Source organism: Tamandua tetradactyla, chromosome 6 (assembly GCF_023851605.1).
Source record: "Tamandua tetradactyla isolate mTamTet1 chromosome 6, mTamTet1.pri, whole genome shotgun sequence".
Classification (NCBI taxonomy): Eukaryota; Metazoa; Chordata; class Mammalia; order Pilosa; family Myrmecophagidae; genus Tamandua; species Tamandua tetradactyla.
Window position 1 is genome coordinate 77,095,682 of NC_135332.1, and position 144,179 is coordinate 77,239,860.

At 36.8% G+C, this 144,179-nt stretch overlaps 1 protein-coding gene across 1 annotated transcript; it reads right to left on the bottom strand.

Annotated features, from left to right (window-relative positions):
- Nucleotides 1-47,849: 47,849 nt before the first annotated feature.
- On the bottom strand, nucleotides 47,850-96,949 carry LOC143688436 (uncharacterized). Its single transcript, XM_077166332.1, is given in 7 exon segments — nucleotides 47,850-60,860; nucleotides 60,862-62,276; nucleotides 62,717-62,808; nucleotides 63,291-63,386; nucleotides 69,416-69,542; nucleotides 74,050-74,135; nucleotides 96,861-96,949. Coding segments are annotated over 6 exon segments (2,199 nt in total). The 5' UTR covers nucleotides 74,062-74,135; nucleotides 96,861-96,949; the 3' UTR covers nucleotides 47,850-60,403.
- Between the last annotated feature and the right edge of the window lie 47,230 nt (nucleotides 96,950-144,179).

Genomic DNA, 144,179 nt, shown 5'->3' on the forward strand with positions numbered 1-144,179 from the left:
ACATTACAAGAATAAAAAATTAAAAAAAACCTAGGACTACAATCTTGAGGCTTGCTCTTGTGAAGCTTATGTATTAGCAGAGAAGCTTAGCTTACCTAAAGTTATGCCTAAGAGTCATCTCTGGAGGACATTTTTGTTGCTCTGATGTGGCCTCTTTCTAAACCCAACTCTGCAAGTGAAATTATTGTTCTACCCCCTACATGGGACATGACATCCAGGGGTGAATATCCCCCTGGCAGCATGGGAGATGACTCCCAGGGATGAGTCTGGCCCAGGCACTGTGGGATCAACAATGCCATCCTGACCAAAAAGGGGGGGAAATATAACAAATAATGTATCAGTTGCTGAGAGAGTTCAAATAGAGTCAAGAGGCTATTCTTGACTTGTGTAAGAGATCACTCTTACACAAGCTTTAGTTGGACATAGCTACCTACCATAACTTGACAAACCCCAATCTCAACCACTCCTGCCAATCCAAAGAACACTTAGGGCATTATATAACATTCTACAATGCTTCCATGTGCTAGAGTAACTTTCCAGAAAACTACAACCTCCAGATGGGTCCGTGGACCAGACAAGTCCTGAAATGCCATGGGGCCAGCATCTCCAGAACATCAACTAGTTTCATCCCCCATCTCATGTTATTGATAGTCCCTCCTACCCTTAGAGTGGGAGAAAGATCAAAGGTAATGTTGGACTTATACAGAGAAGGTAGGATTTAACAAATGAGTGTGACTGCTGAATCATTATATTGATATTTCTTTTAGTCTCTGGTATCTTAGAGCTGCTAGAAGAAAGAACCTAAAATTGTGCAATTGTAGCCCATTCAAAACTCCAAAATCAGTTCTATAACTAATTGTTGTGCATTGAAATTTATTGCATTTTGTATATATGTTATTTTTCAGAAAAAAAATTCTTCTGGTTTCCAGTGTTTTGGAGCAACTAAAAGGAAAAATCTGTAGTAGTAGTAGTAGTGGAATGGTAACCCATAACAAATTCTGAAATTTGTTTCTAACTACTTGTTGAAGTATACTTTGAAAATAATTGCTTTTTCTTTCTTTTTTTGTACATATGTTATATTTAACAATAAAAATGGTTAAAAAATAGAACTATGCAACACAAACATTAAACCACACTGCAGATGATAGACTGTAGTTAATAGTACAATTATACAATAGTTATTTCATGAATTAGAACAAATTCATCACACTAATGCATGGTTTTAATAATAGGGAGGTACATGGGAACTCCAAATTTTACATATTTTATGCATGATTTTTATGTAAATCTATACCTTCTCTAATAACAGAAAGAAAGCTGGAAGGGCTATATTAATAATAGAAAAGTGCACTTCTAAAAAAGAATATTAGCAGTGACAAAGAAAAATATAGCAAAGGGTAAATTATTTAAGAAGATATGACAAACCTAAATTGTTGTGCATCTGAGAACAGGATTTCAAGCTACATAAAACAAAAACTGGTAGAAATTAAAAACATATACAAACTCACAATTATATTTGTAAGTTTCAATGTTCCTTTCTCTGTAGTCAATAGAAGAGGGAAGAAATCAGAAAGATTATAGAATACCTGAACAGCATTGTCAACCAAACTGTCCTAACTGAAATTTAAAGAACATTCTACCAAGCAACTTCCAGATACAGATTACTTTTAAGTGCACAGAGAATACTCACCAAGATAGAACCATTTCTGGGACCTAAAATGAAACCCAAAGAAATATAAAATTATTGAAGACATATAAACCATGGTAGAAATCAATAAATGAAAGCTATTTGACCAACCCTAATATATTTGGAAATTAAATAAAACACTCCTGACCAAACCACGATTCAATAAGGAAGGTGCATAGGAAATTCGAACATAATTTGAGTTGAATTAAACCAAGACTCAGGATACCAAAATTTGTGGGATGCAGCTAAAATAAAGCTTAGGTGAAATCTTTGAAAATTTTAAAAGTAGGAATGCCATTACATAATTACTGAGATTCTACTTTATGGTACTAGAAAAAGAACAGCAATTAATCATAGCAAGTAAAAGAAGGAAATAATAAATATGAGGACAATAATCAATGGAATTTAAACCAATAAAAAGAGAAAATTAATGAATCTAAACACTGAGACTTCAAGAAAGATCAATAAAGATAATAATTGTCTAACCATGTTCATAAAGAAAAAAGATAAATGACACAATCACCAACACCAGTAATCTAAGAGGGGTATTACTAAAGATCTGATAGACATTTAATGGATAAAATGGAGAACTTTATGTCAATAAATTTGATAAAAATAAACATATTGGGCAAATTTCTTTAAAGAAACAAACAGCAAAAGTTTGCTCAAGTACTAGATAAACTGCATATCCCAGAAATATTATAAAATTACATTCATATTTCAACCTTTCAACAAAGAAAACTCTAGGACCAAATGATAAATTCTACCAAACATTTGAGAAGTTAGTCCATATGATGGTTAGGCCCATGTGTCAACTTGGTCAGGTGACAGTGTTCCATTGTCTGGTCAGACAAGCACTGGCTTAACCATTACTGCAAGGACATTTTATGGATGGTTAATAGACCAGAAGGCTGGTTTATTAAATCATGGGTCAGTTGATTGCATCTTTGGCTGAATAGATCTACAATCATTTAAGAGATATGTCTCCTGCAATGAGAGAATCCAAACACTTGGATTTAATCCACTTAGTTAAAGACTTTTAAGGGAGAGGTGTTGATTTCAGCAGTAAGAAGAGACAAATTTGTCTCTACTTCAGCTAACCAGTCTCTCCTGTGGAATTCATGGAACACCTCCATCATGGTTGCCAACCCGTGGCATGCCTTATCAAATGTGGATTCAGGCATCCAAACTGTTGTGTGAGACATTTTATAAAATCTCATATTTACAGATATTTTCTGTTGGTTCTGTTCCTCTACAGAACTCTGAGTAATACCATTCAATTCTTTACAACTCCTCCAGACACTGAAGAGAAGGAAACAGTTCTTCACTCATCTTATGGGCCAGTATCACCCTATTACCAAAACAAATAAAAGCAATTCAAGGAAAGAAAACTACAGATCAATATGCCTTATGAAAATAAATACTAAAATCCTTAACAAAATAGATGCAAATAAAATCCAGAAATATATAAACCAAATAGGGTTTTTCTAAGGAATGCAAAGTTCATTTAATATTCAAAATTAATCAATATAATATGCCAAATGATAGGGAAAAAACACACATGACCATCTCAACTGACACCATTTGAAAAGAATGAACAATCATCCTTCATATTTGTAAAATATTAATTCTCCTCAAATTGATTCATAAAATCAGAATTAGCCAAAACAAAAGCAAATCAAGCAAAACTGCCTAGCTATTGTTAAAATTTATATGGAAAAATAAAAGAATATGAAATTATAAACAACTTTTTAAATAACTGAGGTCTTTATTTCCATTTGTGTATACAGTAAAAGTGCTGCTGAGAATCTGCAGTGACCAGTTTTATAAAACAAATTTTGAAAAGAAGAACAAATTTGGCAACTCAATTTGTCTATGTTTAAGACTTACCACAAAGCTACAGTATTGAAGACAGTGAATTATTGGAGTAAGAATAGATTCACTAATCAATGGACCAGATTAGAAAGTCCAGAATTTGTGACCAGTTGACAGATTTTCAATCAATTTCTATTTAGGTGCTAAGGTAATCCAATAGAGAAACAATAAGCTTTTCAATAAATAATAGTGGAATAAGTGGGCACCATATTTTCAAAAGCACCTGACCCTTGTCTTGTACCATATAGAAATATCTACACAAAATAGGTCATGGACCAAAACATAAATTCTGAAGCTACAAAATTTATAAAAGAGAAAGATGGGGAAAAAATCATTTGTGATGTTGCACTGAGCAAAGATTTCTTAGACAAAGCATAAAATACACAAACCTTAAAAGAAAAAAAGGTAACTGACTGAAATACACCTAAAATCTTCTACTCTTTGAAAAAGGACTGTTAAAAAAATTAAAAGGAAAGGCACACCTATAGGAAAATATTTGCAAAGTGAAAATTTGATAAAGAACTTGTGTCCTGATTACAGAAGGAACTTTTCTATTTGAGAACAAAAAAAAGGTAATTTTAAAACACTTTTCTACTATCAAAGAAGAAATCTAAAGGAAAATAAGCACAAGGGAAGATGTTCACCATTACTAGTCATTTAGGGATCACAAATTAAAACAACAGTTAAATATCTACATATCCATGAGAATGACCCAAATTTAAAAAAGTTTTTTAAAAGACCATAGAAAGAGCTGGGAAGAATGTAGATTACAGGAAATTCATTCTTTGCTGGAAAGAAGGCAGAATTCAGGGCCATACTGCCAACCATTTGGCAGTTTTCTAAATGTCAAACATAAAATTGTCATTTGATACCGAAATATGCTTTTGTATTTACCAAAGGGAAATAAATAAAACACGTCTACAATTATACCTTTATATGAATCCTTATTACTACTTTATTTTTAATTGCCCAAAGCTGGGGACAATCCAAGTATCCCAAAACTGACAAATGAATAAATAACATTGTATGGCCACACAATACAAGGTTACTGAAAAATAAAAAGGAAAAAACTCCCAATATATTTGACAAAGTGGATGAACCTTAAAACCATTATGCAAAGAGAAAGAAGTCATGGACAAGAGACTGCATACTATATGATCTATTTGTATGATCTAGAAAATAAAAAATTATTGGGACAAAAATCAGATCAGTGGTTTCTAGAGACTGGGAATGATGGGAGGGCAGTGTCTATAAAAGGCATGAACATTTTTGGGTGATGGAAATGCTCTTTCTTCATTGGGGTAGTTATAGGATTGTATAAATTTGGAAGATCTCATGAAATTATATATCAAGAAAAGGTGAAGTTTTCCACATGAAAAATATAGCTCAATAAACCTTTCTTTCCAATTGCGTTGTAATGCATGGAAACTCATGCCTTCAATGAAATAATCCAAAAACTTGAAAGTGAATAAAATGCCAAGTAAGTCCAGTAAGCAACTGGTACACTAATAAGTTTAATGGATTAAGTTTTTTCTTTTATTTATCTTGACTTATTTATCTTCTATATGTAAATGGGTACTATGATCTCACTATTTATTTTTAATCTACTAAACATTGCACATATGGGTTCTCTAGAAACAATCACCATCCTCTCCACTGTCCCCCACAAAAAAACCACAACAGAAGAAATAAAGAATTTAATAAAACAACTCAATATATCCCTTCATGAATTAAATGTTTTAAAAGCTGCCAAAAATTAATGACTGTTTTATAGTATTTTCTACAAATAAGAAATACTTTACATTTCTTTTTCTATGCTAATTTTAGATGTAGCACCAATGTAATTTTAGATGTAGTCTCAAAATTCATTAGAAAAAATATTAACATTGGGCAAAATTTAGTGCTGTCCAAATAATAAAACTTCCATGTACATTTTGAAATAATGACCTTTGCCGATGGTTCCACTATTGTAGAAATAAATATTGGGTTAATATGGCACACTATGCTCTATTCACAATTACCAAACACAAATTACTGCCTCTTTGAATACAGCATCCTGGAAATGTCTTATTACATGTTTATTACTGCCAATGCATATATGTTTTCCATTATGATCAGCATTTAATTTCCTGAGAGTTGTGTAGGCTTAACTTCCTTTGATAGTTCAATTGAAAAACTTCCTTACCATAAAAAAATCTAATGAATATAGATGTTATAACCTTCCTGAAATACCATGCTACGATGCATTAAACATAATTTTATCTTCTCAGAATTTGGTTCCATTTTTTATCCTGACAAACATCATCATTATAGTTGACAATTCCCTTAAAGCACAGTATTTCTATCATAAATTAGCAAAGAATCATTAGATTTGATGATATGACAAGGAGGAAACAACTAATATTATAAATTTGTAATTTTTAAAAGATAAATTCAATAATGAAGACACTATTCATGCAATAACCATAGCAAAAGAACATTCTTTTTCCCACTTTGGAATGATTAAATTTCCAAAGTAACATTCTCACTTCTTCCAGAGAAATGTCCTTATACTCTTTTGAAAGTGTATTTTAATCATTTTTGCTGATACTATGGAATAAGTGGAATCTATTTTTAAATATAGGTTTAAAAAATAGCATGCAGAGAGTGGAGGGTAGTTCAGTGGTAGAATTCTTGCCTGCCATGAGGGACTTCTGGGTTCAGTTCCTGGTCCATGCATTTCCCCAAACAAACAAACAAAATAAAACAACCAACCAGCCAACAAACAAAAATTCAACAAATGGTGCTGAAATAACAGGATGCTCAAATGGAAAAAGAATAAAATGTGACCCTGTGATACAGCATATAAAAAAAAAGCATGCCTTATGCATACAGAACAAAATGACCTGCTAATTAAAAGTCCAATTATGGGCGGGGCCCGGGGGGCGGGAGCGCCGCCGCCGCTGAGTCCCGAGCGCGTGGCTGCGGCTCTGGCGGGGGGGGCGCCGCACACCTGAGGCGGGGCGCGGCGGGCGCAGGCAGCGCGCTGAGGGCCGCGGCCCCGGGCAGCGCCAGGCAGAGATTTGAGGCGCCGGTTCGCCATCAGCCACGGCCGGGAGACTTGCGGGGCCCGGACACCGCCCCTCCGCGCCCCTTCCCCGCCTCCCAGCCCTCGGCGCCCGCCCGCACCCGGCGCCCTCCCTCGCTCCTGCCGGCGTCCGCCGCCGCGTCCGCCGCCGCCTCCGCCGCGGGAAGCGGCTCCCCCTCGTCTTCCTCTGCGTCCTCGTGCCCCTTTCCCCGGCCGCTGGCTGCAGCGCCCCGCGGCCTGCGGGAGCCGCTCGCCCCGGCCCGGCCCCGGCCTTGCGCTCGCGTCTGCGCCCTCCTCCTCCGACCCCCAGGGTCCGCAGCTCGGCGGACGGTGAGACCCGGTCCGACCCCTCCGCCCGCCCAAGATGTCGGCCCGGACGCCATTGCCGACGGTGAACGAGCGGGACACGGAGAACGATAGGATTGTTGATCCCACAGTGCCAGGGCCAGGGTCAACCTAAGAGTTATATCTCATGTGTAACTGAATCTTAAAAAGACCATTGGACTACTTTATCAAGTCACCTGCTTTGGAGTTTTGGAGAACATTGTGAGAATACATCTGTGGATGGATACACTGAACCACACATCCAACCTACTAAATCAAGTAGCAGACAAAACATCCCTCTGTATAGAAACTCCGTTGCATCAGCCACAGACGAACAGCCTCACATTGGAAATTACCACTTACAGAAAACAATAGGGAAGGGAAATTTTGCCAAAGTGAAATTGGCAAGACATGTTCTAACTGGTAGAGAGGTTGCTGTCAAAATAATAGACAAAACTCAGCTCAATCCTACCAGTCTACAAAAGGTATTTAACTGTTTTAATAGTAATAAATAGTTAGAATATGAGTTTATTATTAATATATGATATTCTGTAATCTCAGTTATCCTAGTTTTCCTATTAGGTACAGTACTACATTTCACCAATCATATAAAGAAAATAAATATACAACATAATTTTATCAAGTAGTTGTTTGAAAAATATCTACTACTCAAATGCATGCACCATGTGAAAGAAATTTGTCACAATTGAGTAGAATAAAATTTTGTTTTTTTATTAATTAAAAAAAAATTAACTAACACAACATTTAGAAATCATTCCATTCTACATATGCAATCAGTAATTCTTAATATCATCACATAGATGTATGATCATCGTTTCTTAGTACATTTGCATCGATTCAGAAAAAGAAATAGCAAGACAACAGACAAAGAAATAAAATGATAATATAGAGAAAAAAATAAAAATAAAAAATACAAAAAATATATATAAAAACAAACAAACAAACAAAAAACTAGCTCAGATGCAGCTTCATTCAGTGTTTTAACATAATTAGATTACAATTAGGTAGTACAGTTTCTTAAAAAGGTCGCACAAATTTACCATATGACCCACTCCTTAGTATCTGCCCAAAATAAATGAAAATATATATCCTCATTTACATGAACTTACGTGAACAGTCATAGGGAACATTACTGAAAATAACCAAAAAGCACAAACTCAAATGCAACAAACTAGTGAAGAAATATACAAAACATGGTATATCCACACAATGTAACACTGTTCAGTAAGAAAAGGAACAAAGTACTGATACATGCTATGACAGGGATGAACCTCAAAAAGATTAAGCCAAATTAAACAAGGCAGACACAAAAGATCACATATTTTATGATTCCATTTACACGAAATGCCCAGAAAAGACGCATCTATAAAAAAAAAAGTATGGGACTAGTAGTGGAAATACAGAGGAATTGCAAATGGGCACAAGGGATCTCTGGAATAATGGAAATGTTCCAAAATTTGGTGGTGGTGATGTGGTTTCAACTTGGTAAATTTACTAAAAAATCGTTTAATTGTACATGTAAAATGGGCGAATTTACTGCATGTAAATTATACCTCAATAAAGTTGTTAGAAAAAATAAAGAAACTTTTAAAAACCTAAAAAAAAAGTCCAATTATGACCTTATGTCTACCTCACTTATAAAATTTAATAACATTTCTATTATTTTTATTTTGACTCATAATAGAATTGAGGTATATATTCAATAATGAAATATTACTCCCCAAATGTTTGGAAAATTGGCTATTTAGGTTGCAACATTGATGCTTTCTTTTAGTCTTTTCAGGCCTATGAATAATAGCTACATAGGAAGAACTTTAAGTAGTTTTGGCCTCATATTTTTGACCAATTGATGTAACTCAAAGGAGTGGCACCCATCATGGATACTGATAAGGTACACTTTTTAGAATGAAATGTTCAGATTCCCTATTTTAGGGGGAACATTTTCTTCTCTCCCCCAAATTAAAGCAACGGTTTGGGTGTTTCATAGAAAAATTATTTAATATGTTTAATGAATTACTATGTTCAGAATGACAATTGGTGTACAAGATGATCTTTTCAAAAGAAAAAAGATTGAAAGTTATTAATAAGACACTGCATAATTACATTAGTTATTGACTATATGATGTGATTACTCACAAGTCAAGAAGTATAATAATGAATGTCTGAAGGCAAATAAAATTGCTGTTACCTACCTTGTTCAGATGAAATAGTTTTAGATCTAGATATAGTGATATGCTTACAAATCTCAAAAACACTTCCTCCCTCAAATTTAAGGGTTAGAAGTTCGTTTAAACTGTGTTGGAATTTTCTTTTAAAATGAGTAATAGTGATGAAATTTAAATATTTTTTTAAAATATCTCAATCTCAATTGATATCTTCTTTGTAGAATGGAGATATGTAACAAGATTTCAATTTCATAATAACAATAAATTATAATCCTTTCTTTTCCAAGAAAACAGAGCTTCCCCATCAATTTCATTTGAGGAACTAGCAGTGTCATAGAGATTGAGGAGATTTTTCTGTTTTCCTATTTACCATGTCTTGGGCAAAGGAGCATTATAATTTTGGAAAGAAACTTCAGCTACAATCCAAACAGTTTCTGGTTTTTTTTTTTTTGTATCTTCTTTACATGCAATTTGTGATCATTGGAATTCTGCACAGAATCTAAGTTATTGCTATTATGATGTTTGTTTTATTTCCTGTATAGAATTCAATGCCTAAATTTCTCCTTATTTGAAGGATTTTTAGAATAATATATTCCATGTCAGAATAGGATGATCCATTTCACCTTTATGTGTTGCTCCATATGAAGGAATGGAATCATCACTAAATTGTGCTTGCATAGACACACATGCCTCTTCTCTTCTCTTCCATCTAACACTCTTCTTTGGTCCCAACCTAAATTTTAATAAGACTTTAGAGCTTTTCTTTCTCTTTTTTTGACAAAGAAAGAGAGCTGTTTAAATAATTGAAGACATCTAAAAACTAAAAGATATGTGCACTTTAAAATAAATGCTGAGTTTCAATTTTCATAAGACAGCAATTCCCTTCTAATAACTTGTGGAATCACAGCAATTGTTTTTATAGCACAGAAATATCTGTTCCTATAAGGACACATTTCACAAATGTGGAAACCTTTGTATTGTCTAGCCTAAATCTTTCATGCCATACATATTTATTTGATGATCAAACATCAAATATCACTATTTATAGCATTTATAGTTAGATCAACATAGCAGAAGAATAATAATTTGTATCATTGGGAATTTATAAAGACCAATAAAATAGGGGTCATATGTCTTATCTGTTGGTAACATACTAATACGTCTCCATGTTTTTTGGTTTTATTCTCTTCCAATAGCCATCTAAGCAGAATCAAAGTTGTCAGCCATTTGCCATCACAAGGCCATTTTCTGAAGCTCTCCTACCAGCTGGTTATTAGTACCTTATATTCACTAATCTCAGGTCATTTAGTTGGGTGAAGTAATTATTATCTACTAAAATGGAATTCCATCCCCCAGAACAAGAAATATTAATCTGAATTTGGTTATTTGAATCCATGATGGTAAGCTGAAAGCAGCTCACCTGAAAATGAAGAACCAGAAGACCTTTTTTTCTAAAAAGAATGTGAAAAAAAGACCTAGAGCCAAAAGCACAGACCCAAATACACGGGGTAGTAATTAATTGTCAGCATGTAGGGTTTGGAGAAGTGCCAAATTTAAAATAAAATATTCCTCTTTCTCTTGTTTTTTTTTTTTTCTTTATGTGTGTGTGCGGAGGTAGGGCACAGCTAAAACTGCTAATAAGTTGGGTTTAGGTTTGCACTGGGCTTACATAGCAAATCAAAATGCAGTCCCTACAAACAGCAGTCAGTTAGCTTACTTAATATTCAGAAAAGTGGGTTCAGATATATATCAGCCTTCAGGGGTTTATGGAGAAAACCATCATGAAATAGAACAATGTGAAAGCTCTGGACCTCTGGAGAGGTATGAGAATTAGATTCTGGGGAGTGAGAGAAGAATTTAATAACTTTGGCTCAGGAAAGGCAAAATTTACTCCTTAGGGCAATTATGGGGAAAATGTGGGTATTACCTCACGTGTTTCCCTTCTTTCAGGGAAATAAGTCCTTCAAATACTTGACTAATTTTATAGTTGCTTTTGGTAGGAGGGAAAATCTATTTCCAGTTACTCTTTCATGGCCCAAACAAACTGAAGCCCTCGTCTTAAGTTTTTAACCATATGCACTGCCATCCAAACCACGCAAATTTCTGAATTATAAATTTCAACTATTTAAGATTGTGGTAAAGAAATAGAGGAATGCTAGCTTTACATAAGATTGCAAATTTGGCTGCAGTTCTTTTGCCTTCCCTGTATCCGTACCTTTGCAATGTGCCTTAGTAGTTCCTCCTGTCAAGAGGTATAGTCAATCTGGCTAGATTTGTGATTTGACATCATCTATAGAATGTGGAAGAGTGATGTTATTCTGGTTGTGAGCCTAAATTCAAGAAGCCTTGCACTAATCTGCTTTCTCTTTGGAAAAATTATGAACACCATGTTAACAAGCATAAACTAATCTACTGGATAATGAGAGTGACTCTGCCATCCCAACCGACAAACAATCAGCTTCCAAATATATGAATGAAGCCATCATATAACAGACTAGCTCCTACTCAAAATGCCATTTGAACCCTGTGAAGGAGCTCAGGTAGAATCACCTAAGTCTGGCCTACATTATAAGCACTGTCCACGACCCATAAGCTTGTGAGCAATAATATGCAGCTATTTACATGCTGGAATGGTTTATCAATCAGCAATAGCTAATTAAAATATTTGCCATTTTTATTTGCCTATCTGATGCAAAGAATTACTTTGTAGGTATTTTTTTTTACATGGGCAGGCACCAGGGATCGACTCTGGTTCCTCTGTCATGGCAGGTGAGCATTCTTGCCTGTTGAGCCACTGTGTCCTGCCTGTAAGTATTAATTTGAGTTTGCTATGGTGCTTCACTTCATGTAGAGTTCTGATGTGATAAAGGGGGTGGAATTTTCAAAACTGGGTACCAGAGAAGAGGGATCTCAGTGAGTTAGGAAGACCAAAAGTCTGCATGGGGATTTGGCACAAGAGTTTTGCAGAGGACTGATCACCACATTCTCTGACAGAGATCTGCTACATAGTTGCACACTACTGAGAAATGTTTGAACTTCAAAAACAGGCAGAGTACAAAAAACTCAATGAGCAAATCAGGCTTCAGTTGAAGCATCAGAACAAGCATGCCTTAGGGGTAACACTGATCACTAAAATAAAAACAAGTCCAAGGACAAATTTCAAAACTCAAATATAACTACTTTAAAAGACAAAAAAAGAGCTAACAGAACCCAAAATGATGTGCTAGAAATTTAACTGCATTACAAACAAACCTCAACATATTTTAAATGAAATGAGCTAATCCATATGCCTGAAGTGTATCATTCACAGTATCCAGCATACAAACAGAAGTGTCCAGACATGTGAAGAAATAGGAAAATATGATCCACAGTTAAGAAGTGCAAATTTCTATGTATGCATGCTGTTTTAGTTTGTTAAGGCTGCTGGAATACAATACACTAGAAATGGAATGTCTTTAATAAAGGGAATTCATTTACTTACAAATTTACTAATTTGAGAAGACAGTGGTGTCTGCTGGCCTTCTGTCTGGGTTTCTGGTTTAAATGTCTTTCCCTGGGTGGATTCTATCTGCATCCCCAAACTTCTGGGTCTGAGCTACCTCAAGAGTTCTGAGCTTCTCATTCTGGACTGTGCTGAGCTCCTTCTGTCTCTTCTGACCTCTCCTTTTAAGCCTCACTCATTTCAGAAGGCACACCCCTTAACCCTCTGCAGATGTAATCAGCCATAGATAAAATTCACATGGCAATGTACGTCCACAGCAACAAAACAACTGGGCACCATCATCTGGCCAAATTGATGCCTGAACCTTACTACCACACATGCACACACACATACACACAGACACACACACACATACACATAATCTCTTAGCTATTGAAATTAGGAAGACTGATCATTAAAGGTATTAAAAGGACATAAATGAAATATCAGACATCGACATATTTAGCAATTTCCATGAGATGGGCAAGTTTTTTTTCTTCAAATATCATCTTATCCAAATGGACACAAATCTTCTATGACTCAAAATGAAGTGCAAAATCAGAAGAAGCTGTTGGGTTTACTAAAGTATAAGACATCAAAGACCTCTACAAGAACCACTTCATAAACTTGGTGGAGACTCAAATGGCATAGCGTGATAAGAGAATGGGATAGGAATGCATGGAGGTGTCAGTTATAGAAAGTCCTTTGTGAAAGCTTTGCCAAAAAGAATAATGTGGTAATAGAAACAAAGTAGAGATTATGTAATTGATAAGATGGTAGTTATTCATTTTCTGTTCACCATGCCAAAGATCTCTGAGTCAGGGATTGCATTGGGCTTCTACATGCAGGTAACAGTACTCCTCCAGTAGATGTAAGGCCATTAAGGCAAGTGAAGAGTAAAGATGATAATACTTGCAACTATTTGTGCTTCCCCATCATTAAGCCCTTATGACTAGAATATTGGTCTCCCTGCTTTCAATCTCCTTTCTTAATTTATTCTTCATATAACTCTTAGATGAAACTTCATAAACCATTATTTTCCCATCTAAGTGATTTTTTATTAAAAAAAATCATAACCTGTATTACCCATATTCAATCTAAAATAACCCCAACCTGCCTCTTCAGCTAGCATGTCAATTCTTTTCAACTTTGTTTCCACCAAGATGTTCCATTCATTGCTTTCAAAACATCTTACACATTTTTGGTGACCCAACATCATTTTTCAGTGTGTGTTGTACTTAAAAGTATAGGTTCTGGACCTGAGCACCTGGGTACAGTCCATAACCAAATATCTCTGTGATCTTGTATATATATTTTAACCATATCATTAGTGAACTCATGGGTCATTATAAAGAATAAATGAGTGTATGGCACATACAAACTACTTCATACTAGCTAGCAAAAATCATTATTAATTCCTTCTTAGAATCTCTGCATTAAGGAATTATTCCATTTTCAGCCTTCTATAAAACTTTCTTGATTTGTTCACCATGACCTCTACTGTCTCTGATCTCAGAGTACATACTTGCATGCCATTGGCTTGCAAATTATTCATATAGTGACTTATGAATCCTTAATAAATATATGAGTTTGTCTGCTTTTCTTTTTATGTTTCATATATCTTATCAAATATACAGTAAACTTCTTAATGTCAACTTCATGCTTTTTACATTTTTTCTATATCTGTCACATTCAGCACTCTGCCTTTCACATATTACCTTAGTATGGTACACTTTGAATTTATTTGGTACTTCTTAATTTATATATTACATAGATTTTTCATCAACAAGGCAGTGGCATACAGTTACATTATTACATGAAACTGGATTTCATTTTAAGTAAACCATTACTAATGAATTTGATAAATTCTGCCTTCAACTACCTGCTTATGCCCTTTTATCTTCAATTTCAAAAACAATTGCCCAATCCAGAAATCATTAAGACTGCATTAGAAAAAACAAAGTAAACAACAGATCACTGAGTGGAGAAGGAGTGAGGAACAGAGGAGGGAAGTCAGGTGGTAATTAAGGAAAAGTGTATTTGGAGGAATGCCATTAAAATAAGAAGGAAAAATATAGAGAGAGATACTATGAAAATATAAGGAGTCCAAAGATCAAGAAAGTAGAGGGGAAAATACAAGTGGATTTGTTAAAAGTGTTAGGTAAAGGAGAACTGGGGCAAATAGATGTATAGAAAATAAAATCACACATACCTACCTGGCCATATACCAAAGCAAACTCCATATGTACTAGAGCTAAGATTTAAATACCAAGAAATAATAGACAATTGCTGAATGCTTATCAAACTTCTGGGTTAGGGGATGTTAGTTATCTAGAGTTGCCATAAGAGCTCACCATAAACTTGATTAAAATAAAAATATGTATATTTTCTCACAGCTCAGGAGGCTAGAACTCTGAAATCAAGGTATTAGCAGGGCCATGCTATCTCTGATTGTTCTAGGGAAGAATTTTTCCTCACCTCTTCCTAACTTCTGAAGGTTGACAATCCTTGGTTTTCCATGGCTTGTACCTGCATCGCTGGTGTCTGCCTCCATCTTATCCCCTGTGGAACTGCACCTCTGTATATCTTCTTCTCTTCTTGTAGGGTCACAAGTCATGGTAAATTATGATTTCCCTACTCCATTAGGAATTCTTCTTAATCAATTATACCTGCAATGGCTCTACTTCCAAAGAAGGTCACATTCTGAGGTACTGGAGGCTGGCTAGGACTTCACATATCATTTGGGGGATACAACTGAATCAAAAGGGGAGAATGCCCCAAACTAAGAAGTGCTCTAACAAGCATTAAAAAAAAGTTGGCAGAGTTAATTGAGAAATACAGACCTCAATTTAAAAAAATTGAGCTGAAAGAGTAAAAACAATTGGCATATACACAGTTTCCCTCACAAATTTAGTTTCATGCTTAGTCAAACAAAATAAAAACAAAAAGTCCAGTTTCCACCCATCAAATTCTCAAAGGTAAAAAATTTACAATTTTTGAAGCTGTAACAGATTATAAAATAAAACAATAAACAATAATTATAATAAGCACCTTTTATGGGAGAAAACTACATGTCAGTCCATCTTTAAGTTCAAACCTACATTTTGTTGTTAAGGTGTAAAATTGTTTTGGTGGTATCCTTTAAGAAAACATTTTAGCAATAAATATATGGATTTTAAAATCACAATAAGCTTTGAGTGTTTTAACTTCATTTCTGGGAATCTTCCCCAAAGAACAATTCCAAATAAAGAAAATACTTTATGATAACAAAGGACATACATATGTGCATCATATGACAGATATATTTTAAAGGGCTTTAAAAACATTTTTGTACATTATTCACTTACTTTTTGCAAGAGATCTATGAAGCAGATACTCTTATCATCATTTTGCAGATGATGTAACTGAGACAGAGAACTTAGTAACTTGCTCACTCACATAACTAGTAAGTGCCTAGACTAGAATTTGAATCAAAATTTTAATGCAATCTAGATTTCCTCTTATATAGTATGTATACTCAATGGATTTTCAATGATTTAAAATGCTCTATTCAAGGTATATACAATTACAAGAAATGTTTATATAATATAATTTTAAGTATAAAAAGTAGTTTAATATCATAAACACAACACACACATGCACACTCCCATACATTCCTAGACATAAGAAAGAAAACAAAGAAGGTAATGTTATTGCTTAGTGTGTTGTGATCAGCAGTGAATTTGCTATGAATATAGATGATTTCTAAAATCTTTGATCATTTCATACTTTCCAGGTTTTTCTTTATCAATACATGTTAATTTACCATAAACCAACAATAACTGAAAATTTAACAATAAGAGTACATGAAATTTTTTATTTTCTTTATGACTTAATGTTAGGAACACAAAATAATGAAAAATATGTCTCAAAAATAAGTAAAGACTAAATTATCTTCATTTTTAAATTTATAGATATTATTCAGTCAATGTGGCTATACTGACAGTCATTGGAGCTTAAAATGACCGATGAATAAAAACCTGTACAAAATCAATCAATTTAGATATAATATATTTTTAGGTTAACTTTAAAAGCATTACTAATGCTCAGTTAGTCCTGCTTGGGAATGTGGTGGCTTATTTATAATCCTATTGATTTGAATTCACATGCTCTATTAAAATATAGTAACAATTGTTTTTCACATGTGAAAATTTGAGTCAATGATGTTATCGAATATTCAATGAACAACAGAAGAAATTTGGATAGACCATTTATGTTGATCAGAAATTTTGAAAAAAATATAAAATTATTGATTGGAAGAAAGTCCAGATATCACTTACACCTTAAAATCTATCCAGCTCAAGCTTAACCATTTAATAAGAAAATAGCAATAACTTAAACTCTGGACTCTTAAGCACAAATTAGAGCCCCTTGTTCCATTTTTCCTTGCTTCGATGTTGGCAAAACTAATGGATATATAAGAAAAAATATGATAAAATTGGCCTTTCAAAGGAACCTGGAGATTTAAATTTGAAACTATGTCAGTGGCAGACACTCTGGGCTTTAGCAAGCCCCTTAATACTTCTGGGTTATAGTTTTGCCATCTTCACTCATAAAGTAAAAGTTTGGAATGGATGATCTTTAAGATCTTAATATAGTGTATTTCTGAGAACTCTGAAAAGTCAAGTTTGTTTGGCATGATACTCTTGTGATTTTATGTAAAACAAGATTTGAAACATATGAAAAGAACTGTATGAGTGGCATGCTTCTTTGATGAAATCACTGAGGGTTATTGTGGTTTTCTCCCCTGATGTTACTGTGGAAGAGTGAATGAGAATCAGGGTACAAATAAAGTGAATAAAAAAGTAGGAGGGCAGGCCACAGTGGCTCAGCAGAGTTTTCACTTGCCATGCTGGAGACCTGGGTTCGATTTCCAGGGCCTGCCAATACCAAAAAAGGTAAAGAAAAACTGAGAATGATTAACATTAAAGTACAGATGAGTGCTCTTCAATGTTATAATAATTTATTTAAAAATTTTTTGCTCTACAGTATTAAATACCGTTTCAATAAACAGCTTAAAACAAACACACATACTCATAACAATCAACTTAAAAATTTACTTGGGGGAAAAAAAGCATGAGAATTTCTTTGAAATGAAAGGGTAAAAAGGACTTTTGGGAGGTGGAATTAGATACCATTCACAGCTGCATAATGTCTCACAGACACCCTCAAATTCTAAGATGTGAACAACTTGAAATGAAAGTAAATGCAAGAAATAGGAAAAGTGTATCAAATAGAGTTAGCATAGTTTGAGTCTGTCCTTTGATTGCTTACATGTGCAATGCTTGAGCAGAGAAACTGTAGCCCAAGGACTAATTAAATGAGTCAGAGGTGGTTACTAAAATATTAACAAGTGTACCACCTAAGGGCACATAAACTTATGGTGTAAATATTCTGTCTAGGCTGAAAGATGCAATCAGTTCTGACTACATTTACTGATCTCTCTCATCTCATTTTGATCTTTTCTACCTTATGACTCCTGTATTAATAGGAGGAAAAATAAATTTTTATCAAGTATACTTGAAGAATATATTTAAGTTCTCTTTGAACAAAAAAACAAAGTGAATAGGAAAGACATCAAGATTTTAGTATATTTCATATCTCATGAAAGCAGAATTGAATTGGAAACTCTATACTGATTATTCAAACATTTTTGTAATGCCTTTGGGAGATGTGTATAAAATGGTGTACAAAATTTAACCCTGTTCTTTTGAAGTGATTACTATTCAAGAGAGTACTTGTTAAATGGAGATTTTACAATGGAAACAACGTTTAGGGTGTGACAAAATGTAGCAGGAACAGTATGATAAGGGGGGAAAAAGTCATTGCACAAACAGATCAGCAGTGGCCAGTAACACATACTTCTCTTTTATACCAAAATAGTGTCTCTGCCTGTACCATGAAGAGCAAAAGCCCATCTCAAATGTGTACTTGTTATTTGATGGAAACTTATGTGTTTTCATTCCATTTATGTAGCTGGTTTCTTAACCTACTCTGCCACAAATAATCTGTGTGACATTGGGCAAGTCACTTATCTGGGATCCTGTTTTCCCTGTACTTCTGCTTTCTCATCTGTGAATTGAGGATGATTATTATTAACACCTTTGAATCAGTATGGCACCTTTGTAACAGTTCATGAGAGAATATTTTTATGATTATATTATTACCTATTGTCCATTATTTACAATAGGGTTCACTGTTTGTGTAATACATCCTATGCTGTTGGCTGATTTTATTCTAATAGCATATGTACAATTTAAAATTTCCCCTTTTAACCACACTCAAATATATAATCCAGTCCTTATAACCACCTTCACAATGTTATGCTAGTATCATCACCATACTTAAAAAAATCTTACAATTAACCCAAATGGAAACTCTATACAATTTATTCATTAATACCACATTCTTTACAATCACCCTAGCCCCTGGTAACCTCTATTCTAGATATTGATTTTTATGGGTAGGCTTATTCAAATTACTTAATATCAGAGAACCTATACAAGATTTGCCTCTTTGTGTCTGGCTTATTTCATGTAACATGATGTCTTGAAGGCTAATCCATGTTGTCACACATTTGAAGATCATTTGTTTATATGGTTGAATAATATTTCTTTGTATGAGTATACAAATTTTATTCATCCATTTGTTAGTTGGTGGATACTTGAGTCACTTACACCTTGTGGTAATTGTGAATAATGCCTCCGTGAATATTGGTGTGCAAATACCTCTTTAAGTCTTTTGGGCATATGTCTATCTAAAAGTTGGATAATAAGTGGTAAGTCTTTACTTAATGTTCCAAGGAACGTGAAACTAGTTTTCACAGCTGTTGCACCATTTTACATTTACACCAACAATGAATGAATATTCCTGTTTCTCCACATCCTTTCTGGCACTTTTAATTGCACTTTTTTAATAGCAGACATTCTAGTGGGTTTGAAATGATCTCTTGTAGTCTCATGGTGCTTTTGATTTACATTACCTTAACAGCTAATGATGTTGAACATCTTTTCATGTACTTCTTGGCCAATTGTATATGCTGTTTGGAGAAATGTCTATAAAAGTCTTTGCACATTTTAAACTGTACAACTGTTGAGTTGTACAGTTTCTTTATATATTCTGGATAATAAATCCTTTTTGAATAGGTGGCTCCAAGTATTTCCTCCAGTTAAATAGGTTGTCTTCTCATTTCCATGATAAAGTCATTTGATGAGCATAAGTTTTTAATTTTGTGACATCCAATTTATCTACTTTTTCTTATGTTGCTTGTCCTCTGGATGTCATGTTGAAGAAATCATTGTGTAATGCAAAATAACCTGAAGATGCCTCCCCACATTCTTTTCTAGGAGTTTTATAGTCATGGCTCTTATGTTTATAATGTTATTCCATTTTTATTAATTTTTGTGTATGGTTTGATAGAGGTCCACCTTAATTACTTTGTTTATGACTATCCTGTACTCCCAGCACCTTTTATTGAAGACACTATTCTTTACCAATGGAGTGATCTTCACAAATTTAACAATAATCAATTGGCTGTGGATATGAGGATCTATTTCTGAACTCTTGATTCAATTCCATTGTTCCATCTATCTATCCTAGTGCCAGTACTATACTGTTTGACCACTTTAGCTTTGTAACAATCTTTAAAGTTAGGAAGTGTATATCTTCTAACTTCATTCTTTTTTTTCAACATGGTTTTGACTATTTGGGGCCACTTATGCTTCCAAATAAATCTGATGCTCGATTTTCCATTTCCACAAAGAAGGCTGTTTGAATTTTGAATGAGATCATGTTGAATCTTCAAATCATTTTGGGTAGAGTGGACATACTAATATTAATCTTCCAATCCCAGAGTGTGGCATGACCTTGCATTTATTAAGGTCTGTGTTGATTACCTTTGACAAAGTTTTGTAGGTTACAGTGTAAAAATTCATTACATCCTTGTCTAAATTTATTCATATATATTTGATTCTTTAGTTGCTATTATTAGAAATGGAATTTTTCCTTGAATTTCTCTTAAGATTGTTCATTACTAGTGTACAGAAAAACTGCTAATTCTTTTTTTTATTAATCTTGCATGACACCACTTTGCTGAATTTATTTAGTAGCACCAAGAGCTTTGCTGAAGTGTTTTGGGGGCAATGTATAGGATCATATCATCTACAAATACTAGAAGTTTTACTTTCTCCCTTTCCTTTTCTTCCCTAATTGCTCTAGCAAGAACTTCCAGTACAATGCTGAACAGCAGCTAAGGCAGTGGGCATCCCTTTCTTCTTCCTGAATTTAGAGAGAAAGCTTTCAGTCTTTCGGCATTGAGTATGATGTTAGCAATTTTTTTCTATATATCCTTTATTGTGATGAGGAAGTTTCCTCATATTCCTATTTTTCTAAGTGCTTTCATGAAGAAAGAATGTTAGAGTTTTTTCAAATGCCTTTTCTTCATCAATTGAGATGATCATGTGGATGTTTTGCCTTTGTTGTAAATATGGTATATTACATTAATTGATTTTATGTTGAACCACCCTTGAATAATTGGGATGAACCCATTTGATCCTGCAGTATTGTTTTCCCCTCTTCAGTTTTCTGGAAGAGATTGAGCAGGATTTGTATTAATTCATTTTGGAATGTTTGGTAGAATTCACCCATGAAGAAATATAGTCTGTTCTTTACTTTTGGGGAGGTGTTTGGTGACTGATTCAAGCTCCTTACTCCTAAATGGTCTGTTGAGATCTTCTAATTCTTCTAGTCAATGTAGGTTTTTTATGTGTTCTGAGGAAATTTTCCATTTCATTTAGGTTGTATAATCTGTTGGGACAACATTGTTCCCAGTGTCCTCTTATGATCTTTTTTGTTTCTGTGGGGTTACCAGTAATACATTACTCATGTCTGGTTTTACTTACTTTCATCCTCTCTCTTTTTTCATTTGTCATTGTTCTAGTCCGCTAGCTGCTGGAATGTGACCCATGAGAAGTTCAATGGCTTTTAAAAGGGGAAATTTATCAAATTGTTAGTTTATATGTCTAAGGTCATGAAAATGTCCCAATTAAAGTAAATTAAGGCAACAATAAAAGGTTACCTTCACTCAACAAAGGCCGATGAAGTTCTGGGTGTCTCTCTCAACTGGAAAGGCACATGGTGAACACAGCAACATCTGCTAGCTTTCTCTCCAGGCTTCTTGCTTCATGAAGCTCCCCTGAGAAAATTTTCCTTCCTCATCTCCAAGGATCTCTGGCTGCATGGGCTCTTGTGGTTCTCATGGCTCTGTTACTCTCTTTGAAATATTCCCTCTTTTAAAGAATTCCAGTAATCAAGACTGACCTAGAATGGGTGGAGTCATATCTCCCTCTAATTAATACCCACATTTGAGTGAATCACAACTCCATGGAGATAATGAAGTCAGGTCTCCAACCTAAAGTGCTGTAAAGTGATTAAAAGAAACTGTTGTCAATAAGTGATGGGATCAGGATTAAACTATTTTCTGTGTGCTTTTCTAGGACACACACTCCTTTCAAACCAGCACAATCATTCTAATTAAAGTTTTATTTTCTTTTGATATTTTCAAAAAGCAACTTTTGATATTTTTAGTACTCTGCTTTATTGAAGGGAAGAGAGAAATGAGACAAAACAAGGATTGGATTCAGTGGTCAAGAGCTTTCAAGCAGTCCTGATGATATCCTGCTGGTGATTCATAGGCATTCTACGGACATCCAAGTTTCATTTATGGTGGAGTGGAGTAGTTGGAGGGAATTACCTGAACATGAGGCCAACGGCCACCACCTGTATTCCCAATAGCCGAGGTTGGGGAGGGCTGTGCCATCTAGCCAGATTGTGGTGAGGGGCCCTCCCCAACCTGCTGTCCAGCTCCCGACCACAGGCACCTGCTGGCCATCAATCCTGTGCCAGCGTCGCCATGGGTCTGCCTCCCGTCCACACCCCACCACATCAGGTGAGCTCAGGGCACTGCAAATGGCAACCGTGCATGCAGCCCAACTCTCTGAGGTCCCTTCCAGCACACTGAAGAATCCCTCTGCCAGGCCGACACCGGCCGCTCTACCCACCCCGCACACCACACGGACACACCACTGCTTGAGTGCAGCTTCTCATCACCACCACTCCCAAACCGACAGCGAGCCGGCCGCCTAGCCCCCGGGAATGGGCACAGAATGGTTCAGGAGCCAGGCTCCAGCCTGCAACCTGGGAAGTGGTTCAGCAGAAAACCTGTCCTTGAAGCGGAACGTCGCACCCGACAGGACACCAGGCAGCCCTTCACACAACACCTCTGACTTCGTCAGTGCACCTCTGGTCCTCTCAGGAGTCTGGGGAGACCTCACGGTTCAGCTGCCCTTAGCTCTGGCAGGAAAGCCCAGCTGGCGCCCCAGGGGTCAGCTAGCCGATTTCGCTCTGGGTGTTGGGTGTCGGGCTAGAAGTCCGCCAGGATCGTTCCCAGGCAACGGAGATCGATGCCATCGTGCTCGCAATGCCGATTGGCCTCCGCCAGTCAGAAGCCTTGGCCCGTTGGAGCGATGGGGCACCAGACCCTCGCTGGGGTTCCCTGACCCGCAGTTGCCGCCAGCGCCCAGGTGGCCAGAGGCTGGGCAATGGGAGGAGCCTCCTGCTTAGCTACCACTCCCGCGACCCGTCCCTGTCTGACAGCCACAGACTTTGTGACGCAGGGGCTGTGGCACATTTGCTTTTATTTTTTTTAAATATTTCAGTCTTATCTTTTTAATACCAAAAAGCACCAAATGAACGCAAAAATTCCTAACTTTTGATCATTCTGCTCTCCATAAATTATCAGTAATTCACAATATCTTCACATAGTGGCATATTTCTCATCATGATCATTTCTTGGAACACATGCATCTACTCAGAAAATGAGACAAAAGGAAAACAGAAAAAATATTTTACATAATATAACCCTTACCCTCCCTATCACTGATGCCTAACATTTACAACTAATTACATTTTATCATTTATTCCCCACATTATCTATTTTTATTCCATATGTTCTAGTCATCACTTGACAAGTTAGATACAAGGAGCATCAGTCACAAAGTTTTTACAATCACACAGTCACACTGTGAAAGATGTCTCGTTCTACAATCAACTTCAAGAAACACGGCTACTGGAAGGCAGCTCTGCATTTTCAGGCATTTCCCTCCAGCCTATCCACTGCATCCTGCACATCATCATCCTTTGTTTCTCATTGGGGCCTCCACTGTCTCTGTCAACCCAGCATGTGACCTCACTGAGCCCCTTCCACCAAGTAGGACTTGCCCAAGAGGGGAAAATCTCCCTGGAAACATGGGACAGAACTCGTTGGACCAGCTGGTACCCAGTACCAAGGGAACGAGAAAGCCTGCTTGACCAAAAGGGAAAGAGAAATGAGACAAAACAAGGATTCAGGAACCAAGAGATTTCAAGCAATCCTGATGTTAACCTGCTGGTGATTCCTAGGAATACCATGAATATCCAATTTTCATTTATGGTGGAGTGGAGTGGCTGCAGGCAATTACTTGAAACTCTTGAGCCCTCTTCCCAAAGCCATGAATCTTGAAGATGATCATCGAAAAGTTCAGCTTTTACAATGTGACCAAGCTCTTGAGAAATCCATTTTTTATTTAAACTGTTCCTTTCCTCCAGGGAATGGATTGATGTGCACACACAGTGGGGAGAAAGAATCAATAAACAAGAGAGAGCAGTAAAGGTGAAGGAAATTTTGTATTGGTGTATGCCAGTGGTGAAGGAGAAGGAGGGAGAAAGGGTATGGATTCTACGAATTCTTTTCTTCCTTGGAGTTCTCCACATATTCTACAAAATGATCAAGGTCCTTCACCCACACGTGTGTGATGACACAGCGAGCCATCGATTATCCACCTGGATTGAATGCACTGGTGTCACTCTTGATGTCCAAAATAATTTTCCAAAAACTTTAGAGAGAGGGAAGTTGATATATACACATTTATTCCAAAGTCCCCGCTTTCCCCAGACTGGCAACCTTAGCACAGGTGTGGTTAGTCTGCAATGATTCAATTCCCCACCCAGGTAGTACTGGTAATGAGTTGCCCGTCACCATCCATTGAATCAATAAAGATGAAAAGAGATGCGATCAGCAGGCGGTCTCCCATCCAAGCCCGAAACGCACAGTACCCTGCTTACATTCGCAGCGCAACCGCGAGCATGCGCACTGGAGCCATTTAGGAACTTGAGGTGGACAACCTTCACCTGCATCCACAATAGCAGAGCCTGGGAGGGCTGCGCTGCCAGGTCGGATTGTGGTGAGGGGCCCTCCCCAACCTCCTGTCCGGCTCCCAACTGCAGTCCCCTGCTGGCCGCCAACACCGGGCCAGCATCACCCTAAGTCTGCCTCCCGACCGCACCCCACCACATCAGGGGCGCTTAGGGCGCTGCACCTTGCCACCGTGCATGCAGCCCAACACTCTGAGGTCCCTTCCAGCACCCTGACACCCCACCCACGCAATTCCGACCATGGACGATCTACCCACCCTGCACACCCTACGGACACACTGTTGCCTGACTGCAGATTCTCCCCACCACCGTTAGCAAACCGAAAGCACCCCTGGCTGCTTGGACCCCGGGGATGGGCGCAGCACTGTTCGGGACCAGGCTCCAGCCTGCCACCTGGGAAACGGCTCAACAAGAAACCCATCCCAGAAGCGGGAACTTCACACTCGGCGGGACACCGGGCAGCCTTTCACACGACACACCTGAATTTGGCCGTGCGCCTCCGGTCCTCTTGGGAGTTAGGGAGACCTCGCGGATCTGCTGCCCTCAGCTCTGGCAGGAAAGCCCAGCTGGGGGCCCAGGTGTCGGCTAGCCACTGGCGCTCTGGGTGTTTGGTGTCCAGGTCCCAGGCTGGAACCTGGGTCCGGACGGTGCTTTCGCCAGCCCAGGGGCCCAAGCAGCAGGGGGCGCTGGCCCCTTGTGAGTGGTGTTGGAGAGAAGCTGCACCCCGACAGCGGTGTGTCTGTGTTTTGTGCGGGGTGGTGAGAGCCTCAGGGGTCGGCCTGGCAGGAGGGGGAAGGTTGCTGGAAGGGAGAGTTGGGCTGCATGCAGGGTGGCAAGGTGCAGCGCCCTGGCCACGTCCGATGGGACGGGGTGCGGGCGGAATCCTGACCGATGGAGACACTGACAGAGACAGGGTGGCCAGCAGGGCCCTGAAGTCGGGTGCCGGACAGCAGGTTGGGGAGGGCCAGCGCAGCCCTCCCAAGCCTCGACTCTTTGGGCTACTGGTGGTGGACCATGGTGCGAAGTTCCTAAATTGTTTCAGTGCGCATGCGCAAGGTTGAGCAGGGATGCTGAGCAGGGTCAGAGGCAGTTCAGGCTTGGATGGGAGACCGCCTGTCATTTGCATCTTTTTTTTCAGGTTTCTTGACTCAATTAATGGTGACGGACAACTCATTACCAGTCCTCCTTGGGGAAGGGATAGAAAGACCGCAAACTGGCCACACCTGTGCTCAGGGTGCCAGTCCGGGGAAAGAGGGGCTTTGGAATAAATCTGTGTATATCCCACCTGCACTCTCTCTAGGCTTTTGGAAAATTGTTTCTCTACACAAACGTTGATAGCAGGGCATTCCATCCAGGCGGGAATCAACTAGTTCGCACTATCATCACACTGGTGTGGATTTAGGACGTGATCACTCGGTCGAATATGAGAAGAATTCTTAAGAAGAAAAAATCGCACGCAAGCATTGTCCTTTCTCCGTTCTTTTCCTTCACCAATGGTATATGCGAATAGACAATTTGCTTTACCCTTCCTGCTCTCTATTATTTATTGATTCTTGTCCACAGCGCATTTGCACGTCGATCCATACCTGGGAGGAAAGGAGCAGCAATAATAAACAGATTTCCCAAGACCATAGTCGCATTGCCAAGTTGAATCTCTCAATGATCATCTTCAAGAGTCAAGGCTTGGGGAACAGGGCTCAACAGCTTCAGGTAATTCCCTCCTGCCACACCACTCCACCAGAAATGAAAATTGTATGTCCCAAGAATGCCAATGAATCCCCAGCAGGATAACATGTGGACTGTTTGTAATCTTTGGCCACTGAATCCTGCTTTTGTTCATTTCTCTCTTCCTCTTTGGGTCAAGCAGGCTTTCTCATTTCCTTGGTGCTGGCTACCGGCCTGTTCCCTGAGATCTGTCCCATGCCTCCATGGAGATGTGCACCCCTTGGGGTAGGTCTTGCATGGCCGGAGGGTGGCAGTGCGATGACCTGCTGAGTTGGCAGAGGGACGGCATGTCCTGTGGGCCACAAAAGAATAAGACTGGCAAGATGTACTGGAGAGACTGGAAGGAAATGCCTGAAAATGTTGGGCTGTGTTCCAGTAGCCATGTGCCTTGAAGATGATTGTATAATGTTATAGCTTTCACAAGATGACTCTGTGAGTGTGAACACCTTGTGTTGGATGCTCCTTTCTTCTACCTTGTCAACAGACAGGTTGAACATACAGAATAAAAATAAATAATAAGGGGAGCAAATCTTAAATTAAATTTACTTTGAAATGTTAGTGATCAATGAAAGGGAAGGGCAAGGAATATGGTATGCATAATCATATTTTTTCTGTTTTTTATTCTTTTTCTGTTCTCTATTTGTTTCTTTTTAATTTCTTTTTCTGAATTGAGGCAAGTGTTCTTAGAAATGATGAATATGCAATTAAGTGAAGATATTGAGAATTACTGATTATCTATGTAAAATGGAATGATCACGTGTTAATGTTTTCGTGTGTTTGTTGCTTCATTTTTTTCAATGAAAAAATAGATAAATTTTTTAAAACATCAGTTTTATTTGGAAATGCTAATGACCAATGAAAGGAAGGATGAGGGGTCTGGAATGCATAAATTTTTGTTATCTTTTTATTTCTTCTTCTGATCAGATTCAAATGTTCCAAGACATGATCATGATGATCAATATGCAACCACGTGATAATCTTCTGAATCCCACATTGTATCCACAGAATGGAATGATCAAAATAGGAATACTTGCATTTGTTTGGTGATTTTTGATATTTAAAACAAGGAAATGAAATAGGAAAAACCAAATAAAAACTCACAGGGGCCACAGTCCCTCCATCACTAAGGTGTGTAGCGGTCAGCGGGGGGAGAGGCTCATGGGTAGGTGAAGCTGAGCAGAACGCAATGCCCACTGCCCAGCAGCCAGTGCCACAGTGTGGTCACGGCCACTGCAGTTCAGGGAACCCCAGGGAGGCTCTGGTGCCACCACTAAACTTGACATCTTGATACATTTTGCTCACTATCATAAAACCAGCCTATGATTTAGTACTATACAGTTATCTGAAGTATTCAAGTTGAGGGAGATGTATTTTTAGACTTATATGTCTTCTGATCTCCTGTTACCTGCCTGGCAATAAGTTCTTTCTCTTATGAAATACTGCCCATCTCAGGAAGGGTTTGGCCATTTCAACAAATTAGGCGGTGAACTCAGCAATTTCACTGGTATTAATTTGGCAACCCCAGAAAGTTCCTAAGAGGAGAGGGTATCTAAATGCTCAATGTTCTGGAGCACTACAATGCTGCATGAGCATTGGAATCAAGCCTCTTGTGGCTGTTACACTGTTTTAGACTAGCAGCTTTGCAACCAAATTTTTCTCTCTTTGTCCACAAACAAGAACCTTGGTGCCTTAATAAGATACATATAGAGAAAATATTCTGGTTCTAAGTCTGGAAGTCATATGGGCTGAGTGGGTCACCCAGTAAAATTAGATGAGGAAGTCAGAATAGAATTTTGACTCCCCTGGAGCTGGGAATGAGACATGGATCCAGCTTTAAAAATTACCTTGCTTTTAGTATGCCTCTATACCTTTCTGTTTTTGTGTACTGCTATGGATGTGGTTCAAAGCCATGACTTCAATTTGCCTTTTGATTACACTTCTAAAAAATAATTAATCCAAAAATTTTTATTAAATTAAACCAATTTTATTAATTTAATGAAATAATGTTTATGAAGCCTGATTACCTGTTAATTGGTGTGTGATATAGGTATAATAAATGTTTATTTACTCTTTAATCACTAATCATTGCATTTAATTTCATTGTCAATTAAATGACACCATGAAGCACAGGAATATATGTGTTAGGGGTGTCTCAGAAGGAGAAAAGAAATAAAAGGGACATAAAGACTAATGGATGAAATACTTACTGAAAACTTCAATCTCTTATGAAAAACATAAAATTACAGATCCAAGAAGGCAACATGTCCTAAAAAAATCCACATAAATCTCCACAAAGACACTTACTAATTATATTGTCAAATGTAAAGGACAAACAGAGAATCTGAAAGTAGGAAGATAAAATTGATCCATCATGTACAGGGTAAGCATGATGAGATTATGTGCAGATATGTCAGTAGAAGCCATGCAGATAAGATGGCAATGATATGATCTATTTAAGATTATGAAAGAGAAAAACTGCTAACTAAAATTCCATTCCCAACAAAACTGTCATTCAAAAGTGATGAAGAATTAAAATATTTTTAAACAAATAGTTACTTGAAGAGGTTGTGGCTAAAGGACCAGAGCTATGAGAAATACTGAATGTAGCCTTACAAGGAGTTAGGAAAACACAGGAGAGACATGTCAGGAGAAGAGTGTAGAAAGAAATCTATCAGTAAGGGTAAAAAGAGAAAAAACTTATGACCTCTAAAATCCCAAAGACTAGATGTTAGCAGAAAGTACTGGCTTTATGGTTATAACATTAAATGTGAATGGATTAAAGTCCCCAGTCAAAAGATATAGACTGTAAGAATGGATTGCAAAACAGGACCAAACTATATGCTGTCTACAAGGGAATCAGTTTAGACCCAAGGACAGAAATAGATAGAAAGTGAAAGAATGAAAAAAGATATTTCACCCAATCAAAAATCAGTAAAGAGCACAGCTAACTATTTTAATACATGATATATTAGTCTTCAAATGAAAAACAATTAAAAGGGGCAAAGAAAGACATTGTGCATTAATTATAGGAATAATTCATCAAGAATTCATGATAAAAATTATAAATATCTATACACTAAACCAGAGTGATGCCAAATACATGAGGCATGCACTGATAACACTGAAGGGAGAAGTAAGCCCTTTTACGAAATGGTTGGAATTTTCAATACACTGCTCTCAAGAATGGATAGAATATCTAGACTGAAAATAAAGAAACAGTGATTTTGAATAATACAGTAAATGACCTAAATAAGAAACATTTACAGAGCATTATACCTCACAACAGAAGGATACATTTCTCTCAGTTGCTCATGGATCATTCTCCAGGCTAGATCACACATTAGGTTTTAAAATAAGTTTCAATAAGTTTCAAAAGATTGAAATTATACAAAACACTTTCTCAGATGATAATGGAATGAAGTTGAAATTCATTAACAGGTGGAAGTCCTGGACATTCATAAATATATGAAGGCTAAACAACATTTTATTAAATAAGAAGTGGGTCAAGGAAAAAAATTACATGAGAAATCAGTAAATATCTCAAGGAAAGTGAAAATTAAAACACTAGCATTTCAAAACTCATAAAATGCAGCAAAGTCAGTGCTGGAAATATAATGTCCTAAAAGCATATATTGAAAAGAAGAAAGAGCAAAAATTAAGTAATTAAATGCTTACCTGGAGAAACTAAAAAGAACAGAAACTAACTCCAAAGAAGACAGAAGGAAAGAAAGAACAAAGAGTAGAGATAAATAAAAGGAGTTGAGAACATAAATAGAATTGTGAGAATCAACTAAGCCAGAAGTTGGTCCTTTGAGAAAATAAAAAGAAAAGAATTGTTGGACCTTTAGCTAGTTTACTAGTTTGAAACTGTTATGTACCCCAGAAAAGCCATGTCCTTTTATTCTTAATCCAATCTTGTGAGGGCAGACCAATTATTTAAGGTATGAGGGAACCATCTTGGAAAAAGCTTAAGAGCCATGAGAGCCAGGAGATTCCATGCAGCTTTTTGGAGATGAAGAAAAAGCTCTCCCCTGGCAGAGCTTCATGAAACAAGAAGTCTTGAGAGAATGCAGATGTCACCATGTTGACCATGTGTCTTTCCAGTTCAGAAAGAAACACAAAATATCATTGGCCTTCTTGAAACAAAGTATCTTTTACTGGATACCTTAGATTGGACATTTCTATAGCCTTGCTTTTAATTGGACATTTTCACTGTTTTAGAACTGTAAACTTGCAACTTAATAAATTCCCATTTTTAAGAGTCATTCCATTTCTGATATATTGCATTCCAGCAGCTTGCAAACTAGAACACACTACAGAAAAAAAGTCCAGGACCAGTTGGCTTCACATGTGAATTTTGCCAAGCATTCAAGAAGGAATTAGTGCTAGTTCTGCTAAAACACTTCAAAAATTTGAAGAGGAGGACAAACTAAGTATCTTATTCTATGAAGCCAACATCACCTATACGAAAGCCATAAAGTGACACTACAAGAAGAGAAAATTAAATATCAATTTATTTAATATATGTAGATTCAAAAATCATCAACAAAAATACTCATAAATCAAATCCAGCAGAACATTAAAATAATTATACTCCATGAGCAAGAGGGATTTGTTGCAGATATGAAAGAGGGATTCAACAGAAGAAAAACAATTAATGTAATATGGCACATCAAAAAATTCAATGCAGAAAAAGCATATGATCATCCTGATTGATGTAAAAAAATGCATTTGATAAAATTCAATATACTTTCTTGGGAAAAATGGTTCAAAGGATAGGAATAAAAGAGAACTTATGAAACATGAGAAAGGGAAAATATGAAAAACCCCAGCTAGCATAATACTCAGGAAATGCTGGAGGTTTTCCCTCTGAGACCAAGAACAAGACAAGGATGCCTACTACCATCACTGTTATTCAACATTGTGCTGGAAATTCTGCCTACAGCAATTAGACAAGAAAAAAAAACAAAAGATATACAAATTGGAAAGGAAGAAGTAAAGCTTTCATTGTTTGCAGATGTCGTGATAATATATGTCAAAATTCCTTAAAAATCTACAGCAAAGCTATTAGAGTTAATAAATGAATGCAGCAAAGTAGCAGGGAACAAGATCAGCATCCCAAAATCGGTAGTGTTTCTATACATTCGTAGTAAGCAATCTTAAGAGGAATCAAGAAAAAAAATTCCATTAACAATACCAAAAAAAAAAAACAATAAAATATTTACAAAAAAATTTGACCAAGACCCCAAAAGACATAAGCAAAGGAAAATGACAAGAAATTTCTAAAATAAATCAGAAATAAACAAAATAAATGGAAGGACACACTGTGCTCATGGATTGGAAGACTAAATATAGTTAAGGTATAAATTGTACCCTAGTTTATACTTTCAATGCAGTACCAATTAAAATCACAACAACATGCTTTCCTGAAATATAAAAATCATAAACCAAATTTATTCATAAGGAACAGTATCTTGAAAAAGAGGAATGAAGTGGGAGGTTTCATACTACCTGGCTTTTAAGCATACTACTAGGTACAGTGATCAAAACAGTATGACACTGGCATGTAGAAATACTAACCAATGGAATTGAATTGAGTATTCAGAAATAGCCCCTATCATCTGTATATAAATGATCTTTCATGAGGCTATCAAGCCAACTCAAATGGAACAGAGCAACCACTTCATTAAATGGTCTTGGAAAAATGGATACCCACAACAAAAAATGAACAAGGACTCCCTATCTTGCACATTATACAAAAACTAAGTATCAAAGCTCTAAAAATTAGAGCTAAGACCATAAAATGTTTAGAAAAAATGTAAGGAAATATCTTACAGATTTTGTTATAGGAGGTAGGTTTGTAGAACTTTTGCCCAAAGTCATGAGCAATGAATAAAGAAATATTTAAATGGAATTTCTTCAAAATTAAAACTTACAACTCAACAACAAAAACAAAAAACAAAGGAACCCAATTTAAAAATGGACAAAAACATGGACAGATATTTTTTCAGAAGGGTAAATACAAATGGCTTAAAAACATATAAAACATGCTCAACCTCACTCGCTATTATGAAAATGCGTATCCAAACCATATCACCTCACACCTAATAGAATGGATATTATAAAAAAAAAACAAAAAACCAGAAAACAGCAAGTTCTGGAGTGAATGTGGAGAAAAAAGCACACTTATTCATGTGTGTGGGAACACTGAATGATGTAAACACTCAAAAGCAGATTGGCTATTCCTAAGAAAGCAAAGTATGGAATTGTTATATGATCCAGCAATCCCATTCCACATTTTCACACCAGTGTTTGTAGTGGCATTACTCATGGTTGTCAAGAGATGGAAACAGCCCAAATGTCCATCAGTTGGCAAGTGGCTAAACAAACTTGTACATACATATGATGGATATTTTATGCAGCTAAAGGACAGACTAAAGTCATGAAACTGCAACAATGTGGATGAACCTCAATGACATATGCTAAGTGAATCTAACCATATACAAAAAGACAAATTCTGTATTGTCTTATTATCAGGAATTAATATTAATGAGTTTACTTTGAGGGTTAAATTTAAGAACACAGGGTATCAGGAGAAAGAAAGAGGGTAGAGATTTGGCATTTGATGAGGAAGGAGTACAAAACATTCAGCAGGAAGGAGAACAGAATGTTCAACAGAACTGATTGTAAAAATCCAGATATTGATAGCACAGTACTATTTGGTGGTAGCACAATATTGTAAGTACTCTGAACAAAACTGAGTGAGAGTATGGTTGAGGGAGGAGGGCTGTTGTCATGTATGACAACAGAAGAAAAAATAGAGGGGTAAGGACTGGGAAAGTATAGTCAACCATTGCCTAGAGTGAGCATTGATGGTGATTAAATGGATAGCTATGCAAATATGTAGGATAACAAATGAATGTCCATATTGCAAGGTATTGAAAACGGGATGGCATATGGTGAAAAATACAGTCAGTTGAAATGAACTCTCTAGTTAACAGTAAAATCATAATATCCATCCATTGAATGTAACAACAACAATATGACAAAGCTAATGTCAATAACCAGGGGATATGAGGGAGGGGTATAGGATACTTTGCAAAGGAAATGGAAACTCTTAGATTGTGCTGGTAAGACCAAGGCCATGTGATTATAACAGAACCATTGAATTTTACTTATGTTGTGTTGTATGATGTGTGAACAAAACTAGTTAAAAATGAACTAAGAGATGCAAATGCTGGAAAAAATTTGGAGAGAGAGATGGACATATTCCCTGTGGTTAGAATAGTAATGTGGTGCAACCAATCTAGAGAACAGTGACTCCACAGGAAGCTAGGTGTGAGTTGCCATGCCTGCAACCCTGTATTAGATGTACACTTTGAGGACCTAAGAGCATGGACATGAGTGGAGATTTGCACATTGGTGTTTCTCGTGGCAATGTTTATATTTTGTAATGGATGGAGATAGCCCAAAAGTGACATCCCAGGTCCTGCGCCCCAACCTCCACACTACACCACCAATGCACTCAGCCAATCTCTGCTAGTTTGAAGGAATTATTTACCCCAGAAAACCCATGTTATAATCTTGATTCAATCTTAGGTTTTGTTCTATTTTGTGTGAATAAAACTGCTGAAAAATGAACTGAGAGATACAAGTGCTGGAGAACATTTGGAGAGACAGATAAACTGATACCCTGTGGTTAGGGAAGTAATGTGGTGTAACTTTTTGATTAGAGATTTAACTCCACCTATTTCAGGTGGATCTTGATTAGTTTACTGGAATCCTTTAAAAGAGTAAACATTTTGGAGAGAGTCAGAGCCTTCAGAGAGAGAGCCAACAGAAACTTCAGAGCAGAACTGACACAGAAGCAGACATTTGGACAACAGAGACACAGATGTTTGGACATATATTAAGCCCAGCAGACATCACCATATGATGTTAAGCAAGCCAGCACTGAAGAGAACTGAGGGAAGCCAAGAGATGAAAGCCAGCCCCAGAGAAGAAAAGTGAGGAACCCCCAAAGGAACAGAGGCTAAAACAACATAGCCCAAAAGCAAGGGATCAGCAGATGCCAGTCACATGACTTCCCAGCTGACAGAGATGTTCTAGACCCATTAGCTTTCTCAAGTGAAGGTAACTTCTTGTTGGTGCCTTAATTTGGACACTTTTACTTTCTTAGAACTGTAAACATGTAATTTATTAAATTCTTCTTTGAAAAAGCCATTCCATTTTTGGTATACTGCATTCCAGCAGCTTTCAAACTAATACACTGCCTATGCCTACACCAGTGCACACTGTAGCATATGCATAACTGCACATCTGAATCCTGGCGTCCTGTGACCAACGCACTCAAGTCTGACCCACCCTGTTGCCACATACTCCCAAATATGAATGCTGCCCCTGCAGCCTATCTCCTGCAATGCCTTCCCTCTACATCCAACATGCCACACACTGCCCCAAATCCCTGAGCCCTGTATGCACTTCATCCAACCACCCCTGACTCTCTGGCCAACATCCCATACACCCAGACACCTGCACACCAACCCTCACCATGCATAGCCCTAGGACACATCCTGTAGCTGGACCCCACCCCATGGCCTGCACACCACCATATACCCACCCAAACCCTGCCCCATGACCCACACACCCACAAACCGTCCATTACACCCCACTCAAGCCACATTGTTCCATGACCCTCGCACCCACACTCACACACTGTGTCCTGTGCCACAATTAAACCACAGCCCAAGTCCCTGTACCTTCATTTCCTGCCCACTGGGCCAGAAAGTTTATATCATTGACAAATCTAGCCAGTGTACATTTTCGATTGACTGTGTACACTAGCAGCTGCCATAACTAGTCCCACAACCCCAGGTAATTCCAAGGATGGATCTGGGGAACACCAGCTTAATCAGGCCCACAAGAAATATCTCCAATGAAGTGCACACTGCCTAACCACCAGCTATGGTGTTGATAGCTTAATGCTCACACCAGGATGAAGGGACTTGGCTAGAATTGCACCGGGTCTCTATCTGTCTCATAGGGATGCTGTAATGGGAGAAAGGCAGTCCTGTGGGGAAGGTGAGGCCCAAGACCACCATCTGCTGGTAAGAAAGAGAAAGTGCAAACTGGCACACTAGCTTCGGAGAGCCACAAGTGGAGGGGCATCCCCTGCCTGAGTTTTGGAACTTGATTTGGCCAGGAAATACTAATAAACCAACAGCTAAAGGAGAATTTCAACACAAATTCAAGCAAATATAAAACCTCATACTACTGAGGGAAGTCAACTTCCATGATAACTCTATCAAGACAATTAAATGACTCAAAATCAACAGAAAATCACCAAGCTTACGAAGATACAGACAGATATTTTCCAATGAAAGAATTGAAATACCATAGGAGACACAGACTTTGGGACAACTAATAATGATGCCCATACAACTCTCCTAAAGAAATACAGTGGGTTGGGTAATGGCATATAGGATAACAAGAGGAAACTACAAGAGGAAACTAGAAGGGCATAAAGAAAAAGAATGAGTGGGGAAAACAGCAGATACCATAGAGATTAAAGAGATGGTAGACCAAATTAAAAATATACTAGAGATGCACAACAGCAGATTTGAAGAGGTAGAAGAAAGAATAAGAGAACTAGAGGACAGAGAAATTGAATCTAAATGTACAAAATAAAAATGGCAAAGCAGATGGGCAAACTTGAATTGCATCCCAGAGAAATAATGAACAGCATGTACAGCACAAATAATAGAATCATCAGTGTCACAAAAGAAGAAGAGAAGAGTAAGAGCTAAGAAGATTGCAGAAGTAATGGGGGAAATATTCACAACCCTTATAAAAGACACAAGTATGCAAATCAAAAAAAATTAATAGGACCTAAATAGAATAAATCCAAATGGGCCTACTCTCAGACACATACAAATCAATCTGTCAAATATTGAAGATGAGGAGAAAATGCCAAAAGGAGAAAGAAGGAAGCAACTCACCACATAAAAGGGAAATCACAAAAGACTGAATGTGGACTATTTAACAATAAACAAGGAGGTGAGAAGATGGGTCTTTGATATATTCAACATCTGCAATGAGAAAGACTTCCATCCCAGAATTCTGTAACCAGTCAAACTGTCCTTGAAAAAAGTAAGGGAGTGACCAAAATTTTCAATGACAAAGTCTGAGAGAAATTCTTGACAAGAGATATCCCTAGAAGAAATACTAAAGGGGTTCCTTAGGTGAAAATAAAGATGGGGTTGGAGGACTGGAGAGGGGCACAGAATTGAATAGTACCAGTAAGGGTAACTTTAAGGATAAAAAGAGAAAGAGGGAAAAGTATATAAAGATTTAACCAATATAAATCAAAGAATAAGATGGTAGATTCAAGAAGTACCTTTAGAGTAACAACTTTGAATATTAACAGACTAAATTCACCAATTGTAAAGTATAGATTAGCAGAATGGATTAAGAATATGATTCATCTATATGCTGTTTACAAGAGATTCATCTTAGACCCAGGGAAGCAAACAGAATGAAGTGAAAGGATGAAAAAGTTTTCCATGGAAGTTGTAGGCCAAAGAAAGCAGGAGTATTTTTACTACTATCAGACCAAATAGACTTTAAATGCAAAGACATCATAAGACACAAAAAAGGACACTACATATTTAAAAAGGACCAATTCAACAAGTAGAAATAGCAATCATAAATGCTTATGCAGTGAATTATGCAACTCTAATGTACACAAAGCAAACACTGGAAAAACTGAAGGGAGCAATGGACTTTTCAAGAACACTAGTGGCAGAAGTCAGTACAGCACTCTCCTTTACAGAAAGAACAATCAGATATAGGATCAGCCCGAAAATCATGAATTTTAACATCTTGATAAAATAATTAGAGCTAAGAAACATATATAGATCATTACATGACAAAACAGCAGAAAATGCATTCTTCTCTACTGATACAGGGATCTTCTCTATGATAGACAATATGCTGGACACAAAACAGGTGTTTAAAAATTTAGAAAGATTGAAGTTATTTCTCTGATTAAAATGGGGTGAAGCAGGAAATCAATAACCACTAAAGAAGCATAACTTTCACAAATACATGAGATTAAATAGTGTACATTTAAGTAATTAGTGGGTCAAAGAAGAAAATACTAGAGAAATTGACAAGTACCTGGAAATGAATGTAAGTAGAATACAACAGATCAGAGCATATGGGACATGACAAAGGTAGTACTGAGAGGGAAACTGTTTGCACTAAATGCCCATATTTAAAAAGAAAGAGGGAATTCAAGGGTCTAACTGCTCAACTGGAAGAACTGGAGAAAGAACAGCAAAACAATCCCCAAACAAATAGAGGAATAGAAGTAACAAAGACTGAAGAAGAATTAAATGAATTGGAGAGAGAAAAAACAGAATACAAAGAATCAATGAAACAAAAAATTGGTCCTTTGAGAAAATCAATAAAATCAATGGGCTCTTAGCTAGACTGAGAAAGAAAAAAAGGTGGAGGCAAATAAGCAAAATCAGAGATGATGTAGTGTTCTTACAATGGGCCCTGAAGAAGTAAAACAAAACTCATGAGGATACTATGAACAAATAGCAACAAATTAGACAACGTAGAACAAATGATTAAATTCCTACATGCACATGAACAAGTTACAGTGATTGAAAAAAAATAGAAGATCTCAACAAACAAACCATAATTAAAGAGATCAAATCAGTCACCAACAATCTTACAAAGAAAACCCCAAGGCCAGAAGGCTTCACAGAGGAATTTTATCAAATATTACAAAAAGGACAAAAACAAATCCTGCTCAAACTCTTCCAAAACAATGAAGATAACATCACTCTAATAAAAAAACTGTTTAAAGATGCTATATGAAAGGAAAATTAGAGACCAATCTCCATAAAGAATACATATGCAATATGCCCAGCAAATACCAGCAAATTGAATCCAATGACGCATTTAAAGAATTACACACCACGATCAAGTGAGAATTATACCAGAATGTGAGTTTGGGTCAACACAAGAAAATCAATCAATGTAAAACAGCATATCAGCAAATTGAAAGGTAAAACTTACTTAATCATCCAGATTGATGCTGAAGAACCATTGGACAGAATTCACCATCTTTTTCTGATAAAAACATTTCAAAAGTTAAGAATTAAATAAAACTTCCTCGGTAAGATAAAGGGCATATATACTGCCTGCCATGCCAGAGACCTGGGTTTGATTCCTGGTGCATGACCATGCAAAAAAAAAAGGGCACATATAAAAAGCCCATAGACAGAATCATACTCAAAGGTAAAAGACTGAAATTCTTCTTCCTAAGATTGGGAATAAGACAAAGATGCCCACTGCACCATTATTCAACATTGTACTAGAAGTTCTATTTAGAGCAATTAGGCAGGAAAAATAAATAAAAGCCATCCAAGTGAGAAAGGAAGAAGCAAACCTTTCATTATTTTCAGATGACATGATGCTATATTTGGAAAATTCTGAGAAATCTATGACAATGCTTCCTGAGCTAATATACAAATTCAGAAAAGTGGCAAGATGCAACATTAATATGCAAGAATCAGATACGTTTCCATACACAAGTCTTGACCTAACTGAGGAGACAATTAAGGAAAAAAAATTCATTCTAAATAGGAACTAAAACAATCAAGTACCTAGGAATAAACTTAACCTTATATTGAAAAGACCTGTACACAGAAAACTACATAACATTGCTAAAAGAAATTAGAAAGGATTTAAATCAGTTGAAAGACATTCACTATTGATAGATAGGAAGACTAAATGTAATTAAGATGTCAATTCTACCCAAATTGATCTACAGCTTCAATGAAATAACAAAAACAATTCCAACAACCTATTTGGAAGACTTGGAAAAGCTAATTGTCAAATACAAATTGGAAGGGAAAGAGATCTTCATCAGCTAAAATATCCCACAAAAAAATGAAGTAGGATTAACATTTCCTGATTTTAATGCTTATTATCAAGACACAAGGGTCAAATCAGCATGGTACTGGCATAAAGGTAGAGGTATTGGCAAATGGAAAATAATTGAGAGTGTAGGAAAAAGACCACCAAATTTATAGTTAGCTACTTTTGAACAATGTACCCAAATCCACTTAACTGGGACAGAATATTATTTTCAACAAATTGGTGTAGAATAACTGGATATCAATAGTCAAAAGAATGAAGGAGAACCTTACTTTACATCCTTTAGAAAAGTTAACTCAGGGTGGTGTGATGGTGGCTCAGTGGCAGAATACCTGTGTGCCATGCCAGAGGCCCAGATTCAATTCCCAGTGCCTGCCCATGCGAAAAAAAAAAAAGAAAGAAAGAAAAAGAAAAAGTTAATTCAAAGTGGATAAAGATATAAATATAAGAGGCAGTACCATTAAACTCCTAGAAGAAAATAAATGGAAACATCTCCAAGACCCTGTAGTAGGAGATAACTTCCAAAACTTTACACCCAAAGTGCAAAGAAAGAAAATAAATTTAAATGGGAACATTAAAATCAAATGCTTTTGTACCACAAAAGTTTTTGCCTAAAAGGTCAAGAGGGTGCCAACACCATGGGATAAAATATTTCGAAATCATGAATTCTGTAATGGTTTGATATCGTGCATACATAAAGAAATCATACAATTCAACAAAACAAACAACCCAGTTGTGATGGTTTGAAAGGATGCACGTCCCCTAAAAAAGCCATGTTAAATCTAAATTCCATTTCATAAAGGCGGAATGATCTCTATTCAATATTATATGTTTTCAACTGTAATCATCTCCCTGGAGAGGTGATTTAGTCAAGAGTGGTTGTTAAGCTGGATTAGGTGATGACATGTCTCCACCCACTTGGGGGGATCTTTATAAGTTTCTGGAGTCCTACAAAAGAGGAAACATTTTGGAGAATGAAAGCAAATTCAGAGAGAGCAGAGCAGAATGACATAGCCATGAGAAGCAGAGTCCACCAGCCAGCGACCTTTGGAGATGAAGAAGGAAAATGTCTCCCAGGGAGCTTCATGAAACAGGAAGCCAGGAGAAGAAGGTTGCAGATGGTGCTGTGCTCATCAAGTGCCCTTCCAGATGAGAGAGGAACCCTGACTGTGTTCACCATGTGCCTTTCCAGATGAGAGAGAAATTCTGACTGTGTTCACCATGTGTCTTCTCACTTGAGAGAGAAACCCTGAACTTCATAAGCCTTTTTGAACCAGGGTATCTTTCCCTGGATATATTAGATTGGACATGTCTATAGACTTGTTTTAATTGGGACATTTTCTCGGCCTTGAAATTGTAAACTAGCAACTTATTAAATTCCCCTTTCTAAAAGCCATTCTGTTTCTGGTATATTGCATTCTGGCAGCTAGCAAACTAGAACACCAATTATAAAATGTGCTAAGGATATGAGCTGACATGTTTTCCAAAAAGAAAATACACATGCTATATTGCACATGGAGAGATTCTCATTTTCTTTAGCTATAAGGGAAATGCAGATCAAAACTACAATATGATTCCACCTCATCTCTATAGGGATAGCTGATAGTAAAGAAACAAAGAAGTACAAATGTTTGAGAAGATGTGGAGAAATTGGAACACTTATGCACTGCTGATGGGAATGTATAATTATACAGGCAATATGGAAGACAGTTCGGTGGACCCTTAGAAAACTAAATATCAAGTTGCCCTATGACTTTGCAATACCACTACTTGGTATACACCCAAAAGAGATGAAAACAATGAGAAAGACAAATATTTGAATACTTTTGTTCATGGAAGCATAATTCACAATAGCAAAAAGATGGAAAAAATCCAAGTAAGATGAAATGAGGTCCTGAATCATATGACAACATGGATGAAACTTCAGGACATAAAGCTGAGTGAAATAAGTCAAACACCAAAGGCTAGATACTGTATGATTTTTGTATTATGACCATGGTAAATGTAAACTCAGAGGATTATAGAGCTACATAGAAATCAGGGATAGATGAATGGTAAGCTAGTGAGGTTGAACTTAAATGCAAGGACATACATAGAAGTGAAAGCAGTTTATTAGGGGGTCTGTTTAGCATAGTTGCCATATTGAATGTGAATATGATTGAAAGGGGTTTTATAATGCCATGTAGATCATTAATTAACACTACAAATATAAATAAATTCTTGAATGAACTGCTTGAAGGGATTGAATATGGTACAAAGAGTAAAAATATATAGATAGATGTAGTTGGAAAACTTCTATTGCATGCTATGTTCTATATTTCACAGGAAGATATCAACAGCACAACAGCAATACCAGGGGTAAATAATTAGGGGTGAAGGACAAAATATAGGGGAGGTTTTTTATTTTATATTAGGTGAATGTGTGTTTTTCCCTTTGTGTCATTCAAAATTGTTCAAAATTTGAGAGTGCTGATGATTGTACAACTAAGTGAGGATAATGTCAGACACGGATTATTGGCAATGTACATAACACATGATGTCCAATAGATGGAAGTTACATTGACTGAGAAGTAGAATGGGGAACTGTGGTGTATACATATGATCAAATTACAGAAAGGAACAAAGTTGTGAAGTATGCAACCATGTGAATGAACTGGGGGGCTATGTGAAACAAAATAAGCCAGAAACAAAAGGACGAATATTATATGGTCTCTATTAGGAAATACTTATGAGAAATTGGGACATCGATTGTGGGCTTTTATATCAGTTACATCTAGTCCAGAGCTAAAATAGTTATTTTTACATTTTGAGATATTGTGCTCTATATGCATGACCTGGTATTTGCATGGAGCTTTGTGTTGCTTGTGGTTTGGGTGTAAATTTTATGAAGTTACCTCCTATTTCTAAGTTTTGAATAACTTTCCTTTCATTTTCTACTAGAAGTGTGTGACACCTGAGATTCAGAGTAGGAGTTCTGCATCTTTGAAAGTCAACATTGCCACATACAGCAGTTATTAAAGAATAAAAAAAGAGATCAGCATTCAACTAGAGATAAGAACAAAGCCAATTTGATAAGGACTGAGGTAAGTCAGAATACAGGGTTAAGTAGGACACTGTCATATTTTAGAACTTCACTTACTGTATGAGATTAAAGGTAGAGATGTTTCTCTTGTGCAAAATCTAAATTTTCTGTAGCACATAATCTAACTCAATCTATCTGGATACATCATTTAAAGAACCCAAAGACATGGAGACCAGAATGGGAATAAGGGTTGGTAATTCTGTATAGCTTAACATAATATCTGTATGTATCCAAGACTATATTGAACAGATAATTTAAAAGCATTGGGAAAGTCCCTTGAGGGATGGGAGAAAAAAATATATAGCTATTTAAGTTTTATTATTAGGGAAATACCTGATTCTGTCTCAAATAATAGGGACCACCAAGTCAAAAGGTGATGTGCTTGGTCTTGAGCCTTATTCTTCTGAAACTTATTTATGTAGCAGAGAACTTAAACCTAACTATAGTTGGGCTGAAGAGTTTCTTCCAGATGGCCTCTTTTGTTGCTAAACTGTGGCCACCCTCTCTCTAGGCTGAGCTCTGCAAGTAAAAATTGTACCCTCCCCCCACATGGGACAAAACATCCAGGGGTGAAATTCTGCCTGACAACAAAGAACATGAATCCCAGGATAAGCCTGGCCCTGGAACTATTGGATCAATAATATCTTCTTGATGAAAAGGGGGGAAATAATTACAACAAAATACTATATCAATGGCTAAGGGTGTTCAAGAGAATCGAGAGATTATTCTGGAGGCTAATCTTATGCAAGCCTCAGCTAGATATTGCTACTTACCATGGTTTGTCACATCCCAGCCCAAACTATTTCTGTCAATGCTAAAGAACATCTGAGGCTCTATCTGAGATTCTATAAATTCTTCATACACTATGATTACTTTCCAGAGTCCTACAAACTTCAAAGGAGTTCCTAGACCAGATACTTCTTTGATTTCAGAGTGGCCAGTCTTTCTGAGAAGGTCAACAAGTTGCATTCAACTATACCATGTTGTCGACAGCCCTTCCCAACAGGAAAACATTAGAATGGGCATTTTCTAAATACCCCTAAATTAGGGAGGAGGATGAAATGAGAAGGAGGAGTTATAACAGAGAAAACAGGATTAAATAAATGAGTATGACTGTGGAATCATTATACTGGTATTTCTTTTACTCTCCAGTATCTTGGAGCAACCAGTAGGTAAAACCTAAAGTTGTGGAACTGTGACCCATACCAAACTATGAAATATCTTCTATACCTACTTGTTTCAATGTACTTTGAAATTTATTGCTTTTTGTATACGCTATATTTCACAATAAAAAATTTAAATATATATTTGCAAATTCCCTTTAAGTGACTGAGGAAAAACATGGAAATATTAAAGTTCACCCACCTGTGGAGGACCCAATATTCTCACAATCTCTGGGGACTGCCAATTTGATGGGACATTCCCTTGATCTTGGAGCTTGGCCCTATGAAACTTATTTTTGCAAAGGAGAAGAAAAACCTACTTATCATTATGTTAAAGGTTCACCCCAGAGATCCTCATTTGTGGCCTCTCTCTCAAAACCAAATCCACAGTTTAACTCACTGCCTTCACCCTTAAATGAGGTGTAAATCTCCCAGTGGTGTAAATCTCCCTAGCAATGTGAGCAAGAGTCCAGGAGATCAGCTTGACCTCAGCTTCATGAGAGTGTGAAATCTTTCTTGACCAAAAGGGGGAGAAGAAATGAAACCAAATAAACTCTCAGTGGCTTAGAGATTTCAAATAACACTGAGACATTGTTCCAGAAGTTATTCTTATGCAGTGTATAGTTATCCCTTTGCAGTTTTTCATGGATTTGAGTTGCTAGAGGGAAATCCCTGAAAGTGTTGAGCTGTAATACAATAGCTTTGATTTCTGAAGGCAATTGCATAACTATAGAATTTTAATGTGATCATGTGATTGCAAAAACCCTGTGACTGATAGTCCCTTTATCTAGCATATGCACAGATAAGAAAAAATGAGCAATAAACACTACATAAACAATAGGGGATATCAGGTATTGTTTGTTTTGAATGTTATTTTTTACTTTTATTTTCTTATGGAGTAATGAAAATGCTCAAAAATCAATTTTGAGGAATGCACAGATCTACCTTAATACTGTGAATCGCTGGTTATACACTTTGTATGATTGTATGGTGCTTTAGTTTGTTAAGCTGCTGGAATGCAATATACCAGAAATGGAATGGCTTTTACAAAGGAAATTAAATAAGAGGTTACTTCAGTCAAGATAGGCTAATGCCATCCAGAACACCTCAGCTGGGAAGGCACATTGCTGGTAACTGCTGATCTATTACTCATGTGTTCCATTGCTTCCAGCCTCTGTTTCCTGTGTGGGTTCCTCACTTGACATCAGTGGTCCTTCACTTAGTTCCTTCAGAACACACTTCTGTGTTTTGGCTTGCTTAGCTTCTTATGGGAAGGCACATCATGACATCCACTTGGCCCTGCATCTCCCTCCAAACATCTGGGTCTCATGCTGGCTCTGTTAGCTCTGAAGCAACTTTTCTCCAAGCATCTCATCTGCTCTGTGGTATCTGTAATACCACAGTATCTTTTAAAGTGCTCCAGGAGATGTTCAAGACCCACCACGAACAGGCAGACTCACATCTGCATCTAATCAAAATGTGATATGCAAAATTAGACGTCACGTCTCTGTGGATATAATCTAATAAAAACATTCTGCTCTAAAGTATTGAATCAGGATTAATAGAAATGTCTGCCCTCATAAGATTGGATCAGGATTAAAACATGTTTTATTCTGGGTTACATAATAGCCTCAAACCAGCACACATGGTATGTGAATATAAAATGTATACCACAAAAATTGCATCTTAAAAAACATAAACTAGGGCAGTGTAAATATATCTCAGTGGCAGAATTCTTGCTTGCCATGTCAGAGACCCAGGTTTGATTCCTGGTGTCTGTTCATGCACACACAAATATATATATATATATTTGTGGGTGCATATATATATATATACACATATATAAACTAAACAATAACACATGTTAAACAGACCAGGATTGATTCTTTCTGCCTCACCATTTCCTGTTCTCAGGGCCTAACCAACAAAGGTAGTTATGAGGGAAGATCTGCTGCAGAAAGATGGAGGAGAGTGGCATTGGTTTAGAATACTCTCTACTGGGCATGGAGATTAGAAATTGTAGGTAATAAGGAAATGCTGCAGAAAAGGCCATGCTTGCTCTGAAATAATTTCTCAATTCACAATTTTTTTCTAATATTAACTTTGCACGGGTAAGCATAGTGAACAAATCATTATTGAAATATAAATAGCCTTGGGATAGGACTAACAATGAAATCTACTTGACAAAATTTATAATTAAATAAAATGTGCATTAGAATTACAAAAAAGTATTCCTGGGTTATGCTTGTTCAAAGTACACATTGGCATATATTGCCTAGGGCTTGATAGCCTATATGATTTGTTCTTGTTCATAATCTTGGGATATTATTAAGGCAAAGTGATTTTTAATCTCCAATAGGAAGAATGTCATATATAGGCCACATGGTCCACTTCCTGTAGATAACTACTCTCCTTTTGAGAAACAGTTACAGCCTGTTACTGGGCCTTAGTAAGGACTGTATGCTTAACATGGTCATCAAGTAACAATGAGACCTGAGGTGCCTATCATGATCTGGGTGTTGTCTGACCTACCAAGCCATAACATAAAGAGCAGCACTCCATCATAACATGGGAATAGTACATGTGAAATAAGGCTTGAGGAGGTCCTACAAGCACAAGTTAGTAACAGGAGGACATTGTCAAAATGCCATTGCCCCTACTCCTGCCACATTAATTCTCTTTCCCATCTCAGAGTTATGGCCTCTTGGGGACTTCCTTACAATTGCTTGACTTAAAAAACTTTGAAAAAAAAGAAAAGAAAACTTGGACCTGGTTTACAGATGCATTATATGCCTGTAGTGTTGAAAATTGGACATCTGTAGCACTGCAGTACCTTGCTGGGATGTTCCTGAAGGACAGGGTTGAGTGGAAATCTTCTCTGTGTTTGGTACATCAAGCAGTGCACCTCATTTTCAGTTTTTGTGAAAGGAGAACTTGAAAGATGTGCTTGTGTACTGACCCACGGGCTCTTTCTATTGGTTTGGCTGGATTGTCAGGGACTTGGAAGGAGGATCATTGAGGAATTGATGACAAAGACATGTGAGGGAGTGATATGAGGATAGAACTTTCTGGGTGGACAAGAAATATGAAGATATTTGTGTCCCTTGTGAATGTTCATCAGAGGGGCAAAGGAAAGTTTTAGCAATCAAGTGGTTAAAATAACCCATTATGTGGATACAAGTCATCCATTTTTCTCCATCATTCTTGTCATTGCTCAAAGGGCTCATAAGCAAAGTGATCATGGTGTTGTGATGGAGGCTATGTGGGGGCTCAGCTACATAGACTTCCCCTTATCAAGGAGAACCTGGTTACCACCATTGCTGAGTTCCCAGTCTGCTTGCAGCAGAGATCCACACTTAGTCCCTGATATAACACCATTTCCCTGAGGTGATCAGTCTGCTACCTGGTGGCAGGTTGATTATATTGGACCACTTCCATCATGAAAGGGACAGCAATTTGTTCTAACTGGAATAGACACATACTCTGGATATGGGACTGCCTTCCTTGCATACAATGTTTTTGCCAAAACCACCATCTGTCAACTTATGGAATGCTTTATTTATTTTCATGTTATTCCTTACAGCATTACTTGTGACCACGGCACCCACCTCACAGCAAATGAAGTGCAAGAATGGACACATGCTAATGGAAATCTCTGGTCATACAATGTTCTCCATCATCTAGAGGCAGCTGGGTTGATAGAATGGAGGGATGGTCTTCAAAGATTCAATTATAGCACTATGTGCAAAAACCTTGCAAATCTGGGGCAGTGTTCTCTACAAGGCTGGGTATGCTCTGAATCAGCATTCACTACATTTTGTTTTTCCTCCATAGCAAGGATTCACAGGCCCAGGAATCAGTGGGTGGAAACAGGAGTGGCACCACTCACTGTCACCCATAGTGGGCCACTAGATAAATTTTTATTCCTTTCCCCCCAACATCCAGTTTTGCAGCTCTCCAAGTCTAGTTCCAAAAAAGAGGAGTGTTACTACTAGGAGACACAACAATGATTCCATTGAACTTGATTTTAAGACTCTCATCTGGACTCCCTTTGGGCTTCTCATCCCTCTGAATCCACAGAAAAAGAAGGGTATTACTGTATTGTTTTGGGTGATTGATCTTATCCTGAGGAAATAGGGCTCAACTACACAAGGGAGGTAAATACACGTTTTCCTTGGATCAGGCAATCAGTTAGGTTACCTCTTTCATTATTACCATGTCCTGTAATTAAATTCAGTGGAAAAATGCAAGAACCCAATCCAGGAATACCAACAGCCCAGAAACTTCAGGAATGAAAGTTTAGGTCACCACACAAAGTAAAGAACCATGGTCAGCTGAAGTGATTGCTGAGGGTAAAGGGAGAATGGAGTTTGTAGTAGATGAAGTTAGTTATAAATATGAACCTCATCTATTGGTGTGACTAGTTACAGAAATGAGGACTGTAATGGTATGAATATTTCATCCTTGCTTTGTTGTATGTTTGCATTTGTAAATAAGTCAAATATCTTTGTTTCATACTCTACTTTATCCCCTTATCATATGACATAAGTTGCATTGTTCTTGTTGTAGTATCGATGTTCTAGGAGTGAATGTTAGCCAAGAACGTGTGCCCTTTTCTGGAAAGATATATTTTCTTTCTAGTTGTACATGAGAGTTGGAACTGTTAGGTAAAGAATGTCTATTATTGTGTCCTATTCAGAACTTAAGTATGGTTTAAAGGGGTGTGTGGTGTGTATAGCTGCCAAGTTAACCGATGTTGGATGGTTATACTTAGTTCATGTGTCAATTTGATTAGGTGTTGGAGTAAAGTTGTCAGTTCAAATAAGTACTGAACTTTCCCTTAATGCAGAGACATTTTATGGCTGGTTAATAAGCCAGAAGGCTGGCTTATTGAATCATCAATCACTTGTTTACATCTATGGCTGATGGTATCTATGGCTGACTGATGTAGTATATTCCACTATGAGAATGGCCAATCAGCTAGAATTAATACAATCATTTGAGGACATTTTATGGAGAAGTGGTGACTTCAGCATACATAGAGAAGAGAATTGTCATCTCCCATTCACTTGGTCAGCCCCTTCTGGGGAGTTCATGGATGACTTTCATTGGAGTTGCCAGTTCACAGCCTACCTAGGGAGTTTGGACTTTGGCATCCCTATAGTTACCTGAGGCACTTCTATAAAATGGTATATTTACAAATATCTTCTGTTGGTTCTGTTACCCTGGGGAACCCTGGATAATATATTTTTGTTACTAAATTTATATGCATGAAATGCCATTTATATATTTAGAGATTGTATAAAATTCCTAAAGACTGAACAATGTTCTCTCTGTCCATGATATATCCTGATACTGATCTGCATGATGTTAAACAGTACAATGTTATTAGTCATGGTTTTATTTATTCTTAGAAAAAAGCTTACATATCATTAACAGAAACAAGAAAATTTATTTGTTAGCTACACTACATTTTTTCTAATGCTTCTTTACAAGTATACATGGTCAGCTGCAAGTCAAAACTTTATGTTCATCATAAAAGTACTTTAAAAGAGAAGCAAAGTAAATGTATACATCATGTTCTTCATTCTGCTTAACAAAACCCTGATAAATGGGTTAATATGAGACAAAACTTCTGTGATATTTTGTTTTTGATGATCCCAATATAAGCCAACTCTCAAATTTTTTTAATTTCTGAAAGAGATTCATTTAAAAATACTAATGATAAAATTATGGCCTAAAATGTAATTGCATACTGCAAACACATTTATTCCTGAGCTTTGTTATTTCTAAATCCTGAGATGGTTTGCTATTTGTCTATAACCTGGTATTCCCTGGAACTTTGGGTAGCTGTGTGGCACCTGAGACACAGAGTTACAATACTCTAGCCCTGAAATTCAACACTCCAACATACAGCAACTGCGAAAGAAGATTGAAAGGAGATGTGACTTTAATTAGTGATGTGAATGAAGATTATCAGATTAGGACTAAAGTACACCAGAATGAAAGGTAAAGGATTATATTGAGAATATATTAAAACTTTAAGTTTTGTGTGAGACCAAAGAATCGGTATACATTTTGACCAAAATTTTAACTTACACAAACACATAATCTAATTTAACCTGTTTTGTCAGTTTATCTATACAACATAATTCAGCTTTCTTTGACATAGGATCTAGAATAAGGCATGCGCTCTTGATGTACTGCATACATTATTGTGATAACTGAGACATTTTGGGCAGAAAACGAAGAAAGAGTTGGCAAGTTCTTGAGGGACTGGAGAAAAAGCATAGAATTATTAAACATTCCCACCTGGGAAATTCCACCTATTCCCTTAAGCAATAGAGGTTCCAATTTAATAAGCCAAGCCCTCAATCTTGAGGCCTGCATTTATGAAAGTTATTTATGTATTTGTGAAGCTAAGCTTATATTTACTTAGTGCCTAAGAGTCACCCCCACAGAACCTCGTTTGTAGCTCAGTTGTGGTATCTAGCAAGTAAACTCCCTACCTTTCTCCCCAACATGGGACATTACTTGCAGTGGTGTAAGTCTCCCTGGCAACATGTGTACTCCCAGGAATGAGCACTGGCATAATGGAATTGATAATACTTTCTTGAACAAAAGGGGGAAGGAAATAAAGTTTCAATGGCTAAGAGAATTCAAATAGAGTTGAGAAATAATTCTCAGGGTTACTTTTATGCAAGTAACCAAGTAATTCAGCCAGATATTGCAAATTGTCACAGAATGCCAAGCCCCAACCACCAGGGTTACTGAAAACCCTAAAGAATGCAAAAGGCTCTATTTAAGACTTTCTAAATGTTGTATTCATTAAGTTTATTTTTTGAGACATAAACCCCTGATTGCCCATATACCAGATAAGCCCTGAAACTGAGGTACCTTACTCTGTAATAAAAGCATCCAGTTTAATTCCTCTAACCCATAATATCAATTCGTCTTTTCAGCTTTAAGAAGGTAGAAAGTTGATCTACAAGATAACCTTCAAAATTGTGATAATGATCAAATGAGAGATAGAGGCTTTATATCAGAAGTTAAAATTTAACAATTATGATTTCTTAATCCTTATATAGATACATTTTGCTTTCTAGTATATTGGAATAGCCAGAGGCAAGTACCTGAAATTACTAAATAAAGATGCAGCTAACTTGATCTTGTATAATGTCTATATAACTATTTTGCCTTTATCTTGTGGTTGTAAAACTTTGTGACTGACACTTACTTGTACCCCTTTATCCTCTTTTACAACATTGGGACCTTAAACACTGTTCATAAAGTTTATTAGTGAGCCAGCCCCAGAACCAATCCATTGCAATTCTAAAATTATTTTGTTAGACAGAGCTGGATCTAAGCACAATTGCCCCACATGACATATGTGGTTTAAACTTTAAACCACAAGTGACTGCTTTTCAGTTTGATAAAGCTGCTGAAATTCAACATATCAGAAATGGGTTAGCTTTCAAAATGGGGATATGTTAGTTTGCAAATTTACAGTCCTGAGACTGAACAATCCAAATTAAGGCATCTACAGTAAAATATGTTCTCTGAAGAAAGGCCACTGGCATCTGTGTTTCCTCTGTCAGGTAGGAAGGCACATGACCAGTGTCTGCTGATCCTTCACTTCTGGGTTTCATTGCTTTCAGCTCATCATTAAAGTAACCTCCTCTCTCAGCTTCTGTGGGTTATTTATTAGCATACCTAGGATTTTTCTCTAGAAGTTTCTCCTGGGGATTTTTCTATCAGCTCTTTAAAAAGTTCTCCAGATGTTGCACTCTGAGCTATCTGAGCTTTTTTCTGTCTTTTATCTACTCACAAAGACACTGATAAAAGGATTAAGTTCCACCATGTTGGTTTGAAACTGCTAGTCACCCAAGAAAAACCATGCTCTTTCAATCCAATTTTGTGAATAAGACTTATGGTGAGTAGAACCATTTGTTTATGTTGTTTCTATGGGGATGTGACCCTGCTTATTTACTGCCCATTCAGTTTTACTTTACTGGAATCCTTTAAGACATCTCACACACTGAGAAAAAGATAGGACAGAAAATACCCCAGGCATAAGCAAGACAGACCCTCAGGAGCTGAAAGAGCTATTTGATTCCAGAAGCCAGGAGAGGACTGAAGGCATGGCCGTGCACTTTCTCATGTTGCAGAGGAACCCCAGTGCCAACTGCCTTTATTCTGAGTAGGTATCATCTTTTTGACTCCTTATTTTGGGTCTTTTCATGGCCTTAGAATTGTAACTTGTGACAATAAATCCCTTTGTAAAAGGCAACTCATTTCTGGTATATTGCACTCTAGAAGCTTTAGCAAACTCTAACACCCACTTTGAAAGGGTTGGGTCACATCTTATTTGAAATAAACTGACATAAATGTCCCACACACATTATGTCTGTACCTATGAGAATGGATAAAAAGAACATTGAATTCTCTGGGGTATAACTTCAAACCAGCACACTGAACCATCTGGACCCCAAAAAGACATTTTATTTCCATATACAAAATCATTCATTCCACCACAATATCACAAAAGCCTTAAATAATTTCAGTAATGGTATTAAGCACAAAGACTAATAGAAATAGGTTATAACATAGACTGGGCTGGTAAATAATTTTCCTCTGGCTATGGAAACTTAAAACAAGTTATCTGCTTCCAATATACATAACATTTTCAAACACCTTTCATCATATTAAGACTGCCATTTTCTTACATGTGTTCTGTGACTAAGCATGTCATCAGTCTTTTCTGGCTTAATAATTAAATCATGTCCAACTTTCACATCTCAGTCCTTTGTGCTTCTTGTCCTAAAATCTGCACGTTTTCTGGATACTATAAATCTGACAGAGTTACTATAGTTTTGGAGAGTGATTTTAGGCCAATAGGCCATCTGATCTTCTCCTTTGTGGTTAGTAATAAATCCTTTATTTTTCTGAAATGGTAGTGTCTCAAGCACTGATCATTTGAGTGCATTGAGCAGATAACCCACCATTGTTGTTAAGTACATTGTGACTCAGAAACAAAAAATTTTGTAAATACCTCTTTCTTCTACACATGCTTAATGATCAGCAAATAGAAATGGGCAATTATCCATGCAGATAGCCTTGTAAACACCCATAACAGTAGCTTTGGAGTAATAGAAAATGTACTTGATCTCGATTTAAGATTCCTGGTTTCAAATTTTGGCCCTGAATCTTCCCAATTTCATGAACTTCAATAAAATACTTACATATGAAGTACATTTTTCTTTTCATCTAACAGATTGGATTAATAATGCCAAATAATATGCATAAAGTCCTTAGCATTTTCTAGGGTTCAATAAATATCTTTAGATATCACTAATGGTAGTATTATCATAGGGAAAAATAAGAGGCCTTCTGAAGTTACCCAGATAAATGTGTACATTGCAGCCTCATTGTGCTGGATAATATAGACGTTTCCTTTTGACACATGGGGAAAAATGAAGCTTTCACTATTGGGAGAGCCAAGGGACATGAAAATTCAAAGTGGACAGAAAGTCTTAAGATGTTAGAAGCTAAGAACTGGATGAGGTTCACATGCTGTTGGCTCATGTCCACAGCAACAGAACTAAGCACCTTCACCTAGCCAAGCTGACAACTGAATCTAACTACAACATGTCCACCCCTTGTCAATTGGCAACTATATGCATCACTGTAAATTATATCAAAGTGGCACAAATTGTTTTCTGGCTGTGGACCTATTAATCTCAAAACAGGCTATCTGGTGCCAATATGCAAAGGAGGGACAGTCACAGGATCCTTAGGGAGAAATTGGAAGGAAAACCTGCAGGGCAAACACCACCAGATTTCAAAGTATGAAAGTCATTTATCATTCAGCTTTAGAAAATGGCAGCCCCACCCTTTCCAAGGGCCTATGCAGTGGCCTGCCTCTTTCTGACTCAAACTCAGGGAACACGGAGGAGACCACATTTTTCCCGGCTCCAATTTCCAGGCATCAGGGCCACTCCTGGGTTCTCCACCATTTCTGCGGCACATGCTCAATCCCTCCATGTGATGGCAGCCAGGCTCTCCCCAGTCCCCCAAGGAGTATGCTATACCTTCTCCAAGGCCTGAGGTTGCACGACTCTTCCACTGCAACAAGGTGGGAGACTCATCTTTGTCCTTCAGGGTAAACTCACCCTCTCCATGTATATGGATGGGTCCACTCTCCTGACCAATGTTTCTCAGCTTCATACCCGAGCTTACATGGTTCTCACTCTGCAAATTCCAATTTTTCCCTTTTGTGGCCCCCTTTGTCCAGATTGGCAGTGGTTCTGTTTACACCAAGAGTTTCTTCAAGCACTTCAGGACTTCTCCATCGTTCTCTTACAGTTCCTCCAAAATCTTCCCCTTAGCCATCCAAAAAACCATTCCAACATATCTGGTACTTGCAAACTGCAGCAGCACCCCACTCTCCAGTACCAAATTTTGTTCTAGTTTGCTAGCTGCCAGAATGCAAGACACCAAAGATGGATTAGCTTTCAATAAAAGGGAATTTATTTCATTAGTTCCTCAGAGGAAAAGCAGCTAACTTTCAACTGAGGTTCTTTCTTATGTGGAAAGACACAGGGTGATCTCTGCTGGCCTTCTCTCCAAGCCTCTGTGTTCCAACAACTTTCCCTGGGGTGATTTCTTTCTACATCTTAAAGGCCTGGGCTGAGCTGTGAGGGCTGAGATGAGGTATACTGAGCTGCTTGTGTTGTGCTATGTTGAATCTCTCATTTAAGCACCAGCCAATTAAATCAAATATCATTAACTGCAGCAGGCACACCTTCTAGCAGACTGTGGATGTAATCAACAACATATGAGGTTCACATGCCATTGGCTCATGTCCACAGCAATAGAACTAAGCAACTTCACCTAGCCAAGTTGACAAGGGGTGGACTATCATGGTCAGGTTCATATGCCAATTTAGCCAAGTGGTGGTACCTGTTTGTCTGGTTGGGCAAGTGCTGGTCTGTTGAGTTGAGGACATTTCATAGAATTAAATAATGATCATGTCAGCTTCATCCACAGCTGATTTGTAACCATCCAAGAGAGAGTGTCTTCTGCAGTGAGTGATGCTTAATTTAATCACTGGGAGCCTTTTAAGGAGGATTCAGAAGAGATAGTCTCTCTTCCTGCTTTAGCTGGTGAGACTCTCCTGTGGAGTTCATCCAGATCTTCCATTGGAATTGTTGGCTTCATAGCCTGCCCTGTGGATTTTGGACTCTGTGCATCCTTGGTCATGTGAGACACTTTTATATATTTTATATTTGGGAGTGTTCCCTGTTGATTCTGTTTCTCTACAGAAACCTAATACAGTCACATAACATTTACGATTGTTCTTTTTTTTGGTGAATTGCCCCTTTTGTTAATATATAATGTTCTTCTTTGTCTCATAAACTTTTTGTACTGAAAGTTTATCTTGCCTAATATTGTATAGATACATTAGCTCTTTCTTGGTTACTGCCTGAATGGGATAACTTTTCCAGCCTTTTATCTATTTGTAACCTTTGGTCTAAGGTGAGTCTATTACAGATAGAATATGGACATATCATTCATTTATCCATTTCACCAATCTGTGCATTTTAATTGGAGAGTTTAATACATTAACACACAATGTTCTTACTCTTTAGATAGTACTTCAACCACATTATCCTTTGGCTTTTATATGTCTTATTACCTCTTTTTTGGTCCTCTAAGGGACCCTTACTGATAATCTTCATGTCTCACTCTCGTCCAATTCTCTCTCCCTTGTCTTTTCTATTCAACTGGCATAAATGCCCTTTAATATTTCTTGCAGGTCAGGAATTTTGTTAATGAATTCTCCCTGCTTCTGTTTTTTAATGAATATTTAAAAACTCTCCCTCATTTTTGAAGAGTTTTGTCAGTTGAATAATTCTTTGGTGGCATATTTTCTCTTTCAGTAGTTTAAATATATCATTCCAGTACCATCTCACCTCCACGGTTTCTGAAAAGAAATTGGCACTTAATTTTTTCCTATATTTTTACTGAGATAGCTGCACAAACAATAAAGGCCATTCAAATTATAAAATATATGGTTCACAGTATCATCACACAGCTGTGTATTCACCAGCAGGATCATATTTAGTACATTTGCATTACTCCAGAAAATGAAATTAAAAGGAAAAAGAAAATCCCAAACATCTCATACATATTATCTCTCCCTCTTACTGACCACTAGTATTGCAATCTATACAATTTTAAGACTTACAATTGAGGTAGGCTAACTAAGACAGTGTTGTATTGACAGATTATAGTAAGAGAGTCAGTGGAACAACAGAAACCATCCTGAAGTAGATTCATACACACAGACAACTATTTCTTTGCAATATACTTATCAATCATTATCAGAGATCAGAGCTACTGGATTTCAGTTCCACAACTTCAGGTACTTTCTTCTGGTTATTCTAAAACATTATACTCTATAAAGAAATGTCTATATAATAAGTCAGTAATTACAGTCATTTACAGAATTCTAACTTCTCAATTATACCTCTTTTTCTCATTTATTTTCATCCTTCAGAGCTACCTGAGAAAGGGCCATTTTAGTTTTTTCATGCTGGAAAGGGGTACTGGATTTCTGGGATAGATGAATTAATCTGGTTATTTTCCTGGAGTGGCTGGTACTTATGGGTTTCAGGACTTATCTTGCCTATGATCAATCTGGAGGATTTAATTTTCTGAGAAAATGAACTTACTAAGGAAACCTTTACATAGACTTAGATAGAGCATAAGGTCATTCCCTAGACTTTTCAGAAATAGTGTTGTTTGTGCTATGGCATATTCTGGTATCATGAAATATCTGGCTACAACTTGCATAAGATAGCCTCCAGAATGACTTCTCAACCAAACTTGAAAGATTTAGCCACTGAAACTTTATTTTAATTCATTTCTTTCTCCACTTTTAGTAATTCTCAACTCATGTGGACAAGGCAAGGATCATCCCTGGCTATCATGTCCCACAGTGCTACAGAGGCTTATACCATTGGAAGTCATGTCTCATGGATGGGGGACAGTAGTGGGTTCATTTGCAGAGTTGTTGGCATTTAATTTAATTCCAATTCTGTTGTATGTAATGAATTGCTTTTCTCGTAATGCTTTCAAAATCCTCTATCTTTGGAAGTTGACATTCTGATTAGTATGTGTCTCAGAGTGGGTTTAGTAGGGTTTATTCTGTTTGGATTCCAATGCATTTGTATCTTTATGTCTTTGATAAGACTTGGGAATAATTTTTGCACTTATTTCCTTGAAAATACTTTCTGCCACTTTTCCCTTCTCTTTTCCTTCTGGGAAACCCATTTCATGTATGTTTGTGAGTTCCATGTTATCATTCAATTCCAAGAGATACTGCTCAAATTTTTCCATTCTTACCTCTATGTACACTTTTCTCATTTTAATTTCAGATGTCCTGCCTTATACAACTAATTTTTACTAGTTCTTTCTTCTTACTAATTCTTTCAAAACTTCTGCTGTTTGCCTCTAACATGTTTAATCTCATCTATTGTGCCTTTCTGTTAGTTTTATTCAAGGCTTTCAACTTCTTATATGTTCACCCAGTGTCTTCTTAATATTCTTTAATATACATTTTCCTTCATCTCTGAATTGGTTAAATTTACTTGAATATCTGTGAGTGGTTGTTCCAGTTTTTACATCTCTTTTTAATTTATTCCTTTGCCTGGCCATATTCTTGTTTATTTGTATGGCTTGTACTTTTGTGCTTGTTATTTGGGCCATTAAGTTATTGAGATTCTGAATACTGGTTTCTCTCTCATCTAAGATTTTGTTGTTGACAGGGTTCTATAACAGCTCTTATATGGCACTGTGTTTGTATTTCCCAGTCAAAACAGGGCCACAGTCACATGCAGGGGGTGCAGAAGAATTCCAAAGGGACTCGGAGAGAGGACCAGGAAAACAACTTCCCAAGATGGCACATTCCAAGCCTTCACAGATGGCACAATTTGGAAACAACAAAGGCAAGATATTTTAGCACTCAGTCTGCTCAATTTCTATGGCAGTTAGAAATAACAGCATTTTCAGGAATCTGCCTGGGTAGGACCAGAAGGAGAGAGTCCTAGAAATCCGATTTTGAAGATCAACTCCTGGGCCAGGCTCTGCTGCATCCACCTGTATTCTTGGCAGAGGGAGAACTTCCCCAATTCTTTCAGTCTGCTGTAGCCCACTAGACAGGAAGTAGGCCTATCAGAAGCTTTTTGTCTTGGGGCTTGGAGATGGGCACCATGAGACATAGTCAATTGAGTCATTCATGGCAGCTTCTCTATTGTAAACAATGGTCTTCCAGGCACCATGGGTTCCTGTGTGGAATGGGGCAAGGCTGTGGGATCAAGATGTCCAATTTTGTTGAGCAACAAATGTATCAGAACTGTGCCATGTCACCCTGTTCCCAATGTGGCAAGGGGTTTCACAAATTCCATTCCACAGCATTCTGACATAGAGGAAGTGGGCTGACCAGAAACTACTAGACTCAAGGGTGGGGAGTAAGTGCAAATAGGCACAGTCAAGTGAGTTTCTCACTATAATTTCTCCATCACAATTTCTATTTCTCTTCCTCCAGCATGATACTCCACTGATCTTTTGTGCCCAGAATGGCAGCTTAGGGCAATTTTTAGGTGTATTCTAGGTGTTTTTACTAATGGAAACTCTGCACTTCTTATTCCACCATCTTCCACTTTAGAGATTTTTATTGCAAGCTTATAGGACCACCATTATCCCATTTAATTTCAGCTTATAGGATTCTGTAGACTTGTCTCTGTCTGAAAACTGCTTGATATACCAGTACTTATATGAACTTCCCCATGTCAGCAAGGTTGATCTGGTGAATTCCATGACAACATTCAAGTTGAGACATGACTCCTGGATACATGACTAAGTAAAGATTTGCCTGAAGGAGCTCTTGATATTTGAACAGTGGAGTCTAGGAAATGGTATAACACAGTTGTAGAAAAATTACCCCTGCCAAAAATCTGATTCTTGGCACTCCATTCTGAGCACTGTCTACCAATCTGTTTATTGCTGTGTTTGCAGCTTTATCTTTTTACATGCCTCAAATTTTCCTTCTTCCTGCAAAAAGACATAATTTTTTGACTTTTCATATGATGTAAATTCAATCAAGGAATGTCTAGGATTGGTATGGGAGGAGAATGCAGCAAACGGAAAAGTAAGGTCTAGAATATCCATTCAAGATCATTTGAAAAATATTTAGGGTTTTTTGGCATCCTTAAAATACAAAAAAATTTCTATGTTAATTACAAAAATTGCATAAACAAAGAAGTTAATACAAAATATGCAATGTGACAGTCAGCATATATGAACATTCTCTTTCATTATGCTCTATACTGTCTCAATGGAGGGCATAGATTTGTGAATGATTAAGGAGAAATGGCAAAATTAGGAACTAGTGAAAGGTTTTATATTTGATGACTTATCCTAGACTATTTATTTCATATATCTTCTAATTGGACTTTATGAATCTTCATGCTTCCTAAAGACAATGTATCTTTTGTGAGAAAATAATAGAGTTATATGGATTATCAGGAATTTTTAGTGTCATATTATTGGGTGTGGATGATGGCATAGATGCTTTCAGGATATAGCCCCATAAATTTCATTTTCATTATATGAGAAAACAATTTTTCCATGTGTATGGAAAAGTTCATCCAGTTATCAGGTTGACATCACTAGGGTTGGAGTAGGTGGATTTCAGGTCCTTTTGGATGGGATGAACTGAGGAGAGGACAGCATCAGTCTGGGGTTTGCTGTTGGAATTTAGGCCTTTGTATGTTCAAGAGGAAGCCATGGGAAGACTTAAGCTAGCATCATATGTGCTTGCCAATGTGTCACGTACACAAGAGAATGTCTAGGAACAATTCCAATTAGAAAAGCATGAGCTGAAATGAACAAGGAAACATTTTACTACTCTAGGGACAATTGGTAAAATTCAAAAATGAGCTGTGGCTTGGATCTTTTCATTTTCTGATTTGGGTTTGTGTGGCTAATAGGAGAATGTTCCTATTTTGAGGAAACATGCACTAGTGTATTTTGTGTTAAGGGGTAAATGTGATGAAGGTATAACCATTGGGATTTTGAACAGACCAGGCATTCTTTACATTGTTATTCCAATTCTATATATAAAATCTACAATTCAATAATTATTTCAAAATCTGTTTAATTACCTTGTCAATATAATGCCATTAAAAGAGAACAAGTTTAAATCCCATTATAGAGACTAAATGTGATAAATCCACATCAGTCAAAGTTGTGATACTTAGTCTGAATTTAGTTAAGGAGGTAGTGAGTGAATATTAAATCAATGGCCACTTTGCATTCAGTGTTGCAAACAATATTGTGATACTATGGAAACAGTATTATATTTGGATTCAATTTTTGCACATGCGCTCCTTCACCTGGGAACTCTGAAAACTGATTGTCCTTCAGGCAAGGTTGAATGCTAAGGAGAAAGGCACTTGTCTCTAGTTAAAATACTGAGTAAAGTCTTTCCCACATAGGTGACATTCCTAGGTTTCATTACAGTATGACTTCTCATGTTTTCCAAGGTTAGAATAATGGGCAAAGACTTTGTGACATAAATAACATGCATAGGATTTCTCTCCAGTATGAGTGTTCTCATGTTGTATAAGGTTAAAATATTGGCTGAAGGCTTTCCCACACAGATGGCATTCATATGGTTTCTCTCCAGTGTGAATTCTCTCATGTACTCTAAGATCAGACCCAAGAGTAAAGGCTTTCCCTCATAGATGGCATTCATATGGTTTTTCTCCAGTGTGAGTTCTCTCATGTTTTCTAAAGTAAGAACAATGGGTGCAGACTTTCTGACATAAATGACATTCATAGAGTTTCTCTCCAGTGTGAATTCTCTTGTGTTTTCTAAGTACAGAATAATGGGTGAAGATTTTACCACATAAATGACACTGATATGGTTTCTCTCTAGTGTGAATTCTCTCATGTACTCTAAGAAGATAAACTGAATGCTTTCCCACAATGATGGCATTCATAGGGTTTCTCTCCAGTGTGAGTTCTATCATATTGTTTAAGGCTAGAAGATTGATTGAAGGCTTTCCCACATAGGTGACATTTATAGGGTTTTTCTCCAGTATGAGTCTTCTCATGTTGTTTAAGGGTAGAATAACAGGTGAAGGCTTTCCCACATACTTGGCATTCATATGGTTTATCCCCAGTGTGAGTTCTATCATGTTGTTTAAGGCTAGAGGAATGAGCAAAGGCTTTCCCACATAGGTGACATTTATAGGGTTTTTCTCCAGTATGAGTCTTCTCATGTTGTTTAAGGATAGAATTACGGGTGAAGGCTTTCCCACATAGATGGCATTCATACGGTTTCTCTCCAGTGTGAGTTCTATCATGTTGTTTAAGGCCAAAAGAAGTAGTGAAGGCTTTCCCACATATACAGCATTCATATGGTTTCTCTCCAGTGTGAGTTCTATTATGTTTTTTAAAGATATAAGTATGAGTGAAGGCTTTCCCACATAGATGACATTTATAGGGTTTTTCTCCAGTATGATTTTTCTCATGTCGTTTAAGGTGAGAATAACGGGTGAAGGCTTTCCCACATAGATGGCATTCATATGGTTTCTCTCCAGTGTGAGTTCTATCATGTTCTTTAAGGCTAGAAGAATGAGCAAAGGCTTTCCCACATATACAGCATTCATATGGTTTCTCTGCAGTGTGAGTTCTATTATGTTTTTTAAAGATAGAAGAATGAGTGAAGGCTTTCCCACATAGATGACATTTATAGGGTTTTTCTCCAGTATGAGTCTCCTCATGTTGTTTAAGGCTAGAAGAACGAGCAAAGGCTTTCCCACATTTATAGCATTCATATGGTTTCTCTCCAGTGTGAGATCTATCATGTTGTTTAAGGCTAGAAGAACGAGTGAAGGCTTTCCCACATAGATGACATTTATAAGGTTTTTCTCCAGTGTGAGTCTTCTCATGTTGTTTAAGGATAAAATAATGAGTGAAGGTTTTCCCACATAGATGGCATTCATATGGTTTTTCTCCAGTGTGAGTTCTCTCATGTTGTCTCAACTCAGAATATTTAGTAAAGGTTTTTCCACATAGATGATATTCACAGGGTTCCACTCCAACATGAGTTCCATTGTAATGTGTATGGCCAGAGTTTTGAACAAATGATTTCTCAATTAGATGACATGCATATGACTTACTTCCAGGGTGAAAATTCTGTTGTTGATTAAAAGATGATAGATTATTGAGGGCTTTTCCAAATAGATTGCTGAAGTAGGATTTCATTCCTTTGTGGGTTAATACATGTTGAAACATTCTGGAACTATGAGTACAATCTTCTGGTAATTTACTACATATAATACCATTCTTTTGAGTATGAGAATTCTGCTTCTAGGAAGTAGAAGAGAAAATGTAAGAGGTTTGTTCATAGATATCAACCCATATACATCTGAATTTTAAAGTAACCAATCAGTGACAATCTCCAATTAAAATATTTCCCATGTTATTTATGAATCATTTTATTCTTCTGCATGTACAGAGACCTACTCTTTTGTAGCTTCTCAACTGCAGAACTTTCTAATCAGTCTTGAAGACTTTACAATGTTTCAGAGATTCAGTAGATGAGCTGTATTTATAGAATTATCTTTTTATATATAAGGAAGGTTATATTATTGTGCTCAAATTAAATGTTTTCTATATTCAAATTATCACAGACATTTCCTGGATTCACACTCAAACCAACTTACAGTTAAGTGATTGTACTGAATTTTAAATTTATTCCACTTCCAGGTATCTATTTGGAAGATCAGGGTTACAGCCATAATGCTTACCAAAAATATGATGGTAGATATGTCTTTTTTGCAGATATGTTGCACAGATAGCATTTCTTGTTCTTTAACACTATCTTCCCTGCCTGAAAGAACTGAAAAACCAATAATTTCTAGACCAGCATTAGGAAGATGAATATATTGAAGTAGCACACATAGCAATATAATTGTTTCTAAAATGACAGTTATCTAAGAAAGAATATAAAATTAAAGATTACTTGAGGCAGTAGAAACCCACTATCAATTAGAAAATATTTTCAATATTTAATTATAAGAAAAATTATTTCAAAAATATGTTGGGGAGGTAAAGAGAGGGAAAAGCATTGAAGCCAAGGATGATAAAAGGGCCATAAGTGAAAGTTTAAATCCAGTTGTCCATAGACGTCTATTTTGCCAAAGCCAATGACATTTGAATACAGAGTGTTAAGTATTTGATACTTTGAACTGAGGAAATTTCTCCAATATGTACATGCACATTTCAGAAAATATAACTTGCAGAAATCTACAGGTGATATTTGAGTCACTCATTGACAAGGTTCCTTCTTGTCCTAAATACATGTTCCAATGAAGTGCTCACCTGAATTTTGGTTTTGAAAAAATCCAATTTCTTCTTCACACAGTTCTTCCCCTTGAACCAACTTTAAAGCTACATCTGGTTTACAGACTTGATATCCTGTTTATGGGGAAAAACACAAGAAATTTTGAGTTCTGTGCAGTTAACAATATATTATCATGAAGTCTATTGAAGGTGATTGTGTAGTTTGCAAGCTGTTGGAATGCAATATACTAGAACTGGAATATTTTTATAAAGGTGAATTTAATAATTTACAAGTTTACAGCTCTAAGGACATGAAAGTGTCCAACTTAAGGTATTAACAAAAAATTACCTTTGCTCAAGAAAGGCCAATGGGTCAGAAACACCTGTCAGCTGGGTAGGCACATAGCTGGCATCTGCTGGTCACTTACTCCTGGGCTCAATTGTTTTCAGCCTCTGTTCTTGTGGATACTATTCACTTTGCTTCTTCAGGGCTGGCTTTCATCTCTTGGCTTCCCTTGGCCCTACCCAGGTTCTGCCTTGCTTACCATCTTATGGCAACATCTACTGGGCTCCAAGCATCTCCAAATATCTGTGTCCCTATTCTCCATGTGTCTGCCTCTGGGTTAGACCTTCTGTGAAATTTCTGTTGGCTTTGATGTTTGTGTCATTTCTGATTCTCTCCATAATATTCCCTCTTTTAAAAGGTTCCAGTAAACTAATCAAGACCTACCTGGAATGGGTTGAGTCGTATCTCCATCTAATCAAATTCAAACCCACAATTGTGCATGCCCCAGCTCCGTGGAGATGATCTAATCAAAATTTCCAACCTAGACTTATTGAATCAGGATTAAAATAGCTGCTCCCACAAGATTAGATCAGGGTTAAAACATAGCTTTTATAGGGTACATAACATTGTCAAACTGCACATTACAACCTCTGGGCCCCCCAAAAGACATGTGTTTTCAATGTATAAAACACCTTCACTCCATCACAATACCACAAAAGCCTTAAACCATTTCAGTAACAATTCAAATACAGTAAGATGTTAAAGCCAGTAAAAATTCTCAATGAAGTCAATTATAGACATGGTCTGCTCTAAGGTAAAAATTCCACTCTGGCTCTGGACCTGTGAAATTTAGAGCAAATTATCTGCTGCCAATATACAAAAGCAGGACAGTCATAGAATACATGTTTCCACTGCTATATATAAAAACATATATATTTATATAGATATATAAAAATGAAATGGGGTCACTGTATTCATACAGTTCTGGAAACCCACATGCATTCTCCATTAGATTTAAAATTCTGAGAGGAATATATCCTTTGGGTTTTAGAAAGCAGCATTCCCATTTCCAAGGACCTATGAAGTGGCCCTGTTCTCTCTCCAAATGCTGGGTTTGTTGCAAAACTGAAGTTCTTTAGGAGCAACATTTTTTTCTCAGCTCCACCTTCTCCATACTTGAAACAGAACCCAGGATCTCTGCCATCTTGGTGGCACATGGTCAACCCCTCCAGAACAATGGTGTGTCAGCTGGGCTCCTGCCAATCCCTAGTTAATGGACTACACCCTTTCTAAGGCCTGAAGTGGCACAACTCTTCCTGAAAAATGAAGCAGAAGGTCTGCCCTCTGCTTCCAGGTTAAATGCATGCTCTCCACATGTATGGATGGGCCCACTTTCCTGGCCCGAGTTTTCCTGTCTCCAGACTTTAGCTTCCATGGTTCTGCCTGTTAAGACATTTTCCCTCTACATTATCCCCTTTATACCAGACAGGCAATGGTTCCAATTATACAGATTCCACAGTACTTTTTTCATTTTATCTGAAATATACTGGGATCAAGTGATCAGACAAAAGGACCTATCACAAGTCCTTTTTGGGTACTCTCTCCAATCCTTGCTTCTCCTGTAATGTCTGAGTTACTTCCATGCTTGGATAAATTCTCATGTATGGCCCAATTAACAGTAGTCTCATTTTGTGGAAACCAAAACTTTTCCAGGACACCAATTTCATTTCCTTTGTACCCAAGAGTCCAGTCTCAACTTATCTCTTTTCCCTCACATTTTACTATAACCTTCAAGGAAGAGCCATGCATGCTGCATTTTCCATATTTAATTTGGAAATTTCTTCTGCTAAATATCCAATTTCATCACTTTCAAATTCTGCCTCCCATCTACAAAGAATGATTTCCTCCCACTTTGGAATGACATGCACATCATTTCTTCAAGTCAGAGGTGTCTGGAACACCTCTGTCATCTGGGTAATCATGTGACTGGCCTCTGCTGGTCTCTTGCTCCAGGTTCCATTGCTTTCAGCCTCTGATCCAGTGAGTGTTCTTCACTTTACTTCTCCAGGTCTGGCTTTCATCTTTTGGCTTCCCTTGGTTCTCTCCAGGTTCTGCCTTTCTTAACATCTTGTCCCTATTCTATATATGCCTGCAGCTGTCAGCTCTAGTGTGACATTTCTGTTGGCTCTGATGTTTCTGTCATTCCTGATTCTCTGATTCTCTCCTTTAAAGGATTCCAGTAAACTAATCAAGTCCCATATGGAATGGGTTGAGTCACATCTCCATGGAGATGATCTAATAAAATTTTCCAACCTACACTATTGTCGGATTCCAAGAAACAGATGCTTCCACAAGATTGGATCAGGATTAAAATATGGCTTTTCTGGAGTACATAATATTTTCAAATGGGCACAGTGATGTTCTATCTTCTTATGCTGCTTTAGCAAACACCATGAAAGTGGTTGGCTTAAAACTAGAAATTTATTTGCTTATGGTTTTGAAGCCAGGAAAATGTCCAAATCAAAGTACAGTTGAGACAATGCTTGCTCCCCAACACTGTGGCATTCTGGAGCTGGTATCTGTTGATCCTCTTTCCTTAGCCTGTCATATGTCAAGACACAAACAGGATCACCTGGTCCCCTTATTCTGTTCTGGGTTTCATAATTTCAGCTTATTTCAGATAGCTTTCTCTTTCTGTATGAATTTTATTCTCTTAATAAAATTCTCATAAAGTATGTCAGTAATAGGATTAAAACACATCCTCTTTTGGGTCTTATACTCTTTATCTGAAGGAACTCACCAAAAGGTCAAAAATTGATATAAAAGCACAGCTGTTAAAAAAAACACAGGTATGGATTTTAGTTAACAAAATGTTTTCTGGGTACATGCAATTTCAAACAACCACACTCCACAATTTGAAACCCAGAAAATCCTGTTCTTTCTATAGGCAAAATACTTTCAATCCATTAAAATATCCTCCCCAAATTTGAGCCATTAAAGAAGCAATGCTTAGTACAAAGTCTAATCAAAATTGGCTATGGGTGTGGTCTGTCCTGTAGCACAAGTGCCCTCTTCTTGTGTACCTGTGAAATCTAGAGAAGAATGTACAATGGAGTGGCAAGCATAAAATAAACACTTCCATTTGATTGGTAGGTGAAAGGAAAGCACAGTTTATGGTTCCAAACCCTGCATGGCATACTCTGTTACATTTCAAGTTCTGAGAATCACATACATAATGATATTTTGTCCTCCAAGACTGATGAAGTGGCAATTTCAGCCCTCCCAAGTGCTTGTGCAACAGCAATGCTCTCTATAAACACAGGAGTGAAATCTCCAACCTCTCAGGACTTTGGGGTTGTGGTTGGACTCTGAAAGCTTTGGGGAGTAGCCACAAATCTCTCAGAACAGTGTGGTGGCAGAGAGAAATTTTACAATCCTAATGGGTTCTGATTCCACCATCTGAAAGAGTGGAGTGATACTCAACATGGGGTGAGGCCAACACACTCCAAGCTGTGAAAAAGACACACACTTTCTACATATATTGCCAGGCCCACCTTCTTGCCTGAGATGTCTTTGGTCCAGACCTCAGCTTCAATGGTTCTACCCTTGAAGTGATTTTTCCTACAATCTGTCCCTTTTCATCAAGGCTGCCAGTGATTGCTCAGGCAGATTTTGCAAACAACTTGTCAGTTTTGAATATTGTACACAGAGGTCCAAACCATCAGGCAGAACAACATTCCACAAATCTTTCCTGGATAACTGCATCTCCAATCTTGAGTAGAACAGAATTGCTGATTTTTCTCATGTTTAATTAAACCTTCACATGAAGGGCTATTCTCTGGGGGCTCACTTTCAAGAAGCTTCAGGTTCTCTAAATCACCAATATCTGGTTTATTTAAGCCCATGATTTCAGTTCTTAGCTTATCACATTTCTCTCACATTTTAACATAAGTGGTGATTAGAATTCTGAACTTCCCATGCTTATCTTGGAAATTGCCTCACTTAAACATTCAAGTTCATAAATGAAGATCTGTCTTCTACACAATATCAGAACTCAATAGTGACAGGAATCATCTTTCCTCCTGTCTCCATAATACATCATCATTTCCTTCTAGGGCATTACTGGAAATACCTTTCACATCCATACGTCTTTGAATGCTCTCTTCAAAGATATCTAACCCATTCCTATAAATGACCTCAATCCTTCCAGCCTCAACCAATTACCCCATTCTGAAGCTGTATTGCCATTTGTGGTATATGCAACAAAAGCACATCAAATGCCTAGGCCAAACTCTGTCTTTAGCTTCCTAGGCTACTTAAGCAAATAGCATATAATGGGTTGGTTTAAAAATGGAAATTTATTAGTTTATCATTTTGAGCCTTGGAAAATGTCCAAATCCATGCATCATCAAGGCAACATTTTCTCCCCAAGACTGTGACTTTCTGAGACTCACAACTGGAAACCATTGTTCCTTAGCTTGCCATATGGCAAGATACATGATGCTGTTTCCTGATTTCTTTCTTTTCTTCAAGGTTTCATCAACTTTGGAATTTTATACCTATGGCTTTTTTCCCTCTCTCTCTCTCTGAATTTTATTCTCTTATAAAAGACTCCAGTAATAGATGAAAATCCATCCTGCTGAAGAAAGGACACAACTTAACTAAAGTAACCTCATCAAATTTAATACAAACAATTGTTCACATGTGAAGGAATGGATTAGATTTAAGAATATTCTTTTTTTTGCAGTACATACAGCTTCAAACCACTATCATGACTTAAAAAGAATATAACTATTGAAGGTCAGCCTGGGGAAAATTACCTGGAACATAGAATATTGACCATTTTTCACCATCGAAGTGTTAAATCTTGATCTTATGCCCAAATACAGTGAGAACTTCTGGTTCCTGAGCCAAGCTCAAGAACAGATGGCAGAACACTCTATATTTCCAGACAAGAAAAAATCTAGATTTCCATAATAGTTCATTATAATTTTCACAAAGAATTCAAAAACATTGTGATGGTTAAGTTCATATGTCAACTTGGCCATGTGAGGGTGCCCAGTTTTCTGGTCAAGTAACCACTGGCATAACCATTACTTCAAAGAAATTTCATGGCTGATTAATAAATTGAAGGCTAGTTTACTAAATCATTACTTAGTTTATTGTATCTATGGCTAATTACATCTATTATCAAATAAGGGAATGTCTTCCACAAAGAGAGAACTGAATCAGTTGGATTTAATTCAATTTGTTGAAGACTTTTAAGGGAGAAGGGAGAACTTCCATGTCTTATTAAGCCATCCAGCCCCTCCTGGAGAGTTCATTGATGACCTTCATTGGAGTTGCCAGCTACTTCCTACGTTATAAAATTTGACTCATACATCCACATATAGTTGGTGTGAGACATTTTTATAAAATCTCATGTTTATAGATATCTTCTGTTGGCTCTGTTTCTCTGGAAAACCATGAGTAATAAAATAATTTCCCTTGGAACATTCTAAGTTAATGTGGAAAATGATATGCTGTTGTGTTATTACTACCATCTGAGTCCACACAAAATCTCTAGAGCACAATAATTATTTAGGGCATATTTAATCTCCTTGTTTATCTGTATAGAAAATACTCATTGTATTCTCAACATTGTGCTCAGTCTTTAAAATTGAGTAAAAGAAATAGATGGAATTTGTGTTCACAAAGATTATATTTTAGTTAGGGGAAAAACTGGACATAAGTAGTAAGTAAAGAGACAAAAATCTTAGATAGTTTTTCATGTCAGGAAATAACATAGAATGTGAATATAAAGTAAAATCTAAGACAATATACACAAGCTGTTCTAGACACTTCTTAAGAGGATTAGATAGGTAAGTTTCATACTCACCCACTGAGAGCAGATGACTGATATTCTCCAGCATCACATCTCTGAACAGCCTTCTCTGGGATGAATCCAGCATGACCCACTCTGCCTGAGTAAATTCTATAACTACATCTTTCAATTTCACTAACTCCTAAAAACATCAGAGATACAAGTGTTCAGAAAGGGCTATCTGCCAATATTCAGAGTACAATGATTGGGAGCTTAGCACTGAGGAATTGGTAACTGTTGCTGACAGCTCAAACTGCACTTGTGTTTCAAGTCAGATGATTCTCAATACTGAGCAATCTGTCTTTCACAGATATGGACACATACATATACACACTGTTTATTTGACTCTATAATTTAAAAAAATCTCAAAAAACACATGGTATAATATAATCTTGACATTTCCCAATAAACTAGTCATTAGAACTTGCAGATGGTGAGATATAATTTGCACTTCAGCATTTATAAGAACAAAAACATTTTCTGCCTATTTCAAGTAAATGTACAGACTCATCACAGGACAATGAATACCCATGTGTTGCCACTTTTATAACTATAGTTATATTACTGCCCCAGATGACCTGTTTTCTCTCATCTATGACATCATTTCACAAACAGTTTGAAATTTTGAAAGATCTAATGAGCTTATATGTAAAGTACTTTGCATCTGAACATAATATATAGCTATATTTTTCAGTGGAATGGCAGCAAATTTTGCAGTTAAGTATAGTATTCTACAGAAATAAATAGGTATCATGGATAAGTTGGAACAGTGCATGCTGCCTCATTAAATTTTCCATAACTTCAGATATTCATCATAAAATACAAGTATGGATCAGTGGCTCACTTCACAAACTCCTGAAACTCCTATACTGAAAGATGATCCTAGCTGCCCATTCCAGGGATATGAGATCATTCAAACTCAATTTTCCTTGGGATCTTCAAAACCCATGTTCATCCTGTCTTCAATATCTTCACCTCCTCTTCATGTTCAAGAATAAAAGAAGGTCCTCAAGCCATTCTGGTCTCTCCAGTTCATCACAAAATTTCTCAGGGCTATGATTTACTCTACCTACTATACTCCTGAATGCAAACTAACATTGAAGAAACAACAATTCTTTTCATTACTTCTATTTACAAAATTTGAATAAATTCCTAAAATAAGGGGAAAAGAGCAATGAGAACAAAAGAAAGGGAAAATTTTAGATATCCATTTTGAAAGTTTTAAAAATGTACAAATATACAATATTAAAACTTTAAGAAATTATGGTTTGAGGAAAATAAATGATTCCTCTTTTCCTTCTGTTAACTAGTCCTCACATTTGTTTCTCTCAACAATGCAAAATCCTCCATCTTAGCAGCTGCAACTCTGTACTGATGAACTCACTTGTTGAACACCAGCCTCCCTACCAACTATAAATATCTGCTGTTACTCAATTCTACCAACTAAGATCACTGTAATATAAGCCATTTGCAGGCATTAACAGGATCAATGAGTGCACTATTTCTCCAAAGAGGACATGGGCTGAATGAGAACAAACCTCTCTCAGTTTTCCACTGAATACAGAGTCTTAGTGGAATCTGCAGCAAACTTGTGCCGGAAAGATTACTTATTGACGAATGGTCACTGTGCCAGTTTGAGAGGATTGATGTACCCTTGAAAACCCATGTTTTAATCATAATCAATCTTGTGAGAGCAATGGTTTCTTCTAATCCCTATTCATTATCATAGGTTGGAAGCATTAGATTATCATTACAGAGACATGACTCAATCAATAGTGGTTGCTAAACTTGATTAGATGGATCAACCTAGGTCTTGATTAGTTTGCTGGAATCCTATATAAAAGAAGCCATTTCAGACAGAGCCCCTTTTGAGAACAAGAAGAGAGCTACAGAACCATGACAGAAGGATGGGAGAACCACAGAGTCTACCAGCCAGCAACCTTTGGAGATGAAGAAGGAAAATGCCTCCCAGGAAGTTTCATGAAGCAAAAGTTCTGGAAAGAAACCCAGCAGATGACACCATGTTTGCCATATGCCCTTCCAGCTAAGAGAGAAATGCTGAATGTCATCAGCTTTCCTGAACCAAGGTATCTTTACCTGGATGTCTTAGATTAGACATAAAATATGTCCATAGACATATTTTAATGGACAATTTCACAGCCTTAAAACTGTAAACTAGCAACAATTAAATTCCCCTTTTAAAAGTCATTCTTTTGATTCTGGTATTTTCCATCATGTCAGCTAACAAAGTAGAACAGATTTTGGCATCAGAGAAGTGGGGTGCTGCAATTTACAAATACCAAACATGTTGGAGTGGCTTTTAAAATGGATAAGGGGAAGATTCTGGAAGTGTTGTGAGCAGCTTGATAGAGAAGGCTTAGAATGCTTTGAAGAGACTGTTGGTAAAAATGTGGACTCTAAAGATATTTCTGATAAGGCCTTAGGCAGAAATGAGATATGTGTTATTGCAAACAGCAAAGAAGGTAATCCTTGTTTTAAAATGGCAGATAATATGGCACAATTGACATGTGGATTTGGATGGAAGGCAGATTTTAAAACCCATGAACTTGGTAATTTAGTAGAAGAGATTTCCAAATTAAATGTGGAAAGTACAACCTAGTTTCTCCTCACAGCTTAGAGCAAAATGCAACAGGAAAGGGATAAGCTGAAAACTGAATGCTTGGGTACACAGAAATCAGATGTTGATTTTCTGGAAAATTCTGAGCTTCTGGAAAGGGGGACCCCAGAGAATAGTGCTCAACATGAAGACTTAACCAAATGTGGAAACCACCAGCTATTTCAGAGAAAGCCAGGATTGAACATGAAGTTATCCAAGACAGATCTGTGGAAACTTCTTATGTCTGATGAACATGATCTGAGACTATTTTATAGAAAGCCAATGAAAGTGTTGCAGGAGCTATGTAAAAAGAACCACTGGCAGTCAGAACAGAGAGGGACAGAGAAGGGACACATTGGAGGAAAAATAACTTCAAAGGTAGAATCATGGAGGCTGAGGTCTGAAGTCAAGAAGACTCAGGCTAGGAGAGTGAACCCATCCAAGCATGTGGAGAGGGTGAGTTTACCCCAAAGGAAGAGGATGGGCCTTCCATCTCATTGCAGTGGAAGAGTGGTGATGCCTCAGGCCTGGGAGAGGGTGCAGCACACTCTCTGGAGATTGGGGAGAGTAGGGCTGCCACCACATGAAGGGGTTGAGTGTATACCCTAAAGCTTGCAGTGAGGCTGGGTATGGCCCTGATGCTTAGAGAGGGTGAAGTTGAGTAAAAGGTGGTCTCTCCAGTGTCTCCCAAGGTTGAATTCAGAGAGGCAAGCATAGGCCTGTAAAAATGGTGGGACTGCTGTTTTCTAAAGCCTCAAAGATAAATGACTCTCTGATTTGAAATTTAATGGAATTTGCTCTACAGGTTTTTGAGACTGCTTGGGTCCTATGACCCATGTGTTCTTTCCTCCCTATGGAAATGGTTACTTATATCCTATGACTGTTTCTCCTATGTTGGCAGCAGATAACTTGTTTGAGTTTCACACTTGTTTGAGTTTCACAGGTCCAGACCCAGAAGAAAATTTTGCCTTACAACTGTCCTAGCCTGTAGCTGACTTTTATGAGACTTTTACTGGTTTTAACCTTGTATTGTATTGGCAATGTTACTGAAATGGTATAAGGTTCTCTGACATTGTAATGGAATGAACGTATATTGTATATGGGGAAAACGTGTCTTTTTTAGGGTCCAGAGTGTGGAATGTGCCAGTTTGAAAGGATTTATGTGTCCTAGAAAAGCAAAAACCATGTTTTAATCCTAGTCAGTGTTGTGAGAACAGCATCTCCTTCTAATCCTTATTCAGTACTATAGGTTGGAAATCTAAGCAGCAAACTTGAACAATCACCATTCCAGAGGCCAGGGTAAATATAAATTTAGCTCAGATCCTTGAATAGCTTATAAATGAGATTAGAATATTATTCTAGTTTGTTAGCTGCCAGAATACAATATTCCACAGATGGAACAGCTTTTAAAAAGGAGAATTTAATAAATTGCCAATTTACAGTTCTAAGGCTGTGAAATTGTCTAAATTAAAGTAAGTCTATAGAAATGTCCAATCTAAGGCATCCAGATAAAGATACCTTGGTTCAAGAAGGTGATGACATTCAGCATTTCTCTCTCAGTTGGTGGTGCACATGGCAAATGTGGTGTCTGCTAGCTTTCTCTCCGGGCCTCTTGCTTCATGAAGCTCCTTGGGAGGCATTTTTCTTCTTCATCTCCAAAGGTCACTGATTGGTGGACTTTCTGCTTCATGTGGCTATGTCATTCTGAAGCATTCCACAAAATCCTTCTTTGTTTAAAAGATTCCACTAAACTAATCAAGATCTATACAGAATGGGTGGACACATGTCTCCATCTAACCAAGTGTAATGCAGACAAATGATTGACCACATCTGCATGAAGATAACCTAATCAAGTTTCCAACCTATAGTGCTGAATAGGGATTAGAAGAAACCATTGCTCCTACAAGATTGATTAGGATTCAAGCATGGCTTTTCTAAGGCACACAAATCCTTTCAAACTAGCACAAATATCTATGCCCATCTGCTGAAAATACACAGTTAATTTCAGTAAAAAGAAGTATTCCTTACTCACCAGTGGCTGCATGGTCAACAGCTCAGCTGAGAATTGTCTTCCTATGGGTTTACACTCACAACAAGATAAGCACTAGGTAAGCAAAACTGAGAATGTAGAAAGAAGCTATTAGTTTCTGGACTTATCATTGACTTCCAGACACAACTCTCATGACTCCTAATCCTCCACCTGGGAATAATCCCAATCCCATAAGTAGAAACATGAAATATGCTCTAAGAGAATAATTTCTTTGTACAGATAAGATGAAAATCATTGAGTTCTATATCTTCATCAGCCCATGGTTTTCAGATATTTTCCTTTCCCTTCCTGACTCAAAACATTGGTCTCCACATCCAGAGAAATCACTGTGAATTTTCTCAGCTATCAATATGTTTGGCCTCTGAAATATCCACTTCCATCTTCTCAACTCTCACCCACGTCCTACTTTACCTTGTAGCTTTCCTTCTGAGGATATTTGCCTGAAATTTTCCTGGTTCTTCTAAATTAAATGTCTAATACTATCACTCTCTCAATACTTACTTATGATCTCATCCTGCTGGATTGAGATAACCAAGAAACTGTGCATTTTATTATCAAAGACTTATTCCATTTTGAGGAATAAATGGATGGCTGTTCTATTACAAATATATTCCTGAAAATCCCTTTCATCAAAAAGTCACGTATGCACATGTGTTATAACATCTCACAATCCTGATAGGTTTAGGAGGTTCAAATTAAATAGAATTAAGGATTTGGAATAAAACCCATACCCCACTTTGAGATTAGTAAAATGGCAGTTGACATCTTATATTATATTAATAGTTTTCAGTTGTAACATCTATCATTTCATCATTTATAGGCATGGAAGATCTTCTATGTTTTAAATTTTTATTAACATTGTTAATAATTATATATTTATTTCATGGACAAATGATGATATTTTCTGAAAACAGTCAGATTAATTTACACATTTATTCCTGAATTCACATAAACAACATTGTATTAAATGTGTTTGGAGAATTACATTTATTTAATCTTTAAATAAACCATATTGATTAAGGCAGATTTATCTATTTAATGAATTAAATGAAAAGAGGTTCAGAAACCTTAGAAAACCAGAAACTTTTTTAAGGTTTGTAATCTTAGAAAAGTACATGGCTAGAAAAAGACACAGCCAGAGTTTAAGCTTTTTCTGCTTGCTTCCCAGTTCAAATTCCTTAAAGCTTACACCATTACCTGAATGTTACTAATACCATTTACAATTGCAACTAAAAGAATAAAATACTTAGGAATAAATTTAATTAAAGAGACAAAAGACCTATACTAAGAAAACTACAAAATAACTGTTAAAAGATATCACAGAAGATCTAAATAAATGGAAGGGCATATCGTGTTCATGGATTGGAAGACTAAATATAGTTAAGATGTCAATTCTACCTAAATTGATTTACAGATTCAATGCAATACCAATCAAAAGCCCAACAACTTATTTTTCGGAAATAGAAAAACCAATAAGCAAATTTAGCTGGAAGGGCAGGGTGCCCCGAATTGCTAAAAGTATCTTGAGGAAAAAAACAAAGCTGGAGGTCTCACGCTGCCAGACTTTAAGGCATATTATGAAGCCACAGTGGTCAAAACAGCATGGTACTGGCATAAAGATAGATATATTGACCAATGGAATCAAATAGAGTGCTCAGATATAGACCCTCTCATCTATGGACATTTGATCTTTGATAAGGCAGTCAAGCCAACTCACCTGGGACAGAGCAGTCTCTTCAATAAATGGTGCCTAGAGAACTGGATATCCATATGCAAAAGAATGAAAGAGGACCCGTATCTCACACCCTATAAAAAAGTTAACTCAAAATGGATCAAAGATCTAAACATTAGGTCTAAGACCATAAAACAGTTAGAGGAAAATGTAGGGAGATATCTTATGAATCTTATAATTGGAGGTGGTTTTATGGACCTTAAACCTAAAGCAAGAGCACTGAAGAAACAAAGAAAGAAAGAAATGGGAGCTCCTCAAAATTAAACACTTTTGTGCATCAAAGAACTTCATCAAGAAAGTAAAAAGACAGCCTACACAATGGGAGACAATATTTGGAAACGACATATCAGATAAAGGTCTAGTATCCAGAATTTATAAAGAGATTGTTCAACTCAACAACAAAAAGGCGGCCAACCCAATTACAAAATGGGAAAAAGACTTGAACAGACACCTCTCAGAAGAGGAAATACAAATGGCCAAAAGGCACATGAAGAGATGCTCAATGTCCCTGGCCATTAAAGAATTGCAAATCCAAACCGCAATGAGATATCGTCTCACACCCACCAGAATGGCCATTATCAACAAAACAAAAAATGACAAGTGCTGGAGAGGATGTGGAGAAAGAGGCACACTTATCCACTGTTGGTGGGAATGTCAAATGGTGCAACCACTGTGGAAGGCAGTTTGGCGGTTCCTCAAAAAACTGAATATAGAATTGCCATACGACCCAGCAATACCATTGCTAGGTATCTACTCAGAGGACTTAAGGGCAAAGACACAAACGGACATCTGCACACCAATGTTTATAGCAGCATTATTTACAATTGCAAAGAGATGGAAACAGCCAAAATGTCCATCAACAGATGAGTGGCTAAACAAGCTGTGGTATATACATGCGATGGAATATTATGCAGCTTTAAGAGAGAATAAACTTATGAAGCATGTAATAACATGGATGGACCTAGAGAACTTTATGCTGAGTGAGACTAGCCAAAAACTAAAGGACAAATACTGTATGGTCCCACTGATGTGAACCAACATTCGAGAATAAACTTGGAATATGTCATTGGTAACAGAGACCATCAGGAGTTAGAAATAGGGTAAGATAATGGGTAATTGGAGCTGAAGGGATGCAGACTGTGCAACAGGACTGAATACAAAATCTCAGAAATGGACAGCACAATACTACCTAATTGCAATGTAATTAACATAATTACATTATGTTAATTATTTAACATATTTAACATAAAACACTGAATGAAGCTGCATCTGAGCTATAGTTTTTTGTTTTTTATATATTTTTTGTATTTTTGTTCTTATTTTTTCTCTATATTATCATTTTATTTCTTTTTCTGTTGTCTTGCTATTTCTTTTTCTAAATCGATGAAATTGTACTAAGAAATGATGATCATACATCTATGTGATGATATTAAGAATCACTGATTGCATATGTAGAATGGAATGATTTCTAAATGTTGTGTTAGTTAATTTTTTTAATAAATAAATAAATAAATAACCAAATCTATAGAAATGTCCAATCTAGGGCCTCTTGGGAGATACTTTGATTCAAGATGACCAATGAACTTCAGAGTTCTTTTCTCAAATAGAAAGGCAGATGGTGAACACAATCCAGGTTTCTTTCTTGTCTAGAAGGGCACAAGGTGAACATGGCATGATCTGCTAGCTTCCTCTCCAGATCCATGGGAGGCATTTTTCTTCATTTCCAAAAGTCACTAGCCAGTGTACTATCTGTGTGGAGGGTCAGAAGCAATTAATCAGGCCCAAGTAGGAGCAATCAATCAGGCCCAAGCAGGGAGAGTCCCCACACCATTGGGGTGGAATGTCCCTGAGAGTTAAACAATAACCAATGCTAAGAAACTGTGGGAATGGGTTAGGTTTTGACAATGGCTAGTAGCATTCTTCTGCTTCGATGAACTGCTTGCTTGCTAGCAACTGCAAAAAAAAAAAAAAAAAAAAAAAAAAAAACCACAGCATGATTTTATCCTTTATAAGCACAGCTTGAAAACCTCTAAGGGCTGTTCTCTGAATCCTCTTTCTTGGAGGTTTCTGAGGCAGTCACTGGCCGGCTAATAAAGACTCCAAATTGGCTTGCAGTTTTGAATTGTGTGGCCTCTCTTCTGGTGTGCCCCACAACATCTGCTTCATGGTTCTGTGGCATTCTGTCATCCTTCTCTGCTCTCTCTGAATCTCCAAGTTTCTCCCAAATGTTTCCTCTTTTATAGTGTTCCAGTAAAATAATAAAGACCCACCTGGAATGGATGGAGACATGTCTCCACCTAATCCAGTTTAACACCCACTCTTGAATGAGTCACATCTCTATAGAGATAATCTAATTAAAGCTTCCAACATACAGTACTACATAGGGTTTAGAAGAAATGGCTCCCTTTACTAAATGGGATTAGGATTAAAACATGGCCTTTCTAGGGTACATACATCTTTTCAAACTGGCATAGTGATCCAGTATGAAAGCGTAGATTTGTAATTTATAATTAGCGTTATTACTTCATATTAAATAGATTTTGTTTTCTACAGAATTTTTCTTTGTTTTTCTATCTATGCTTTGCTAGAATGCAAGCAGAAAGGAAGAAAGAATTTTTTTTGTTCAATTGTTCATTTTATTCCCTGTAATACCTGGACTAGCACCTAGCCCATTGCTGCTACTGGGATTTAAGAGGAACCACTTAAAAACATCTCTTTAAAACACAGCATTATTGAGTAAAAGGAAGACAAATGGCTGGTGAGTGGATAGTTGATTTTTTCACTAACAGAGCTATTGGTAACATGTTTTGATGTGGAAATCAAGAGATGCCTAACACTGAACTGCAGCACTAAGCAGATCTGTCCACAGAGAGGAAGAGCTGGGAAATGACAAGGTTGCTTTTACATGACAACGAATGCTTTTATGTATTAAAGTGACATTGAGGATATGTTTGACACCTGCTTCTGTTGGCTCTTTAAGAGATCCAGATGGAAAGCCTAAGCAGAGCACCCACACATCCTAAAGGCACTAAGGACTTAAATCACTACATTCGCTCTGTTGATAATTTGTATAATATTTTTTGTACAAAGTATTTTTGAATAAACAGACATGAATGATTTGGAAGCATTAAAAAGTTTGCAACATCGCCTCAAGATCAAGAGGGTAGGTATGTTCTTTGTAATATATTTCATCTCCATCTTATCACATAGTTTCTATTGGCTCCATACTGCAGCACACTATGACATGTCTTTACTTTGACTTCCTTCCCTTAATATATGCCTTTGTCACAGTCCACCTTTTTATTCATCTATAGCTAGCTCCTGTAGGAGATAGGATTAACATAAGACCTGCAGAACTACTTGGGATTAGATGGCATTAGAGTGGTGGTGGCAGTAAGCTGCTTTATGTTATCTGATTTATGTAAGACAGTTTCAGAGGAAGAGAATGTTTGTTTACCCCAAATGGTTATTTTAAGTACGAAGGAAGAACACTGAAAGATAAGAACTTTGTTCCCTCAGAAATGCATGCATGCCTATTGTCATCCTGTGGTATATAACCAGGATCTGGTTAAGAATAAAATTGTCTGAAGTCTGTCTGAAGTAAACTCAAGCTTCAGACCCCCTGAGCCCATCTGTGTCTTTCTTTCTCTCCTTCCTTTCTTTCTTTCTCATCATTCCTTAATATCCTTTGAGCACCGTTTCAACAGGAAGCAACAAGCTCCTACATGCAAGAATTCTTGTACATCTATTACTGTTATATTTTGAAAGAATGTATGTGCTTAAATTATGAATCATGATTGGGTTACCTGAAAGTTTTGTACACATTCTCCAGTATTTCATCAAGTTGGGGAAACCTTTCCCACTATTTGACTTGTTTCTTTTTTTTACTGATCCTAAATATTTATATTTGAATTACAAATGGTGAGAAGGAAGTTTGTTTAAAAATTGTTATATTTATATTTGTTTATCCACACTTAGAGTGAATATTCCAAAACTCTAAAATGAAATTTCTTAATTTCTATGGAATTAAATCATCAAATTATTTTTTCATATTATATACTTTTTCTTTACTAGTAACATTAATTTCTTCTGTTTTAGAAACAATAAAAAAGTCAGTGGGGGGTGGGCCGCGGTGGCTCAGCGGGCAAAGTGCTTGCCTGCTATGCCGGAGGACCTCGGTTCGATTCCCGGCCCCAGCCCATGTAACAAAAACGGAGAAACAGAATACAATAAAACAAGAAAATGTTTAAAAATGTTTCCCTTTCTTCCTTCCTTCCTTCCTTCTATCCTTCCTTCCTTCTCTCTGTCTTTCCTTTAAAAAAAAAAAAAAAAAAAAAAAAAAAAAAAAAAAAAGTCAGTGGGTCAAAGAAGAAATTGCAAGAGAAATCAGTAAATATTTCAAGACAAATGAAAACAAGAACATAACATATCAAAACTTATGGAATACAATGAAGCTAGTGCTAGGAAGGAAAATTGTAGCCCTAAACACCTACAATAAAAAGGAGGAAAGAACAAAAATAAAAGACCTAATGAAACACCTGAGGAAACTAGAGAAATGATAGCTGTTCTAGTTTGCTAGCTGCCAGAATGCAATATACCAGAAATGGAATGGCTTTTAAAAGGGGTGATTTAATGAGTTGCTAGTTTACAGTTCTAAGGCCGAGAAAATGTCCCCATTACAACAAGTCTATAGTAATGTCCAATCAAAGGCATCCAGGGAAAGATACCTTGGTTCAAGAAGGCCGATGAAGTTCAGGGTTTCTCTCTCATCTGGGAAGGCACATGGTGAACACGGTCAGGGCTCCTCTCTCAGCTGGAAGGGCACATGGCAAATACAGCATCATCTGCTAGCTTTCTCTCTTGGCTTCCTATTTCATGAAGCTCCCCGGGAGGCACTTTTCTTCTTCATCTCCAAAGGTTGCTGGCTCGTGGACTCTGCATCATGGTGCTGCAGCATTCTCTGCTCTCTCTGAGTCTCTCATTCTCCTTTTATAGGACTTCAGAAACTAATCAAGACCCACTCAAATGGGTGGAGACATGTCATCCCCTAATCCAGTTTAACAACCATTCTTAACTAAATCACATCAACTAGGGAGATGATCTCATTACAGTTTCAAATATACAGTACTGAGTAGGGATTATTCTACCTTTACGAAATGGGATTTATAGTAAAACATGACTTTCTTAGGGGGCGTATATCCTTTCAAACCAGCACAATAGCAAACTAATCTCAAAGCAAGCAGAAGGAAAGAAACAAAGATCAGGGCAGAAGTAAATGAAATAGAGAACCAAAAACAACAGACTCAATAAAAGTAAAAGTTGGTTCTTTGAGAGGATCATTAAAGTTAACGAACTTCACTAGACTGAAAAATCAAAAACAGAGAAGATGCAAATAAATAAACTCAGAAATGAGAGGGGTGACATTATTACTGACCCCACAGAAATTAAAAGGAGCATAAGAGCATATTGGAACAACTATATGCCAAAGAATTAGACACCTTAGATAAAATGGACAAATTCCTAAAATTATATGAATCCTACCCTGACTCTAGGAGAAATAGAAGACCCCAACAGGCCAGTTAGAAGAAAAGAGATTGAATCTATCATCAAAATCCTCCCCACCAAGTAAAGCCCAGGACCAGATGGCTTCACAGGTGGATGTAACCAATCATTCTATAAATTATTTAGTATCAATTGAGCTCAAACTCTGAAAAATTGAAGAATGCTATGTAATTCATTCTACTATTCCAACATCATCCTAAGACCAAAGCCAGGTAAAGACGTTACAAGAAAAAAGAATTATGAAACAATTTATCTAATGAGTATAGATTCAAATATCCTCAACAAGATACTTTTTAATCAATCCAACAGTATATTAAAAGAATTAGATACCACAACCAAGTTGGTTTTATCTGAAAACTACAAGGTTTGGCTCAATACAAAAGAAATTAATATAATACATGTAAAATTTGAAGGCAAAAATTCACATGATCATATCAGTTGATGCCCAAAAAGCATTTGACAAAACTGAATATGCTTTAGTAAAATACTTCCAAAGATAAGAATAAAAAAGTTCCTCAACATGATAAAGGACATATATGATAAACCCACATAAACATCATACACAAAGGTGAAAAACTGAAAGCTTTCCCCATAATGTTTTAACACTGCAATGATGCCCACATCCACCACTGTTATTCAAGATCATGCTTAAAGTCCTACTAGAGATATTAGGAAATAAAAGGGATCCATATTGTAAAGGGAGAATTAAAACATTCACTCTTTGCAAATAATATGATCCCACCTATATAAATTTTCAAAAAAATAAACAAAACTACCAGAGCTAATAAATGAGTTCATCAAAGTGATGCGATACAAGAGCATCATGCAAATATCAGTAGTGTATTTATACACTAGTACTGAGCATTCTGAAGAGGAAATCAAGACTAAAAACATTCCATTTACAATGGCAACTAAAAGAATCAATATTATGGAATAAATTAACCAAGTATATAAAGGATATGTATTTGGAAAACAACAAAATATTGTTAAAAGGAATCAAAGAAGAACTAAATAAATTGAGGGACATTCCATGTTCGTGTATTAGAAGAATAAATATTGTTAAGAAGTCAATTCTACCAAAATTGATTTACAAATTCAAGGCAATCCTGATCAAAATATCAATAGCTGATGTTGAAGAAGAGGAAAAGGAAATTATCCAATTCACTGGGAAGACTAAGAGGCCCAGAATAGCCAAAAACATCTTGAAAAAGAAGAAAGAAGTTGGAGGACTCACACTTCCTAACTTTAAAGCTCATTACAAAAATTCAATGATGAAAACAGCCTGGACCTGATGTAAAGATAAACATATTGATCAATGGAAGCAATTGAGAGTTCAGAATTAGACCTGAACATTTTTGAACAATTGATTTTTGATGAGTCTGACAAGTCCACACTACTAGGACAGAACAGTCTCCTCAACAAATATTGGAAAAATTGGGAGACACCTATATCCAAACAAAGAAAGAGGACCTCACACCTAATTCAAAAATTAGCTCAAAATGGATAAAAGGCCAAAATGAAAGTGACAGGACCATAATGTTCCTGGAAGAAAATGTAAGCAGAACATGTGGTGGATAAAGGTTTATTAGACCTTACACCCAAAATCACAAACAATGAAAGAAAGAATACATAAATGGAGCCTCATTAAAACTGAATACTTTTGTGCTTCAAAGGGCTTTGCCAAGAATGTGAAAAGTCAGACTACTCAATGGAAAAAATATTTGGAAATCACAAATCCAATAAGAATTTATTATACAGATTATACAAAGAAATCATACAACTCAATGATAAAATGTCAAATCCAATAAAAAGTAAGCAAAAGACTTCAATGGACATTTTTCAAAAGAGGAAATACTAATGACTAAAATGCAAACAAAGTCATACTCAGCATTACTACCTATTAGGGAAATGTAAATCAAAATTATGAGCTATTATTTCACACCTACTAGAATGGTCAATATTTAAATAAAACAAGAAAAATACAAGTGTTGGAGAGGACATGAAGAAATAGGGACACTCATTTACTGCTGGTGGGCATGTAAAATGTGCAGCTACTGTGGAAGACAGTTTTGCCATTCCTTAGGAAACTAAATATAGAACTGCCATATGATGCAGTGATACCATTACTGTGCATATACCCAGAAGTACTGAAAGCAGGGACATGAACAGACATTTGCACACTGATGCTAATAGCAGCACTATTCATAATTGCAAAAGATGGAAACAACTCATGCTTATTAACTGATGAGGGATAAACAATAAACATAATTGAATATCATTCAGCTGTAAGGAGGAATGAATTCCTGATGTCTGTAAAAACACACATGAACCTTGGGTACATTATGCTGAGTGAAGTAAGCCAGACACAAAAGGACAAATATTTTATGATCTCACTAATATGAACTAATAATAAACAAAATCAGAGTCATAATATAGAATATAAGTTACCAGGACACTGGAGGGTAGAAAATGGGGAGCTGATCCATATTTTTTGTAGAATATTTTATTACAATGATTCATAATAATTTGAAATGGATGAAAGGTGATGATGGTACTACATTATTGTGATTCTAATTACAACTGATGAATTATGTGATGGTGGTTAAACGGGGAAATTTAGTGTCATGTGTGTCACTAGGAGGAAAGTTAGATAAAACAGATGATGAGGGTGGGCCACAGTGGCTCAGCAGGCAAGAATGCTTGCCTGCCATGCCAGAGGACCTGGGTTCAATTCCTGGTGTCTACCCATGTAAAAAAAAACAGATGATGACAGTGGTTAGTAGTAAAAAGATAAGAATATTCTTTCATGAACTAGTACAAATGTGTGTCATTATCACAAGATGCTAATAGGGTGATAGATGGGAAAAACTATATCTATAACAAACTATGACTACAGTTAACAATAATATTTTAATATTCTTTTATCAACTGTAAAATAGACACCACACCAATTCCAAGTTTCAATAATAAAGGGCTATAACATGTATCAGATTTTCTTTTGGGAGGAATGAAAGTATTTGGAAATTGCCTGTGGTGATGAATGCACAATTGTTGTTGATTATACTGTGAGAGCCACTGATTGTATACTTTGGATGAATTGTATGTCATGTGAATATACACCAATGTGGTGTGTGAATATATCACCATAAAAGTGCTTTAAAAATAAAAGAAATAAACCTTGGATACCATAAGGCACTGAAAAAAATATTTATAAAGTACTGAAAAAAATTATAAAGCAACACTATTTCTATCTAGAGAAGCTCTTTTTCAAAACTGAGGGAACGACTAAGACATTCTCAGATAAATAAAAGCTGAGGAAGCATCATTTGATCTGCCCAACCAGAAAAACCAAAGTGAGTTCTTAAGAGTGAAAGGAAGGATACAAGATAGATGATCAAAGAAGCATGAAAAGATCCCCAGTAAGGAAATTATGTTGGTAATTTTAAATTTCAGTACTATTTTATTATATTCTTGGTATGTAACTCCACATGCAGAATATATCAGGCAAATGCATTACAGTAATGAAAAATGAATAGTTTCAGACTCAAAAGGAGTAAACACATAATTTGGGACAAGAACTTTATAAAGAAGGGTGAATAGAGAAATATAGGGACAAAGTTTGTGTATGACCTTGAAGTTAAGTTGGTATCAAAATCTAAAGAGATTATTAGATACAGGATTTTAAATTAAACTCCATGAGATTCACAAAGAAAATACCAGAAAAATATGCAAAAAAGGAAATGAGAAGTATTTCTGTAGTGGTTCATTAAAAAAAGATCAACTAAATTAAAAAGGAGGAAGTAATGAAATAATTGAAGTACAAAAAATTATGACTTACAAAAACCAAATACCAAAATTTTCAGAAGTCCTGAATTATCAGGAGTTATTTGAAAAGTAACTGTCTTAGGGCAGGCCACAATGGCTCAGTGGCAGCATTCTTGCTAGCCATGTAAGGGTCCTGGGTTCATTTCCTGGTGCCTAGTCATGTATTAAAAAATATGCAAATGTCTTAAATATCTCAAACAGAAATTGCTATCACATCTACATCATGACTTTCTTCATCATGTATTCAATATGTCACAGGTTAGCATAAGAAATTAAACGGGACCTTTAGTGGAGTTATGCAGAAGCTGCAGCTGACACATGAAGGCCACTAGACAACACAGAAAATGTCTAGGAACTCAGAAATGCACAAAATTCATTTATAGCATTATGTAATATCAATGTGTTATATTTCAAGGCCAATAAGTTATTGTAAGCAGAAAAAAATTCAGACTTCTTCTCTGTTATGAGTAGAGGACCAAAAAATTGTCTGCAGACTTTAGACATTGTGGGGGCACCACTTGCTTTCTAACCACTGTGATGTGGATGGGAGAACCCTACTCTACTTACAAGTGACACACCTTAAATTAAAAGACACATATTAGTCAAAAGTGAAAGGATGAAAAAATATCCCATGAATATTGTAACCAAAACAGAGTGGGGATGGTTAAATACTCAGCAGAAAAAATAGACTAAAAGTCAAATATTCTTAGGAGGAACAAAAAAAGACCCTATATATATTGATAAAAGGATCCCTTACAAACATAAATAGAATATGTAAACTCAGTCTTAAAACATAGAATATAGGGTACATAGAAATAACCAGAAGTTAGAGAAGAGGGGGACAATTATCTATTGCACAGTGAATTTTTAACCAGATTGAACTTAAATGTTTGGAAATGTGTAGAGGTGAGGGTAGCATGTTATTGGGATTATCAGTAATAGTTCTCTATTGTAGGTGAATTTGGTTGAAAGGGGTTGATAGAGAAATAGTAAGTCATCAATTAACACTACAAATATAATCAATTTCTTGTATGAAATTGTACAAATATATAATGCTTGTATAAGGAGTTAATATAAGTAATATATGGGGAAAATACCTTTGTCAGCTATAGACTAGAGTTAACAGTAATACCTTAATATTATTTCATCAACAGTAATAGGTTTACCACACCAATACTAGAGATCAACAATAGAGGAGATAAGGGATATGGGATGATTTGCTTTTTCTGTTTTATATGTCTATGTGTCATTTTTCTTTCTGGAGCAATGAAAATGCTCTAAAATTAAGTGTAATAATGATTGCACAATGAGAGGATGCTACTGTGAGATGTATACATATATGATATGTCAATACATCACAATAAAATTTGAGGATAAAAACACATGTAAATAACAATTATGAGGGCTGAAATATGTGAAGCAAACATTCACAGACTGATGGGAGAAATAGGTGATTCCATATTAATAATAAAAGATTTCAAAAATCACTTTAAATAATGGCTAGCACATCCACAATGAAGGCCAAAAGAAAAATTGGACTTGAATAATAATATGCACCAAGTAGATGCAACAGACATATATAGTCGTATATAACATAAATAGAGAGGGACAGCATGAGAAATAGGTTACACAAACATGTTCAAAAGCAACAGAGTAAATATTTTTCTGAAGTGAAGAAGGATCATTCCCTAGGACAGACTGCATATTATATCAAAAAAACATTGGAATACAAGTCTCAACAAATTTTAGAAGATTGAAATCATATAAAGGATCTTACCCAAACAAAATGAAATTAATCTAATTATCAGTAACAAGAGAATATGAAAATTTACAAATATGTGGAAATTAAACAATGACTCATAAGAAACCAATATGGAAAAAAAAATCACCAGGAAATTTGGAAAATCTTAAGATGAATGAAAAAGAAAATACAAAATACTCAGACTCATGACAAAGATTAGATAGATTGATAAAGAAACAATAAGAGAGAACACAAATAACAAAAGTCATTTGAACTGAAAGAGGAAATAGTGGAATAAAAGGGATTGTAAAAGGATATTAAGAATGACTGTATGCTAATAAACTAGATAGCACATGAAAGAGACAAATTCCCAGAGACACACAAATTGACTAAACTGACTCAATAAGAAATACAATCTCAAAAAGACCAAGAACAACTAAGTATTACATCAGTTATTGCAAACTTCCCAATGCAGCAACATCTAGGACAGTATAGATTCATTACTGATTTACCACTTTCCATCCTCTACATAGCTATTGCCAACCAAGTCAAGAGTAATAAATTTTGATGAAGATACAGAGAAATAGGGATCCTGATATTATTGCTAGTGGCATTGTAAAATGGTATAGTCACTATGGAGAGCAGTTTGGTAGTTCTACAGAAAGTTGAAGATGGAATTCCCATATAACCTAACAGTCCAACTTCTTGGTATAAACGCAAAAGGTACGGACACTGATAATATGGTATACCAATGGTTACAGCAGCATTGTTCAAAGGAGATAAAAAGTTTTAGCAACCCATGTCCATTAATAGATGAATGAGTAAACAAAAAGTGGTATACAAATATTTTGGATCAGCTAGAAGACAAAATCTGAAATGATGATATGGTAGCCCAAGACAAACTCTGAGATCGGTCCTGTAACCACTTGTTGACAAATGCTTTGAAAACTATTGCTTTTGTCTTTCTTTGCTTTGTATATATGTTACATTATAAAATAAAAATAGAAAATTAATTCAAAATAAAATTAATATTCTCTTAGAAACTAAGGTCTATAGTTAACAGTAATGCTGTAATATTCTTTCATTAATTATAACAAAGTCGCCATACCAAAGCTAGCTGTCAATAATAAGAGTATAAAGGGTATTGTATTTCATTTGGAAGAAGTGAGAATGTTCTCATATTAAAAGTGATGATGAATGCACAACTATGTGATTATAAAAAGAGCCTTTGATTGTATACTTAAAATAAATTGTACAGTGTGTGAAAAAAAACTGTTTTAAAAAATGGTATACATACAATGGAATATTATTCAGCTGTAAAACTGAAGATCTGATACATACTATAACATGCATGAATCATGAAGACATGTTGTGTAAAATAAGCCAGACACAAAATGACAAATATTGTATGAACTTGTTTATACAAAATAACTGAAAGAAAGAAATTTCATAGTGAGCAATGACTGCTGTGTTACAAAATTATGTTGTTACCAAAGTCTGGATGTGTACAGAGGGAAAAAAATTATTGTTTGATGAGTAGAAAGTTTCTGTTTGAGGTGATGAAGAAGTGGGATAATGGACATTGGTGATAGTAGCACAATGTCATGAATGTAATTGATCCAACTGAAATGTCCATTTGAAAGTGGTTAACTGGGAAACTGAGTAGTTTAATTGGTACTACAAGAACAAGTTTTAAATAGATCACAATGATATATAAATTTCACGCTCATGAAAATGGTTACTATTAAAAACAAATACAAGGTGCAGTGAATTAGAAAACCTTGTACATTTCTGGTGGTATTATAAAATGATGCAACCACTGTGTGAAAGAGTTTGGAGATTTCTCAAATAGTTAAACATACAACTAACATCTGACCTGGCATTCTACTTAAAGATATATTCCCCAAAGAACAGAAAACTCAAACATATAATTGTAGAGCAATACTTATAGAAACATTTTTATTACATCTAAAAGGTGGAAGCAACCCAAGTATGCATCAACAGAGGAGATAAAATGTGTTATATAAACATACAATGGAATATTATTTAGCTGTAGAATGAAGTTCTGACACATGCTACCATGAATGAACTAGAAGACATCACAATGAATGAAATCTCTGGCACATACAGACATATTGTATGATTTCACTCATTTGAATAACTGAAATAAGCAAGGTCAGAGACAGAAAATAGATAAGAGCTTACCTGGTGCAGGATAGATAGGTAATAGTGCATTGATGCACAATGGGTACAGAATTTCTGTTTATGGTAAAGGAAAGGTTCTGGAAATGAATGGTGGTGAGCATAGTCCAACATTCTCCATATAACTAATCTGAGTGAATGTTATTCTTAGGAGTGTTTGAGATGGTAACATTCATGCTGTATATATGTTTCCAGAATTAAAAAATTGTCTTTGTCTCTTTTGTTGCTCTTTTCTTTAAATTCTGGAAACATACATACAGCATACATGTTTTACTGTCTCTTTTCTACCCCAAGATGTGATCTAATATTGGAGATAAGACTTGAAAAAACCTTGTTGGACATATGCCCTGTAACAATATTAATGTGTATAACTTGTTAACTCTACATAAGGCAGTTCCATTAGTGATTATCCTAGTTCTAAGAATATTTACATAGAAGTATTGTGTGCAAGGAAAATGGTGTATCCAGGATACACTCAAATGATAAGGAAGGAGAAAGACATCAAGGAAGAAAGAAGGAATGGCAAATGTGGCAAAATATAAAAAAATACTGAATCAGGATATAAGGGCAGGGTTGTGTTTGGTATTCTTTATTTTTTGCATTTGCCCTGTGTGCCAGTTTTAAAGGATTTATGTACTTTAGAAAATCCATGCTTCAATCCTAACCCAATCTTGTGGAGACAGCTATTTCTTTGAGCCTTATCCAGCACTGTATGCTTGGAACTTATCTCCATAGAGATGTGGCTCTATCCATTCCAGGTGGGTCAGTTTACTAGAATTCTATAAAAGAGAAAGCATTTTGAGGAAAGTGGTGAACAAGGAGAGAGCCACAGAACCACAAAAGAACCACAAGCCAGAGACATTTGGAAATGAAAAAGAAAAATGCCCCCAAGAGAGCTTCATGAAACAAGAAGCCTGGAGAGAAAGCAAGCAGCATTGCCATGTTCACCATGTGCCTTTCCAGTTGAGAGTGAAACCCTGAACTTCATAAGCCTTTCTTAAGTGAGTGTAACCTCTTGTGCCTTCATTTGGACATTTTTATAGACTTGCTTTAATTGGAACATTTTCATGACCTTAAAACTGTAAAATTGCAACTTATTAAATTCCCCTTTCTAAATGCCATTCTGTTTCTGGTATATTGCATTCTGGCAGCTAGCAAACTAGAATTCCCTGTAATTTAGAAATTATTTCAGTAACATTAAAAGAAAAAGTGAAATGATAAGGGAATTAAAATGGCACACTACAAAATAATGGAGGATTTAATAATAAAAAAAACACATAGAAATCAATTAAAATGGAAGTTTTATGACTTTCATTGTAAGTAATTTTATTCATTATGCCATGCTCTATTCTCATTTATCTTAATAAATTTTCATTTAAAGAAATTATTTACTTAGAACAGAGCTTGGTGCAACCATCTATTGCCTGTAAGAGAATCACTTTAGATCCAAAGGCCAGAAAGGTTGAAAATGAAGGAATGGAAAACAGTAATGAGATACTACATGCAAGTAATACCTAGAAATTAAATAGGTATGCTAGAATAAAAGATAAAAATTAAAACAACCATAGTTATAAAAAACAAAGAACTATATTTTGTATATATATGAAAGTGTCAACCTATCAAGAACATGTAAAAATTACAAACTTATATGCAGCGAACAGCAGAGCACCAAAATATATGGAGGAAAAATAAATCTGTGTCTATTTGAATGGACATATAACTCTCTATTATGATAGATAGTTCTATTATAATAGATGGACAGTTCAATTTTCCATTTCACAAATGAATAGAAAAACTAGACAGATGATTGATAAGGAAATAAAGGACTTAAACAACACTATAATCCGACTAGTTCCAGCAGAATATACATTCTTCTGAAGTCCATGTGGAACATTCACAGAATAGATCATATGTTACCCTATAACTTATATAAAAAACACTGAAAACATAAGTAACTTTTTTGACTGAGTGAAATGACATAAGAAATTGATAACAAAAGGGAAAGTGGGAAGTTCCACAAATTTGTGGAAATTGAATGACATGCTCAAACAAACAAAGGGTCACAGATGAAATCATGAGGAATATTAGAAAACACTTAGAGATATACAAAATTGAATACACAACATAACTTATAGGATGCACTGAAAATCTTGCTAATAGAGAAATTTAGGCATAAACACCTGTATTTATGGTGGGCAATAGTGGCACAGTGGCCGAGTTCTCACCTGCCCTCGGTTCAATTCTTGGTGCCTGCCCATGCAAAAAAAAACTGTATTTAAAAATAATAACAATTCTAAATTAATACTCGAATTTGCAACTTAAAGAAATAGTAAAAGAAGAGCAAACTAACCCCAAATCTGGTAGAAGGAAGGAAATAAAGATTAGATCACAGATAAATTAGAGAACTGAAAAACAACAGAATCAATACAACTAAAAGTAGATCTGTGAAAAGTTCAGCTAACTTGAACATCTGATAGCTAGATAAAGAATAAAAGAGAGAAGAAACAATTCATTAAAGTTAGCAACAAAAGTGGTGACATTTCTAACAACCTCACAGAAAAAAACGGGTTTTAAGAAAACACTACAAATATTTCTGCCCCAACAGATTAGATATCTTTGTTAAGATGACCAATTCCTAGAAACCCACCTTATTCACTTTACAATATTTACTCTTAAAAATTCACTTATTTAAAAAAGTGCATATTTTTGAAAAGCAGGTATTTTATGTAGTCACATATTCTACTTTTTATATTATCCATAAATCCATGTTACCTTTTGTCTTTCTAGCTTAGTTATTATGCAACATTTTTAAAGGAATTAATAATCTCTTTGAGTCAAGGCTGTGTTAGTCAATGCAAATACACAGGCAAACAAAACAGTCAATTGTCTGCCCTATGGTGTTTAAGTTTAGTTTACAAAGGATAATTTAAAGTTAAAAAATGTCAATATTAATTATTGTTATTAAAGTTCTTCCATATTCCAAAACATGCTTTCCCTCTGTACTATAATGTCATTTTATGAAGACATATTTTGAAATTTTATCAATACTGTCTCCATTCATCCTCCACCCACAATCATTTCAACCCAGTCAGCCACCCTCTAATGGTTGCCATCTGGTCATATTTTCCAGTTCCAAAAGTGATCTTTGATACATAGTATCAAAGGATATCATTTTTGGGATGGGACAATCTTCTTGGAAAGAACAGATGTGCTTTTGGTGAAATTTAAAGTATTGAGCTGGGCAAAGTCCAAGAAAATTTGCCTGGTATACAAACTAGTTTAATGAGAAAATGCACAAAATCTCAGCAACAACAGATTGTTCTTTGCAGAAATTGAGAGTGGAATGGACTGCAGGCAATTGGGGTAGAATGGATGGCAAAGAGTGACAGAAGAATTCAGGGTCTGAGGATAATTGTAAGCCCTATAGTCCTTGTTCTAAGAACAGTGCATGCATTGACAAATTTAAAGAAAAATGACACGATGAGATATCTGTGTCCAAGTGAGCCCTTTAGGTTTAGGATACATTGACATTAGGACTAAAGGGGTACATTAAGAGAAAATTAAGAATGCCACTGGTGAATTTTAAATATTCAAAGATGGATGCCTACAAATTTTAATGAAAGAAATAAGACCTGTATCATAGGATGCAATATGGAAATTAAAATCAAGTATAATTTGATCCTCTCTTCTTGAATCTCACCTAGACTAAGAAAAGATGACTTACTTGAGGTCTCATTTGAATCATCTTGTAGGAGATCCCACTAGTGCAATCTGGTACAATTTAAGCATTAAATAAATAACAGATGAGAATACATTGAATAAAATAGAATGCATGAGGTTTGAGTGCTGGAACATAGCCAGTGAGCAAGCAAACCTTTGTAAGGCAGAAAGCCAAATAAAATATAGATCACTTTTGGAACTGGAAAATATGACCAGATGGCAACCATTAGAGGGTGGCTGACTGGGTTGAAATTATTGTGGGTGGAGGATGAATGGAGACAGTATTGATAAAATCTCAAAATGTATCTTCATAAAATGACATTATAGTACAGAGGGAAAGCATGTTTTGGAATATGGAAGAACTTTAATAAATTTTAACAGGTTATTAAAGTCACATCACTGATCTGTGAGGAAAGTGGATCTCTGATCATGCTTGATTGAATGCAGTAAGTAAAGCATAGCTTCAAGCTGGGTTTCTACTGGGAATATTGGACCTAAATCTCAAAAGGGAACACTGAGCAGATGAAGGTTGGGTCATATGTGCTCCTTAAATTTGTCAAAGATGTAAAAATAACAGAACCTCAGAAGGTCTTCCCTACTGAAATTAACTGGGAAAAATAGACATTTTTAGAGAGTTTCAGAAGGGTGAAACAATGGATAAAAATTGAAGGGGTCTGCGGGTGAGTTTATAGCATCGAATCAAAGCTGATTTCTGATTTGAAGTTTTTTTAGGAATATGCCTTTTTTTGCCAATAAATACAATGGAGTATATTTATGAAATGTTTGTTCATGATCAAATATGGTTAAATCCTAATAGCTGGAGAAACTTAGTAACGGGATCAGCAAATCTCTGTACCCACTCTTGCAATTTTTTAATATTATTTGATATTATTTCAAAATAAATTACTTTAAAATCACCCATGTCCATCTCCTAACATCCCCCAAAACCCTATTAGGTCCTTAATTGGAAATCATTCCCTTTATAAACTCTTTTTTGGGGGAATGAGTATCAATGTCACATGACTTTTGAGAACATGTTATGTATTTTCATTCGTTCAGAATGCTGTTTGTGTTTTTCAAGTATTTTATGATTTTCTTCACATGGGACTTTTCTTGTTAAATTTATTGTTTATGTTGCTATTGTGAATAGACCATTTCCTTCAACTTCCATTTCTAGTTGTTGCTAGTTGTTCTCCAGTCTCTTGCTAATTTGGAAAAAAACTATTATTATTTTTGCATGTAGCCATTTTACCCAATTGTTTGATTAATTTTCATTTTGCTTTTATGCTCTAGAAGTTTGTGCTTTCTATGTCTGAAAACAAATTATTGGCAAAAGACAACCAACACATATTATATAACGTTTTTAGTCTTAATACATTTCTTTGCCAGAAGCAATACAATATTGAATAATAATGACATTAGTAGCAAAAATAAAAGGAAATGTTTACAAAATCAAATGTTCTTCATGGTAGATTTCAAGATTAGTTTTTAAAAAGTCATCAGTAGCCTACATTTATTTTTTCTCCAGAGCAGATGCTTGGGCTATTATTCCTTTCTTCATATTGAGTGTGGACTTTCTATTATAAAATTTGTAATTATATTTCTTTCCATAATGCCTGAGTTGCAAAACATCTCAAAAAACCAGTATAATTTATCTTCCTATATAATACAGATATGAAAATGAAAGATTCTGCAATTTTGTGAAATAAAAATAAAACATTCATTTAACTCTTATGGCACTAAAGTACTCAAATCTGCCTAAATGCAATTCATCCAAATTTTTGAAGCAATCAGACTTTTAAGAGTTTGGATGTTATTGCATAGTAAATGTGTCATTATTATAATAATCACAGCGTGTCATTGGGGTCATGAATGATTTGCACTCTTTGTGGAAATAGTGAGGTGTTTGCATTTCAGTTTCACACAAAAAGTCCTTCCCTTGCTGCATATTTTGGAGACTGACTGTATTTTAACTCACATTGAAAGACATGGAGAAAACCATATATTATATAAATCCATTCTCTAAACCAGGGATGTGCTACTCCAGAATTTTTTTGCTCACTAAGCTTTCAGGAGGTGGATCAGATTTTAGTTATATATATGCACTTGGGTTTTTTCACCTTTCAATGTATGTGTGCTTCTCAGGATTATCTACCTCTTTCCACTTCAGTAGTCTTTTTTACTTCTTTGTATGCAGTATGGCAGGGGTCACATTTCATTCTTTCCCATGTGAGTATCCCTTTATAGCAGCACCATTTGTTGAACTTTTTTGTTTGGCTTGGTTTCCCATTTGTTTGCTTGCTTGTTTGTTTATTTGGGAAGTGCAAGGACCAGGAATCAAACACAGGATTCCTGCATGCAGGCAAGAATTCTACCACTGAACTACACTCACACACATACCCACCTTTGCATTCTTTTGATACATATTAGTGACTTTTGGTAGATATTAGGGGAATGAGATTGTGACTTGATCACATCAGTGATTTGCAAGGTGGGGAAGTGCCACGGGCTAGCAAATGTCTACTTTTTATATGCCAAGCTGGGAGGGTAACACATGTAATTAGGGAAGTGATTCTTGATGAAAAGTTGATTACAAACATTTTTGAGACTTATTAGTCTGAGATGATATACTGCATCAAGAGTAATTAGTTAATAAGTCTGAACAAAAATCCAAAGAATATACATAGGTGGATGGTTCTTAGACATATCCCACCTTCAGTGTATATCATTAGAAAAAAAAATTAACTAGACATAAATATATTTTCAAATTTCAAAGTAGAGAAAGAGAAAAAAATTGCAAATGATTCATAACCTTTTAAAATAGTGACAGTTACAAGAAATAGGCATATACAAAATGATGAGATTGTAGACTTACTGATTTTATCTTTCCAAGGAAATATACAAAATTAAACTAAGTGCCGATTCAGAGTTTAAATTTTCTACAGGAGAAATTTAGTTTCAGTGAACACATCTGAATGACAAAATACAAGAACAAACACACAAACAAAAAACAGCCTCTGACATGGCTCTTCAATAAACTGATAATTTAAGTGCTGCACAAATTTCATCTTAAGTAGATTTAAACAGTATGCAATACTAGGTATTGAAAATCACAATAGTGTCTTGAGTATCAAAAACTAATTTCTGTTCATGCATGAATTTTACTCAAGGCAAGCATATCCACACTTGAAATCTGCATATATGTTAAATTCACATGGCAAATAAGCAATTTAAAGTGTACAGTTCAGGGACATTTAGGTCATTCTCATTCTTTGCAATTATCACCTCTGTCGACCTACCTTTATAAATAGTATAGTATCAGTCACAATAAAACTAAAATATTTTAGTGAACTAAACTTAAAAGCAACTTAAGATCATTACTTAGTCAAAAGAAATTGAAAAATGTAGCATTTGAAAACAGAAAAAATTTTAAAGCATATTTCAAAAACTTTACTCAAAAGTTTGTTTTTATTAAAACCATGAAAGTAAAATTATTATGAATAATGGAATTTGGGGTAAATAACATTTAACATTAATATTGGGAGTTGTATTACCCTACTGGTAAACTCTTCAACATTTTTTCAACTACGTAATTTTTGCAGGAAAAATTAAACAAAAAAGTAAATAACAAAGGCATATACCATTTTCCTTTTCACTTCGGACTCTGAAATGTGGCTCAGCTTGTCCCTCAACTACTCCACTGGAAGGTTGGTACATTTTACATGTCAATTTCAGTATTTTAGAATGATTTCCCCCTCTCTGTGTATCTCTATTAGGATTGTCACTAGAAAGAGTAGATTCCATGAAATAATCCCAGTTTCTGACCTGGCAAAACTCCCGATGAGCAGGCGCTTTGCTAATATACCTCTTGTTAAGAAAGTAGAGAATGAACTACATGAAAAGAGTGCATAAAATGGAGATTCTGTGCTTGCTATTTATAAATAAATCTCAGAGAACAGCAACAAAGTCCCTTGCTCAGTCTCAGGCATGAACAAGAAGCTATTTACTCACATTGCACGCGGCCCAAGTACTCCACGAGCTATGGGCGCCTCCTCCGTGGGTCCTACAGGAAGAAATTGCCTGTCCTTCCTGTGGTTGTGGCGCCTAGTGGAGGAAATGAGCCAGGAGGTGTTTCCTGCATGGTTTGGTCAGAAAAAGTGTTTTCGTGTTCCCTCTGCTGGCCGGTGGTCCACAGCGCAGTAAGTTTTGGGCACTGCTTCATTGTGAAAATGTGCCTACTCCCTCAATGACTAAATAGCTGAGACTGTATTCAGATAGTTCAATGTCCAGAGACTGAGCCTGGGTGAAATGAACATCTCAGCACAGTCAATATTGAAAGTTCACAAAGAAGGACCTGAAGAAAGAGCAAGAGCTCTGGAGTCCCCTCTATGTCCTTACTCCTGTTCACATCACACCTTTGTCCCCACCCCCACCTGTCTGCACAAGTCCAGGACAAAACTCCTGGTGCATGACAAAATGTATCTGTGACCTCCCATGGGGCTCTCTGCTGGTCCAACTTAGCCAGAGTCCTTCCTACCTCCATTGCACCAACTTTCTGCCCTGTCCAGTTAAGAGATATCCCCAGTTTTGTTGAAGTTGTTGGACGTCGAATTCGGTGACCTGCCCATTATCTCATTGACACCTGGAAGCATGGCAGGCCCAATCCCATGTTCTCAGCTCAGGGTACACAGAGTTGCATGGGTCAAAAAAGTTTACCAGGTGGATGCTTAAGTCATAAGGAGGGGTGACTGAAGGCTCTCCTCCACAGCTTACTCCTTGGAACCTGACTCATGTGTTAGAAAGTATACAATACTTGAAAGAGAATAAGCACTCACCTAATTGTGAAGAAAAACAATTTATTCACAATCTTGCCAGAATGTGTGCCCAACCAAAAAATGGCGGCCGGTGCTCCAAAGAATTGGATGCCACGGGTATTTATATCCTAAGCTTAGCATGCAGACCCCTCTCCTATTTCTCCACTGATTGGATATTTCAGAAGTTACAATCTATGCAGATAGTCTAACCAAATTTCCTGCATAAGGTTCCCACTTTTTATTACTCCTTACATTTCAATGACCCTGGCCATTATTTAATTAAACTTTTCTCTACTTTTTTGGGTGCCAATTCTAGGCTTACATCAGAGATGCTCTCTTTCCCTGCTCCCTGAGTTGTTCTGCAGCCCTTTTTTGTACCATCTTGTGTGAAAGCTAAATTTAATTTTCTTACAAATCCCCCCTCTTTCTTTTAGAACTTTTTAAGTTTATACATTTTATTCTTTCTTCAAATCTGATAAGAACATTTTCACAATTTTCATTATGGGGATTTTCTTTTTTAAGGAAATTGTACTGGACAGACATTTGCTTGGTTAAGGCAGTCTCAATGAGTCTCTGAAATAATCTTCAGGCACATGGGATAATGAAGCACTCAAGTGCTATGAGTAACCCAGCTAGGATGATTAAAGAAGGTAACATGGATAGTGCCACCCCTTTCCATTTCCTAGACTGGTCTTTTTTTAAACAACCCATGAGGGGGTCATGTGTGCCTGGATTGTTTGCCAATTCTTTAGATAAGACCCTCAGACTTGTAGAACTTTGCTAAGTGTTCTATTTGGGGCTGAATTATTTGGGAATAAATATATAACTACCCCCTGGCCATAAAGCTTTTGCCTTCCTTCTCAGATCATATCATGTCTGGGGCCATATTATTTTTCCATGTCATTTGGCTAGTAAAATACAACTCTTCTGATCTTCCTTCAATTGCATACTTAGTAATTAATTTGATTAATCCAATCTACATTTTTGTTGATGGTGAGCACCAAAATAAGAATGATTTAAATTCTTCAGCTACTTAATTTCTGACCTTAAACTCATTTGAGATTTCCCTCGGAGCCCCTATACTTTTTAAATTAACTGAATCCTCCTCCATTTAAAATGTCAGGGTGAATAGAATGGCCAATTGGACCAGAGGACAGTTCCTTCTCAGACTTAACAAATCAAAGTTTGGAAAAACAGGTTGGATGATGTCCTTTTCACAATACCACCAAAGGCCTGCTTGTGGTGTGGTTAACCTGGAGAAATTGCTATTACTGTCCTCAGTCACATCCCATGCTTGGATACATGAGGCCATGTTCCCAAGGACCTGGAGCCCTTCTTCCCATCTAGAGAGACAGGCAGAGTGATTTCCTTCACTGAGGCAAGAAGCCAGTATGACCTTGACTTTTCCTTCCCTGATTAGAGGGAAAAGGGAGAACAATGTACTTCAATTTTTGACAGGAGTAGTATTCAGACAAAGTATCATGCACTTGGACTCCTTTTGGGTTCCTCCATACCCTTTGGAAAGGGCACAACAAGAGTGGTGGGATGGCCTGTTGCACACACATAACAGTTGCTTTTGTTTAGACTCTGGGCTGGATATATGATCCATTCCACCCAGGCATTTGCATTTTGCATCCTATCCCTACACTTATGGCTTGCTCCAAGTTTTCTGTTCTTTCTGCCCTGACAACTTTGGAATTATTCTGTATTTGGTAAACTAAATTTTAGCTGAGCCCTTAGGCACTATTGAAGAGTTAATTGGAGGGGGAGTTATTGGCTAGGGAAAGAACTTGCATCCTGAACCTTTCTAGACGGGGGTTTCCATGAGGTTTGCCCCCATCCCATATATTCGGTTAACTATTATTGCATTTCTGCTGCACCCTCCTGCTAGATGTTTGTTTGCTTTCTTGATGGTAATCACGAGGTTACACTGCCTTTAGGTCTGTGAAATTACTTTCATGTTCACATTTCATCCTTGAAATTGGGTAGTCCATCATACATCATTCCAGGATGGGCAATGAGAGGCTTGACTGTAACAACCCCCTACTGGATCTGGACACTAGTATTTGTTTTTTCCACCCAATTGACATTGATTTGCTAAGTCTCTGCAATATATTATTTGTCAAGCATCAAATGTTAGGCCTGGAAGATAGGATCCCTTCCACCAGGATGTAAGCTACCCTGGTAAATATTTTAGAAAGCCTCTCTTACACCAAACGCCCACAGCCCAGCATCTCCTTCAACCACAATAAGCTGTTTTCCATCAGTTATTTCTCATTATTCAGCCTCCACTCTCCAGCAAAGGAATTCTTGGGTAAACTCCCCTCATTTGTTATTTGGCTTCCAGCATTTATAACCCTGCATGCCTAAGGCAGTGCTGGAATTTTAAACTTTACCAATGGAAAGCTCCCATCTCCAAACTTGGCCCCCTATTTCTGAAAACTATCTGAAAGGGACTTTTGCCTAACCCTTGCCCCCAACTTTTAAACCTTAAACTTTAAAAACCTATCCCTATCCACCATCTTGGTGCAACTATCTTTCTCTTTCTCTTGAAATGCTGTCTGGGTGGCTCTGTTTTCCCCTGAAATAAAGCCTTTGCTGAAACCCCTTTGTTCCACCTCCTTCCTGGTAACTTTGCAGAGATTATGTTTCAACAAACTGTGTAGTATGGGGATTTAAACTTCAGTTACATAAATTACTCATTTGGCATGGCTTATTACATTCCCAATTTGGAACATTATGGCTGTTTCTCATTTTTAAATTGGGCCCCAGATCCCTCATCTGTCTTCCCTGGGTAAGATTTTACTTTGGCCAGGGTCACTATTAACTATGTTAGATTAAAGAACAAAATCCAAACCCCAAATTAAGAAAAATAAAAACTTTTACTCTCCGAACTATTGTCTCTTTAACGTGATTTAAAAGGGTTCAAAGTTGGAGTTATTTCCCAGGAGTCAGACTGTGTTATTGGATACTTATCATCTGGTTAGGTATTGGTCCTTTCACTTTATTGTAGTGAGTCCAGACTTTCTCTGCCACCCAGATGGTCATTCAGTTATCAACATCATTCCCAGGCCAGTTGGAGTTTTGATGCTTTCCACAATTTGATGAGGACCTAACTGCCAAGTTGGTTTTCATAGGCAGCAAATTCAAGAGGTGGAGTCTGATCTGGCAAGACAAGGTTCCCATGGGCTGACAGAGTACAGGACAAAGCCAGTTTATAATTTTTTTGGAAGGGATCCTTTGCAGAGTCAGCTACATGCATGGTCTGCCCTAACACAAAACCCTCTTCTGATTCTGGACCTGAAAAATTCAGAAAAAGTAATCTGTTGTCAATATACAAAGGAGGGACAGCCATAAGATACATATTTCCATTTCTCCCATAAGGAGAAATTGGAAAAAACACAGGGGTTACCAGACCCAAGCAGCCTTGAAAAACCCACAGGGCAAACTCCAGTAGACTTCAAAATCTAAGAATCATTTATCCTTAGTACATCAGAAAGTGGCAGTCCCACCCTTTCCAAGGGCCTACACATTGACCCACCTCTATCAGAATGTAAACTTGGGGAACACTGGGGAGACCACATGCATTTTTCTTACCTTAGTCTGTGCAAAGAGTTACCTGGATACTGTGAAGTGGATATTCCCCCTTTATTTTTCACACTGGTGTATCTAAGCATCTGGTCTCAGGTTCTTCTGGCTGCCAGAGGTAGGACCCCATGGCAGAGTATGTGATTGCTTAATCAGTTGGGCTTGGACCCCCAAATTGTTGGAAAGAGTATGGTACTTGAAGGAGAATAAGTGCTCACCCAATTGTGGAGAAGAAAAGAATGTATTCATGTTCTTGCAAGAACAGGCAAGCCCCAAAGACTAGTGGGCAGCGTGCTAAACAATAGAATACCACAGGTATTTAGATCCTATGCTTTACACACAGTCCCCTCTCCTATTTCTCAGCTAATTGGATATTCCAAAACTTACAGCCTATATGAGTAGTCTAATTCACCCTTTTGGTTACGTTTTACATTTCAATGACCCTGACCATTATTTATTTAAACTGGTTTCTACTTTTTGGTACCATTTTAGGCTTGTATCAGAGGCACTCTCTTTCCCTGTCTGCAGCCTGAGTTGTTCTGCAGCACTTTTTTGCACCATATTGTGTGAAAGTTAAACAATTTTCTTGCACCGTGGAATCTCTGCCAGGTGCCCACTGGAATGGAGGTTGGAGAGATTTCATGCTATAAGTAAAAAAAATCTCTTTTTTCATTCTTGCAAATTTACTATGTTTGCTGCTATTATCCTTTGGAAACACTGTCCCAAGGAAGTGAATTATGAACAGTTATAAGTGCAAAGCTTATTTTATGCTGAGAAAAAATGAGGTTCCTAAAATGACTTATATCATAGTATCTGATCCACCTCAAACTCATTGTAGTCCTTCAAGGTGTAATCAAGTGTCACACTGTGGGTCTCATCCTGATACTGGATCTGGACCATGTTAGTAGCTTTCTCTGCATCTGTCACCATCCATATATAAAGAGAAGGTAAACAGAACCTGACTCATAGGACTACTAGGAGGTTTAGGTGGGAACCAATTAGATGGTTCAGAATAGTACATGTGCTCTCTTTTAACTCTTGTATGGTCTATGCTGAGTTTGAAAAACTCTGTGAAGAAGTGTCAGGGTAAAAATTTGCCTTACGAGTCTCCCTTTGATATATTGTGCCACAATTCATACATCAGAGTTATGATGTGTGTGGTTCATCCATATCTTTCCACCTTCTTCTTTGCAATATTGACCAGGCAAATGAAATAACTTCTCTGTGCATCTACTGTTGATGTGTGAAATTAAGTTATTTCCAATGGGAAGCACCTGGGATAGTAAGAATGCACCATTTAACCTGAAGATTAATTATCAAAATCTATAGGTATAGCAGTGTTGCAGCAGGAGTTTGCTAAGTCCATAGCACATGGCTGACAGGTAAAATCCACATTCCCCTCTGCTTTGATCCCCATCCCTCAATCCTGACTTTTAACCATGAACTCCAGGTTACCAAGATAATGTGATAGCGGAACTTTGACTTGACTACTACCATGGAGAACAAAAAATAAAATGTCTTTCTATACCTAGTGGTTGGGTAGAGTTTTCACAGTAGAATAAATGAGGGACTAGATTTCTCAACTGTTGAGTGTTTTCATGTCCTCTAATATTTTTAATCAAACATTCTGGGAAAGGCTTCCTATATACCTCTACTTACAGATCTTTACATTATGAGTTGGACAAAAGTGCTTGGGATGCTGATGTGGGAAGTGGAGAATTGAAGGTGGCAAAATGTAGAGACCCTATTATCTGAAATGTGGGATGCCTGAAAGGCCCTCAAAAAAATCCAGAGTGGTTGCTACAAAGCTAGGTTCTCTGCAGATCACTGAGTAAGAAGTCAGGGAAGATAGGATCTAGATATGGTATCATACGCACAAATGTCACATTTTTAAATCAGAAAATAAGAGAAAGAAAGGACAGATTAGTCCAAAGATATTTCTATTTTCCAAAATAGGAACACTTATGTGCACCATAAGGCAAAAAATGTGTTGAATGTACAATATGAGTACATTTTCAAGATGCCACTGATTTTCTCAGACCTGAGCCTCTTAGAAGTTGGCTAACCATGAAGTGACATATTTTCAGACTAACTCAGAGACCAGCTCTGTGCACTTCCTCTTGGCTTGAGGTCTCAAGATGGTTCTTGAAATTTGAACTTTGTAGTTCATTTAGCAGAACACTGGCACAGAACAATTATGTTGAAAATTGGGGAAAAAATTACTGTATATTCTATGTATGCATTTGTATATACATATGTGTTTATTTCATGTGTAAATCAATTAAAAATAAATAAATGTATAAATATATGTGCATAAATAAGCATATGTATAAGTATTTTGAAACCAAAGTGTGTGAAGAATTTGTATAACAGGAATATTTACCTCTATAAGATAAAGAATATATACAAGATCTCTTTTATTGATGTTACAGAGGGATTTGAAATAGTCAGCCTCCAAGTGTAACTGAAGATAGCTGGACCACCCAAGTCATGCCTGGAACTTTCTTACAAGGGTCCTCCTGGGAATAGCTGGGAAGGCTTTCCCTGGCATTGTGTTTCACAACTCAGTGATATCATCTGCATTACCTTGATTTCAATGCCAGGTCTGTCCGTTCTTAGATGGCCCATTTGGGCAACTTCTTATCCCATCTGTCTCTCCATTTCCTCTTCAGAAAGTGGATTGATTGTAATGGTGCCCAGCTCAGAGAATTTATAAGAAAAGTAATATTTGAGGTGTATGTGTTTTTCAGTGGTAGAATGCTCTCTTTCATGTGGGAGACTCAGGTTCAAGTCCTAGCGCATGCAACACCCCCCAGAAAAAAAGCAAAAAAAAAAAGCACTAATATTGTAAAATGCTTAGAACAGGTCATGACATTTCACTTAAATGTTAGTTTGTTACTAGGCTCATTAATTCTTTTTTTTTTTTAGGATTATATATATATTTTTTTATTGATTAAAAAAAGAATTAACAAAACAATTAGAAATCATTCCAATCTACATGTACAATCAGTACTTCTTAATAACATCACATAGTTGCATGTTCATCATTTCTTAGTACATTTGCATCGATTTAGAAAAAGAAATAAAAAGACAACAGAATAAGAATTAAAACAATAACAGAAAGAAAAAAAACAAAAAAAACAAAAACAAAAAACCTATACCTCACATGCAGCTTCATTCAGTGTTTTAACATAATTGCATTACAATTGGGTAGTATTGTGCTGTCCATTTCTGAGTTTTTATATCCAGTCCCGTTGTACAGTCTGTATCCCTTCCGCTCCAATTATCCCTTCTCTCTTTTTTTTTAATTAACGGAAAAAAAGAAATTAACCCAACATTTAGAGATCATACCATTCTACATATGCAATCATTAATTCTTAACATCATCACATAGATGCATGATCATCATTTCTTAGTACATTTGCATTGGTTTAGAAGAACTAGCAACATAACCGAAAAAGATATAGAATGTTAATATAGAGAAAAAAATAAAAGTAATAATAGTAAAATCAAAACAAAACAAAACAAAACAAAAACCTATAGCTCAGATGCAGCTTCATTCAGTGTTTTAACATGATTACTTTACAATTAGGTATTATTGTGCTGTCCATTTTGAGTTTTTTTATCTAGTCCTGTTACACCATCTGTATCCCTTCAACTCCAATTGGCCATTATCTTACCCTGTTTCTACCTCCTGCTGGACTCTGTTATCAAGGACATATTCCAAATTTATTCTCGAATGTCTGTTCACATCAGTGGGACCATACAGTATTTGTCCTTTAGTTTTTGGCTAGACTCACTCAGCATAATGTTCTCTAGGTCCATCCATGTTATTACATGCTTCATAAGTTTATCCTGTCTTAAAGCTGCATAGTATTCCATCGTATGTATATACCACAGTTTGTTTAGACACTCTTCTGTTGATGGAGATTTTGGCTGTTTCCATCTCTTTGCAATTGTAAATAACGCTGCTATAAACATTGGTGTGCAAATGTCCGTTTGTGTCTTTGCCCTTAAGTCCTTTGAGTAGATTCCCAGCAATGGTATTGCTGGGTCGTATGGCAATTCTATATTCAGCTTTTTGAGGAACCGCCAAACTGCCTTCCACAGTGGTTGCACCATTTGACATTCCCACCAACAGTGGATAAGTGTGCCTCTTTCTCCGCATCCTCTCCAGCACTTGTCATTTTCTGTTTTGTTGATAATGGCCATTCTGGTGGGTGTGAGATGATATCTCATTGTGGTTTTGATTTGCATTTCTCTAATGGCCAGGGACATTGAGCATCTCTTCATGTGCCTTTTGGCCATTTGTATTTCCTCTTCTGAGAGGTGTCTGTTCAAGTCTTTTTCCCATTTTGTAATTGGGTTGGCTGTCTTTTTGTTGTTGAGATGAACAATCTCTTTATAAATTCTGGATACTAGACATTTATCTGATATATCATTTCCAAATATTGTCTCCCATTGTGTAGGCTGTCTTTCTACTTTCTTGATGAAGTTCTTTGATGCACAAAAGTGTTTAATTTTGAGGAGCTCCCATTTATTTATTTCCTTCTTCAGTGCTCTTGCTTTAGGTTTAAGATCCATAAAACCGCCTCCAGTTGTAAGATCCATAAGATATCTCCCAACATTTTCCTCTAACTGTTTTATGGTCTTAGACCTAATGTTTAGATCTTTGATCCATTTTGAGTTAACTTTTGTATAGGGTGTGAGAGATGGGTCTTCTTTCATTCTTTTGCATATGGATATCCAGTTCTCTAGGCACCATTTATTGAAGAGACTGCTCTGTCCCAGGTGAGTTGGCTTGACTGCCTTATCAAAGATCAAATGTCCATAGATGAGAGGGTCTATATCTGAGCACTCTATTCGATTCCATTGGTCGATATATCTATCTTTCTGCCAATACCATGCTGTTTTGACCACTGTGGCTTCATAATATGCCTTAAAGTCAGGCAGCGCGAGACCTCCAGCTTCGTTTTTTTTCCTCAAGATGTTTTTAGCAATTCGGGGCACCCTGCCCTTCCAGATAAATTTGCTTATTGGTTTTTCTATTTCTGAAAAATAAGTTGTTGAGATTTTGATTGGTATTGCATTGAATCTGTAAATCAATTTAGGTAGGATTGACATCTTAACTATATTTAGTCTTCCAATCCATGAACACGGTATGCCCTTCCATCTATTTAGGTCTTCTGTGATTTCTTTTAGCAGTTTTTTGCAGTTTTCTTTATATAGGTTTTTTGTCTCTTTAGTTAAATTTATTCCTAGGTATTTTATTCTTTTAGTTGCAATTGTAAATGGGATTCGTTTCTTGATTTCCCCCTCAGCTTGTTCATTACTAGTGTATAGAAATGCTACAGATTTTTGAATGTTGATCTTGTAACCTGCTACTTTGCTGTACTCATTTATTAGCTCTAGTAGTTTTGTTGTGGATTTTTCTGGGTTTTCGACATATAGTATCATATCGTCTGCAAACAGTGATAGTTTTACTTCTTCCTTTCCAATTTTGATGCCTTGTATTTCTTTTTCTTGTCTAATTGCTCTGGCTAGAACCTCCAACACAATGTTGAATAATAGTGGTGATAGTGGACATCCTTGTCTTGTTCCTGATCTTAGGGGGAAAGTTTTCAATTTTTCCCCATTGAGGATGATATTAGCTGTGGGTTTTTCATATATTCCCTCTATCATTTTAAGGAAGTTCCCTTGTATTCCTATCTTTTGAAGTGTTTTCAACAGGAAAGGATGTTGAATCTTGTCGAATGCCTTCTCTGCATCAATTGAGATGATCATGTGATTTTTCTGCTTTGATTTGTTGATATGGTGTATTACATTAATTGATTTCCTTATGTTGAACCATCCTTGCATACCTGGGATGAATCCTACTTGGTCATGATGTATAATTCTTTTAATGTGTTGTTGGATACGATTTGCTAGAATTTTATTGAGGATTTTTGCATCTGTATTCATTAGAGAGATTGGTCTGTAGTTTTCTTTTTTTGTAATATCTTTGCCTGGTTTTGGTATGAGGGTGATGTTGGCTTCATAGAATGAATTAGGTAGTTTTCCCTCCACTTCGATTTTTTTGAAGAGTTTGAGGAGAATTGGTACTAATTCTTTCTGGAACGTTTGGTAGAATTCACCTATGAAGCCATCTGGTCCTGGACTTTTCTTTTTAGGAAGCTTTTGAATGACTAATTCAATTTCTTTACTTGTGATTGGTTTGTTGAGGTCATCTATGTCTTCTTGAGTCAAAGTTGGTTGTTCATGTCTTTCCAGGAACCCGTCCATTTCCTCTAAATTGTTGTATTTATTAGCGTAAAGTTGTTCATAGTATCCTGTTATTACCTCCTTTATTTCTGTGAGGTCAGTAGTTATGTCTCCTCTTCCATTTCTGATCTTATTTATTTGCATCCTCTCTCTTCTTCTTTTTGTCAATCTTGATAGGGGCCCATCAATCTTATTGATTTTCTCATAGAACCAACTTCTGGTCTTATTGATTTTCTCTACTGTTTTCATATTTTCAATTTCATTTATTTCTGCTCTGATCTTTGTTATTTCTTTCCTTTTGCTTGCTTTGGGATTAGTTTGCTGTTCTTTCTCCAGTTCTTCCAATTGAACAGTTAATTCCTGCATTTTTGCCTTTTCTTCTTTTCTGATATAGGCATTTAGGGCAATAAATTTCCCTCTTAGCACTGCCTTTGCTGCATCCCATAAGTTTTGATATGTTGTGTTTTCATTTTCATTTGCCTCAAGGTATTTACTAATTTCTCTTGCAATTTCTTCTTTGACCCACTCGTTGTTTAAGAGTGTGTTGTTGAGCCTCCAGGTATTTGTGAATTTTCTGGCATTCCGCCTATTATTGATTTCCAACTTCATTCCTTTATGATCCGAGAAAGTGTTGTGTATGATTTCAATCTTTTTAAATTTGTTAAGACTTGCTTTGTGACCCAGCATATGGTCTATCTTTGAGAATGATCCATGCGCACTTGAGAAAAAGGTGTATCCTGCTGTTGTGGGATGTAATGTCCTATAAATATCTGTTAAGTCTAGCTCCTTTATAGTAATATTCAGATTCTCTATTTCTTTATTGATCCTCTGTCTAGATGTTCTGTCCATTGATGAGAGTGGGGAATTGAAGTCTCCAACTATTATGATATTTGTGTCTATTTCCCTTTTCAGTGTTTGCAGTGTATTCCTCACGTATTTTGGGGCATTCTGGTTCGGTGCATAAATATTTATGATTGTTATGTCTTCTTGTTTAATTGTTCCTTTTATTAGTATATAGTGTCCTTCTTTGTCTCTTTTAACTGTTTTACATTTGAAGTCTAACTTGTTGGATATTAGTATAGCCACTCCTGCTATTTTCTGGTTGTTATTTGCATGAAATATCTTTTCCCAACCTTTCACTTTCAACCTATGTTCATCTTTGGGTCTAAGATGTGTTTCCTGTAGACAGCATATAGAAGGATCCTGTTTTTTAATCCATTCTTCCAATCTATGTCTTTTGATTGGGGAATTCAGTCCATTAACATTTAGTGTTATTACTGTTTGGATAATATTTTCCTCTGCCATTTTGCCTTTTGTATTATATATATCATATCTGACTTTCCTTCTTTCTACACTCTTCTCCATACCTCTCTCTTCTGTCTTTTCGGTTCTGACTCTAGTGTTCCCTTTAGTATTTCTTGCAGAGCTGGTCTCTTGGTCACAAATTCTCTCAGTGACTTTTTGTCTGAGAATGTTTTAATTTCTCCCTCATTTTTGAAGGACAATTTTGCTGGATATAGGAGTCTTGGTTGGCAGTTTTTCTCTTTTAGTAATTTAAATATATCATCCCACTGTCTTCTAGCCTCCATGGTTTCTGCTGAGAAATCTACACATAGTCTTATTGGGTTTCCCTTGTATGTGATGGATTGTTTTTCTCTTGCTGCTTTCAAGATCCTCTCTTTCTCTTTGACCTCTGACATTCTAACTAGTAAGTGTCTTGGAGAACGCCTATTTGGGTCTAATCTCTTTGGGGTGCGCTGCACTTCTTGGATGTGTAATTTTAGGTCTTTCATAAGAGTTGGGAAATTTTCAGTGAAAATTTCTTCCATTAGTTTTTCTCCTCCTTTTCCCTTCTCTTCTCCTTCTGGGACACCCACAACATGTATATTTGTGCGGTTCATATTGTCCTTGAGTTCCCTGATACCCTATTCAAATTTTTCCATTTTTTTCCCGATAGTTTCTGTTTCTTTTTGGAATTCAGATGTTCCATCCTCCAAATCACTAATTCTATCTTCTGTCTCTTTGAATCTATCATTGTAGGTATCCATTGTTTTGTCTATCTTTTCTACTTTGTCCTTCACTTCCATAAGTTCTGTGATTTGTTTTTTCAGTTTTTCTATTTCTTCTTTATGTTCAGCCCATGTCTTCTTCATGTCCTCCCTCAATTTATCGATTTCGTTTTTGAAGAGGTTTTCCATTTCTGTTCGTATATTTAGCATTAGTTGTCTCAGCTCCTGTATCTCATTTGAACTATTGGTTTGTTCCTTTTACTGGGCCATATTTTCAATTATTTGAGCGTGATCCGTTATCTTCTTTTGGCGTCTGCGCATTTAAACAGATTTCCCTGGGTATTGGATCCAAAAGTTTGGAAGATTTTTCTGTGAAATCTCTGGGTTCTGTTTTTCTTATCCTGCCCAGTAGGTGGCGCTCGTGGCACACGTTTGTGTGCAGGTCCCACCAGTAAAAGGTGCTGTGGGACCTTAAACTTTGGAAAACTCTCGCCGTCCGGGGGATTCGCTAGCCGAAGCGGCTTGAGCCGGCCCGGGGTCCGAATGCAGCGGTGATTGCTGGTCGCTGCAGCCACGGAAAGAGCCCGTCCGAATTTCCTAGTCGGCCCTGGGCAACAAGCGTGACAGGAGGGCGCCAGCGGCAGCGGCCCACCCGAGAGAGTGCACGTTCCCCGGGAGTCACGGGTTTGGAAGGGGCCTCCCCCACCCGTCACCGTTCTCCGCAGCCTAGGGATTTCCGATCCAATTCTCTCAGTTGGTCCGGGGGGCTGCGCATGGTGTGGGTGCCAGCTGCCTTGGTTTCAGGGGACCGCCTCTCCAATTCTCCCAGCCGGCCCGGGAAGGGGGAAGGGAGTAACTCCGGCCGCTTGCCACCCCGCCCGGTGAGGTCCACGCGCCTCGGCGATCTCACCCGAGCTGCTTCTCTCAGCCAGCCAGCAGTTCCAGGATGGGGTACGCTGTGTTTTTTTATCTCTGTTGTGGCTTTGGGCGCTTTCTGTATCGTTTCTACTCCCCTAGTAGCTGTCCTGGAGAAGAAACTAAGATCCGCGCGTCTTACTAAGCCGCCATCTTCCAGGAAGTCCCTAGGCTCATTAATTCTTAAAGCAATCTTGGCAGAAGATCATACCTTAGAACTTCACAAATAAATGAATTACCTATCTCCTGTGAGCCTTTCAATCCTTTTCCATCAGAAACATTCCATGCTACAAAGGGATCAGGTATTGACTTCACCAATACTGGTCTCACTCACTGCTATTTGCATTTACATCCTCTTAGCTGTAACAGATTTTCATGATTTCTTGGTAAAAGGACTGGTCACATCCTCTTACACTGCCACAATAGGAGGATATTTTGTTGAAGCTAGCTATCCTGATAGAGGTTGCCCACCTCTATCAGGATGGGTCTTTGTAGAATCTTATATATTGACCATTTTGTTCTTTAGGATTAGTAGCAATGGTTTTGGTTTGGGGTTGTCAAGATATGAAAAGTAGCAATGTTTAACTGAAGCTTGCATGAGAGTAATCTCCAGAATAACCTTTTGATTCCAAAAAAATAAACTCTCTCACCCACTAACACTTTATTAGTTACACTTCTTTTCCCCTTTTTGGTCAGTATGGAATTGTTGGTCTTACAGTGCCAGGGCCAGACTCACTCCTGGGAATCATTTTCCACACTGTCAGGGATATTTTCACCCTGGAAGTCATGTCCCACATAGGGGAGAGAGCAAAGATTTCACTTAGATAGTTGGGCTTAGAGAGAGTGAGGCAACATATGAGTAACAAAATAGCTCCCCCAGAAGTTACTCAGTATGCTTATTGATAGGCTAAGCTTCTCTGCTCCCTACATAAGGTTCACAAAAGTAAGCCTCAAGATCAAGGACTTGGCCTATTGATTTGGGTGTCCCTAAGGTTTCAGAGGATTCCTTAATCATAAAGTTTAATAGTTCCATATTTTTTCTCTTGTCCCTCAAGGAACTTAGCCAATACTTTTTTTGTTATCTCCTTAATGTATTCTAGCATATAGCAAGGCATTACATAAAGATATACAGGATTAAGGACTCATTCTTATTCTGCACTCCCTGTGTTTCAGCTGTTCAAATTCATATAGTTAAGTTATATTATTTGCTACAGAAATTTTTGGTTCCAGGCAAAACAAACTTTTTATCCTTTGGTCCCAAAGAGTAGGTGTGGTTCTAAAATATAGACAATGTCTTCCTTACCCCTGTATTCTGAATTACCTCAATCCTAACCAGATCAGCTTCATTTTTATTTCTAAATATCAGGTTTTAGATATATAAAACATTCTCTAAAATCCAGAAATAATAATCAACATTCTAGACTAAATATGTCTGCTAGAAGAGCTTACAATCCAGGCCCCCATTTCTTTTAAGCCTTTCTAAAGGAGACTACACAATAATTGTTTTTTATTTTTGGCTTATTTTGTGTCCCCAAATGTCCCACAAGTTCATTCATATCATTTAAATCCTCATAACCGCAATCCTTTTCATATCAGCATAATATTGTATCATATGTCTACACCATGATTCACTAATCTACTTCTCAGTATTGCATCTTTCAGTCACCTGCATTCATTAGGCATCATGTATAATCTCTAAAGTATATGGTCCATCAACACTCTCAATTTTAGATAATTTCATTCTTCACAAGAAGAAGATAATCAATAAACACACTCTCACCAAATAGAATACCTAGACCTCCTCTTAACTTTTGTCCTTTCCTCCATTATTTACCACTGCTGTTGCTGTGGCACAGCTGATGTTTAATAAAGCCCACAGCATGCAATAACAATTTACCCCTGTACCCTGGACTTAATACTCCTTGTACATGAATCATACCTTTGCTATAGTTCTTGAAATAATTTATTTAATTTCTAGGGTTAATCAGTGGGTCATATGTGTCTAAACAACCACTTTTAATCATGTTCACCTTCTTAAAGACCCAGCAGAGAACTTCTGTCCCTTCTATCTATTCCTTTACATTTGAATTTAACCTCATTAGCTAACCAATCACCCATCTCTAGCTTCTATGTATCTCTAAGTACCCAATATTCTGCATTATAAGTCTCTGATTTTATCTTTACCATGGTAGTAAAAGTGGAGTCATAAAGTATCTACTCTTTCGTCTGGCTTACTTCACTTAGTATTTTGTCCTCAAGAGTCATCCATCTTGCCATGTTCTCCAGGATGTCATTTCATCTTACTACTGCATAATATTCCATCATATGTAAATAGGCAACATTTTGTTAATCAACTCATCTGTTGATGGGTATTTGGATTGTTTACATTTTTTGATGATTGTGAATGATGTTGCTATGAACATCGATGTGCAGATGTCTCTTTGTGTCAAAGCTTTCAGCTCTTCTGGATATATACCAAGTAGTGTTTTTGCTGGGTCATAGTACAACTTAATATTTAATTTCCTAAGGAACCATGAAACTGTCTTTCGTAGTATCTGTAACAATGTACACTCCCATCAGCAGTGCATAAGTGTCCCAATTTCTTCACATCCTCTCAAACATTTGTAGTGTCCTGTTTGTTTTATGGCAGCCATTCTTATAGGTGTGAGGTGGCATCTCAAATATAGTCTTGATCTTCATTTCCCTTATACCAAATGAAAAGAAACATCTCTTCATGTGCTTTTGAGCCATCAATATTTACTCTTCAGAAAAATGCCTATTGATATCTTTAGCCCATTTTTTGATTAGGTTGCTTGTTTTTTTGTTGTTGAGTTGTATGACTTCTTTATGTATACAGGATACCAAACCTTTGTCCAATTTGTGATTTCAAAATATTTTCTCCCATTAAGTTGGCTGCATCTTCACCTTTTGACAAAGTCTTTTGAAGTATAGATGCATTTTATTTTGAGGAGTTCCCATTCATCTATTTTTAATTTTGTTGCTTGTTCTTTGAGTGCAAAGTTTAAGAAGCTACTTCCTATAACTAGTTCCTGAAGATGTTTCCCTACATGTTCTTCTAGAAGCTTTATGATGTTAGTTCTTATTAGGTGTTTGATCCAATTTTTGTACAGGATGTAAGGTAAAAGTCCTCTTTCATTCTTTTGCCTATTGATGTCCTGTTATCTCTTACACACTTATTGAGAAGACTATTTTGTCCCAGTTCAGTGGATTTGGGGGCTTTGTCAAAACCAGTTGGCCATAGATTTGGTGGCCTATTTCTCTACTCTCGATTCCATTCCATTAGTCAATACTTCTATTTTTGTGCCAGTACCATACTGTTTTGACACTGTGGCTTTATAATAAGTTTTAAAGTCAGGAAGCATCAATCTTCCCACTTTCCTCTTCTTTTTTTAGGGTACTTTCAGCTATTTGGGGTCTCTCTCCATGCCAAATGAATTTGGTAACTAGATTTTCCAATTCTTCAAAGTAGGTTGCTCCAATTTTGATTGCTACTACATTGAATCTGTAGATCAATTTGGGTAGAATTGATATTTTAATTATATTTAACCTTCTTATACTCTAGCAGGGAATGTCTTTCCACCTTTTTTGTATTCTTTGATTTCTTTTAGCAACGTTATGTGGTTTTCTATGTTCATATCCATTACATCCCTAGTTAAGTTCATTCCTAGATACTTGATTCTTTTAGTTGCTACTTTGAGTGGATTTTTTTGTTTGTTTGTTTGTTGGTTGGTTTTTTACATGGGCAGGAACCGGGAATCAAACCCAGGCCCTCTGGCATCGCAGGCAAGCATTCTTGCCTGCTGAGACACCGTGGTCTGCCCTGAATGGAATTTTTCTTAAATGAGTCCTCAGGTCATTACTTGTGTATAGAAATGTTACTGAATTTTGCTCATTAATTTTATATTCTTCAGCCTTGCTGAATTTGCTTATTAGTCCAAGTAACTTTGTTGTCATTTTCCCAGGCCGTTCCAAGAATAGTATCGTATGATCTGCAAATAATGAAAGTTTCACGTCTCCCTTTACAATTTGGATGCCTTTTATTCTTTGTCATCCTGATTGCTCTAACCAGAATTTCTAGCAAAATGTTGAATAATTGTGGTGACAGAGGGAATCCTTGTCTTGTTCCTGATCTTAGGAGGACTGCTTTCCATCTTTCTTCATTGAGTATGATGCTGGCTATTAGTTTTTCATATATGCCCTTCATCATATTGAAAAAGTTATATTTGATTCCTATCTTTTGAAGTCTTGTTTAATCAGAAAAGGATGCTGAAATTTTGCCAAATGCTTTTTTAGTATCAATTGAGATGATTGTGTGATTTTTCCATCTCAATTTCTTAATATGTTGTATTAAACTAATTGATTTTCTTGCATTGAACCAACCTTGCATACCTGGTATAAATCCCACTCGGTCGTGGTGTGTAATTCTTTTAATGTGTTGTTGGATTCAATTTGCTACTATTTTGTTGAGAATTTTTGCATCTATATTTATTATGGAGATTGGCCTCTAATTTTCCTTTCTTATAGCAACTTTGCCCGTTACTGAAATTAAAATTATATTCTAGTGTGTTTGCTGCCAGAATGCAATATACCAGAAACAGAATGGCTTTTAAAAGGGGGAATTAATTAACTTACAAGCTTACAGCTTTAGGCTGTGAATATGTGTCAATTAAAGCAAAATTTATTTTAAAATGTCCAATCTAAGGCTTCAGGGAAAGAGAACTTGGATCAAGAAGGCTAATGAAATTCAGGGTTCCTCTCTCAACTGGAAAGCACATGATGAACATTGTGATCTCTAATTGCTCTATCTCCAGGTCTCTTGTATCATGAAGGTTTCCTGGGGGCTGTGGTAGTTAGGTTCAGGTGTCAAGTTGGCCAAGTGAAGGTTGCTAGTTCTGTTGCTGTGGACATGAAGCTCATCTGTTACTGATTACATCTGCAGTTGACTAAGAAGTGTGCCTGCTGCAACAAATGATGTTTGATTTAATTGGCTGGATGCTTAAATGAGAAAGCTCAATATAGCACAGCTTAAGCAGCTCAGCATACATCATCTTGGCACTCACTCAGCCCAGGCCTTTGGAGACACAGAAAGGAATCACCCTGGGGAAAGTTGTTGGAACCGAGAGGCCTGGAGAGAAGGTCAGCAGAGATCACCCTGTGCTTTTCTGCATAAGAAAGAACCTCAGTTCAAAGTTAACAGCCTTTCCTCTGAAGAACTACATGTTTATAATGAAATAAATCCCATTTTATTAAAAGACAATCCATCTCTGATATGTTGCATTCTGGCAGCTGGCAAACTAGAACAGGGGCATATTCCTTATTCATCTCCAAAGGTCTCTGGTTGTGTGGGCTCTAGCTCTCATCATTCTCTCATCATTCTAAAGCTTTCTCCAAAATTCTTTTTCTTTTAAAGGAAGTCAAGATTCCCATGTAATGGGTGCAGTCACATCTCTCTGGAGACAATCTACTCAAGTTTCTGCCCAACAATGTTGAATGAGGATTAAAGGAAATTGCTTTTCTGGGGTCCACCACAGATTCAAACCATAACAAATGATATTGACTTCATAAAATTAGTTAGGTAGTTTTCCTTTTTCCTCAAATTTTTGAAAGAGTTTGAGCATTTTGGGAATGATTGATAAAATTCTCCTGTGAAGCTATCTGGCTCTGGGCTTTTCTTTGTGGGAAGATTTATGATGACGATGGAATCCCTTTGCTTGTGATTGGTTGGTTGAGATCTTATATTTCTTCCTGAGTCAGTGTAGCTTCTTTCTGAGTTTCCAAGAATTTATCCATTTCATTTAAGTTGTCTAGCTTGGTGGCATATAGGTGTTCATAGTATCCTCTTATGATTTCCTTTATTTCTTCAGGGTCTGTCATAATTCATTCCTTATCATTTCAGATTTTGTTTATTTGAATCCTCTCTTTTTCTTTGTCAGTCTTGCTAGTGACCCATCACTTTTATTGATTTTCTCAAGGAACAATGTTTGGTTTTGTTTATTCTTTCTATTGTTCTTTGTTCTCCTATTCATTTAACTAAGCTTTAATCATTGTTATTTCTCTCCTTTTATTTGCTTTGGGGCTAGTTTGCTGTTCTTTCTCAAATACCTCCAAGTGAGCAGGTAGGCCCTCAATTTTTGCTCTTTCATGCTTTTTAATAGCGGTAGTTAGGGCAATAAATTTCCCTCTCAGCACAGCCTTTGCTGCATCCCATATATTCTTATACATTGCATTCTAATTTTCATTAATCTCCAGATAACTACTGATTTCTCTAGCAATTTCTTCTTTGACACACTGGTTGTTTAACTGTGAGTTATATAATCTCCATATATTTGTGGAAGTTCTTATTCTTGGTGTTTATTGATATCCAGCTTCATTCCATTGTGATCAGAGAAAGCACTTCAAATAATTTCGATGTTTTTTAATTTATAAAGACCTGTTTTTTCCCTCAGCATATGATCTATCCTGGAGACTGTTCCATGAGTACTAGAGAATAATATATATCCTGGTGTTGTGAATGTGTAATGACCTATATATACATATATATCTGTCAGGCCTAATTCATTTATCAAGTTTTTAACTTCTCTATTTCCTTGTTGATCTTCTTTCTGTTGTTCTATCTATAGAGGAGAGTGGTGTATGGAAGTTTACTATTATTGCTGAAACATATAACAATCCCTTCAGTTTTGTCAATGTCAATCTCATGTACTTTGGAGCTCCTTGATTGGAAGCATAAAAATTGATTTCTTCTTTGTTAATTGTTCCTTTTATCAATATATATTGTCCTTCTTTGTCTCTTATTATATCTTTACATTTAATGTCTATTTTGTCTAATATTACTATATTTACTCCTGATTTCTTTTGGTTACAACTTGTGGAACATGCTTTCCCATCCTTTCACTTTCAATATGTTTACCCTGTGTCTAAGACAAGTCTCTTGTAAGCAGCATATAGCTGAATTATGCTTCTTAATCCATTCTGCCAATCTATATTTTTTAATTGGTATGTTTAGTATATTTTATTACTGAAAATGTTTTTTTCTTGAATCCACCACCTCATCTTTTGGACTTTATTTGTTAAATCTATATATTATATTTTGGTGCTGGGGCCAAGATGGTGGCTTAGCAAGGTGTGGGGTTTAGTTTGTCCTCCAGAACAGCAAGTAAATAGCCAGGAACAGTACAGAACAACAGCTGAGGCCACGTCAGTGTCTGGACACACAGCACAATCCAGTTTGGACCATCTGGACTGGCTATGAGCCCCCAGAACTGTGAGTTCCCCAAGCCATGGCAGCCAGTGCCCCTCCACCACAGGCTGCTTCCCAGAGGGGAAAGGAAAGAGATTTTACCAGAAGCAGGGGCTGAGCACAACTAAGCTTAATTGTGGAATTAATTCACAAATCTGACTACTAAAAATAGACGCCCAGCTCAGCTGAACCTTATTAAAGTGGAGGTTGATGATTTTTGCCCAAGCACTGAGGGGGCAGGGCTGACAGAAAAAGAAAAAATAAAAGAAGAAACAGGTTTTGGGGAAAGGATAGCACATAATACTTGAAAGGGTCTGGGCCCTGAAGGAAAAGAGGGAACAAATAGGATCTGAATGTACACAAAACAACATATCTATTTATGTTCTTGATTAGAAAAACTGAAGAATGGGAGTCTTGCTCTGAGAAGGATTTTTCTCTTTCTTTTTTGTGGCTGTGTTTCTACAAAGTCCTGACTGCCTTTGGATATAGCAGCAGGGTTTCTCAGACTGCAACTGTCCCAGGCATAGGCAGAAACAAGGTTGTTTGAGAGCTACTCTGGAGACTGTGCCTTTACCAGGGAAGAGGCAGGGCCCAGCTCAGATGGATTCCCTACATCAAGGAATTCATTCCCCAGGGTTTAGAAATTTGAAGTGATTAAAGCCAGCCTACAACTTCTCCTCTGTGTCCACCATGCATCCAGCAGGGAGAGTCTGTAAAAGTTAAAGGTACTGCATCATCTTATGCTGGCTGGGACCCACAGGCAGATAAGTGCCACAGATTGGGCAGGATAGGAAAAATACAGAGTCCAAAGACTTCACAGAAAAGTCTTTCAAACCACTAGGTTTCACCTTCAGGGAAAATTGATCCTGGTGACTCTCTCCTTCTGGCAGGAGGCCACTTTGGTCTGGGAAAATCTGGCTAGGGTCTATAATACCTAAGTAGATCCTCGTAAGGGTGGGGGAGGCACCATACAAGCAAGGCAAGAAACAAGAAAGCAAGAACTGAAAACTTCTGCTCTGTTAAACAAAACCTAAGCTAGTGGTCCAGAATAAGCTTATCTGAATGGCAAAAAAACAGACAACAAAGTCATTGAGCAAGAAAATCCTAGGTAAAAGAAGTGAAAACAATCTCCAGAATAAACTAATTCAGAAAATTAAATGCCTAGATGCCAGCAAAAATAACGAATCACACTAAGAAAATTGAGATATGGCCCAGTCAAAGGAACAAATCATCAACTCAAATGAGATACAGGGGTTGAAACAACTAATTCAGAATGCTTGAGCAGACATGAAAAACATCATCAAAAATAAAATCAATGAATTGAGAGAGGATATAAACAAAGCAAGGAATGAATAAAAAGAAGAAACAAAAAGTCTGAAAACACAAATCACACAACTTATTGGAATGAAAGAAACAGTACAAGAGAGGAAAGAACAATTGAAACCTACAATGTCAGATTTCAAGAGGCAGAAGATAGGATTGGTGAACTGGAGAATGGAACATCTGAAATCCAACAAGCAAAAGAAAATATAAGAAAAAGAATGGAAAAATATGAGCAGGGACTCAGGGAATTGAGTGACAATGTGAAGCACATGAATATACATGTTGTGTTGTCCCAGAAGGAGAAGAGAAGGGAAAAGGAGGAGAAAAACTAGTGGAGGAAATTATCACTGAAAATTTCCCAACTCTTATGAAAGACTTAAAATCGCACGTCCAATAAGTGCAGCATAACCCAAACAGAATAGATCCAAATAGATGTACTCCAAGACACTTACTAATATGAATGCAAGTGGTCAAAGAGTAAGAGAGAACCTTGAAATCAGCAAGACAAAATCAATCCATCACACACAAGGGAAACCCAAAAAGAATATGTGTAGATTTCTCAATGGAAACCATGGAGGTGAGAAGACAGTGGAATGATATATTTAAACTACTAAAAGAGAAAAACAGCCAACCAAGAATTCCATATCCAGAAAAACTGTCCTCCAAAAATGAGAAATTAAAACATTTTGAAACAAAAAATCAGTGAGAGAATTTGTGACCAAGAGACCAGCTCTGCAAGAAATACTAAAGGGAGCCTACTGGAGAAAGATAGGAAAAGACAGGAGAGAGAGGTGTGGAGAAGAGTATAGAAAGGAAGACTATCAGTAAAGGTAAAAAGAAAGAAAATTAGATACAACATATAAAATCCAAAAGGCAAAATGGTAGACAAAAGTACTTTCCACACAGTGATAATACTAAATGCTAATGGATTAAATCCCCCAATCAAAATACATAGACTGGCAATAAGATTAAAAAACAGGACCTATCTATATGCTGTCTAAAGGAAATGCATCTTAGACCCAAGGATAAACATAGGTTGAAAGTGAGAACCTGGGAAAAGGTATTTCATGCAAACAACAATCAGAAAAAAGAAGGAATAGCTATACTAATATCCAACAAATTAGACTTCAAATACAGAACAATTAGAAGAGACAAAGAAGGACACTGTGTATTAATAAGAAGAACAATTCAACAAGAAGACATAGAAATCATATATATTTATGCACCAAGGTAGAGTGCTCCAAAATATCTGAGGCAAACACTGGAAAGAGAAATAGAAACATCTACCTTAATAGTTGGAGACTTCAATTCCCCCTTTCATCAATGGACAGAACATCTAGAGAGAGGATCAACAAAGAAACAGAAAATTTGAATAGTGCAATAAACTAACTACACTTAACAAATATTTATACAACATTACACCCCACAATAGCAGGATACACATTTTTTCCCAAGTACTCATGAATCATTCTCAAGTATAGACCATATGCAGGTTACAAAGCATGTCTCAATAAATTTAAAAAGATTGAAATGATACAAAACACTTTCTGAGATCATAAAGGAATCAAGCCTATTAAATCAATAATAGGCAGAGTGTCAGAAAATTCACAGATATGTGGAGGCTCAACAACACACTCTTAAAGAACCAGTGGATCAAGGAAGAAATTACAAGAGAAATCAGCAAATATCTCAAGGTAAATGAAAATGAAAACACAACATCTCAAAACTTATGGGATGCAGCAAAGGCAGTGCTAAGAGGGAAATTTATTGCTCCAGATACCTATATCAAAAATGAAGAAAGGGCAAAAATCAAGGAATCTACTGTCCACTTGGAAAAACTAGAGAAAGAACAGCAAACTAACCCCAAAGCAAGCAAAAGGAAAGAAATAATGAAGATTAGTGCAGAAATAATTGAAATTGAGAACATGAAAACAATTGAGAGAATCAACAAAACCAGAAGTTGGTTCTATGAGAAAATCAATAACACTGAGGAACCCTTAGTGAGGTTGACAAAAAGAAAAAAAAGAGAGGATGCAGATAAATAAAATCAGAAATAAAAACATAACCACAGACCCCACAAATAAAGGAATTAATAAGAGGATACTATGAACAACTTTATGTTAATAAATTCGACAATGTAGATGAAATGGGCAACTTTCTATAAAGGCATGAACAACCAACTTCACCTGGAGAAAAAAATAGATGACCTTGACAAAGCAATCACAAGTAAAGAAATTGAATAATTCATTAAGAAGCTCCCTGCAAAATAAAGTTCAGGACCTGATGGCTTCACATGTGAATTCTACCAAACATTCAAGAAAGAATTAGTAGAAACCCTGCTCAAACTCTTCAGAAAAAATTGAAGAGGAGGGAAAACTACCTAACTCATTCTACGAAGCCAATATCACCCTCATACCAAAGCCAGGCAAAGATATTACAAAAAAAGAAAACTACAGATAAATCTCTCTAATGAATATAGATGCAAAAATCCTCAACAAAATTTTAGCAAATGGGGTCCAGCAGCGCATTAAAAGAATGATACACCATGACCAAGTAGGTTTTGCCTCGGTTTTGCAAGGATGGTTGAACACAAGAAAATCAATTAATGTAATACACCATATCAACAAATCAAAGCAGAAAAACCACATGATCATCTCAATTGATGCAGAAAAGGTATTTGAAAAAATTCAACATCCCCTCCTTTTGAAAACTCATCAAAGGATAAGAATGAAAGGGAGTGTCCTAAAAATGATAAAGGGAATATATGAAAAACCCACAGCTAACATTATTCTCAATGGAAAAAAATTGAAAACATTTCCCCTAAGATCCGGAACAAGACGAGGATGTCCAGTATCACCACTGTTATTCAACTTTGTGTTGGAAATTCTAGCCAGAGCAATTAGACAAGAAAAAGAAATACAAGGCATCAAAATTGGAAAGGAAGAAGTAAAACTCTCACTGTTTGCAGATGAAATAATACTATATGTCAAAACCCCCCCAAAACCACAGCAAAACTACTAGAGCTAATAAATGAGTACAGCAAAGTAGCAGATTACAAGATCAACACTCAAAAACATGTTGTGTATCTATACACTAGCAATGAACAACCTGAGGGGAAAATCAAGAAAAAAATTCTATTGACAATTGCAACCAAAAGAATAAAATACTTAGGAATAAATTTAACTAAAGAGACAAAAGTCCTAAACAAAGCAAACTACAAGAAATTGTTAAAAGAAATCACAGAAGACCTAAATAGGTGGAAGGGCATACGATGTTCATGGATTGAAAGACTAAATATAGTTAAGATGTTAACTCTACCTAAATTGATTTACAGATTCAATGCAATACCAATTAAAATCCCAAAAACTTAATTTTCAGAAATAGAAAATTAAATAACCAAATTTAGCTGAAAGGGCAGGGTGCCTCAAATAGCTAAAAGTATCCTGAGCAAAAAATGAAGTCGGAGGTCTCATGCTACCTGATTTTAAGTTTTATTAAGAAACTACAGAAGTCAAAACAGCATGGTACTGGCATAAAGACAGATACTCTGACCAATGGAATAGAATAGAGTGTTCAGATATAGATCCTTTCATCTATGCACAATTGATATTTGATAAAGCTGTCAAGCCAACTCACCTGGGTAAGAACACTCTCTTCAATAAATGGTGCCTACAGAACTGGATATCCATATGCAAAAGAATGAAAAAGGACCCATATCTCACACCCTATAAAAAATTAACCCAAAATACATCAAAGACCTAAACATTAGATCTAAGACTATAAAACTGTTTGAAGAAAACATAGGGAAATATCTTATAAATCTTTTAATAGGAGGCAGTGTCCAAGGCTTTACACCCAAAGCACAAGTATTGAAAAAAGAAATAAATAACTGGGAACTTGCAAAAATTAAACACTTTTGTGCATCAAAGATCTTCATCAAGAAAGTAAAGGACAGCCTACACAATGGGAGACCATATTTGGAAATGACATATCAGATAAAGGTCTAGTATCTAGAACACATAAAAAGATTGTTCAACTCAACAACAAAAAGACGGACAACCCAATTACAAAATGAGCAAAAGACTTGAACAAACACTTTTGAGAAGAAGAAATACAAATGACCAAAAGGCACATGAAAATATGCTCAAATTCTCTTGCTATTAAGGATATGCAAATCAAAACCACAGTGAGATATCATCTCACACCCAACAGAATGACCATTGTCAATAAAACATTAAGCGACAAGTGCTGGAGTGGATGTGGAGAAAGAGGCACACTTATCCACTGATGGTAGGAATGTCAAATGGTACAACCGCTGTGGAAGGCAGTTTGGCGGTTCCTCAAAAAGCTGAATATAGAATTGCCATATGACCCAGCAATACCATTGCTAGGTATCTACTCAGAGGACTTAAGGGCAAAGACACAAACGGACATTTGCACACCAATGTTTATAGCAACATTATTTACAATTGCAAAGAGATGGAAACAGCCAAAATGTCCATCAACAGACGAGTGGCTAAGCAAACTGTGGTATATACATATGATGGAATATTATGCAGCTATAAGGCAGAATAAAGTTATAAAGTATGCAGCAACATGGATGGACCTTAAGGACATTATGCTGAGTGAGATTAGCCAGAAACAAAAGGACAAATATTTGTATGGTCTCACTGATATGAACTGACATAAATGAATAAACTTGGAGAATTTCGTTGGTAACAGAGACCATAAGAAGATAGAAATAGGGTAAGATATTGGACACTTCAGGCTGAGGGGATACAGATTGAGCAACAGGACTGATTGTAAAAACTCAGAAATAGGTAGCACAATACTACCTAACTGTAATACAATTATGTTAAAACACTGGATGAAGCTGAATGTGAAAATGATAGAGGGAGGAGGGCTGGGGGCACAAATGAAATCAGAAAGAAAGAAAGATGATAAAGACTGAGATGGTATAATCTAGGAATGCCTACAGTGTGTAATGATAGGGATTAAATTTGCAAATTTAAAAAATATTTTTGCATAAGGAAGAACAAAGGAATGTCATTACTGAAGGGTGTTGAAAAAAGATGGTAATTAATATTTTCAAATTTTAACTTGTGTATGTGACTACAGCAAACAATGTTTGTTTGGCTCAAAATTTATATTTAGACTAATGCATTTCCCAATATAATTTATGTAGACAGCTTAATTGAAAACCATAAATACATGGAACCTTGAGTAGGGCATGAGATTTGGTTGGTTTGTCCAGAGTGATGCCCTGATAAATCCCAGAGTGATTTGAACAGTGAATAAAAAAGTACTTGCAAAGTCCCCTTCAGGGAATGGTGAGAATGGAGGAAAATTTCAACTTCCCCAAGTTGAATTCTTGATACTCTCACAATCAGTGTGGACAACCAAAGCTATTGCTTGAGTGCCCATTCTCGGGGTTTTTTCATATGAAACTTAACCCCACAAAGGATAGGTCAAGCTTACTTAAAATTAGGCCTGAGAGCCTCCCCCAAGAGAACCTCTTTTCTTGCTCAGATATGTCCTCTCTCTCCAGTCAACACAACAAACCAACTCACTGCCTTCCTCCTGTCTATGTGGGACATGACTCCCAGGTGTGTGGACCTTCCTGGCAACATGGGACTGAAATTCTAGAATGAGCAAGACTCAGCAGCAAGGGATTGAGAAAACCTTCTCGCCCAAAAGGGGGAAGAGTGAAATAAGACAAATTAAGGTGTCAATGGCTGAGAGATTCCAAACAGTCAAGAGATTATCCTGGAGGTTATTCTTATGCATTAAATAGATTTCACCATTTAGTTAAGATGTAATGGAGAGGCTGGAGGGAACTGCCTGAAAATGTAGAGCTATGTTTCAGTATCCATGTTTCTTGAAGATGAGTGTATAATTATATAGCCTTCACAATATGACTGCGTGATTGTGAAAACCTTGTGTTAGATGCTCCTTTTATCTGTTTTATCAACAGATGAGTAAAACATGGAATAAAAATAAATAATGGGGAACAAATGTTAAACTAAATTTAGATTAAATGCTAGTGATCAATGAAAGGGAGCAGTAAGGGGTATGGTATGTATGAATTTTTTTCTGTTGTCTTTTTATTTCCTTTTCAGAATTGATGCAAAAGTTTTAAGAAATGATCATGATGATGAATATGCAACTATGTGTATTCATCCCTTTAGTCCCTTTAGTATTTTTGTAGGACCAGACTCTTATTGACAAATTCTTCCAGGATTTGTTTCGCTGAGAAAATTTTAATCACACCCAAAGAATTTTTGTTATTTTTTTATTTAAAAAAACAAACAATACACTTAGATCTACTCAAAATGTGCATCTTAGTTAGCTGAACCATAAGCATATTTAAATTAAATACCCATTTAATTACTGTAAAGCTTGTGTTTGCACAGTAAGTTTCTTAAACCAATTTAAAATTAAGGCAACAAGGAAAAAATCTACATATTTAGATAGAAGATTTCTTAGATTCTAAGTATTAAACACTAGTCACTATTTGATCAGCTGTCATAACTGTAAATGTTCTAAAAAAATCAAGTAGAAAGATCTTATAAATATCTGTATTGCTATGGTAATGAACAATATTATCAAATATTTTCCTGATTTCAGGAAATTATGAAGATACAAACATTTTTACAATTATCATATGGGAATCTTAACCACCTAGAATGGGTATCTTAGATTATCCATAGGTATATTAAATATATTTAAAAATCTAAGTAATCAGAATACAATATATTTGTACAATATTGTTTGTACAATATGTTTCATAAACTATTTAAAATTAATACAAGGAAGGAAAAAATCTATAAATACAGATGTGCTGGTTTGAAATGACGTATGCACCGTAGAAAAGCCATGTTTTAATCCTAATCCCATTTTTAAAAGGCAGCTGTTTCTTCTAATTCTTATTCAGTACTGTGTGTTTGAATCTATAATTAGATCATTTCCCTGGAGATGTGACTCAACCAAGAGTGGTTGTTAAGATGGATTAGGTGGGGCATGTCTCCACCCATTCAGGTGCATCTTGATTATTTGCTGGAATCCTTTTAAAGAGAATGACAAGAGAGAATGCCATGAGATTATGAGAGCAGAACGATATAGGCACTCAAAGCAGACAGTCCACCAGCCAGTGACCTTTGAAGATGAAGAAGGAAAATGCCTCCCACAGAGCTTCATGAAAGAGGGAGCTGGGAGAGAAAGCTGGCAGATGATGCTGTGTTTGCCACGTGACTTTGCAGCTGAGAGAGAAACTCTGACTATTTTGCCATGTGCCTTTCCACCCGAGAAAGAAACCCTGAACTTCATTGGCCTTCTTGAATCAAGGTATCTTTCCCTGGATGCCTTAAATTGGGCATTTCTATAGACTTGTTTCAATTGGGACATTTCCATGGCCTAAAACTGTTAACTTCCAGCTTATTAAACTCCTCTTCTTAAAAGCTGTTCTGTTTCTGGTACATTGCATTCCAGCAACTAGTGAACTAGAACAACAGATATCAGATATCAGATAACCTAAATTCTAAATATTAAACAGTATCTTGAATACATACAGTATATGACCTTTTGTGTCTGACTTATTTCAGTCAGCATTATGTCCTTAAGGTACATCCACATTGTCATATGTTTTGGGACATCATTTTGTTGAAATGCTGCATAATATTCCATTATATGTATACACCCATTTTTTAATTCACTCCTCTGTTGATGAGCATCAGCATGGCTTCCATCTCTTGGCAATTGTGACTAGTGCTGTTATGAACATTTGCAAATATCTGTTCGTGTCAGTACCCTCAACTCTTCTGGGTATATACTGAGCATTGGTATTTTTGGGTCATAGGGCAAATCAATATTTAATTTCCTGATGAACCACCATGCTCATTTCCACAGCAGTTGAAACATTTTAAATTCCCACCAACAGTGAATAAGTGTTTCAATTTTTCCACATTCTCTCCAACATTTATACTTTCCTGTTCATTTAATGGTAGTCACGCTTATAAGTGTGAGGTGAGATCTCATTGTTGCCTTAATTTTCATTTCTCTTATAGTCAATGAAGAGGGGCAGCTCTTCACGTGCCTTTTACCCCTCTGTATTTGTTCTTCAGAAAAGTGTCTATTCATTTCCTCTGCCCATTTTATAATTGGATTGTTTGTTCTTTTGTTTTTGAGCTGTATTTTCTTCATGTACACAGAATATCAAGCCTTATCTGATATGTGGTTTCCAAATATTTTTCCCATTGAGTTGTCTGCTTTTTCATCTTTTTAACAAAGTCCTTTGAAGTATAGAAGCTCTTGATTTTAAGGAGTTCCCATTTATCTATTTTTTCTTTCACAGCATGTGCTTTAGGTGTAAAGTTTAAGAAGCTACCTCCTATTACTAGATCTTGAAGATGTTTCCATATATTTGTTTCAGGAAGTATATGCACTTTATGATAAGATCAAGAGACCTGACATTTGGGTCTTTGATCCATTTTGAATTAACTTTAGTATAGGGTGTGAGGTAGGGGTCCTCTTTCATTCTTGTGGCTATTGAAATCCAGTTCTCCCATTACAATTTATTGAAAATACTATTCCATTCCTATTCACTGGATTTGGAGATCTTATTTAAGATCAAATGTCCATAAATTTAGTGGTCAATTTCTGCACTCTTTATTTTTTTCCACTGGTCAGTCCTTCTGTCATTGTGCCAGCACCATGCTGCTTGACCACTGTGCCTTCATAGTAAGCTTTCAAGTCAGAAAGTGATAAACTTCCCAGTTCAGTCTTCTTGTTTTAGGATATCCCTAGCTGTCTGAGGTCTCTTTCCCTTCCATATAAATTTGATAACTAATTTTTCCATCTTCAAAGCAGGTTGTTGGGATTTCTATTGGCACTGCAATGAACTTGTAGATCAGCTTGGGCAAAATTGACCTTTGGAGATGAAGAAGGAAAATGCCTCCCAGGGAGCTTCATGAAACAGGAAGCCAGAAGAAGCTAGTAGATGAGGCCATGTTCACCATGTCCCCTTTCACATGAGAGAAGGACCTTGACTGTGTTCACCATGTGCCCTTCCACTTGGGAGAGAAACCCTGAACTTCACTGGTCTTCTTGAACCAAGGTATTTTTCCCTGGGTATTGTTGATTGGACATTTCTATAGACTTGCTTTAATTGGAACATTATCTTGGCCTTAGAACTGCAAATGAGCAAATTATAAAATTCCCCCTTTTAAAAGCCATTCTGTTTCTAGTATATTGCATTCCAGCAGCTAGAAATCTAGGACAGTTTCCCAGTTTGCTTATTTCTGCTTTAGTCTTTATTATTTCTCTTCTTTTATTTGTTTTGGGGTTTATGGTTCTTTTTCTAAATTCTCCAGGTGACCAGCTAAATCCTCAAGTTCTGCTCATTCTTGTATTTTTAATGTAGACCTTTAGGGCAGTAAATTTCCCTCTCAGCACTGCCTTTGCCTAATCCCATAAGTTTTATATTTATTTATTTATTTATTCATTCATTCCATGGACAGGAACTGGGAATTGAACCTGGGTCTCCAACATGGCAGGTGAGAACTCTACCTGCTGAGCCACTGTGGCTTACCCATACCATAAGTTTTAATACGTTGTATTCTCATTATCATTCATCTCCAGATATTTACTGATTTCTCTAGCAATTTCTTCCTTAGGCACTGATTATTTAAGTATGCATTGTTTAATCTCCATATAATTGTGAAAGCTCTGGTTCTTTGGTGATTATTAATTTCCAACTTTATTCCACTGTGATTAGAGACAGTTCTTTGGCTATCAATCTTCAACAATAAGAGGTTAAAAACAGTACAAAGTCTCATCAAAGTCTGTTACAGGAATGGTCTTTTCTAAGGCAAAATTTTCCTCTGGCTCTGGTCCAGTAAAGTGCAGAACAAGTTACTTGAAGCCAACATATAGAAGAGGGACAGTCATAGGATAATTACCCCCATTTTCACAGGGAGAAATTGGAAGGAACACAGGGGTCACTGGATCTGCAGTTTTGAAAACCTGTAGAACAAACTCTATTAGATTTCAAAGTCTGAAAGTCATTTATCTTCAGAGCTTTAGAAAGTGGCAGTCCCAACCTTTTCAAGGGCCTACGTGGTGTTCTGCCTCTCTCCTTATGCAGCTTTGGGTGAAACTGGGGAGACTACCATTTTCTCCACTCTATCCTCTCCAAGCATCACAGCAGTACCCAGGCTCTCTGCCATCTTCATGGCACATGCTCACCCCTCCTTGTGGTGGCAACCCGACTCTCCCCAATCCCCAAGGAGTGTGCTCCACACTCTCCAAGGCCTGTGGGACCACATCTTTTCCACTGGAACAAGGTGGAAGGAGCATTCTCTGCCTTCAGGGAAAATTCAACCTCTTCATGTGCTTGTATGTGTCCACTCTCCTGGTCTGACACCTCTTGACTTCAGACCCCAGCCTCCATAGTTCTGCATCTCAAACATTTTACTTTCACTATTTCCCTTTTCTTAGACCCCCAGTTGAGATAGGCAGTGGTTCTATTTATGTAGGTCCTACAGCACACTTATTGCCTTTCTATGTAGCAAGCAAGGATCCTGCTCTTCAGACAAGAGTTTCCAATCCTTCTTAGATAACTCCATGTCCAATCCTGGCTTTTTCTGAAATGGCTGACTGTATCTGCATTTGGCTAAATCCTTATATGGGGCACTATTCTCTGACCTCTCCCTTCCTGGCAATCCAGAATTTTCCAGAACATCAATTTCTGGCTTCTTTGTATTCAAGAGTTCAATTTTCTCTTTCATTTCGCATTTTGCTATAAACTGCAAGAGAAAAACAGGCTGTACTTTCCATATTTGAGGGAGGATAAGATTAAAGCATTTGTAAGCTTGCTCTGTTTTTACATATCATCAAACAATGGAAAACCAGTACTCTTATCTTCTGTTGTGTGTCGTTAGCATATTTTTTATTTTGTCTGCAGCATCTATAATCTTTGTGATATCTGCACTTTTTCTATTCGTTCTTTCAAATTCCTCCTAATGCTCTTTCAGTGTCTTCTTGGTCTCCTTTATGTCATTAGACATTCCATTGATTTTATTTGGTAGAGTTACATGAACATCTTTGATTAATTGTTCCAAAGTCTGTGTTTTAATCTGATCATTAGACTGAGCTTTATCTGTCTGCATCTTGTTATGCTTACTGATATTCTGTTGCCTTTGAGGCATGTAAATATCTTCATAGGGTTACTTTGGAAGTTAATTTTCTTTAGTAATCTAAAGCTTTGTATTTTCAGGATGGATGTGGAATAGAATGTGGGGCATAGGGTGTTGCATAACAATGCAGTGACAAGTTGAAGTGCAGGTATAGGAATGAGTTGGGGATGCTACACTTGTGTTTGTGAGCATGGATTGTGGGGGCAGTGTTTTGAGGCTCTGTATGGGATCCACTGGGATGGAGTATAGATGAGATAGGCCTTGGAGCACCAGAGGGTAGTGCAGTGTGGAGAACACAGAGGAATGGCAAGACATTTCCTTCAGTTTTGAAGGAATGTTTTCTGGATAGAGAATTCTTTACTGCCAGTTTTTCTCTTTAAGTGTCTGAAATTTGCCTTACTACTGCCTTCTCACCTCCATGATTTCTGATGAAAAAGCAGCACTTAATCTTATTGAGAATTATACGTAAGAAACTGGTTTTCCTTACTGCTTTCATAACACTGTTTATTAGTGGTATTTGACATTCTTATTTATATATGCCTTGGAAGAGGTCTGTTCAGGTTTTTAAGTTTGTATGTATTGGGAATTTCGGAGTATTCCTTCTGCCCTTTTCTCCTTCTCTTCTTCTGGGATTGCTGTGATCTGAATGTTAGTGTATTTTGCATTGTCAATCAATTCCCTGAGATTTTACTTTATTTGTTCCATTCTTTCTTCTATCTTTTCTTTTGTCTGTTCTAACTTATGTGCTCTGTCTTCTACTTTGATTGTCCTTTCTTCTGCCTTTTCAAATCTGCTGTTGTGTGCCTCTGGTATATTTTTAACTTCATCTGTTTTTACTTTAACTCTACAAAAGCCATTGTTTTTCTTTACCTGCTACAAAATTCTGTTTATGTTCACCCAACATCCTCCTAATATTCTTTATCTCTTCAGCCAGCCTCTTGAACTGATTTAGAAGACTCATTTGAACATCTTTGATTGGTTATTTCAAGTTTTATATCTTCTCTTACTTTTTAATTTACTGATTTGACTGGGCCATATTTTCCTCTTTCTTAATGTGGCTTGTAATTTTTTGATGACTGGGCATCAAGTTATCAAAGTGAGTTTTCTATGCTCAGATTCTCTTTTTTTAGATTTTGTTATTGGTTGGCCTCATGTTAATTTTATTCTTTGCTACTTATTTTGCCAGTATTATCCAAACAAGCATGTGACCCATAAAGAGGGTGCACACCAGTTCCACAGCACCCTGGGGAGAGAAGATCAGGTAAAAAACCTTTGGATTCTTGCCAAAGGTGTACTTTCTTTGCCTGCTATCAGATGACACTGCTGGCATTCCCTTTCTCTCAGCCCCTCCATAAGGTAGGGTTTGTTCTTAGCCCCCTGCTGATTCCAGAAAATCACATTGCAGTGCCAGGAAGGGTGTGCTGAATCTGCATATCCCAACATTCCAAATTTTCCAGCATAAACCTGGAAAAGTGCTAGACTATGTCTTTCCCTGTCTTTGTAGCCATTTCATTCTGCAGCTACCTACCACAAGGGACTGGGCATTCTGAAGCTTTCGGCCCTGATGGTAGGGTTTTACTACAGAGGTCAGGGATGAGGAGATTGCACCAGTTGGAATCTGCGGTGTACCCCAGAAAATCCATGTCCTGTAATCCTCATTCAATACTGCTGGATGAGAGTATCTTGATTGGTCTCTTGAAGATATGACCCATCAAATTGTGGACGGTAACTTCTGAAGAGATATATTCTATGGAGTTATGACACCCCTGTTAATCCCTTAAAAGAGGAAACACTTTGGAAAGAGTCCCTTTTTAGAGCCATGTGAATGCCATAGTGGAATATTGCAGAACCACAAAGCAGAGAGTTCACCACCCAATGAGGTTTGGAGATGAAGAATGAAAATGCCTCCTGGGGAGTTTCATGAAGCAAGTGGTCTGAAGAGAAAGCCAGCAGATGCCACCATGTTCACCATGTGGTCTTCCAACTGAGAGGGAAATGCTGAATGTCTATCAGCCTTCTTGAACCAAGGTATCTTTCCCTGAATGGCTTAGATTGGACATTTCTATATCCTTGTTTTAATTGGGACATTTTCTTGGCCTTAGAACTATAAACTAGCAACTTATTAGATTTCCCTTTTTAAACGTCATTCTGTTTCTGATATATTGCATTCTGGCAGCTAGCAAAGTAGAACAGAGGATTATTGAAGCTTCAATAATCCTCAATGCAGCTTCTCTCTCTACTTGTTCTATACTTTTCTAGGTGTTGTACAGCCCTTCTCCAAATCTCCAGAGCCCCAGAACTCTTTCCAGAAAGACTTTTCCTGTCTCCACGTGTTTTCTGCTGGGAGAAAAGTGAACCCACTTTCTCCCTACATGGCCACCTTGGATCCTCCTCTTGGGTTATTTTTGTTTTTCTTAGTTATATTTTTGTATTTCAGCTTTCAGCCTGACTCGTTTCAATTGTCTTGTATTTGAATTCACTGATTCTATTTTCTGTCAGCTCCAACTGCTGTTGCAATCTTCTAGGGAATCTTTTTAGTTCAGCTGTCTTTTTCTAACTCCATTAACTTTGTTTTGTTCCTTCTTAAAATTTCTACATCTTTATTTAGAATCTCATATTATTCACTCATTGTTTATCTGATATCCTTTTGTTCTTTCTTTGTATTTTCTTCAACCCTCCTTTAACATTTTGAGGACTATTATTTTAAAATTTTCATATGATATGACCATAGTTTGGTCGTTTCCATTGATATTTCATGGATTTTATCCTCTTTCTTAGAATAGGGCATTATTTCCCAGCTTTTTTTTTCTTGTGACAATCTTTGCAGAAGGTAAATTTACTATTTGAAGGTGTTTACTCTTGGTTTTAATCCTTGAGTTGTCTGTTTCCTGATTTTGTATCCAGCTGATATTGTGACAAAGACTTCTTTCAGGTCTTGTAGATAGCAAAACCATATGATCCACACAAAGATAGAGACTTATTGAAATGTGGGGGTTTATGTCTTCCTTCCACTTTCCTCCTGGAGAATACGTATGACTTTGATACAACCCCTCTCAATACGTCATTCATTTCATCTGTGATAATAGATAATTTATATCTATTACCAAGTGACATTGTACCAAATATGCAGCTCTGTGTCTTTCAACATTATGTTGTAAGCATTTCCCCACATGTGTACACATTCGCAAACGTGAGATTTCATACTGTGAAAGGATACATCATTTGCATGAGCCAAAGAATATTTCCACTCACTGTTGACCTCTTAAGCTCTCTCCAATGTCACATTTTTATAGTAATTACAATAAATATTTCTGAATACATGAGAACAAATATAATTTTTTCCATAGGCTGGATTCTATCCCCATGACTTTAAAATGTTATACCATTTTACCCCAAGGGTCTCAGTTCTCATCAGTGATGTGGTGATTCTGCTAACACACCATCTTCAAAAGTCATCATAAGAATTTGATGGTTGATCACTGGAGCTGTGCCCAGTAAAGTGCCTGGCACATGGCAGGTCCTAGCAAATGCTGGAGACTTTGAGTGTGGAAGTCAGGTCTTACTCTGTCACTCAATTAAACATGAATATTTTCCATTTTAAAAGAACCCCTGGGATATGGGAAGATCTCCAAGAGTCCAAAGAATGAGTGGACACTGCTGGGGTCTCAGTTCTTTGACACAAGTTGGAGAGATTATGTCAGAGGCACACTTTTCAGGATGCCTCAGAGCCCAGTACAAAGATACTGACCTGTAAGTTAATTTTTCATTCTCAATTATACTGCTGTCCTCACATCACTTATATTCATAACAGTCATCAAAGCCTGGGAAAGACTCTGAAAAGTTGCTAGTGATGCTCAGCCCAGGGTGCCTCCCTGTGTTCTTCACAAACCATTTGGTAACTATTCAGATGCAGTGTGAAGTGTCTTATTAAAAACCCTGGAATAAAGAGCTAAAGATGTGATACATGTTTCCACCAACTCTGAGAAGGACAGTGTACAGAAAATCTACTTGGGGCTCATCAGGTCTCTATCTCCCATTTATGAACAGAAATTCAAGCCACAGGCAAGAGTGCAAGTGTCTGAAGAAGCACAGACCTGACCTCAACTCCCAACTCTGAGCTTTCTAAAGTTCTTTAATATAGTTGGTCCTCAGTTTCCTTTCTGTGAAATAGGTTCTATGATGGTATCCCCACCATGACAGGATCAAATGAGTGCTAACTCTGGGGATTAGCACCTTGAGGGACTAAACAAGGATAAGTGATCATGAATTGTTTCAACTCCACTTTTATCTGATGAGGAACCTGAGGCCAAGAGAATGATAAAGGCTTTTCCAAGGTTATGCAGCATGTAAGCCATGACCATAGTACCTGAACACAGTAAGTATGACTGTGCCTGAAATGATCTGCACTTAGGGACCCTCTGCAATACAATATGAGGGATGTTTACAGTAGCTTACAAAAAAGTAATATGCATTTCCTGAGCAGACCTTATGATAATAGCAAAGTACCCATCCATTGAGTTACCTCCCCTCCCGGCTTCTGGTCATCCAGTTAAGGTTAGTTCCCAGGATTTCAGTATGTCCCACCCAGATCTGACCCTCTGCTTGTACCAAAGCTTGTCAACACATGCTTCATCCAGAAACCCACATTTAGGACCCAATCTCACAGTCTACTGAAGGCAGAGAAAGCAGAGCCCTAAGAGAGTTCATCCTCCCTCACTTTAATAGTTCAGGTGCAAAGATGGGAAAAGAGAAGTTTCCAGAGTCACACAGCAAGACATTGGCAAAGACAGAACTGGGACCCAGGTCTCCTGAATATCTGTAATAGTCACTTTCTGCCACTGCACCATCTTTCTTAAACCCTTCTCTGAATAACTAGCCTCAATGCATCTCCCCTCTCTCCACACACATTCCTGATGATGTTCACATATGGGTTATGCTCTCAGGGCATCCATACTGTGTGCCATTCCACCTACCATCTCCTCTAACTCACAAATCCTTTCAGCAGCTCAGGAGATGAATTTACTCCACACTTAACCATAAATACCCTCTTTCTTATCTTTAAATGTGCACCATTTAGGAGCTATGGAATTGTAACCATTAGTGTGTCAGATGGTTGTGAACCAATGTCTATAATTCCTGATGAAATGTAGGAACTTGTCACTTGGGTCTGTGATTTTCCACCCTGCATAAAATGCTGGTGGTTATGCAGTCACAGCAAGGATATTGGGGGCAAGCAAATGAGCCTTGAGTGTTAGAGAGTGGAACGCTAATATCATGGTTCATTCAACAAATACTATCTAGATCAGCTCTGTTCCAGAATGCAGTACAATTGTTGAAGGTACAGAGCTGAAAATGAAAGGTATAGAAGGTATCAGCCTGTGGGAATGTTGATCCAGTACAGGTGGGCATATATTTATCACTAGACTAGGAGAGATAGGGGAAACATGCAGAGAATCATAATATAGATGCAGAGGCAGGACACATGATTCATGCATCTCAGTCTTGTTTCCACTATTCACTGGGTCACGATAGAATGTTGCCTGAGTAAGTGGAAGGAAGGTTGAAAGCATGAGTCTTCTACAACTGGAGGATGTAGTATGTGTCTGGACAAGAACAGACTGTGAGGATCCTGAATGCCACCTTAATGTTATCAGATGTTTTCCTGGGCACTTGGAGATAAACCTGGACAGCGTTGCATGACAGCATCTCAGTGGGGCTCCTGCTACCTCCAGTGGGACTTTCAACAGTTTACAGAATTGAATTTTCCTAATTCTCTAATTTTGAGGAAGATTCAAACCATGAGAGGATTCCTATGAAGCAGATAGAATGAAGGCCAGGCCTCCAGAAGCATCAATTGCATTCTCAAGAAAAGACCCACCATATGACTTTGGAAATGTCCCCTCTTCCCACACTGGGTCTGCTTCTCATTCTGGGAATAGGTGTCTATAATGGTGAAGTTCAGGGTTCAACTTGTCCTAGTCCATTTATTTTGCTGAAGTAACATGGGCCTGACTGTTAACAGGAAGATATTTTGTGCAATTAAATCATCAGTCAGTTTATTTTATCTGTAGCTGATGACATCTTCAATCAACTAAGGAGATTGCCTTCAACAATGAGAGGAGACTTATTCATTCAGTTGAAGGCCATAAAGGGAACACTGATGATTTTAGCAGTCAGAAAGAAAAATTCTTATGTCCATTTCAGCCAGTTTCTCCTCAGAAATTCATCATAGTTCACAAACCTTCATCATAGTTCACAGACTGTGCTCTGCCCTACAGAATTTGGACTTGTCAATCCCCATAAATGTGTGGGTCAACCTCTACAATAAATCTAGTTATGTGTGTGTGTGTGTATATATATATATATATATGTATACACATAAAATACAGTGTCCTCTTAGGGAATCTCTCAGGTCAAGGCAAGGTCTATCTTACCAAGTCAGAAAATAGCTGAAACAAGATTAACACAAACAAGCCAGAACTCCAGAGAGTGGAGGCAAAGAAGAGGAAATAGGACAGGCTGACTTTGAAGCCTCTGATCATAAACTCAAAGAGTGAGTGAAACAGAGCAACAAATATTCTGAGTCTCTTCTCACCTGGATCTTGTGGATTCCCAGACAAGATGTAGACTTCAAGTCAACTTCCATTAAGACACCTCAGTTCCCAATGGTTTGAGTGGAATACTTCCAGTTTAGTGTAAGTTGGGATAACAGAAGATTTCTTTTTCTAACTTATGCATGCATCAGATTTTGCCTGAGTATCCCTCCTGTGCCAGAAACTGAGCTCACTATTGGGAATATGAAGATGAATGGGTTTTTGTTTCTTCATTTGATTAGCTCCCAATTTAATGGATAGAGAAAAACCACATAAACTAACAAATAAAAACTGCAAAGAGAAAAGTTTTTTAACTAAGCAAATGGACCATAGCAACATGAAGTGGGAGTGAATGTGATATTTGCAAAAGTTTATTATAAACTATGAAGTACTTCAAAAAACTAAAAGTAATAATACTACTAATTATTCCATTAACTAGCTGTGAGATAGTTGATTAGGATCTAATAAAATCTCATCATTCAAGGACACAGAAGGATGAGTATGGTTCTCACTGTGAGAGGCTTACAGTCTAGAAGAGAAAGAGGACTCTAAGTGGTGCAATATGTGCTGTACAGAGATGTATTCTACTTGCTGTGAGCGCATAGAAATGGGAGCCACTATCTTTTCCTGTGGGCAGGTATGACAGAAATCATCCTGGAGGTGATGACATTTAACAAAGACATGAAATATAAACAGGTATTTGAAGGTGGAGAGGGCAGAGAGGAAGGACATTCCTCACCTAAGTAGTGTAAGGGAGAGAGAAGCAATGGTTGGTCAGAAATTGTGTAAAATTCCCTGAATCCCCCCAGAGAAGCAGGTAGAATAAATAGAATGACAATACCAAGTACACACAGAAAACTTCCTCAAATTTACCTAAGTGACAAGATCCATTTGATATTAGTATGTTATTAATAGGAAGTAGAGGGAAGGCAATAGGGTGTCTGAAGACCCAAGATCAGGAGAACACCCCATGTCAACAGGTAGTCACTGGAAATTTAAGCTGAAACAACAGCTGAAACTAAGTGAGGTGTTGAGTGCCTCAATTTATGCATGAGGGTAAAGAGATCTTAGTAAGTCCTGAAAGCTCAACAATATTTGTAGGAATGTGAAAAGATCAAGCACCTAGCATATTTACTTCAGGAACACAATGAAGCAGGAAAATATGACCATTAATGAGAAGAATAATCACTCAATCAAGTAGAACTGACTCACATGTTAGAATTAGCAAGCAAGAACACTAAAACCTCTCTTATAACTGTAATCCATATGTTTAAGAAGTTAAATAGAGTTATGGGGACATAAAAAAAGTCTAATCAAACTCCTGGAGATGAAAACTACAATGTGTGGTAGGAAACGTGCACTGCATAAAATTTACGGCAAATTGGACATTGAGAAGAAAAGATTACTGAGCTTGAAGATGTAGGGATAGAAATTACCCAAACTGAAGCACACAGAGAAAAATGAATTCTTAAAAATGAACATATCATCAGTAAGATGGAAAACAGCCCTCAAGGGGCCTATGATAAATGTAACTGAAGATTGGAAGAAAAAATACTTAATGAAAGTATGGCCAAAATTTTTCCAAACTCAATAAAATGTATAAAGACAAAAAGAAAAGCAGCAAACCCCAAGGACAAGAAACAAGAAGAAAATTTTATCAAGACACAAGTTAATCAAATTGCTTATATAAATGTTTTTAAAAATCAAGCTTTCCTTTTAATATCAGGAACAAGACAATTACTTTTGATCTTATAATTTCCATTCAATATTGCATTGGAGGTTCTAGCCTATGTGATTAGAAAAGAAAAGGAAATAAAAACCCTACAGATTAGAAAGGAAGAGGTAAAACTATACTTTTCAAAGGTAACATGATTATCTAAATAAAATAGTCTATGGAATCTGCAAAAAGATTCTAGGGCTCATAATTGAATTTAGCAAGTTAGATTTACTAGTAGTAAAAAATAAAATACTAAAATTAAAAATGAGATAGTTATAAACCTGAAAAAAATGTGACAAATATTGCTGAGAAAAATGAAAGGAATTCAAAATAAACAGGCATGCAATGTTTATGAGTGAGAATGCTCACTATTGTCAAAATGGCAATGACACTCAAATTAATCTACAAATACCATGCAGCCTTAAATAAAATTCCTGCATTTTTTTAGAAAATGACAGGCTTATTCTAAAAGTCATACTGGCATGCAGAAAAACTAGAATAGCCAAAACCTCTTTGCAAGAGAATACCAGAATTTGAGGATTAACACCGCCTGATTCCAAGACTTATTACAAAGTATGGTATTATGCAAAGATAAACAAATATACCAATGGAACCATAGAGAGCCCTGAACTATAGTCATACATGCCTTGCCAATTAATTTTGGCAAGGGTGCAAAAAGGATATATGATACTCTATTGTAAAAGATGGTGATAGAATGTCCACTTGGATTTCCAAGTGCAAAAAGTTGTACCTCAATCCATATCTCACATTCTATGCAAAAATGAGTTAGAAATCTATCATAATCAGTAAGACAACTTAAGACACTTACAAAAATAACTTCCCCAGAGATTTAGTGATAAAAGAACAGTTCTCACTTGTTCATAACTCTGGAGGAAGGTGAAGACTCGAGAAGAATCCCACAAATGCTGAATCAAAGAAAGAGAAAAATCATGTAGGAAACTTCCATCATGGGCCACTTTGTCCTTCCCCATCCCCTCACTCTGCCTCACACACCTCCAGTAAAGCACAGAGGCAATAGCTGGGATCTCTTCTCCCTCCCACTGGGGTCACAGACTATAAAATCTATTACAGCATTGGGACACATCCTTACCTATATCCAGACACAGAAACCCAAGCCCATAGGGACACACAGCAGGACTTAGGTCATTGAGAGAACATTTATAAAAGAGCATCAAGGAGGAGTTTCTATATTGGATGATTAAGGAGATAATGGCAGCCTTTCCCAAAAGCAGCAAGGGGATGGAGAGAAACTGTCTAAATCAAACTTTTGGGGACTCCTGATACAGGGCAGTACACATTAAGGCCAAGGTCAGTAAGGAATGAAGAGTTGACAAAAACTTTAACAGAAACTAATTCCTGGTGCCCATCCCCCAGCTGTGTGGAAAATAGCAGCAGGCAGCCTCATTCTTGTATGAAGATGGCTGCAAGTTGGGGTGGCTATGGGTATCCTCTGCCTCGGTATAACGGGGGTTAGTGCCCCACACAGAGGTAGTTATTGGCCATGAAGTAACTGCACAGGAGCCTTGCAATTTTCATCCTATCCTAGAATGCAAACAGCATCTGAAGATGAATGAGTGCCAGCTGTGGTTTAGGCTAGAAATAGCAGGGCTTTTCAGATCCTTCCATAGCCTAACCCTGGCCCTGGGAGCTGGTCTACATCTCCTACACAGACACCCAGCTCTGTTTGGCTGGGAAATATGGAGAATCCAATTTTCAAAACAATGCCCTAATATAAACCCAAGTAAAAATTAGTCCTAGACAAGAAAGAGAAAAGACTTTCAGAGTAGACCCATCAAGATAATCAAATGATCAGATATCAGCCAAAAAATCACAAGGCATACTTGAACTCATGAAGAAATAGCTGAGTCAAAGGAACAGACAAAAAATCTGAGGAGATAACTAATCAAAGATAATCAAGCAAAACTCTTGGATTCATTCCAAGAAATGAAGGAAAATGCAAGCAAAGAAGTAAAGGATATTAAGAAGACATTAGATGAGAACAAAGAAAACTTCAGACACTATAGAAATAAAAGCTACTGTATGGAAGATTGCAGGAGGGAAGTGGGGCAAGATGGCAGTGTAGGAAGGTATGGAATTTAACTTGTCCTCTACATCAGCTAGTAAATATCTAGAGCAAATATCTAAATGTCTAGAGCAACTGCTTGGGGGGGGGCATCCACAACCAGACACATATTATACAATAGAATGGAATAAATAGAAGTGCCCAGATCACAGCAAGGAACTGTAAGTAAAATTATCAAAGTGCAATGGCTGGTGCCCCCCAGCACTGCAGGCAGCTGGAGACACTCTACCAAGGGAACAAGAAGCAATTTCCTACTAGGAGCAAGAGGCTGTAGTTTAAATGAGCTCTAATTCTGGTTTCAATGAACAAATCTGGACTGCTGTATACAAGTTCCAAGCACAGATAAACCAGAAAAAGCTGAGAGTAAAACAGGAGATGAAGCTGATTAAGGGGGAAAGGGAGGCTTTTGGTGTTGCCCAAACTCAGAGCACTGAAAAAGGACTGTGCCCCAAGTCAGGTACCAAATTCAGTTCTTGACTGGTGAACACTGGGGACTGGGGACTGGCTTTGAAAATTATTTTATTTTTTCTCTATCTCTATATTTTTTCTTTCTTCTCCATTTTTTTCTTTTTAGAATGTATTCTACGTAGCCCGTTGGTGAAAGCTGCAGGTATTTTCAATTGCCAGCTCTCACCCAGGCAAGGGCAGAGTTAATACACTGAGAAAATAAGTTACAATACAAATGAAGTAGATAATTCCCTAGAAGCTGTATCTTGCCCAAGATGAGGGGTGGGGCCTAGCTCACGTGGCTGCACTTTTTCAGAGAATTCAGACCCCAGGAACTGAGAATCAGAAGCAGCTTAAGCTTGCTCCTACCTCAGGCTCTAACTCAACTATGCCCCTGGCAGGCTGAGAATAAAACACTCCAGTTTACTTTATGTGGGTGGGGATATGTAGATTAAGTGTCACTTGTTGGTCAGAATAGGAAAAGCACAATGTCTACAAGTTCAAAATGAAAGTCACACAACAGCCTGGTCTCATTTAAGGGGAACTTGACACTGATTACTTTCACCATCTGGAACCTTGGACTACCTCGCTTGGGAAAATCTGATTGAGATCAATCATATCATTGGAGATCCTCCTCAAAAAGTTTCCACATATGCAGGAAAGAAATAGAAAAACAAGAGCTGAAAAATAGAAAAACAAGAGGTCTAGAAAAAGTTGAACTGAATGCCAAAGAAGATAACTTATGGGAATGAAAGGCACAATAGAAGAGATGAAAAACACAATGATGACTTACAAGAGCAGATTTGATGAGGAGAAGAAGGGATTAGTAAACTAGAGGATGGAACATCTGAAATCCTACACAGAAAAGAACAAATAGGGAAAAGAGTGGAAAACATGAGCAGGGTCTCAGGGAATTGAATGAAAACATGAAGCACATGAAGCACATGAATGTACATTTTATGGGTATCCCAGGGAGAAGAGGAGGGAAATGTGTCAGTAAGAATAATGGAGGATATTATTACTGAAAATTGCCCATCTCTTATGAAAGACATAAAATGAAAGATCCAAGAAAACAGTGTACCCCAAACAGATCCAAATAGATCTATTCAAAGACTCCTCTAATCTGATTGTAAAATGTCAAAGACAAAACAAATCAAATACAAGGGAAGTCTGAGAAGACTATATGTGGATTTCTCACCAGAAACCACGTATTTAAGAAGGCAGTGGTATGATATATTTAAATATGGGTAACAGTGCAACTTAATATTTATTTTTCTAAGGAGCCACAAATCTGTCCTCCACAGTGACTGTGCCATTATAAATTCCCATCATCAGGGTAAACCTGTTCTGATTTCTCCACATCCTCTCCAACATTTGTAGTTTCCTCTTTGTTTAATAGCAGTCATTCTTACAGATGTGAGGTAATGCCTCATTGCAGTCTTGATTTACATTTTTCTTATAGGGCTAATGAAGGCATTTCTTTATTATGTGCTTTTTAGACATTTGTATAAGCTCTTCAGAAAAATGTCTATTCATAGCTTACCCATTTTATTGCTGCATTGTTTGTTCTTTTGTTGTTAAATCATGATTTCTTTGTGTATTCATATCAAACATTTATCCAATATGTTGTTTCCAAATATTTTCACCTATTCACTTGGCTGCTCTATCACCTTTATTACAAAGTACTCTTAAGCAGAGAAGATTGTGATTTTGAGGTGTTCTCATTAATCTATTTGGTTTAATTGCTTGTGCTTTGATTGTAAAGATTAAGAAGCTACCTCCTATTACTAGGTTTTAAAGACAATACTGTCCCTGTTCAGTGGATGTGAGGGTTGTGTGTTGAAGATCAATTTTACTGTAGATTTAGTGACCTGTCTTTGAACTCTTCATTCAATTCCATTGGTCAATACATCTTTCTTTGTGCCTGTACCATACTGTTTTGACCACTGTGGCTTCTAACCAAAGAGATGACTGAATGTGTCCAAAAGCAATAAAACACCATTCTTATGGAAACACGTCATGAAATCAGTCTAAAATAAAACAGGAAAGGTCAGTTTGTGAAAAGGTAAATATGTAATTTTCATTGTTAGAATGTTTTGGGAAAAAACAGTTAAGGGGGCCAATCTAAGGAGACAGAGACACAGAGCTCTGAGTCCAGAGTATAGGTTATCTGTATTCCTTACTCCTTTCATCAACATCCCTGTGTTGTGGGGAATTGTATGTCTCTGTGTTCCCACAGACCTCTGCTTCCTTTGGTCTTAACATTACCACTCAGAACAGTTTTAATAGATTGATGTCATTCTAACATGTTTCACTATGTCCTGCACTCTCTGCTATTTTATATTATCCTAATCCAACCCTTCAAGGACCTTGAAAAGTGGGTGACATCATCTCCTTCTAACATGAGGAGATTGAAGCCATAAGCAGTTTGGTAACTTGCCAAGGCAAAGTTGAATCTTGGATCCAGGATCCCCTGCAGTCACCATCCCTCGTGCCCAGTTGTGGCTCATGTCTTAGAGTTCTCTGACTTTGTATCTATGCATAACTCACCTATGACCCACAAATCCAGACCAGCACTTGGCACAGGAGTAGCTAAGGGAACACTTATGAAGTTCTACAGAAATCTCCCTTAAGAAATTGAGACCAAAAGAAGGACAGTGACAACCAACATCATGCAGGCCAGGACTATTTCATGTCTAGCTTAATGAGCTCAGTGAGTAGGATGCTGATCAACCTGCAAGTAGCAGAAGGAAAATTTCCCCATGGCTTAGTGCAGAGAATGATTGGAGAAAAGGGAATAAAGGTGCTTACAGCATGTGTGTTTGTGCATGTGTATATGTGTGGACACCTTTGTGCAAGTGTGAGGATGCTTGTGAGCAAGTTTGTTCAGTTATATTCATGTGGGCATGTATCCATTTGTGCACATCTCTATTCAAGTGGTATATCTGGCAACATTTCAGCCTGCACATTGAATCGGGTATTAGTTAGAGTTCACTACAGACATGAATCAATAGAAGATATCTGTAAATGTGAGATTTATAAAGGTGTCATACAAATGTGGGAATGAAAAAGTTTAAAATCTTTAGGCAGACTGTGAAGCTGGAAG